Source organism: Hippocampus bargibanti, linkage group LG03, assembly GCF_051943395.1.
Source record: "Hippocampus bargibanti isolate YZ-2025 linkage group LG03, ASM5194339v1, whole genome shotgun sequence".
In the NCBI taxonomy this organism is placed as follows: Eukaryota; Metazoa; Chordata; class Actinopteri; order Syngnathiformes; family Syngnathidae; genus Hippocampus; species Hippocampus bargibanti.
In genome coordinates this window covers 12,852,035-12,995,454 of record NC_142736.1, presented here as the reverse complement: position 1 = coordinate 12,995,454, position 143,420 = coordinate 12,852,035, and the positions used below count along the sequence as shown (strand labels likewise).

The 143,420-nt window shown below is 41.6% G+C and overlaps 8 protein-coding genes and 1 long non-coding RNA gene across 13 annotated transcripts; 5 read left to right on the top strand and 4 right to left on the bottom strand.

Annotated features, from left to right (window-relative positions):
- The first annotated feature begins 2,813 nt into the window (after nt 1–2,813).
- On the top strand, nt 2,814–19,336 carry LOC148900389 (uncharacterized). 2 transcript variants are annotated; one of them, XR_016114447.1, is made up of 4 exons: nt 2,814–2,994; nt 3,240–3,363; nt 15,931–16,108; nt 16,738–19,336. It is a non-coding gene; the product is annotated as an uncharacterized LOC148900389 (long non-coding RNA). The 2 variants fall into 2 exon arrangements; XR_016114446.1 differs by lacking the exon at nt 16,738–19,336 and having other exon boundaries at nt 15,931–16,731.
- LOC148900388 (SMAD family member 6-like) lies at nt 4,518–35,288 on the bottom strand. The gene is made up of 4 exons (XM_088992038.1): nt 33,471–35,288; nt 32,219–32,272; nt 30,629–30,688; nt 4,518–5,463 (listed from the first exon to the last, which is right to left on the bottom strand). Exons 1-4 carry the CDS (start codon nt 34,126–34,128, stop codon nt 4,826–4,828), a joined length of 1,410 nt encoding a protein of 469 aa, XP_088848164.1. The 5' UTR covers nt 34,129–35,288; the 3' UTR covers nt 4,518–4,825.
- A 17,468-nt stretch (nt 35,289–52,756) lies between these two features.
- tmem208 (transmembrane protein 208) lies at nt 52,757–56,206 on the bottom strand. Its single transcript, XM_088992037.1, has 6 exons — nt 56,041–56,206; nt 54,868–54,963; nt 54,663–54,722; nt 54,441–54,577; nt 53,816–53,900; nt 52,757–53,679 (listed from the first exon to the last, which is right to left on the bottom strand). The coding sequence occupies exons 1-6, from the start codon at nt 56,044–56,046 to the stop codon at nt 53,542–53,544; spliced, it is 522 nt and encodes a 173-aa protein (XP_088848163.1). The 5' UTR covers nt 56,047–56,206; the 3' UTR covers nt 52,757–53,541.
- A 648-nt stretch (nt 56,207–56,854) lies between these two features.
- On the top strand, nt 56,855–64,500 carry slc39a1 (solute carrier family 39 member 1). Its single transcript, XM_088992036.1, has 4 exons — nt 56,855–57,201; nt 57,883–58,013; nt 59,559–59,891; nt 63,193–64,500. Exons 1-4 carry the CDS (start codon nt 57,087–57,089, stop codon nt 63,544–63,546), a joined length of 933 nt encoding a protein of 310 aa, XP_088848162.1. The 5' UTR covers nt 56,855–57,086; the 3' UTR covers nt 63,547–64,500.
- A 3,057-nt stretch (nt 64,501–67,557) lies between these two features.
- On the top strand, nt 67,558–78,726 carry LOC148900385 (retinaldehyde-binding protein 1-like). Of its 2 annotated transcripts, none has more exons than XM_088992033.1 (8): nt 67,558–67,676; nt 67,835–67,873; nt 68,877–69,005; nt 69,077–69,281; nt 73,577–73,755; nt 74,253–74,411; nt 74,490–74,600; nt 74,677–78,726. In XM_088992033.1, exons 2-8 carry the CDS (start codon nt 67,865–67,867, stop codon nt 74,821–74,823), a joined length of 939 nt encoding a protein of 312 aa, XP_088848159.1. In that variant the 5' UTR covers nt 67,558–67,676; nt 67,835–67,864; the 3' UTR covers nt 74,824–78,726. The 2 variants fall into 2 exon arrangements, with proteins under 2 accessions (XP_088848159.1, XP_088848161.1); XM_088992035.1 differs by having other exon boundaries at nt 67,612–67,676; nt 67,800–67,873.
- LOC148900384 (monoacylglycerol lipase ABHD2-like) lies at nt 75,709–90,690 on the bottom strand. Of its 2 annotated transcripts, XM_088992031.1 has the most exons (11): nt 90,482–90,690; nt 89,450–89,529; nt 88,234–88,447; nt 86,832–87,007; nt 85,276–85,443; nt 85,012–85,195; nt 83,905–83,997; nt 83,500–83,601; nt 83,220–83,289; nt 83,043–83,127; nt 75,709–79,359 (listed from the first exon to the last, which is right to left on the bottom strand). In XM_088992031.1, exons 3-11 carry the CDS (start codon nt 88,440–88,442, stop codon nt 79,151–79,153), a joined length of 1,296 nt encoding a protein of 431 aa, XP_088848157.1. In that variant the 5' UTR covers nt 88,443–88,447; nt 89,450–89,529; nt 90,482–90,690; the 3' UTR covers nt 75,709–79,150. The 2 variants fall into 2 exon arrangements, with proteins under 2 accessions (XP_088848157.1, XP_088848158.1); XM_088992032.1 differs by lacking the exon at nt 89,450–89,529.
- A 1,233-nt stretch (nt 90,691–91,923) lies between these two features.
- LOC148900383 (lactadherin-like) lies at nt 91,924–101,723 on the top strand. Of its 2 annotated transcripts, none has more exons than XM_088992030.1 (10): nt 91,924–92,110; nt 94,181–94,306; nt 94,373–94,504; nt 96,613–96,726; nt 98,048–98,229; nt 98,310–98,465; nt 98,567–98,711; nt 99,107–99,291; nt 99,375–99,530; nt 101,327–101,723. In XM_088992030.1, exons 1-10 carry the CDS (start codon nt 92,035–92,037, stop codon nt 101,468–101,470), a joined length of 1,416 nt encoding a protein of 471 aa, XP_088848156.1. In that variant the 5' UTR covers nt 91,924–92,034; the 3' UTR covers nt 101,471–101,723. The 2 variants fall into 2 exon arrangements, with proteins under 2 accessions (XP_088848156.1, XP_088848155.1); XM_088992029.1 differs by having other exon boundaries at nt 99,089–99,291.
- Nucleotides 101,724–103,390: 1,667 nt separating this feature from the next.
- LOC148900382 (nucleobindin-2-like) lies at nt 103,391–112,957 on the top strand. Its single transcript, XM_088992027.1, has 13 exons — nt 103,391–103,510; nt 103,822–103,959; nt 105,530–105,637; nt 106,292–106,424; nt 106,519–106,622; nt 108,081–108,266; nt 108,439–108,529; nt 108,648–108,706; nt 108,775–108,867; nt 109,063–109,152; nt 109,253–109,423; nt 111,476–111,536; nt 111,606–112,957. The coding sequence occupies exons 2-13, from the start codon at nt 103,822–103,824 to the stop codon at nt 111,821–111,823; spliced, it is 1,452 nt and encodes a 483-aa protein (XP_088848153.1). The 5' UTR covers nt 103,391–103,510; the 3' UTR covers nt 111,824–112,957.
- A 432-nt stretch (nt 112,958–113,389) lies between these two features.
- Nucleotides 113,390–123,166, bottom strand: LOC148900381 (caprin-1-like). Its single transcript, XM_088992026.1, has 16 exons — nt 122,989–123,166; nt 121,240–121,374; nt 120,644–120,706; nt 120,474–120,560; nt 119,841–120,082; nt 119,623–119,705; nt 118,994–119,152; nt 118,867–118,919; nt 118,680–118,763; nt 118,437–118,598; nt 118,014–118,122; nt 117,284–117,345; nt 114,358–114,511; nt 114,077–114,265; nt 113,802–113,893; nt 113,390–113,709 (listed from the first exon to the last, which is right to left on the bottom strand). The coding sequence occupies exons 2-16, from the start codon at nt 121,372–121,374 to the stop codon at nt 113,623–113,625; spliced, it is 1,761 nt and encodes a 586-aa protein (XP_088848152.1). The 5' UTR covers nt 122,989–123,166; the 3' UTR covers nt 113,390–113,622.
- Between the last annotated feature and the right edge of the window lie 20,254 nt (nt 123,167–143,420).

Here is a 143,420-nt window from a genome sequence, read left to right as displayed (position 1 = left end):
GACAGACATCGGCCTTTAAAATTACAAAACAAAGTCAGGCTGGAAAATAAACATTAATGTGGCAGATTTTCATGATACAGATGTCAGTCATTTTTTATTTTCTCGTGTTGGTGCATTGAGACAACACCGAAACGGTTAGCCTTGTATTTTGCAGCAAAATCTTCGGTTGCTCTCGGCTAATTGAACCATTCGGGTGATTTTACGCATGTTTTTAATTGAGCTTATAAAACTCACACTGAAGTCACACGCTTTGAAAGTGGATCAAGTGTTTCAGTATTTCCATTGGCTGGGGAATTCTTGTATTTGCACATTTCAATGAATGATCAATCAAAGATGTGACTTGACGGGTGAGCAGATCGAAACAAAGTGCTTCCTAGCACATATGAAAGAACATTCAGAAGTCCTCCAACGTTTGTGATTCATCAAGTACATTGTTACATGTATTACATTTTCCAGAGGTTATTTCATGAGGCATTTTCAATGTGTATACTTTTATTGAATAAAAAAACTACTTGGTCTAATTTTTTGTCGTTGTTGCACAAATGTTGTTTGAAGGCATACATCATGTAAATTCTGCAGCGTGTAATTTCATCATAATAGAAGGTCATAGGAAATGTCAATAGTTTAATTTTTAGTTTTTGTTGTTTTCCTCTTCATATTTTTTTTCAACTTTGAAAGTCATTCAATGTGAACGCAACTTGACAATGAACACAGAGAAAAGTTGCCTTTTCAGCAAATGGTTGTCCAAGTTTTATCGTCAAATGTGTTCTATGTGCAACATACAGCACAGATTTCTTTCCTCGCAACCACAGGAGAGAAAATTTTGTGAAAATTGACTGCTGGTCTCAAACTCAAGACAGCAGAATGGAGAGAAGCTCCAACATCCCAAAGTAGTTACAGTATTATTATGAGTACAGTATTGCCTTTTTTTCTCATTGCATATATTATGGGAAAAACATTACAGTAATTCACAGTATATCGTAATCTCACACCTCACGGTTGTCAAACGATTTATGGTGCCTGAGTAGGCAGCCATCAGCAAGTGCTCTCATGAGCCTTGCTTTTTTGTTGTGTTTGTCTTGTTATTGTGTTTTCTTTTGTCGCGATAAGAAGAAAGCAGCGTCAGCGCAGCAGCGTCAGCGCAGAGTGCCGATGCGTGTGTGGAACTGTCGCGGCTTGGAATTGAAGCGGATTTATGTGGGACAGGAGATGTGAGACAATGTCTTTTCGTCAATGGATGCTACAGCTTCGTGTTTGCTTTCAACATTTAGCTTGTAGTAGGCGTACAAATTCCACCATGACGTCCCTGATCCACTGCTGACATGGATGCTTTGATCCTCTCCTCTTTCATCTAGAACTGCTTCACGTCATCACAAAGAGGGTACAGCAAGTCCTGAAGAATGAATGACTCTGTGTCTTTGTGTTGTCATCTTTGTAATTTTGTTTTTTTTTTGTTCTTCCCAAGATGGCGGCGCGTGAACACGCAGCGGCTCCCCTCTCCCGGCAAATTGGCGTTTTCATGTTTATGATGTTTGTTAAATTAATTATAAATGCCTTGCATGCTGGGTCTGAGAGGACAGTAATTTCATCTGTTTGCATATTTGACAATAAAGCTGACTTTGACTTTATTTGAGTGTGCAGCAGTCTGTCTTTTTTTTTTTTGGACTGTCATGTGATGTCATTGGAGGCTCTCCGCCCCACTTTGCTAAATGTGCTGCTAATAACCTAATGTTGCGTGGTGTGTTACCAAAGCATTTTTCGACAGCATCAGTGCTTCACTAAATGCCACACAACATGGTCATGCACTTTAGGAATGATCATTAAAATGACGATGTATAATTAGATCAACATATTGCAAGCATGAAAATACTCAGTATGTGTTTTGTTGGCCCGTAAATCCAATGCGCCTTTGATTTTCCATCTTGCATTCATTACCGCAGTGACAACAACATCGTAGTCAGAACAGGAAAAAACGAGTTCTTGTCATGCTGGATCTACCAGCATGACAAGAACTCGTTTGTACCAATGGACTGTTTTCATCCTCGGAGAGATGGAAAAACAAGACATCAATGTGTTATGTATAATGCTTTATGTTTTTCATGACACAAATAAAGGAAATGAACAAAGGTGTGACCTGTGATGGCGACGAAAAAGAAAGAAGACATCGCATATTTAAGGTGATGAGGCAAAAAGAAAAGCAAACAAAAAGGAGACACACTGTAGGTGAAACACGGAATGCTTTGTACATCCCCTCTGAATCCTTCCATTGTGTCCTACCCACTAATTGTAACCCTTGAGAAGCCACTCGCCTGAAATATGCTTTGGAATGTTTTGGAAGAAGGGTTATATTTGGTTCTTCAGGATGTTTACGAAAGCTGCTATTACCACATATTCTATAAGATGTAATACATGAATTACAGTTCATAATGACAACCATCATGGAGTTTTTTTAATGTCAAGGTTCAATCTCAGTGTAATGTGAGTCTGTTTTTCCAATGGAGGGCTGTGACTGACTTGTGGATGCATCCTTACGCTTCAACTAAACTTTAATCACTGGTTTGAGCAACACACCCGCCGAATGTCTCCAGAATGTTTTTTTTTACAGCTTTGCATCGCTTGCATGGCATTTTATTTCTTGCTCTTACCTTAGTCTATTGTAAATAACTGTATTGTTGAAAGACTCTATACAGGATGTCGTAAACGGCAACTCTCCCCCGCTACAGTCAATTGAGGCCCCTGTGCCCTACTGCGGTTTGTTGTGTAATCGCTCAGTTACCGGTATGTCCTTTAGTTCTTCCTGCTGGCACCCTGACGCCATTTTCTGCTTTCCATTGCTGCTGCTGCTTCTATTTGATGCCGCGGAAATAGTTTGACTTCATTGTGATTCATACATATGTAATGATATTTTAAAAGGTTTTGAAATTTGCGTCTGGAGTCTGTATTGCGTGATCTGTTGATGGAGATTGGAGATTGACTGTGGACTGTTGATGAGAGGTAAGAGTCGTCATATGCAAACATACACTATCTGCTTACAGCATGTGAAGGACTCTTAAACTGGGAACTACATATTGTAAATATAAAATAATTCGGTCATAAACAATCAGTATTACTTGTTGAGTTCACTCCAGGCATGTTGGGCCCTCGCTTCATTTCCAGAGCAAGTGTAGCGTGAAGTTCAGCCTAACTGTAGGCGTATGTGGAATTTTTGTTCTGATGGTGTTCTGCTCCAATTTACACAGAATTGGATGAAACGGGGTATTGGCGGGTAAACTGCAAGATCTCCCCATGCGGATAATGTAGTTGCATGTTGAGCGGGCAATTGGCGAGATCTTCACACCGTGTCTGTGTGCATTGGAGGTTGAGGTGAGTGATACATAAACCATACAAACTAATATGCACACAAACATACACACACAGACGCACGCACACACACACACACACACACACACACACACACACACACACACACACACACACACACACACACACACACACACACACACACACACACGCACGGACACATTTTTCATTCATATTTTTGAATTCACTGGCATATTTTATGCATGTCAAGTGTATAACAGCTTAATGTTGAGCACTTACCCAGTCCGTCCAAGCACTATTCTCACCTTGTGCTGCCACGGATGATTATTTTAATGGTTGACTCGTCACCGCTAACAATTGCAATTAGTCGAGTAGTCGTATCATTTGTAATTCGCAGTGTAGTGCGACAGCAAGCAACTGCTCTTCTATACAGTAACCGGCATCATCTTGCAACCTGAAGTTATATTACCGTATTTTCCGATGTATAAGACACACCGGAGTATAAGGCGCACCCCCAATGAATGATGTATTCTCAAGCTTTTTCCATATATAAGGCGCACCAGACTATAAGGCGTACCTTCAATGAATGAAAAAGGTTTTCCAAATTTAATATATAAATATCTAAAAGTTTTCCAAATATAAGGCACTGCAGTAGAGGCTGGGGTTATGCACAACTTCTTCTACTTGTGGAAATGGAGTCTGTAGCTCCCGACGGTAGTTGCGAGACCTGTTGTGGCTTTATATTACAGGGTCATCTTTTGAAGAAAATCAAGGCGTTTGGGTGCACCTTATACACTGAAAAATACAGCAGAAATTACAAATAGAAAAGCATAACTGGAATGTTTTTAAAGGATGGTTCAACTTAAATTGATGATGATACTCTGGCCTCAACATTTTTAGCTTTGCATATTTCGTATATTTATAAATGAGAGCAAGAAGTACAGTGTACTAGCATGCCTTGTTACTGTGATTTACTGTCAAAACTGTCTCCACGTATACAAGGTGTATCTCAACGTACGGTTCTCTAGTATTCACCAGTGACCAGTCCAGGGGTGTCCCTGCAAGTCACACGAACCATAATAAAGAGTGTTGAGAGTGAAGAGATGAATGGATGTATTTTGCAAATGCTGTAGAGCAACAAACTGTCCTTTCATAGTAATGATTCAAACAGTTTCAGAAGACGAAAACCACATTATATTTAATTGAATACAAATGCTTTATTGACATGTGTAAGGCATATTTTGAAAAAGTGAAATTATGAAACCATAAAGTGTATATCTTTACATTTGCAAAATGACGCTGAGAAACTCTGTAATGCATATAGAAAGAATGAAAAGTGCATATTCTTGTTCCTTTTTGTTTTCTCCATAAACACATGACACTACACATAAATAGTTTCATCGTAAAATGACAAAATGAAGTATTTACATGGTAATATATTTTATAAAATATATAAGCTTTATATTAAATCTCGGTGGATTACAATTTGGATCCAGGCTGGGTGCTATCTGTGGGTGTTCAGTAGCACCTCGAGCCAGCACGGGCAGGAAGTGATGAACTGTCTCGAGTAGCAGGGGCCCCATCCTTTCCCAAAACTAATACGAACACTGTGGGGGTCCCAGGGCCCCTCCTGGCTTTCAGGCTTCAGGCCTTTCTCAGCCATCCAGTTGGAGCACTCATAGTCAAACATTTTGAGAGAGAAGCCCGGCATCACCCTCTTCACGCTCAGCCCTCGAGCGCTGAGAAGGTCCAGAGTGGGCGAGTGGACGAAGACCGGCTGCTGGCTGCGGTTGTACACCCACACGCCGTCGGGCTCACGGCTCAGCACGATGCCGTGGCCGATTTTACTGCGGATCTGTTGGATGCTACTGCTGTTCCTTCCGTGAGCGGGGTAGGCTGGAAGTATAGCTGCGCCCTGGCTGCCTCGGTTTTCACGGCGACTGTAGTTGGCATTGGTGTGGAGCTGGCTGAGGCAGAGGCCGGTGCCCTGAGGTAGGTCGTAGAAGATGTTGAGCGAGGCTTCGTAGGCTGGGTAAAGGCGACCCACGCGTGTGCGCTGCTCCCAGTAGGCAACGCTGCACCAGTGAGAAGGATGCTCGCAGGAGGTCGAGGAGCCCAGGGATCCCAGGGAGGTACCGGTCCCTGAAGGTGCGAAAAGAAAAGGAATGAGATTAGATTTCTCATATACACTTGTCAATGCCAACAAGACGTTCTCGCTGAAAATTGACACCATCATTCACGGCAGGCTCAGGATCCAAGTCACTTTTGAATTAGAGATACAGGAAGTGTGCTTAACCAGAAGGTTCAATAAGATTGGAGGGGATGAGGAAGAGGCATAAAGATAAATAACCACATGAGGGAGCATTGGCTGGTTGACAATATCCAACCCAGTCGCCATCTTAAATGGGGCCTCTTCCATTCACTTGTAGTGAGGTTAACTGTACATATTTGGCACCAATTAATTTATCATAAATGATCAGATAATTTTCAGATTTTGACACCGATCAGTTTTTTTAGAACCTTTAGACCTGCAGTGATACGAGACAGGTGCACAATTTTAACTCCTAGTTTGTGTTGTAAAAGGTGGTTAAAAAACAAGAAATTCAATCCTTCACAGATCACCTCAACTCGGTAGACATCAACATTAAATTTACTCGTGAGGACATTAAAGAGAACCAACTAGCCTTCTTGGATTGTAAAGTAATTATAAAAGAGGACAGAGCACTAAAAACAGAAGTCTTTAGGAAGGCTACGCACACTGACCAATACTTACTTTTTGATTCTAACCACCCTTTACAACACAAACTAGGAGTTATAAGAACCCTCCAGCATAGGCCTAAACTAAAACCAACAAGCATTGAAGGGAGAGAAAAGGAGTCAAAACATATCAGGAGAGCACTAACTTTGGGTACCCTCAGTGGTCATTCAATAAATGTCAGAAATAAAGAACAGGGAATGAAACAAAACATTCTCAAGATACAAAAAGGAGAGGAGTAGCAGTACCTTACGTTGCAAGAGTTTCTGAAAAACTACAAAGAGTCCTTTGGCAACACAAAATTCCTACTTATTTCAAACCGCTAAACACCTTAAGGCACAAATTAGCGCATCCAAAAGATAGGCTGCCAAATGAAAAACAAAGTAATGTAGTTTATTCGATACATTGTAAGAATGAAAATTGTAAAGAGCAGTACATTGGGGAGACTCAACAAATTCTCAAAAAAAAAAAAGACTTTATCAACATCGCAGGGATAATACAAGTGGGCCTCAATCGGCAGTACATTTGCACCTAAAAGCTAGCAACCACTCATTTGACGACAATGAGGTTGAAATCTTAGCGAAAGAACATAGATGGTTTGAGTAAAAGAAGCGATTCTCATAAAACAACTAAATCCTTCATTAAACCGGTATGGTGGGGTGAGGTTCAATTTGGATCGTTCATACAATAGCCTGCTTAGGCAACACATGTTAGGCAATATTCGTAATGCTGATGAGGTGATACCGGATGGAGGGGGGCAAACAGGCCACTCGTTAGTCAGGAATGTAGGAACAATCAGTGGGGCCACAGGGAGTGGTCCCCTGCTCCCCCCAACCTGAGAGTAGGGAACTATCAAAGCTGTGTCCGGCGCCGCCATGTCTGGACATGAGGGATATATAAATAGGGCCGATACGACCAGTAAGACTTTAGTTCGCTGACGAAGCCTATTGGATAGGAGGCGAAACGTCCGACACCTTCAAAAAAAGTACAGATGACGGCTGAAGAAACCTTCTCATCGATGAACTACTCCTGTACGACTGAGAGCTTACGCAGACTTAATTATTAGCATTTATATTAACTCATTCACTCTCATTCCCGCATTTATACAGGAACTGAAAATATGATGTGGAGCGCCATTCCAGAATTTGTTCGGGTTTTGGTTTTCCTTGCTAGGGGGGTGCCGATCAAGTGCTGGTCAGACCTCTGGCACTGTTTTTCCCTCCCACGAGGGGGCAGCATTTGCCTTTTGTACACCCGCCCCCATTTCTAACTCAGATAACTTCATACCCATATAACTTTGGAAGAAACTCTTTTTTTTCTGATGAAAGAGCGTCTAATTGTTTATTTAGTCTTAAAACTCAATATTCTGTGGGTCCTGGAATTTGAGTGAAAAATGACAAAAACCCTGGCACTGGAGTGGACACTTTTTTTGCATGTCTTCCAGTGAATGACTTAGTGTTCAATTATGATAGGATTAAGAGTTGGATATTAGAGCCTAAACACGGTATTTTACATGTAAAATATGAATAATTTATTTTATATTAATACTGGATGCATGTGGGTCTCATGCATCACACTGGTGTCTCTTTTGTCAATTCAGTAGTTCCATAAAAATTTGGGGGTAAGAATTTTGAAAGCAAACATATTTTTTTGTGTTGTGCTCTTGCCCATAATCTCAAGAGAAATAGATGAAGTGGAGGGGCAGGACGATTGTGAGATTCCTGGTTTAAGATGGCACTCACTCTGCACGACATGAGAATTTTGTCTCCAATTCCAGGCTACATCTCATGTTATATAAATCATTATATAAGTCGCTGAGATCCAACTTCACTGAAACAGTCTGAAATTATGTCATTCCTGCAAATATGTGCAATATAGTGTATGCAAATGTATCTTTGTTAAATATCTATGCCAATGACATACAACTATTTCACCATTTCTTCATGGGGGCCCACAGAAATTACAGCCAATGCATATTCTTCACAAAATCAAGCTCAAAATGAGTATTTTGTACAAAATGTGTATTTTGTGCCATCTTCGTTTGTTGGTGCACCTTGCGATTTCATTTTCAATGGTTAAAATACAGCATGTGCCTTGTCTCCACACGACTTACAAAATCCAACTTTAGATGGCTCAAGTCCACCCTACAGTAGAAGCCGGCAACTCAAATTATGTTTCTGTACTCTAGCCTGAGCTGAGAGGCGCCTGATCAATACGTTTCACTGTAAAAGATGCTTACTCCTCCTCTTGAGCCACAGAGCACTTTTATTTCATTGTTTGCTGTAATTGGTTGACTACAGAAAAAAATGCCCATGCAAACCGAAACTCGGTAATACATGTTCATAGTGTTTCTCATCACAACAATCTAATGGATGTTTTTCTGCACTGATGATAAAGTAGCGGCCTGCTGATTGTGTGGTGAGCACGTCTGCCTCACAGTGCAGAGGTGCAGGGTTCGATTCTGGTTCCAACCTTCCTATGGGGAGCTTGCATGTTCTCTCCGTGCCTGCGCATGCTTTCTTCTGTACTCCAGTTTCCTCCCACGTAAAAAAAAACACGCATGGCAAGTTGATGGAACACTGAATTGCCCCATGATGTGATTGTGAGCGTGATTGGTTGTCTGTGTGTGCCCTGCAATTGTTCAGGGTGTCCCCTGCCTACGGCCCAAAGACAGCTAGGATAGACTCCTGCATGCCGCCTGACCCTTGTGAGGATATGCAAATCAGTCAAAAGGATGGCTGGATAAATATATTGTATAACCACATCTTACAATGCAGAAAATGAATTTTGTGAGGTTGAAACATTTCAAACTGAGGGCCTTTCTACAAGCCTTTCCATTCTTGTCACTGCCCCCTCATTTTTAATCATTATGATGACTGGAAATAGCTTCCGGAGAGGAAGGAAACATGCTCAACGGTTGTTTTGAGACACTGTGCTTTAAAGGACAACTGACGTCTCCGGACAAGTTGTGTCCATAATTTGTAAAATGGCTTCAAATGACTTCTACTGAGCGTATTTTAATAAGATCCCACCGCATATAGCTATATTTTAGATTTTAAGGCTCGCACAGAATATTCAGGAAGTCTTGTTTTTGAGTTGGTGACGAGTCCGTACGTGACGTGAATAAAGGACCCCCCTTGACCGACAAAAAGACACATTGTAACAGTCCTTCCATCACGTCAATGTATTTTGCTGTACTGTTTGTCTGAAAACCTTGTGTTGCACCCAAAAGCCGCCAGAAGAGGGCGTCCAAGCTCCATGGAAGGAATTTATCAGCCTGTGGAAACGGGCTGATTCATTCCTCACGGGAGCTGGTCACCATTTTTGGGTGTGACATCCCCCCCCCCCCCCCCCGTTTGCCTCAAAATGACACAGAATAAATTCTTTAATCGATTGCAAACATGTATGCTTTCCTCTTCAGAACAATTTGAATCATATTCATAACTGGATGTGTAACAAGAAAGCATATTCTCCGAATCTGAAGCCATTGTTTTGATTTTTCAGCAATGCAAGACGTCTTGGCGTGACGTCCCGAACTGGGGGCGGGACTTTCTGAAAATGCCCAATTCGCAGCTCAATTTTTTGCAGATTTTGGACACTTTAAGTCATTTTTATTGGTGTTTTGCATTTGAATAAAAATATCATACTGCGTGTTTTGGGTATTTTAGATGCTATAAAACGTTTTTCTGATGTCAGTTATGAAACAAAAAAGTGACGTCGGTTGTCCTTTAAGGCTTGTTCAGGAATGTATGGATTAGCTTGATCTATGTCCAGAAAGGATATGTTACATGCTCGGAAAATGTGTTTCAAAAGTACGAGACAAGGCAACAAATTATCAGATGATCAACTTATATCTCCCAGTAAGCATTTTTACATTGTTTAGTGTTGCACTCATCGCCATATCCCTAACTTTGGTAACCGCCGATGGCACTGCATATTGTGTTTACATTTTATTGGTTTGATGTTCGATCATATACAACTATTTCACACTGCAACAATATGGTGTTACAGGCTGCTTCGTTGCCATGCATTGCTGTACTGTAGTCTTTCTGAAAGAGGACCATGTGCTCGACTTTACTTATTTCTAATAGACAATAAGAAGGCACAACTGTATATGCCTGGTTGGCAGCTTTTATTTTTATTTGCCACCTTGGGAATTGACAATATGACGTAGAGCGCCATTCCCGAATTTGTTCGAGTTTGTTTTTTTCTTGTTTGGGTGCTGATAAAGCGCTCGCCATGGCCTCTGGCAATGTTTTTCCTTTCCACAAGGGGGCAGCATTTCTTTTTTGCCATTTTAGCACTGTTCCAGCTTCAGCGGTTGATAAAGTGCTATATAAACCAATATGCATGTATTGCATTGTATTTTGACAGCCACCCTCATTTCATGCTCATATAACTCCAGACCCATATAATTTCGGAATTTACTCTTTTTTTCTGATGAAATAAGAGAGTCTAAGGTTTCTAACACTGTATTTAATGTTTATGTATATTCTATGGGTTTTGGATTTCAAGTGTCAATGACAAAAACCCTGGCACTGGAGTGGACACATTTTTGCACATGTCTGGCTGTGAGTGAGTTAAAAGTGTCAGCAGTCCACTTCTTCCAGCAATATCCTCTGACTTCTCATCACTCCTTCAACTACCGAATTTGAGTTGAAGGTGCAGGGTAGCAAAGAGGAGTGGGGTGAGAAGCATTCAGCTCTCTGTCAACCCTGTGCAAGGCTGTGAACCCTGGACCCCCGCCCCCTCCCTCAAGCCCGCATGCTATCAGCTCACATTAACTCCCTCACAGAGTGATGCCATTATTTTTCTCCAGAGACTCTACTGACACAGAGGATTTAAAGACCTATGCGCCCATGGCCTCATTCTTGTCATATTCCTCCAAAGCGCCCCCCACTTCCACCACCAGAAAGGCTACCACGCTTTTTAAATTAAAAAGGTGAATTTGGGTGAAATTGGTATCAAGATTAGGTGTGCTGTGTTTATTTAGGGTCCGTGAGTCGTTAATGTGGAACGTAGGAGTAGGCCAATAAAGGACATGATAGAAATAAGTCCAAGATACAAGCATACATTAGGTGATGAGATAGCACCTTACATATGCATGGGAAAATTGGGCTTTGTGGTTTTAAACAAACTGCGATCACGTACACATACACAGTCTCATATACACAAACAGCACATGCCCAGAAAATTGTGCCCCACGTGTGTCATTAGTGAATTCCAGGCTGTTAACTCCTGCAGTCTGGAGTTTTTACAGCTCTCGAATCACATACACACACACACACACACGAACACGCACACACACACACACACACACACACACACACACACACACACACACACACACACACACGCACACACACACGCACACACGCACACACACAGACGCACACACACACACCTGTCATAAGTTAACACATGAATGTAGGCAAAAACACAGCTAAACTTTATGAGCTCACAATATTTTTTCCCCCTAAAGTCAGCATGAAACCAACATAGTACACTGTCAGGAAGTTTCGGCTTTTTAACAGTTCAGGAGACTCAACAAATAGACAGGAAGAAGACGAGCGAATTCTTAAGAACCAGAAGCTCCAAAGACATTTCTTTCGTTAGCAAGCCACAGGTTAGGTCAGGTCAAGTCCAGTTCTTTGTCAAAGTGCATTCTCTCGATGGAATGGAGACCGGGGCTTTTTGTCACATGGGTAAGTTGTCACATTGCAATTATCTTCCCTGCCAGAGGTCAGATCCAAAAAGTGGAATGCTACTTTTCTTCCTTTCTAGGGTCAGGGGTCGTGACTTAGAAGAGAATGGCACATTGTGAACTGAGATGGGCGCCAATTAAACATTTTGCACAATCCAAAGTAAAAAATCTCATTTTTTTTGTTTTGGAAAGAGCATCATCCAGACAGCAACAGAAAGGACTTCCAAAACTCATCTGTGGATGCATAAACATAAAAAAAGGCTTCCAATCAAACTAGGTGTTGTCACGTTTTGCGAGGTGGTGATGGCGGGTTCGGATCCCAAAAAGCAGGCAGGAGGGAGCAGGAGGTTGTTTGACAAATTGTATTAAAATAAAGTCAACAGGAACAAAATGTAAAACATCAAAATGATCTGAATGGAAAAAAATACAAAGTAGCAAAAGAAGACCAAAAGTAAAAGTCCGCCAAGGTTAAACAAACACGTACACAATGCATGCTGCAACCAAGCAGCAAACAAACAATGAATCGGCACCGGATGATCGTGCCCGGTGTCCTTTTAAGTGTCATTGATTATAACGACCAGCACCTGCGAGGCTGCCGGCAGGGCTGACGTCGCTACCCGCTGGTCGCCAATCTGATCGGGACGACCAGCACCTGTGCAGGTACAGGCGGGGCAGACAGCGCCCCCCGTTGGTCGCCAACCAGATCATGACAGTACCCCCCCTTCAAGGGGCTGCTTCCAGAAGTCCCAACAGTCTCCCAAAAGGTCCACTCGCCAGGGAACGGTCGGTGGAGAGGGCAACCGCTGCCTCCCCAGCACACAACGGGCGGCGGCCTGATGGGAACGGGACTCGGCCTGGGGTGGACGAAGACGCGGCACGGATCGTCGTGGGCGTGAGTGCGATCCCTCTCGCACGTTCACGCGACGGCGCATGGCTCTGCGTGGACGTCGAACTGCCAGGCGCAGAATGGCACCCCGTACGGCCGTATGGGACCAGGTCTCGGCCGGACGCCGACGTGGGCGTGAACTGCCCGGCTCCGGGGGAACGAGACCAGTCCAGAGCCGCTCCGGGATCCAGCGGTGAGTGGGGTCTCGGACTGACGTTGACGCGGACGTTGCACGGCTCGTCGTGGATGAGACTCAATTCGTCATGCACGACGACAGCGTGGCTGGACGTGGGCGTGCAATGCCAGTCACCCAGTGTCACCCTGGACGGCCACCTGGAAGGAGGTCTCGGCCGGACGTTTACGTGGACGTTGCGGCTCGTCGAGTGACGCAATTCAAACTCGACGAGGCTTGCGCTAACGTGGACGTAGCATTGCCAGGCACAGGGTGGAAATGAGACGGGTCCGATGTACCTGCGGGATCCGATGGTTGGCCGATTCATTCTGTCACGGTATGCGAGGTGGTGATGGCGGGTTCGGATCCCAAAAAGCAGGCAGGAGGGAGCAGGAGGTTGTTTGACAAATTGTATTAAAATAAAGTCAGCAGGAACAAAATGTAAAACATCAAAATGATCTGAATGGAAAAAAATACAAAGTAGCAAAAGAAGACCAAAAGTAAAAGTCCGCCAAGGTTAAACAAACACGTACACAATGCATGCTGCAACCAAGCAGCAAACAAACAATGAATCGGCACCGGATGATCGTGCCCGGTGTCCTTTTAAGTGTCATTGATTATAACGACCAGCACCTGCGAGGCTGCCGGCAGGGCTGACGTCGCTACCCGCTGGTCGCCAATCTGATCGGGACGACCAGCACCTGTGCAGGTACAGGCGGGGCAGACAGCGCCCCCCGTTGGTCGCCAACCAGATCATGACAGGTGTCAATGCAATTTTGTTTGATATTACAAAAGTGTATGCCAATCTGTAAACCTTAAAGTTTGAAGACATTTTTAAAAAAGATGAAAACTTCACATTGAGCCAGGTTATAATGACATTTGGTCAATCTATACTGAAACTGAGAGAAACAGACAAATGCAAAATATGATAAGCTAGCTAGCAGACAGCAAGACAATTGGAGAGACAGAACATGGGATCAATGGTTTTCTTCTCACTCACTCACTTTTCAAATCAAAATATTGTTGCGGCATGTCGCATTGGCGGTCGATTCACAGTGTTACGCAGCCTTTAAGATGACTTCACTCGCGCTGGCTATGAAGCCAAAACAACACTTTTATTCAGGACATTTGTCTTATGCTGGCAGCATTGGGAGTAACGCAATATAGCACTTTACAAAAACATGAAGTTTCTCGGCAACATCGTCGTGCAGCATGTTACATAAACCTAATGCACCTATAAAGACATTTCATTAGTAATGTGTGGCGTCCTAAATATCCCCATGGACTGGGGCAAAACACCGCACTTCAGACATACTTCAGCTGGTCATTTTTTAATCTGCTGGTTCCGCTTTGGTCCCTCACTCAAGAAAGATCGTACTCGTTTCTTCCTCGTGTCACTTGTCACTCCTCAACACCCAAACAAATTTCATGAAACAATTAACTCAGCTTCAAGGATAAGTCAAGTCGAAACACTTTTCACGACATGATTTAGTTTGATGTGGCCCACTAAATGTGGTACTTTGACTACTATTGGATTTGCGGGATATGAATTAAGCAGCAAAATCCAACCATTTATATCCATCTCAGGGTGCAGCCATTCTGACACCCGCTGCTCACTTAAAAAGACATAACAGTTGCTCAGGGTTCTGTTAACAAGCTGTGTCATTATTGGTCGCCACTGATTGTCATTTTGTCTCAAGCTATAAAAATGACATTCCGGTCCTAGATATTTATTGAGATGGCTCTCAGAGTAATTTTTTGTCTAACTACTTGACATGGTCATTTGTGAAAGTGCCGTACATTATGCATTGACATGTGGGAGTCTGTAATAACAATAATAAGAACACATTTCATTTCTAAGCGCCTTTCAAAACTCTCAAGGACACTTTACAGTGACTGGATTTTTTTTTTTTTTTTTTTTGCGGCAGCCATTCGCACCAGCGTTCACTCTACCTGGAAGTCACCTTTGTGTAAATGTGAGAACTTTGAATATTTCTTTGTGTAATAAAAAATAAATTAGAAAAACAGCGACTCGCTGGTGGTCTGGATTTTCATTGTTTTTTAATCAGTACAGTAGCCTAAACAATTTCGAGTCTCTTTCTTACCTTTTGTGTAATGACATCTAATTATGTTCATAAAAGCGCATGGAAACATAACAGAGACAAGCAATTATCTTTAAAATAAACCAATGCCTCCACATATTCCGTGACGTCAAAATCAAAACACAAACAAGATCAATCATGAATGTGTGGCGCAGCATGTCGTGTTTAATGTTTCTGACAGGGTTCTGAGTGTCATCAGGCTCAGCTTGGCTTTTTTTCTCACTCAAGGTAGAAAGAGCTTGTGTGAGTGAGTGCGCAGAGGGAGGGAGGAGCTTAGTATAAGTTAAAGTTCTTGGGTGGAATTTTTTTTAAGACAGGTTAAAATGGGAGGTTATCAGTATGTTTATGTTTGGGTCGAGGAAGTGTGTGTCTGGAACATTGTGCGTGCCTGTACGCATTCATCTGGAGGCGAGGGCTGGCAGCAATTAGAGCGTCCTGCAAGCATTTAAGCCAGCCAACCTTAAACTGCACGGTTTACCAATTAGATAAGTAACTTTTGTTGCTTTATTTCAAAAGCACTGTCTCTTAGTGCCAATCTCACTGTAAACCATTTCCCCTCATCCAGAATGTTTTGAACATGCATTTTTTGCACTTCTTCTCTTGACCTAGGGCTTCTCACATACCTGGGGAATATACACGTTCCATGGTCAACACCTTCATTTTGTTACAGTGCTGGCAATACAAAGTAACACCCAGAAGACTGATATCTCTACCAGACATTGCATTGAAAATAACCCAATCTGCTTAACCAACAATGAGGACCTTATGCATGCTTTTTATAGTTTATCTGTGATGTCTCTCCTCATCTCGTCATCAAGTGTATGCCTAACAGTTAGTTGGCAGTTTACTTCCAATCAAAGCAACTCATCTCATTCTCTCAAAATAATAATAATAATAATAATAATAATAATAATAATAATACATTTGTTTTATAAGCGCCTTTCAAAACTCTCAAGGACACTTTACATTCACTGGATTTTTTTTGTGCAGGTGAGCAGCGGTAGCCATTTTCGCCAGCGTTCACTCTACCCGGAAGAAACACAGCAGCAAAGTTATGAAAAGAAGAGGAAAGGAAAGAAGTAGAAAACCAAAATAGAGGAGCCAAAAAAATGCATCGCACTCACATCTCATGTGGCGAAATTTCTGGGGAACAGAACCACAGTGATCTGTGAGTGAGCAATGTAAATGCTCTTAGCCGGTGGGGTAAGAAACAATGTCAATGTCAATCATTAACTCATTCACTGCCATTCACAAACTTATTTGGGAATTGAAAATATGACATAGAGGGCCATTCCTGAATGTGTTCGGATTTTGTTTTTTCATGCCAATAAAGCGCTGGCTATGGCCACTGGCAACTGTTTTCTTTTGCAAAAGGTGGCAGCATTTCCCTTTTCCCATGTTAGCGCTTTGTTCCACCTTCAGCTGTTGTTAAAGCGCTATATTAACCAATATGTATGTATAGCATTGTATTTTGGACAGCCACTCTCATTTCAAGCTCATATGACTCCACACTCATATGATTTAGAAATTAACTCTTTTTTCAAGGTTTCTTACGCTGCATCGCTGCATTGAATGTTTATGTAGACCTAAAACTCAATGTGGGTCCTGAAATTCAAGTGTAAATGACAAAAACCCAGGCACTGGAGTGGACACATTTCTGCACCTCTGGCAGTGAATGAGTTAAAGGGGACTTAAATATGGCCGTCAACATCATTTATTATGTGTCCTCCACTGCCTCATAGTTGCATCTTGTTATTTAAAATTTATAATAGCTAATTTCTGCCCTCAATTTGTCAGGTGCAAGGGGAACAAGACAAGGACACCTCCTGTAGTTTGGCACAGAATGATCCAAAGTGAAGTGGCTTGGCTGCCTGGTCTCTACAATACAATACATATTGAGTCATATAGCACTTTAACAACAGCTGAAACTGTAGCAAAGCGCTTAACATAGACAACTATCATATACAGGAAAGAAAGCAGTCACAAAGGTAGTAGAAAGCACCAGGGAATGAAACTGAGATCAAGTCTGAATAATGCTGAGTCAAATGCCAAAGAGTACAAGTGAGTTCTGAGACGGGTTTTAAAGATGGGTAGCAAGGGGGTTTGTTGAACGTTCAGTGGCAGGTCACTGAGCAATAAAGTAGACATTCAGCTTCAAACTGCAATTTTCGGGGGAAATGAGCTATTGAGCTTCTTTTCCAGTCATGACTAAGAAAGTTACACTCCTGATATGCAAGATATGGATATGAGAGCTGAATTGTTGTCTTTAAATTCACAAGTTTCCAGGTCACAGCAAGAGAGGCTTCTTATTCCCAACCTCAACCTGCAGGGGAGCAGGAATAAAGTCAGGAGAAATTGGGGAAGTCAAAGGATGAAAAAAAGGCGAAAAGTAGAATTGGAAAATGAAAGAGAGAAAACTTGCCAAGCATAACTCACATCCATGGAAGAAAAACAATGGAGAGAAAGACTGTGAGAAAGAGTGGGAGGGAGGGAGACCCTTGTCTTTCATCCACTGCCAAGGATTAGATTCCCCTCCAGTTATTACACTCTTCCACTGTGCTGAAAGAAGCGGAGAGTTTTAGTCGGGGTCGGGGGTTGCAGGGAAAAACAAAAAGAAAACTCAGCGATCTAGCATTGTCACTTCTGACGTTTTGTTTCAACAGCCTCAAATTCCCCCAAATCAGTGCTTCACAGATAATTCGGACAAGAACAATCCCACCTCCCCCTCTGGCGCCGAATGCTATTTTCTTTGTTTGGGACAACAAAAATTAAGCAGTGACTTCAAATCCAGCACACCACAAATCCAGCTGGCGTCTTGACTATCTCTGCCATCAGAGGACTGTGTTATCGCCAGACATTGGCTTCAGTCAGCCAGAATGAGGCTGTGGCTCACAAACACGCACATCGCTCCGCATCCTTTTTCGATCATAAGACCTTTTGAAGTCACAGTGTAAAAAAAAGTCTTGTTTAACATGACAACAACAAAAAAATCCATCATTCAAAATCTGCCCAACTTCTTGGGATATGAGTATGGCAATCGAATTCCTCCGATGTGCGACACTCGAAGAATTCTTCCAGAGGAAGAGAGAAAGTGGCCAGTTTCCTGCATCTTTCCAAGTCGGGCCAAAGAATTCTTCACGTATGACATGCATCATTCATCCTGGTCAACTGGATGTACAAGCATTCTACAGTATAATCCACACAGAAGCTTTGGCTTGAGGGTTGACACAATATACCGGTAATGTTGGACCAGGTTTCTGAACCTTTATAGATCTCTCACTGCGATATCTTACACATAACACTTGATTAACTACAATTTTACTAAATTATTTTGAGCCACTCAACTAATTTGAACCGTACAAAGTGTTGGTTATGATTGTCATGAGCGAGTTGACAGCTGGGCGGGGCCTCCGCTCCCGACATCCGCCAGCTGCTGTCAATTCCCTCACCACTGACTTTTGGACATTTAAACCAGACGCTGGCACTCACCCAGCGTCGGAAGATACTACGCCTCGCGCCTCGCCTGTGCCTTGAACTGCTATTCGGTACGAGAGTTGCTTGGCCGGAGGTATTTATTAGCCACGATTGCGTCTGTTTGTACGCCCTGTATCGTATGCTGTTTTGCACCCTCGTGTGCCTTTTTATTTTTCTACTAGCTAGTGAGGTTGGGCGGATTGCCCCCCGCTCACCCACGAGCTTTTCTGTTTTGTCACTTTTTGTTCAACAAGTTTTTTCCGAGTCCGCGTTGTCTCTGATCCGCGCTTTTTGTTAATAAATCCTCTGCCAGCACCAACGCCTCTGTCACCTGCATAGCGATCCTCCCCAATTACTAACGTTCCAACTCGTCAGCTGCCACTGTCGCCGGCGGAGCGTGACAATGATTAAATCAGGGGTGGGCATTTTGTCAAAAGGTCCCTCGGGGACGGACACCGATTTTGCTTAGCAGTCTGAACCAGATGAAGTCACTTCATTTCACTTTAACAACATAAAATTACAATCATTTCGGTGGAATATCCATGCGTAATTATTGTCATTTAAAACTTTATGGTTATGGTTGATGGCACGGTGAACAACAGGTTCGCACATTTGTCTCACGGTAGGTGGAGGGCTCAATTCTGGCTGCGGGGCTCCTGTATAGAGTTTCCATGTTCTCTCCATGCCAATGTGGATTTTTGTCCAGGGACTCCGGTTTCCTCCCATATTCCAAAAACATGTATATTAGGTTAATGGAACTCTCTAAATTGTTCCGAGGTGTAAATGTAAGAAAATCACGACCCATCTAAGTGTGCTTTGCCATTGGCTGGAAGCCTGATCAAGGTGGGATAGGCTCCAGGACGATCCTTGGAAGGATAAGCTTATTCAAAAATGGATGGATGGTTATAGTTTTCTGTTAAATCTTTGTGAAATCATTTTTTTTCCAGAATATTTTGTTAATAATTACTTTTTGTTTCACGCAAAGACCTCCTGTTTAGGCCTTACGATGATGACAGAGATAATGAGAGAAAGAGAGAGAGAGAGAGAGAGAGAGAGAGAGAGAGAGAGAGAGAGAGAGAGAGAGAGAGAGAGAGAGAGAGAGAGAGAGAGAGAGAGAAATTATATTTTTTTTAACTGTCCTCAATTTAACTACTATTGGATGAAAAGGCCGCATACTGTATGTTCTATTTTGTTTATTTATTCAAAGTGTGTGTCAAAAGAATGATTGTAAATATGATGGCACATCTGTGTTTTAGTTTCTGGAGTATATGGTCCAGATTCGATAGCAATGACCAACTAATTAAATACTGACAGAAGCATGGTCAGAATAAAAACCCCGTATTGGCCGACAGTCCTTAATTTGTGGTGATGATCTGTGAATTACCGCTGTTCACATAACACTGACGGAGTGATAATGATGGTTTGATTAGACTCGAAACGACGATGGTTGTGTATCCAGGCCGCTGATGAATGACAAATAACGGGCCTGAAAAATTATGTAAATTTACCCACCTCTAGTAATTATTTTTCACTGCGGTCCTGGATGGGCAAGCGTACATACTATATGCCATTTTGTGGATTATTTCTATTATTAATTCATGATAAATGATGGGAGGAGAGATCACAAAGATTATGGCAACCTGTCCACTTTCATTGCATCTGAAAGACAAATCACTGCCAACCAGGATGGGAAACGTGACTTGATTCTCACTTGATATAGCCCTTAATACAGGGGTCGGGAACCTTTTTGACTAGGAGAGCCATAAAAGTAAAATACAGTAAAGTCTCGTTATATCGATATCGGATATATCGATAGTCCCTGTTATATCGATACTATTTCTGTGCACGCACGGAGAAAATTACATGCAAACAGGGTCGGATATATCGATAGTCCCGGTTATATCGATATTTTTTCGGACTCCCTTGAATATCGATATAACGAGACTTTACTGTATTTAGAAATGTTTTTCAGCGAGAGCCACACGCACGCGTGCGCACATACAAACGGTCGCGTGCGCGCGCACATACAAACGCTCGTGTGCGCGCGCGCAGACACACACACGCGCACGCGCGGCCACTTTTCAACAAAATATCAGAATGTATTATTTAAAATAACTTTGTGATAGTACTCACCGATAACATGGATGTTTTTTTCCGTTCCTCGTGTTTGGTAAAAATCCAGGAAAACGATCGGAATGAAATTCAATTTGCCGGTCCAGAGGCGAAGTTACTGCTAGCTAGCCTGTACACGGCTCATAAGCTTCCACACTTGCTATCTGCAATCTACTTCTCGCAGAAGTATGTCGATGCTAACGTTAACATGGGGCTTGTTAAAATGTCACTGACATTCGACTGTTTCATCGATGGTATTGTTTCATTGCAAATTAGAATCAGAACATTTTCTCTCCTCTAATGCTCCGGTGCATTCAGGCTGAAGTGCACAAGTTGGGCTCATTGAAAGGGGCGTTTACCTGTTTCAACATGACGGCCACTATCATCCAATCAACATGGCGCTTTCGGCCATTCTAGGTCAATGTCATCCAATCAAAATTGCGCTTTCCGCCAACTGCAGCCCCAACGGGAAATGAACGACGAAAAAAATGACAATATGTATTATAATATGTAATATTTATCGGCGAGCCATATGCAATCATTAAAAGAGCCATATATGGCTCGCGAGCCATAGGTTACTGACCCCTGCCTTAATACTTTGATCAATTCTGATTGGACTCTTATTTTGTCACCGTCACTGGTGTGGGATGGCCACATTGCTGTCGGACTGGTTAGAGCTGACATCAGTCATCACCAATTAAAGAGTCTCTTTTCATTCCATTTAAATGCAGCACGTTACGCCACAGTCTGGGCTGGCAAGTGGGTGCTCAGAAACTGCCACTCCCCACCATTGTTTGCTGTGCGGTGATTTAAAAATATATAACAGTGGCTCCAAAGTTTTGATGCCCACATAATTTATATACTTATGACTGAAATACATTGCATCAGCTGTCTACCCTGTGCCAGCGTTCTGGGCAGAGGTAAGATTTTGAATTACTTTCTACCATCATACTGTATTGACGTTGCAGGCCTGCCCAGCATGGTGGAGACCGGTCTGCAAAATTGACAAACAAGCACAGTGAGCCTTGCGCTGACTCAGAAACAGTCTTTTCCCATATTGGATTAAATCAGACGAACAGCAACACGTCAATGTCATCAAACTTGGATGACGTTGATGTGTTAAGTGACACAAATTAAGTGTTCTTAAAATGGAATCCCTCTATGTATCTAAACAGATTAGTGAAGTTTTCCTTTTAAAGTTAGTTAGTTTGGTTTTCCTGGAATAGTGTTACTGGAATCCGGGTTTATACAGTAACTGTAAAAAAACCCGCAGAGCCCCCTTACCTGTGGTTACATGTTTGTGTTAAACACTCCACAGATGACATATTATACAAAAACATAAATCGGATGATGAATGAATAATATGTCCAAGTGATGGATTATTTGATTAGGAATACATGGTGGCGGAGAGCAAAAGAGTAAGGGAAAGGCAGGTTGTGATAGTCGACATCCCCCCGCGCCCCCTTCGAACACATTCCTGGACAGGCAGGCCCTCTTCCTCGACACTTCCTCCCTCGCTCAGTCAGTCGTGGAGGTCAAGTTGACAAGTGTCACGTTTGAGCCTCACGTGAGCCGACTATTTGGCCTTCACTCCTCACAACGTAATTACACACATTAGTGATGGAACACATCCACTTGTTCCCCTCTGAGGAAGAAATTCCGACTAATGGCTAATTAGAGGGAATTATCTGAGTATGAAATTGAAGTAGCGCATACGGTGGTCCACAAACGGATCATACTGTCTGCACAGCAAAGTCAAATATGCTAAGCTTTATATGACGAGGGAAAAAACAACCTTGGGCCTGATGACTGATCTCCATTGCTGTCAAAACTCCATAAGATTGGACAAAAAAGTAATTTACTCTAGTTTGTGTGTCTTGTGTGGCCTTTGCGAAAATGAGATGATTCCGTGATGAATACCCAAGTATTGCCGACGCATAAAAAAAGGCCGCCACGGCTTGGGAAAACAAGACGAGTGTTGCTTTTCCAACGTAAACACATTTAGAATCATTCCACATTGCATCCAGAGTCACAGCACAGGGTACTCTGTCCTACATTTCGTCGAGTTAGTCCCTTTCAACATCTGCAAAGAATCTTTAAGTTCAGCAGCATGGCAGGATTCCATTAAAAGCCAAATTGCGAGTTGGCAGAAACTCTTAGGGAACAAAGGAAAGCCACAGCCAGTCCTGTAATTTAAACCTTATTTTAAATTGCGAAGGTCGAACAACATGGACTAAGGCAGTGCACTGGTAGACGCAGAGAACTGCAGGACAAACGAAACGCAATGGAATTACTTGTGCGTTCAATAAACACGAAAGGCAAGAGAACACATAAAATCAGTCGGTGGAGCTGACAAAAACACGGGCATAAAACTGATGGTAGATCATAAAACTGGGACACACGTGATCCAATCTAGTTTTTGACTTCACACAGTCAGAATGAGGACTAATCTCACAATACTCGCTGCGAGTGTCAATATCCATAATGACACAGCATTGTGTGTGTGTGTGAGGGGGGGGGGGGGGGGTGGAACTTTGTACCATCCTACCAATTACACCAATCGGTGTTCGAATGGCAATACGACGCGTGAGTGCGTACGCGAGGGTGAGGTGCTGAGCGGCGTACGGGTGTATCGCTCTCTCCGTGACCAACTGTTGTCACTTGCGGACGTGCTGCGTTTTGCTCTAGCGTTTAATATAGGTGTACGAAGAGTTTTAGCCCCTAATCATGCCTCCAAAGAAAGCAAGTGCTGTTAAAAATGACAAAAGAAAAGTAGTGCGTACAACTATTGCATTTAAGAAAGAAATAATCGCAAAATATGAAGGAGGTGTGCGAGTGTCTGGTCTGGCGAGGGAATACAGCATGGCGAAATCTACGATCAGTACGATATTAAAGAATAAGGAGGCTGTGAAATCTAGTGATGTGGCTGTGGGAGTGAGATCAAGTGTCATTGGATAGATACAGTAAAGTCTCGTTATATCGATATCGGATATATCGATACTCCTGGTTATATCGATACTATTTCTATGCACGCACGGAGAAAATTACATGCAAACAGGGTCGGATATATCAATAGATATGTCGATATTTTTTCGGACTCCCTTGAATATCGATATAACGAGACTTTACTGTATTTGAAGAGAAAAGAACATCTTGTAGCCGAGTCATCCGTAGCTGTCACGTTCCGAGCGAGAGTGACGGCAGCTGACTCGTCGGAACGTAATGGAATGTGGCAGGGACGTATACTACCCAAGCAGGATGTTTATTTACTAATAAAAGAAAACACAGCGAGTAAGAAGGCAGAGGGTGATCCGACGCGCTTACTACGCCAAAAAGCAAATGGCACACAAGGGTGCAAAATTACGCAATCCCGGAAGATGACATAAATTTACGGGACGCAGGGAAAATAACTCGGACCGGACACACTCGCGCATCGAAAGGAAGAGTCCAGGTACGGTGGCGAGTTGAGTCAATCATCCGGCATTGGCGAGGTGACCGCGAACCGTATAAATGCCCCGTGTCCGTGATTAGAGAATTGACAGCAGGTGGAGAACGGCCGGGAGAGGCGGAGGCGGAGGGGAGTTTGACACCCTCGCTTTAAAGTATTCAAATTGAACTACCAGTAATATTTTTGACTTGACTTTCGCCTGAATTAATTTTCCCCTTAGCTTTACTGTTATACTGTATTTTGGTCATTCATTCATTTTCTGATTTGCTTTTCCTCACAAGGGTTGCAAGGGTGCGAAATCATATTCTAGCGTTCTTCGGGCAGGAGGCGGGGGACACCCTGAACTGGTTGCGGGTCAATCGCAGGGCACACAGATACAAAGAACTATCTGCTGACATGACGGCCAGAGCTGAATTTGAACCTTCTGCACTGTGAAGTCGACCTGCTAACCGTTGGACCATCGGGCCCGCTCATTTTATGCAATTTTGAAACCATTTATAATTCTTTGGCCTGAGTAAAAATCCTGAGTATTTCGACTTATATTTCTACTTGAGTCATCAAGGTCATGCCAGTCCATCAAACACCACTCAGTGATACAATGACATATTCGAATGGCTGGTTATTTCTCATTTTCTGTTGTGCCAATTTACGTGTAAGCAGGCGCTTAACCTCAGACAAATACATTTACATTTAGTACATTTATGAAAGTGAGTGTCACTGCGAAGGCATTAGAGTGGTGAGCTCGACTGGATAACGCAACTTTTGAGGAGAAAGTCTGAAAGCATACATTACTTAGAACTTTATTTCGGTCAAACACACAAGCAAAAATTTGAGTGTATCAGGGCACAAAGGGGTTAAAATAGAAAAACACGAGGTTTGGTAGTTTAGCTGCACTGACAAGCCACTAGCGTGAAAAGTTTTGAATAAACTAACCAATCGACATGATGATGAGCACTTTAACATTGATGAGAAAAAAATCTACCTAACAATGCTTCCTTTTCACTCTCAGGTGTATTGCACTACATCATACAGAGAGCTGTGTCAGTTACTGGGATTCTGATTCTGAGAAACAGCTCTTACTATGATGCAGTCGACACATCATTATGTTTGGAAAGGAACATTTCCGCAACTCTTGTTCTGGTTATCAATATAGTTTGCAAGTGGTCACATTGTGGCCAGTCAGTTTAGGGTTTGTCTTAATCACGCAAACTCGTTTTTGTCAATCTCCTATGTTTTGTTTTGTGCACTTTTTTTGCCGCTTTCACGTTATATTGCACCAACGTGATGCAATATAGGCTTAGATGTGGAAAAACAGAAACGTCGCAAATGCATTTGGGGAAACAAATAGCTTTTCAATGCGTCAGGCGGTGTCTTTGGAAGGTTGTGCTGAAAAAAGGGACATGATGGAAAATATTTGAGGAAATGGCAACGGGTTAATGGGCCAGCCCTTGATGTGGAATTCCAAAGCCTAATGTGTCTCAGTCAGGCATAAGAGCAAGAGTTGTAAGCGTGCTAGAGAGCAGGTGACGAGGGCTTAGGCAGGCACATCCAAGGTGGTCACAACACAATTTGGATGTTCTACTGTTTGCACATTTTTTTACATTGGCTCTCGTCATATCTCAGGAATTGTTTCTTTCTGGATTTTGCCCTGGATTTCAATTTTATATTTGGGTTTGTTTTCTGATGTGTACTCAAGAATGACAGAACTCCAAGCCAACGTTTACCAAAGCTTGTCAAACAGTGTCAACTAACACGGAGTACTTTCTCGCGCAAGTCCACTTCAACAGCACTTTCTTAAAACAGTTTCACAAACCTCCAAGAATGTCAGCTCCTTTCTGTGTGTCTTAACTATTAACGGTGATATGTTCAAACAGGTATCAAATGTCACTCTACAGAGTCAGTCAGGCCTCTCTGGCCCCCGACTCCCGCCTCTTTTGCAGCGAGACCCTACTCCCCCCTCACCTTCCCTACTTCCCAACATTCCTGGGCTGTGCCCCATCAGTCAAAGAGCCAATTCATGGGGTTAATGCTGCAATGAGTAGAGACAGAGCTTCGAGACACGATTGTTTGGCTCTTGCTTTGCTTCGCTTACAGAAGGAAACCACAAAAAATATGATGTGTTGGGCTTGCTTCTTCTCTTGCCACATCCGGCTCACTGACCACCTCGTTCTATCCCCCAAACAATGTGTATGTAGCATAACTGGCTGTAGTTTTTTTTCATTTGGCGTTTTTTTTAGAGTTTGGACAGTTAGAATTAGGCCTTATAGGGATTTTGCGCCGTTGTGCGCCATTGTGGGATGTAACGTGGCTATTTCCCGGTCAATCGTATTTTCATTAAAATGAGGATAGTGGGAGTTCAGTAAACCTGATTAAACCGTGCTTGACATTACCAAAACATAAATAGACTCGCTGGGGTCCGTGCATGACATTGGCAAGAAGACTGCAAGATCACCACTTGCACATCATTGAGTCAAATGCGTATGTGACGTGGGCAATTGGCGAAGGCCTTGCACCCACAACTACTGCATGTTTGTAGCCTATACATCTTGTTACAAAATGGATCTGAATCCAGTAATCAAGTGATTAACAACGCGCTTCCATTTAACCCAGCGGTCAGGAACCTTTTTGACTAAGAGAGCCATAAAAGCAACATATTTAGAAATGCTTTTCAGGGAGAGCCACACACACACGCATGCAGGCGATGTTACTGCTAGCTAGCCTGCACACTGCTCATTAGCTTCACCCAACTGCAGCCCAAACAGGAAATTAACAGCAAAAAAGCAAGAATATTTAGTTTTATCTGTGAGCCAGATGCAATTATCAAAAGAGCCGTTTATGGCTCGCGAGCCATACGTTCCCGACCCCTGGTTTAACCCATGCATGCATGTATGTGAGTGCATATATATTTGTCCTCATAGAACCCCTATTTGAACACATTGAAAAGATCTAATCAGCGAGTCGTGGAAGAAATTCACACATGAGTGTGCGCACACACAAACACACGCGCGCACACACACACACAATCTCACACAAACACAATCTCACATACACACCATCACACAAACACAATCCCCTCTCACACACACACACTCACACCAACGCACACACACCCAGACAATAAGAGCTGAATGATAAAAATTGATGTTGTCATATGAGAGCTAAAAGTCTGCTTGAGTTTCCTTTTTAGAGCTGTGTGCGGTGGTTTAAAGGGAAGGTTAACTGATTGAATGATAAAAGAGGCCAGGGCAAAGGTATGTATGGGCCACACCCTGCCGCAGCTTTTTAGTTCTAAACCCCGAGTAAATAGATGGTTCAAAGAAGAAGCCAAAGCACATTTGTTGTGCCGAAAACATCCCAGGCTATTTAGTGGAAAACTGACAATAGGTTCAAAGGAGACCGCAAATGTTTTTCATTGACAACATAACATGTTGAGCTGGAAGGGGAAAAAACCACCTGCATCACCACAGGAGCATCTCATAAAGTGCAGAACAAAGTCTGAGATGAGAACAATATGCAGCTCTGATTGTTTCTTGCATGTACCGCATAAAAGTTCCAGCTCATGAGACGCGGTGTGGGGTGCAGGGGAGCAGAGACCACACACAACGGTTCTCTCTCACAAACACGACACGCAGCATGTCTATAAGGAAACTAATCTAGCTCTGCTCAAGTCGACAGGCACAATCAGTGGCGCCTCCCGTTACTGTTCACCTTGAAAACAATGACCAAATTGCCAAAGTCGACTCCCTCGGAACCCTCATTTATTTAACTTGGTTCAAAAACAAGCCTGTATTTTGTGTGTTCGATTCAAATCAGATTCAAACATGTTAGATACTGTATCAGATCACAAAATGAGGCAAACATTCATAGTTGTGATTATTAGTTTGCAATGTGCATGTTGGCTTCCGAAACAGGGTCAGGTCAACCATAGGATCCCGTCATTTCTTAACTAACATCTAAACCTTCACACAGACTAAATAAAATGACAATTGATGCAAGGTCTAAAAGCACTCGTACTAAGCGATTCTGCTTTACTAAAAGCAGCATTTAAGATTAAAAATATGTCAACCGAGAAGAATAGAGCCCAGAATTACAACAAGACCAATCCCATTTTTGGGATATCAACATCATTCCAGATATTCCAAGTGCTCTAAACTTCAGTGAACTCTTGACATTTGACACTTTTAAAAAGGAATGAGCAATTTCAAAATGTTTTCTCCTTTTTCCTACCAAATTTGATGCAACTCACTGCAAAAAAAAAAAAGAAATGGGAATTTTTTTGGAGCAAAAACATAAATCAGGTATAATGCCGTATTTTCCAGTTTATAAGGTGCACCGGAGTATAACGCACACCCCCAATGGACGGTATATTTTCTAACGTTTTCTTTATATCAGACGTACCGGACTATAAGGCGCACCTTCAATAAATGAAGAAAGTTTTCAAAAATATAGATACGTTTTCCAAATATAAAGCATTCCACAGTATAAGGCGCTACACTAGAGGCTGGGATTACGCACGACTTGTTCTACAGGGGGAAATGGACTTGTGGCGGCTGAAATGAATTGCGAGACCTGTTGCGGCTCAATATTACCATATTTTCCTGTATATAAGGCACACCCAAAAGCCTTGATTTTCTTCAAAAGTTGACCCTGCACCTTATACGCAGGTGCGCCTTACATGTTAAGTAATATTGAGCCACAACAGGTCTCGCAACTACTGTCTGCAGCCAACGACTTTTCCCCCAGTAGAAGTACTGCGTAACCCACCCTCTATTGTAGCACCTTATAATGTGGTGTGGATCATATTTGGAAAACTTTTAAATATTTATATATTATATGGAAAACTTTTCATTCATTATAGTGAGGTGTGCCTTATATATGGAAAACGTTTGAAAATACACCATTCATTGGAGGTGCGCCTTATACTCTGGTGCACCTTATACGCTGGAAAATAATGTACTTCACATAAAAGGTGCACTTGGGTATAAGGCGCAGCTTTTGAAGAAAATAAAGGCTTTTGGGTGCGCCTTGCACAGGTGAAAATGCGCTACTAAAGGCGAAACACTGCCTATAAATTAACATAATAATGATCAAGAAAGAATCAATGAATAACGTCCCATAATTTGGGGAAAACAGAATTTGAGGATATTCATGGGTAATGGAGCTATCAAAGCTATCTAAAATCCCAATTCGCTATTTATTTTGATGGCGGCGAACATTTTCTAAATTGATTCATGAATTTTGCCCTTTTCTGAAAAAAATATTGCGCCGTAACACTGCAGGCAATGGCTGCTTCCTACAGGCTGAACACATTAAAAAGACATGGGGGACGGTCATTCGCAAAGCAGCAGAAGAGAAGGACATGTCTATTAAAGATGGTAGTACCTAAAAGCACCGAACCCATAAAGTTACAAAAACTATAATAATATAGTTTGGCTGGCTGGTTGAAAAATATGTATTTATTTCATTTTACGAAGGGCCCGGTGGTGTGCTATTGCAGCACAGGTAAACATGGACAACATAGTACTTGAAGGCTGCTTCAAAATAATCACTGTTAGACAGATACATTTGAGTCATTTGATGTCCATAATGGAGCCAGATTTTCAGATGAGTTGAAAAAGTTTGCAAAATCTTGTAATAAACTTCAAACTTTAGGCAGAGTCATCTTCTGTACGTCGCCATCGCACATCAGATGTCTTGTCCCAAACCCCATAAAACCAGTGAGCTATGCATGTAGGGAGGGGGCATGGGGGTTCTCAATGACTTGAGGATCTCAGAGCCTCGCAACAAGCGGCCCCCAACACTAGTGACAAGACAAGACACTGATGAATACATCAGCTGTACATCGGACATGTCTGGGATGCCATGACAATATGACGCAGGCTTCATATGTGTCCATCCATCTTTCAGCGCCAGTCCAGACAGACGTGATTGAGTGGGATTGTGGACTTTTTTTAATACTACGCGGACCTCTCTGGCCAATCTCAGCACTTAAACAAATAAAGCTCCAGTATCATCATCTAGGGGGGGCTGTTTCCTGACCAAGTGCAGCGCTAAGCTGCCCTTTTCCACATAGACACACACAAATTCTACACCTAAGCCACATCACAACCGCCAGGCTTCCCCGCCCCCAAAATACAAGTCTCTTTCCACTGCTCAATTGCAGGGAGAAATGGAGGGATTTGAGGGAAGAAAGTGGGGGAGGGGTGCTCGCAGAGGCAAAGGGGATTGGGTGTATGCGTGGGGATCTTATTGCAACTTCATCCGAGTGAAATATTTGACTGTGGCGGAGAGGAAAAGAGAGATGGGGAGAGGGGGAGTGAAAGGCTACGTTTGCAGCATCAGAGTAGTGAGAGACCCGAGACCCCCACAAAGTCCACCACGCCGAACTGACAATAGAGGCTTTATGCTGCAGGCTTTGAGGTTATCTTAACAGCCTTCGTAAATAGGAAGGAAGGCACAACGTTGCAACGGCGCCACAACTTATCAGTCCATGCAGATGTGCTGGAGAAGGGGGTCTTTGCACATACATCTCACACAAATACTTTTTGTAGCAAATGCTTTCAAAGCGGTCTACATGAGGGAATGTAGATGCAAACATGCAAACCCAGCCATGACATGAATATTTGCGATTAAAACTACCACAATGTATTTTACCTGTGTAGTCGGTCGTTGGGATGGGAGGGGACGGAGTTTCAGTGTAAGACAGTAGAGAGTCTGAAAAATGATACAAAAATGGGAAGCGTGTTTCAAACGTGTGTAGCTGTTTGGATGAATTAAAACATTTTCCCTTCTGGTTTAGGTTCATTTCAAGATTACGCTGACATGTCTTGGTCAACCCAACAGGAGACAACAGAACCTTAAACACTCCTGATGTTGTGGAATTTAGAATTGGACCAAATGTTTGTGGCAAAAATCAATACACTCTCAAGTCACACCAAGCTTTGCATGGTGTTGGAAAGAGCATCAAGTCATTGTAGGAAAAACGTATTACAGTAAAGTCTCGTTATATCGATATCGGTTATATCGATAGTACTGCTTATTACGATACTATTTCTATGAACTGAAGGAGAAAATTACATGCCCGCAGGATCGGATATATCGATAGTCCGGTTATATCGATATTTTTTCCGACTTCCGAGAATATCGATATAACGAGACTTTAGTGTATATTATTGAATACTAACTTCACTTTGCAAGATTTTTGTAAGGATTAACCTCGAGAAATTCCTTCATGCGATACACACTGCAATACATTCGAAGAGTCTTGATACAGTTCGTGCTCTGACTTTTTGTCAAGCTTTAGGCAAAATATTTTATGATTAATGTTACTAGTGACAAGTGTTCATTGAAAATGTCAGATATTGACTCATTAACTGTATTCGGGAATCTAAAATATGAGGTGCAGCACCATTCCCGAATTTCGTTGGGTTGATGTTTTGAGGGGGGGGTGCAGATAAAGCACTGCTCAGACCTCTGGTAATGTTTTTCCATCCCACAAGGGGGCGGCATTTGACTTTTGACTTTCCATGTTAGCGGTTTGTTACAGCTACAGCTGTTGTTAAAGCGCTATATAAATCAATATGTATGTATTGTGTTCTATTTTGTACAGTCACCCCCATTTCAAGCTCAGATAACTCCAGACCCATATAATTTAGGAATTAACTCTTTTTTTCCGATGAAAGAAGAGAGTCTAAGGTTTCTTACACTGCATCGAATGTTTATGTAGTCCTAAAACTCAATATTCTGTGGGTCCTGCAATTTGAGTGAAAATGACAAAAACCCTGGCATTGGAGTGGACACATTTTTGCACGTCTGGCAGTGAACGAGTTAAGTCATGTCTTGTACATTGCACTGATAGCAGAAACTAATGTCAATTTTCATGATTATTATTTAAGGTGGTAACATTGGCATAATATTCATCTTTTGGTTAACATCAAAAGCAGAAAATGTGTTTTTAAAAATCTATCTATCCTTGTATTTTCTACAATATACTGCTGATCACGACTCAGTGGTTAAAGTAAGTAGCCAGTACCTAGACTGTCGTTTCATATGCTTTATAAACACTCAGTGGCAACATGTGATTAAGGATCAGATTCATCTCTAGTCAAACTATTTTTCAACCTGTAATTTTACTTGCAACCTATGATGTCAACCACAGAAGAGAATGTGTCAGGCTGCGCTGGCTGAAAGGCGACGCTGTCTGTCATTTACTGCTTTTTGTCGTGTGTCTGCTGCCAAACTCACCCAGTGGCTTATGTTCATTCGAATGGGACGCTGAATATGGAGGAGGAGGTGACTCTGGAACAAAACACATCAGCATTTGCAAGGTTCAAATCATCAAATTGAATATGACAATATTTCATGTTGTTTATCCTCCTCATGTATACAGTAATTGAAATAATACATGATTCCTGCAGCGCACAACTCATGCGCTTGCAGACTTGATCCCTTCAATACGGAGCTGACAGAAAGTGAGCGGCCCCTTTAAGAGCACAGGCAGTAATTGCCGAGTCCTCTGTCAGATACCCAGCGAATCAGTCTGGCGCCAGCTCTATGCAAACTGTATATTATCGGCACTCCTTCACCTAAATAACAAGAAGAGGACCTCCTTGACAGAGGGAGACAGCGAGAGGGAGGAAAAAAAAGGAACCGCGTTGCAACAAGAGTGACCTTCAATCGGATCATGTGGCCTGCAGGTTTTTCAGAGGGAATTTACAGTGTAAAATAGATGTTTGCATGTCTTTGCAAGTCATAGGGTTATTTAATAATAATAATAATAATAATAATAATAATAATAATAATAATAATAATAATAATAATAATAATAATAATAATAATAAATACATAAATAAATAATAATAAATATTTAAAAAGGACTGGCTGTATTAGGTTCTTTGCTGTCCCTTTAATGGTTGATGGTGATCGATAGATCGATAAATCGATAGCAAGATAGATAGATAGCTAACTAGATAGAGTGAATGAGTGTGAGATAGGGGGAGAGTGAGAGAGAGATGGAGAAAGAGAGGGAGAGATGGAGAGAGTGAGAGATGGAGAGAGAGAGTGAGAGATTGAGAGAGAGAGGGGGGAGAGATAGAGAGGGAGGGAGAGAAAGGGAGGGTGAGAGATAGAGATAGAGAGAGAGATGAAGAGGGAGACGAAGGGGAGAGAGAGAGAGAGAGAGAGAGAGAGAGAGAGAGAGAGAGAGAGAGAGAGAGAGAGAGAGAGAGAGAGAGAGAGGAAGAAAGAAAGATTGAGAGAGAGAGAGAGAGAGAGAGAGAGAGAGAGAGAGAGAGAGAGAGAGAGAGAGAGAGAGAGAGAGAGAGAGAGAGAGAGAGAGAGAGAGAGAGAGAGAGAGAGAAGAGAGAGAGAGAGAGAGAGAGAGAGAGAGAGAGAGAGAGAGAGAGAGAGAGAGAGAGAGAGAGAGAGAGAGAGAGAGAGAGAGAGAGAGAGAGAGAGAGAGAGAGAGAGAGAGAGAGAGAGAGAGAGAGATATTCACCTGGCCCACACAACCTGCTGTAGTGGTAAGGGTTGCTGCACACCTTCCCACCGTCTCCTCCTTCAAAACTTTGGCAGTGCTGGAGCACTTTGAGTCGGTCTGAGGGCAGCAGGTCGCTCCATCGGTACATCTGACCCAGGAGGTACCGAGGAGAGACATAATGAGCCCCTAACCGAATCTCAGTGCCCTCCACCATGACACATTCGCTTGGCACCCCTCCTTTGGACTCCACAGCCTTCAGCAACTGATCCAGACTTTTCTCCGGCAGTCTTTTGAGAAAAGCGTAGGCAATATTCACGAGGTCACAATCACAAAGATCCCTGTTGTATTTTGAGGTGAGCGAGTGGGGGCTCCGAGGTCTGAGATCCCACTCCCCAAACAAACAACAGGTCACCACCGTCCCGTCCACTTCCTGTCCGCGGCGAGAGCTTGTGCGACCTGAGGCACAGGGGTCGTCGTCAGCCTGCTCCCCCTCCTCCTTGTCCACCACCTTGGCCGCGGGGTCTCTCCCGGCGCGTGTCACCGGCCCCCGTTCCTTTCTGGGTAGCCCGGAGCCACACGGACATGCTTCCTCAGCTCGGCCGCTTCCATCCCTCTGGGTGAGCGCACGGCTTCTCCACAGTCGCCGTACGAGCCCGGAGCGTCTCGACCTGAACATACGACAAACTAGACCGTCCCGAATGCGTCGCGTCGGCCCCGTCCGGCTCCCAGAGGGTGCCACATGGGTTTTTTTTAGATTCGGCGGCCGAGACGTGCAGGCGGTGCACTGTGCACCCAACGTGCGCAGCCTGGGGTGGCCGTCCTCGGGCTTTTGGGCAGCATTTGGAGGAAACGTGTTCACTTCGACATCATTGCTCCGCGTGAAACACGCACACGTTGAACGTTCAGCGACTAAACTTAATCGAAACTGAACTCATTCAAGTCCACATCCTGGACAGTCCTCGAACCGTTCCATGAGCACTCTTGCTATCAATTGACAGCTTCTAAACAGCAACATGTGCACGACTACATTCAAGATCCTGCCAGGAGTTTGCCTCCCGTTTTGGAAATTCCGCCATCCAGATACCTCCACTCCGACGTAAATCCTGAGTCGACAGAGATCCCGTAATAATCCGAACAAAATCCGAAAATAAGGCGCCACACTGGAGTTCTTATTTATTTCAGGGTACCTTCGGTTCTTTCAAACTGAGTTCAAATCATCCCTGTACAGCCCCCTGCAACCAAGTCCTCCTCGGGCACACACGCAATCAAAACACACGCATGCATTCCAGACACGCGGCATCATGTCAACTATAGCATCGAGTCTTGTTCCGGATGTATTTTCAGAATAAAAGAATGTAAGAATACTTCCAAGAGAGGCGCAAGATAATTCGCTGTGTTCAACACAGGACACGAGCCTGCGTAACGCATATTTATATAGGGTCATAGAAACTGCAAGATCTCCACTTGCGAATGATGTCAAGTCACTGGGAAGTGGGATGAACTTCCACTTCCAATCATGCGTTTGTGTGTGACAATCACCTCGCTTTCACCCATTATTGTGGAAAGGAGGTACTTATGAAAATACATTTTAGATGATTCACAACCATGCAGGCCGACTGGTGCACGCTGTTGTCATATTTGTAAATGAAATATGACTACATTTGCAATGTTTAGATTGCCGGACTGCAGTCGGTGGCTCCATACAGCGCTGTCATCCTGATGCCAAAGTTCTGTGTGGCTTGGGAAAATCAATTATCACCGATTGAAGTGTGCTATTTGTCCCAAGAATATGTATAACTTCTTCCTTCAGAACTTGTACAATTCAGTGGTCAGCCTTTGCTTTTGCCTGTTTCAGAGATGTCTGGGAGCACTTGACATGTCAGCAGGCAATTTTGTGTAAACCCAGTGACACCAAAAATGCACAATTTCTGAACCAATTGTTTTTTTGTGTTTGTTCATGTGTTTCATTGTAGTTATACATTGTACTGTCATTGTGATCTTAAAATATTACAATAAACTAATTTCTATATTGTATTGTTTTTTTGTCGCTGAAGTATCTATGGCACACTCACAGACAGCCCAGCAAATTGGCATTAAAATGGGCATCGGGAGTCCTGTAGTTCTTTGGATCTCCACATGCATGAGAGCATCTATCCTCCATGAAAATTGTTCAAAATCAGCAGCAGTCACACCTCACAGAGAGCAGCTAATAGTCCTGCATAAAGTCAAAGGTGACTTCCTCCTAATTGTTCAACGAAATATGTTTTTTTTTCTATTTGCATTTTTTAATTCAGGCCGGGGCTCTGTTAAACACTCAGAAAGGATGACTACACCTTTTCATTGCCAGAAATTCAGCCGCAGACGTTTGCTCTTCGCTCAGTTTTTTACCATTCATTTGGAAGTTACAGTGCTTTCAACTGTTTTTCTTATTTTGTTTGTAAGAGTTCAAAATGTACAAAGTGTGATGTCAAAAGCTGTTTGCAGCTTCCAGTGTTGTGTTTTCTGTGGAAACTGGTTCAAAATAATCGATGAGGTGCTTTCTTCCGCCGTCATCTGTACTTCTTTGAAGGTGTCGGACGTTTCACTACTTATCCAAGAGGCTTCGTCATCGAACTAAAAAAATATATATATATATATATATATATATATATATATATATATATATATATATATATATATATATATATATATATATATATATATTTTTTTTTTCAAAATAAGTATGTTTGGTGTAAAATGTACTCAATCCCTGCTCTCGATGCAAAAACATTGATCCCTGAGCTGACTTGTTACAAAAAGATTGACTTGTAACAAATACTTTTATTTTGAAGTCTCCTGGACTCTCATGCCACTGTCTGCGTGTGTGTATGTGCGTACGCTCTCTGTCCCGTCTCTTTCTATTTCTCTCCTCTTTCTCTCTCTGACACAGACTCTCTCTGTCATTATCTCTCTGCCTTTGTCTCTCTCTCTCTCTCTCTCTCTCTCTCTCTCTCTCTCTCTCTCTCTCTCTCTCTCTCTCTCTCTCTCTCTCTCTCTCTCTCTCTCTCTCTCTATCTTATCTATCTCTGTTACAGTCTCTCTCTCTCTGTTACAGTCTCTCTCTCTGTGTCACAGTCTCTCTCTCTGTCTGTCTTTCTGTCACAGTCTGCCTGTCTCTCTTGCTCTCTCCCTCCTATCTCCCTCCGTCTCTCCCTCTCTCTTTCTATCTCTCTCCCTCCCTGTCTGTAGCTCCCCTCTCTCAGGTTGTGTGCGCGTGTGTGTGCGTGTGTGCGCGTGCGCGTGTTTGTGTTTGTGTGTGTGTGTGTGTGTGTGTGTGTGTGTGTGTGTGTGTGTGTGTGTGTGTGTGTGTGCGTGTGCGTGTGTGCGCGCGTGTCTGTGCGTGTGTTTGCGCGTGTATATGGAGCTCTGGAGCCATTGGCTGAATCCCGTCATCATGTGCCAGTCTAGACGCTTTGGCGGCGGGGAGACGCAGAGACTGGTGGCGCAAACGGTTTCAAGTTTCTCAACTCTTTAAAAGTCTTAACATCCTGCTCTGCTTCAAGGGGAAACACATAGTAGTCATCGCAATAACCAACTCAACAAAGATGAAAATTCTGCTCAAACTTGGCAATTTCATTCGGTTACTGCAAATTGAGGTTTCAAGTGCTTTTGATACGTAGTATGGACTGTACAGCACAAAAAAACAAGGATAAAAAATACATATACAAAACCATTTCTAATGAAATTGTGATATGTTAAATAGACAAATGATTTGTAAATGGATATTTAAATGAATACACAGCAAAGACATGGTATTAAATGTTCAATCTATTAAACCTTATTGTTTTAGCAAATAATCATAACTGAGAATTTTATGGTGGCAAAACATTGCAAAATATCTGGGAGAGGTTGAAAAAAAAAGACTGAGGAAGTAGTGAAATGCTCATCAAACACCTGGTCGAAATTTATCACAGGTGAACAGACTCAATGGGAACAGGTGGGAGCCATGCCCGAGTGTAAAAAGAGCTTCCCTGACATTCACCAGCAAAAAATGGAGTAAAATTCACCTCTTTGTGAACGTCTGTGTGAGGAAACAATGGAGCGGTTTAAGGACAATGTTCCTCAGTATCATCAAAAGGTTTAGAGAATATGGAGTTGTTGGCGAAATTAGAAGGAAAACACATAAATGACGCGATGGTGAATCGTTGTGCACCAAGACTAATATTAGATTTTCCTTGACAAATTCCCAGCATACAAATCAGCCCATTTCCAAAGGAGCTTGGGCGCCATCTTTTGCATTTTCTGGGACACTACGTTTCAGTCCAGATGCCATTGATGGCTCGAATTGATATGGGAGGACTCCTTTAAACGATTGCAAACCTTTGTGCTTTCCTCTTCAGAACTATTTGAATCATATTCATAACTGGATGAGTAACAAGAAAGCATCTTCTCCGAATCTGAAGCCATTGTTTTGATTCTTGAGCAAGGCAAGACGTCTTGGCGTGACGTCACGAACAATGGGGTGGGACCTTCTGAAACTGGCCATTTCCGGTTTCATTTTGAAGTTGTTTTTGGAGACTTTAAGTCATTTTTATTGGTGTTTTTCATTTGACTAAAAATATCAGCCTGCGTGTTTTGCGTATTTTCGATGCTATGAAACGTTTTTCTGAAGTCAGTTAGGAAACAAAAAAATTGGTGTCGGTTGTCCTTTAAAACTCTCCTACACATAGCAAATTGCACCCAGAAACGCTCCTGGCGTGCATGACTCAATGTGAACTAAAATGGACTGATGAAAAGTGTGAAAATGTTCTGTGGTCTGATGAGTCCCCATTTCAAATTAATTTTGGAAATTGTGGATGTTGTGTAATCCTGGCCAAAAAAAGAAACAGCCAGACTGCTGTGGGTGCAAAGTTCAAAATGCCAAAATATGTGATGCCATGGGAATTTGTTCGTGTAATGCCAATGGCATGGTTACATCACACATCTGTAAAGGCAGCATTAAAGGTACATGCAGGTTTTGGAGGAACAGATGCGGCCATTCAAGCAATGTCTTTTATCATTGCTGCTACTGCTTATTTCCGTGTTACAACCGCATGGCTTCGAAATAAGAGTTGTCGTTACTTGACTGGCCTGCCTGCGGTCCAGACCTTCAATTTGCCCCTCGATGTGAGTGCGAGCATTGAAGGTTGTTCATCTCTGCATAGCCTGCGATATGCTGGGAACTGGTTCCACCCTCTGCCCAAAGAGAGTTGGGATAAGATCCAGCATCTCCCACGACCCTCACGAGGATAATCGGATTGGAAATTGAATGAATGAATGACTTTACAAATATTCATTTCTTGAGGGTGGCAGGAGGAAAAGAGGCAAAAAAGAATTGTGTGTCTGTGTGTTTCAGTTTCGTTCATGTTTGGGTCCGTTTCGGCAGTTGGCCATTGTGGCGTGCATGCGTCCATTTGCATGTTTTTGAATTCATGTTTGTGTGTATATGCTTGCCCTTGCATGCGCATAATCAGTCGATTGCGGGAGGTTGATCGCTTCAAAAGTCGATCTTTGCTCAAATAAGGTTGGCCACCCCAGATTTAGTGTTAACCTAACATGCTTTTGTATGTTTTTGGAAAACAAGTACGGGGAGGAAACCCGCAAGCGTGGGGAGAACATGCAAACTCCACTCAGGAAAGATTGAATCGAACTCTGACAAATTGTCCACCCAGTCGCTAATTTCTAGCCAATACTTTGAAATAAATCTACTGTGCGAGACTCCACTTTTAATAGGAAAGATGCAGTGCGGAATGGGCTTCTGATGACCACCATTATTTGGAAGAAAGCAGACACAGTTCTCCCTCAGGCAATTAAAATAATCTCCCACCTCTTAGGCATAAAAAATACTCAACAGAACGTTTGTTTTAAAAATCACCAGTGTAGCATGTATTCTCAAACTTTATTTATTGTTTTTGGTCGACACTTTGCATATTTTTGCATGATTGCATTGTTTTTCCTTTGTGTCGTTCGTCCTAGTTGTCCAACAGTAAAATAAACACATTACATTTCGTTGAACCCATCATCATGGTACAAATATGTTGGAATTGTAACCATAAAAGTGAAATATATCAATATTGAGGTGTATTACAATCACCAAATCCCATGGCTCAATCTCCCCCAAAAAGCTCAAAGTGGTTCCAGCAGACATGAAGTTTAGTCTACTTTCAGCCACCAAGATGTCTGGTGCGGCAGGCGTATGTAAAAGAGAATGCCTTTGGCACACCAGTTCAGCCAGAATGGTACAGAGCCATGAACCGGGCCCCCAAACACATACATTGAGAGTTTCATCGGCACGAAAATCATATCTTCGCTATATGTTCCTTTGGAGCTGCATGATTTGCGTCCACTTTCAGTGAACTGGCCCTTTAACAGAATCTGTGTCATTCCAGTCGCCCAACGAAAACATTGTTGCATGAGTGGTAGTGCTAAGGTGTGTGTGTGTGTGTGTGTGTGTGTGTGTGTGTGTGTGTGTGTGTGTGTGTGTGTGTGTGTGTGTGTGTGTGTGTGTGTATGTGTGTCAGAATCAGAATCAGAATCAGAATCAGAATCATCTTTATTGCCAAGTATGTAGAACACACACGGAATTTGTTTCCGGTAGAACACGTGTGTGTATGTGTGTGTGTGTTTGTGTGTGTGTATGTGTGTGTGTGTGTGTGTGTGTGTGTGTGTGTGTGTGTGCGTGCGTGCGTGTCTGTGTGTGTGCGTGTGTGTGTGTGTGTGTGTGTGTGTGTGTGTGTGTGTGTGTGTGTGTGTGTGTGTGTGTGTGTGTGTGTGTGTGTGTGTGTGTTTTGAGTGTGGGAAGAGATGGGTGGGGTGTACAGAGGCTATCAGGAGTGCAGACAGTGTGTCCAGCACCAAGCCGCCTCCCAAAATAAACGCCGTCCTTGCGTCTCCATGTCTGTCCGGGAGAGGACCTGGAGGCTCCCGACAGCCCTAGCGGCAGCGCTGAGGTGTCTAGGGGCCACAGGAACAGCATGTCATCACCTTCATCACTCCCCTAATAGCCCTCCTCAAGACCAGAGACATGACCGACTCTGGACTGCCACACCAAGGCGGCATGCTCACGCAAATACTCCCAGCCTCTTATAGGCCGGACTGGAAAGACTCAGAGGCCCTCTTATGAAAACATGGAACGGTGCTGGATATAATGTTCTGCTAAAATTTTGGACCCGTGCCAGTCTACCTCCTGCAAATGTTTGTAACAATGGGTAGATAAAATATATCATCCAACCTGTGATGAGTGAGGAGCAATGCCTTCTCTTTTGACGAAGACAATCAGTAGTACTGATTTCCATTTACAACCTTATTTCATTCATTTTTCCGGATTGCTTTATCCTCACTAGGGTCACGGGGGGTGGGGACGAGACCGAGGCTGCAGCAGTAAGCAGGAGACACCCTGAACCAGTTGCCAGCCAATCGCAGGGTACACAGACATAATTAAAAAAAAAAAAACACCTGCGCTCACATTCATACCGAGAGACAATTTGGAGTGTTCAAACAGACTGCCGTGCATGTTTTTGGAATGTGGGAATTGAACCCAGTACCTCTGTACTGTGAAGTCAATGTGTTCACCACTTGAGGAGTGCGCCGCCTCATTTACAAGCTAATAATTGAAAGATTATTACTGCCATATGTTACCCATTAAAATATTCTCTTTATTTTGTGACATTTGTCAAAGTGTTCTTTGATTTTTGGAGATCAGCGCATACACAAAATTGTAGCGTAAACGGCTCAGATTTCGGATTAGGGTGGGTTATTTGTTGAAGCGTTTAAAGTGATTTTGTCGTCCTCAAGTGGCCAATCATCATCATCTCTCTCTCTCTCTCTCTCTCTCTCTCTCTCTCTCTCTCTCTCTCTCTCTCTCTCTCTCTCTCTCTCTCTCTCTCTCTCTCTCTCTCTCTTCCTCTCCGTATCTCTCTGTCTACCTCTGTTTCTGTCTCTCTTCCTATCCCTCCTCTTCTTCAATCCCTCCCCCCCTTCTCTCTCTCTCTGTCTCTCTCCCTATCCCATTCCCTCTCTCTATCCCTCTCGCTCTCCCTCTCTCTCTTTCTATCTCTCGTTCTCTGTCTCTCTCTCCCTATCCCATTCCCACGACACATCATATATATATATATATATATATATATATATATATATATATATATATATATATATATATATATATATATATATATATATATATATATATATATATATATACATACACACACACACACAGTGGGACCTTGGCTTACGAACTTAATTGGTTCCCAGGCAGTGTGTAAGGTGAAAAGTGTGTATCCCAAAAAATAATTTCCCATCGGAAACCATTAAAATGAGAATAATCCGATCCTAATTTTCTAAGCCTTAAAACTACACAATATATACCTTATTTTATGTATAATAAATGTGCTATAGTATTATGATTAAACAAATAAACTGTACGGTACAATAAAGTCATTTTATTTACCTTTGTGATGGTCGTTAATGGCTTGATGGAATGGAGTGTCCTTTTTCCTCAGCATTAACATCATCAACACTTGATGAGGAACATAGGATTCTTTCACCATCTTGAGGAATGGTCCCTTGTCGGTGCTTTCTCTGTGATAATTGTATCTAGTTCATCAATTGTGATCTGTTTAGCTGGGTTAATAGAATTTTTGCATCAAGTGTACAGATGACTTGTGCGGGTTATTTGTGGAGCCGGATTGATGGGATATTTATCAAAGTTCAAATGGTTCCAAATTTCACTGTTTTCTATCCATTTTCTCAGCATTTTACTTGTTTTTCCCCTTTTCTTTTTTTTGTTTCAAGCTCTGTCCTCCCCCTTTCGTGTGTGTGTGTTTTCTCTCTCTCTCTGTCTGCCTGTCTCTTTAATGTTTAACCCCCCCCCCCACACACACACACACACTGCTGGGTTCTTGACCAATCACATGGCTTTAACCGAAGACACCATTTTGTTTTTTGGAGAACGGCTTCACTCTATCTGTCTGTAACCCCATCCCCCACTGCTGCGTTCTTGACGAATCAAGGGGCTTTATCCGACGACTGGGGGCGGGGAATAGAGGACAAAAAAAAGTCCGCTGCCATTTCGTTGTTTGGAGAACGGGCTCATTCAATAACGACACATCACTCATTGTGGCAATTTTCATAAATGTGACGTTCGTAAACCGAGGTCCCACTGCATATATATATATATATAAAAATATATATAGTCATTCATTCGTCAGCACTTTCTGTGCCCTCTTTGTGACATGCAGCAGTTCACATCTCCTGTCCCACGTAAATCCGCTTCAATTCCAAGCCGCAACAAATTCCACACATGCATCGGCATTCTGCGCTGACATTACTTTCTTCTTATCGTGGGCGACGTGTCGCTGGTGCCACTTCTCATGGGCATAGTGCCCAATCCTTGAGCAGCAGACACGTCCGCTGATGCAACATGGGAGGCCGGATGCCAGGAGGTACCAGCCGCCCACTGGTGCCGTTGAATGTGTCTCTCTAATTGTCTGTTTTGGTTGATTTGATGTATTTCAGAGACTACGCTGGCACAAGTGGTCTGCCAGGTTTGTCGGTTGGATGCCAAAGTTTCGAGCTGCGTTGTATTTATGTTGCCTCGTTTGAGGAGGTCCCTGGTGTAGCCCTTGAGGCGTCGCTTTTGCCCCCCTGCAGAGTGCTTTGCCTCATTCACCTGTCCATAGAGGACTTGGCGGGGCAGGCGGTGATCGGCCATGTAGATGGTGTGTCCAATCCACCGAAGATGTTTCTTTGCAACTGCCGCTTCCATGCAGATGGAATTTGTGCACTGAAGGATGTCTGAGTGGGGAACTCAATCTTCCCAGGACAGGCCAAGGATCTTCTGCAGGCTGCGGATGTGGAGGGCCTCAGGAGTAGTAATGTGCCGGCGCTATGTAGTCCATGTTTCTGCCCCATAGAGGAGAGTGGACAGACATACTGCATTGTATACGGCAATCTTGGTACCAATTCTCAGGTGTCGGTTCGCAAAGACTCTGCTGCGTAGCTGACCAAAGGACGACGAGGCTTTATTTATACGTTTGTGTACTTCTGTCAATGAAGCAATTGGAAGACAAAGTGGAGCCAAGGTATGTAAAACACACACATACACACGCACACACACAATGAGATAAACAACCATTCACTCTCTCACTCACACCTAGGGACAATTTGGAGTGTTCAATCAGCCTGCCGTGCATACTTTCGCAATGTGGGAGGAAAGCAGAGGAAACCAGAGGACCTGGAGAAAACTCAAGCGGGCTCAGGAGAGCGTGCAAGCTCCTCTCAGGAAGGTCGTAGCTGGAATTGAACCTCTGTCAACGTGCGAACCCCTCCACTACCGGGCAACAAAACAACCATCATGTCGTGCACCTTATTGATTGTTTTACTTTTAAAAGAGAATAAGCGGGCAGGTCAAGAAGCATTGAACCCAACCATTCCTTGTCAGCAAGTCTCAGTTGAGCACCAATTCTTGTCCGCTGGGCCTGTGGCATGAGTGTCAATAATCTAGACTCTCAACACATTCTGCACCCTCACAAACCAGATCTAATGCTCCACAGGCCCTTTGAACTTTCACTGCAACACCCTTTCAGTGAATTTCCGTGCACGCGTTTTTTGAAAGGCGACCTGTTTATTTTTCTTCCACCATCTTTGTGAGTCTGACTCTCACGCTCACCACTGGGTCAAAGCAAGACTTTGGCTTTAACTATTGAGTATTTTTACCTGGAAAATACATTTTTACAAGAAAAAATAATGTTTAGCGTGTATTTTTTCAAGATAATTTCAATAAGTGAATTTGCTACCACCTTTGGGATTTCATCAGAATATTTTCTGAAATTGAAGCCTTATTATACTAACCCATTAAGTTCATCTAAAGTATTTGGTTAGGTAAAATGCACTTGCTCCTGTAATTAAACAATCTCTAAGAAAAAAGGCACAGGGTATGAGGTTGTTGTACATGCAGAGATGCTGGATGAAAGATTTAAATTGTCTTCTCAGATTGTTCGGTTTAAAATGTGCATAAAACACTCTATCACAGATCTTGTGGATCGTATTTGTCACTGTCCGCTTAAAGATAGTAAAAGAAATTTGAATTTCAATAGACCATCAATCAGTGCGATCCTACGAAACATTGAATCACCAGTCCGTAGCGTAAAGGTCATCAGTGTTTGTGTATGTAATATGTTAACTTTCACAGAATTGTTTTTTGTTTGGACTTCCACGTGGGGGAACAGTATCGAAGAAAACGAGGAAGGAAGCAGGATGAAAACAAAGGAAGGGGAGGGGAACCATGGTGTGATGGAGCCCGTTCCTCTCACGGCTCTCTGCAATCATGTGGACAGTGGCGCCACTGCCACGACTTATGGCTGTGGCCGTTCACCACCAATTATTATTTTATTATTTATTTATTTGGCTAAAAGACCAATAGTCAAGGAAATTTAAATCAGTAATGGCGTGCAAAGCAGGTGCAAGTCTCACTTATTTGCCTATATTACAGTAGTTAACTATAATACAGTATTTTGTATCTGTGAGTGTGTCTATGAAAATAGGGAGAACCATTTCCACTCAAATTCAAAGCCTTCTCTTAACCTAATATGCATGTGTCTCGAATCGAAGATGTACCGTTGGATGTTCCGTCTGTATGAAATAGCACCTCTTGCACAGCATTGATATATTATTTGGTAAAGGTGTATTTTACAACTTGTAGTTAACTGCGCGCACATATGAAGCCTGACTTGATCGCCGCTTCCTTTTAAGGTGACGATGAGCAAGATGAGTGTAGTGAAGAACTGAACAGAAGAGTTTTACATCAGAAGCAAGATTATTAAACTGGGAAGTCAGATGTCACACTTTTTTTTGTTTGTGTCAAAGTATTAGCCTCGAGGGGATTGGGGTGAGTGTGCTCCATTGCGAAAACAAGCTTAAAATGCAGTAAGGCTTGATGAACTTGAAGAAGCCAACACCCACACATTGTCAAACATAATCTCAATTCTGATTCTGTTTACATAATGGGGGTGAAATGTTGAAGGCAACACACTCTGCACAGCTTGTAATTGCTTGTGATTCTCTCCCCCGACTTCAAAGACAAAGATTGTTGCAGTTCAAAGGTCAAAGGCTCCACCAGTGCCCGAATGGCCCCCAATTTCCTGTTATGTCTAGTGTGCTGCAGGTCTAAAGGGATCTCAAATGGGAAGGCCACTTTCCTTTAGGTCCAACGGCTCAGCCTGTAAAAGTCCAGCTTTTATTTACCATTCTACATGAAGACAAACTGCAATAATAATCATGATTTGATTAATTCGCCATGTCACTCAAAACAAAATTATGTTGCCTTTGCAAAGGCAGAATCCTGTATTTAGTGTCGTTTCCGTAACATTGAGGCTGCTCGGTCGTTGTATGTTTTTTGTTCATCTTGAATCAACTACATCGGTTGAGGCCCTTTTTGAGAAGAATCCAAGGCAAGCGTTGTAAATGGAATGCATGTTGAACTCCCTTATTTCATCTTGTCAGGAGAAACCCTTTTCACTGCCATCCGTGGTTCATGATACTCTCTCCCTTTGCTCTTCTCCCCAGCTTCAAGTAGACGGCCAAGAAGGACTCTCACATGCTATAAATTATCCCAGGATACATCTCACTCGGTGCTGCACTCCAACAGTATGAAATGGAAAGTGTGTGTGTGTGTGTGTGTGTGTGTGTGTGTGTGTGTGTGTGTGTGTGTGTGTGTGTGTGTGTGTGTGTGTGTGCGTGTGTGTGTGTGTGTGTGTGTGTGTGTGTGTGTGTGTGTGTGTGCGTGTGTGTGTGTGGCGGGGGTGGGGGCCTAACTGTGTGTACATTTTACTGAAAGTATAATTTATGATATTGCCTCAAGTAAGGCCTTGGTTTTGGAAAATAATATTTTTTTCAACTTCCATGGCCAACCAGAGTTGAAATAAAGTCTCACTATTACACACACACACACACACACACACACACACACACAAACCCACACACACACACACACACACACACACCCTCGCGCCTCGGCAGACAGGCAGGTAAAGGTTGGGATGTAGATCGACCGGTAAATTGAGAGCTTCGCCGCCTTTTGGCTGAGCTCCTTCTTCACCACGACAGTCCGCATCACAGCAGATGCTGCACTGATCCGCCTGTCGATCTCTCGCTCGCTTGTGCCCTCATTCGTAAACAAGACTCACAGACACCTGAACTCCTCCACTTGAGGCAAGATCTCCTCCCCAACCCGGAGAGGGCACTCCACCCTTTTCCGACTGAGAACCATTGTCTCAGATTTGGAGGTTCTGATTCTCATCCCAACCGCATCACATCCGGCTGTGAAACACTCCAGAGAGAGTTGGACAGCCCCACTTGAAGGCACCAACAGTACCACACCATCTGCAAAAAGCAGAGATGCTACACTGAGGCCACCAAAACGGAACCCTGAGGTTTCCCAGGAAAAAGGAACTATGTGGGGCTTGAACTGACTAGGATTGAACCCAATGTTTCACAATGGTAATGTGTGGGGTTTGACCTCACTAGGCCTGCACTCACCAATGTTGGTGAGTGCACCACTACACTACCAGTGACTGTGAATGGTAAAGGTCTTCGGTCATATTCGATACAAACAACTGAAATTTCCCAGTAAATTGTGAACACCAAGTGTGTTTATTGAATTTTCACAATGGCCCACCGTTGGATTTGAACACATGAAGTCTGGACCAAGTAGAAACAAGTGCACCACTCGACTGTGAGTGCATCTGACTTTCTCTCAATTTTGGTCATATTTGATACCAACAATTGAGGTTTCCCAGGAAAAAGTTAATACCAGGTGCTTCATGTTGAATTTTCAGATCACTGAGGTAGGGTTGAACCCAATTTCCTTGGACCCAAAGCAGCAAGTGGAAGTGGATGATCCTTGATCATATTTGATCACCAAAAACCGAGGCTTCCCAGGAAAAAGTAACTATGTGTTTAACGTTTCACAATGTTGATGTGAGTGGTTTGAACCTACCTGGCCTGGAGACAATGTCAGTGGGTAGACCACTACACTAGCAGTGACTGTGAATGGTAAAAGTCCTAGTTCATATTTGATACCAACAACGAAGGTTTCCCAAAAGAAAGTTACAAAGTGTTCCAAGTTGAAAGTTCACACAACTTGCGCTAAAGTAACTCTGTGTTTCAATTTCCAAAATGTGAAAGTGTGAGGTTGGAACCCACTTAGCCTACGCACAATGTTAGTGAGTGCACCACTACACTACATGTGAATGCAAATTGCAAACGTCCTAGGTCATATTTGATACCAACAACTGAGGTTTCCAAAGAAAAAGTTACAAAATGTTTCAAGCTGATTTTTCACAATATCACTGCGTGGGGTTTGGCGGTCTCTGGGTGCTTCGTAAATTTTTGGGAAAACTACCCGCTTTTCTGTCTGACTTTTCAATGTGACAAACTTGTGCTTGCAAAGTTCAGTCCCTTTTGGAAATTCCTGGTCAATGTTAGCATGGAGTGCGCTAAAGTGGCGCTGAAGATTTGAAGCTTTGAAATGTGCTATGACGCCTGACATATAAGGCAGAATGGCTTGCTATTACGTTAAAAAAAAAAAAAAAAAAATCTCCCACTCTGTTAAAAAAAAGTCCTGTGTTGATCTTCATATTTTTGTTTTGCTGTGCATTTTTTTCCCTGCCATTTTGAGAGCGAATTTGACACAAATTGTTTACGACTCAAATGATTGATTTTCATCTCACGCACATGCGGGTTGTCGCTACCTGGTCAGCTTGCTACCGCATTTTCACGACTGTAAGGCTTAAATGTCCTCCAAAATGTGCAGCGCGCCCTACAGTCGTGAAAATACGGTACTGAGTGAATGAATGGTGTCACGTTCTGAATGAGCCAGAAAGTAACTGACTTGTCAAAACGAAGTGGGATGTTTGGATCCCCAAGCAGGCGACACAGAAAGAAGATCATTGCAGTGTGTTTACTAACGTAACAAATGGCGCTGGTCCAAAAAAAGGTGAATCAGCGGAATCGTAAGAAATAAACTAACCGGCGGTGGTGCAAAAATAGGCACAATCCCGAAAGAAGGTAGACACTTACGGGACGCGGGGGGAAAAAACTAGGAGCGGATCAACATATGCACGCAAGCTGAGAAAGACAGTCCAGGATACGGGCGAGATACGAGGTGAACATCAATAATCCGGCAATAGCGAGATGACGGCGACCCGTATAAATACATAGTGTCAGTAGATGAGGGGATTGACAGCAGGTGGTGGAAGCGGGGATGCGCAGCCCCGACCCCAGCTGTCAATCCGCACGTGACAAATGGAAGCGCCAGCGCCAAACATTTTTGACGCTTGTCATGTGAAAGCCCCTGAAGAGCCGCATGAAATCGGCCAAAGAGCCGCATGAGGCTCGCGAGCCGCGGATTGGCCAGGCCTGTCCTAGGTAATATTTGATAACAACAACTGAGGTTTCCTAAGAAAAAAATCTAAATCTTTCAAGTAGAATTTTCACAACTTTTCTGAGTGGGGCTTGAAACCACATTACTTGGACCCAAAGCAGCAAGTGTACCAGTACACTAGCAGTGACTGCAGAAGAAGATAATCCTTGTTCATATTTTAATCCCAACAACTGTGTTTTCTAGGGAAAATGTAACTTTATGTTTAAAGTTCAACATTAAAAATATAAATGTGTGGGCTTGCAATGCAACTGGCCTTCACCATACGTCAGTGAGTGCACTACTATAATAAGAGTGACTGAGAATGGTAAAGGTCCTTGGTCATATTTGATACCAAAAACTGAGGTTGCCTAGGCAAAAGTAACTACGTGTTTCAAGTTCCAAAATGTCAGCGAGTGAACCACTACCCATACCAGTGACTGTGAATGGTAAAGGTCCTAGATCATATTTATATATGACCAAAAACTGAGGTTGCCTAGGCAAAAGTAACTACGTGTTTCAAGTTCCAAAATGTCAGCGAGTGAGTTATCCACTTATCCAGCACCCAACATCTGTAAGTGCACCACAACACTAGCAGCGACTGTCAACGTTATGGGTCTTAGCACCCAGTTGTCAAATTCATAAAGCTCGCAGACAACACCACGGTCATCGGTCTCATCAAAGACGGCAACGAATCTGCGTACCGACAACAAGTGGAGCTCTGGTGCCGTCACAACCTAGAGCTGAACATGCTCACGACAGTAGAGATGATCGTGGGCTTCAGGAAACATCCATTGCCACAACTGCCCCTCACACTATCCAACTGCCTTGTGTCAACCGTCGAGACCTTCAAGTTCCTCGGAATAGCAGTCTCCCAGGACAGAGGATGTACTTCCTGAGCCTGCTAAAGAAGCATGGCCTGCCACAGGAGGTGCTATAACACTCCCACACGGCTCTCATCAAATGCAACCTGCAATATAATTACAGATTTCTCTTGGTATTATATTTGTAGCCTACAATCTACAGTTGCAGTCCTTCCCCTCGGGTGAAAAGTTGATCATAGTAAGAACATAAAAATACCATCAAACCAAAATTTAGGTAAATCCAAGGCATACATACAGTCATTCAAATAAGCTAATTTTAGCTCTGGCTTTTCTTCTCCAGAAACATTTTCAGGATGACTGCTTTTACTTTGTATGTGTCCTACCCTGTGGTCCTATACTGTCTCTATTATAGGGTTGTAAACAAAGTTACTAAAATGAGAGTAGTGCTGCATTCAGTTGTCAGGGCCAATTGTACATGTGGCCTGTGAGAGGGACCAGGATTCACTATAATTTAACACCAGGGCGACTGACACGAATGTTTCCCAAACCCCAACAAAATTACAGAGATGCCTCTGGGAAATTTAAAAAGGGGCCAGTTGGTCCCCTTGTGTCTAAAAAGGGGCCACATTCTAAATATGATGGGCCCGGTTTAACTAGATTGCAGAAGTATCCGAAACTGATTGACATAAACCAAAATACATTAATTGGAGCAGATTTCTAAATTGCAAATAAAAAAAAAACATTATTTGAGTAAAATCTATTTTTCTAATATATAAACTATTTTAATTTGAGTCAACTACTTTATTCATACATGAAATAAAAAAACCTTTTCTATTTTCTGTAGTTACTACACAATCAACCCTGTGCTATTTTGATATTCTACAGTATTACAGGGAAGACAAAGAACATATTTGGCACAATATTTATTATAGGTGTCAATTTAAACAAATTTCTTTGCTGTGTCGATTTGTCAATGTGCTGCAACTGCTCTGAAATTATTCCCATTATCCACTAAATTCGAATCATTAACAGCAGTTTGACGAAATGATGAACCTTCTGTTGTTTCTTAACAATATGTTTGCTGCTTGTTTTTAATGTACACTAAAGTCTCGTTATATTGATATTCTCGGGAGTCGGAAAAAATATCGATATAACCGGATTATCGATATATCCGATGCAGCATGTAAATTTGCTCCTTGCGTTCATAGAAATAGTATCGTAATAAGCAGTACTATCAATATAACGAGACTTCACTGTATTTTAGAGTTTTACTCCTGTTCTCTCGCTCCATATTGCAACCATGTATGTCGATGTTGTTCGATGTAAATACTGCAATGTACCATGGGTAGAATAATATTTGATTATCTCATTTGGCAGTTTCCGGCGGATCACGACAAAAAAAAAATGCCCCCCTTTTTAAATTTTCGAGATGCATACCTGAAATTATTTCTAGAGAATGTAGTCCTAAAATAATAATCCAAATTGAGAGTATTTGAAGCACCTTTGACCCTCAAACATGGGTGGGTGAGGGGAACAAACAACGTAGAGAGCTACCTTATCTAAGCCTTCAGTCCCTAATTGTCTGGACTGTACAGTTAATAATGATATTATCATTGATTGTGCAGTTGATTTTTTTCGTTTTGAACCCAGGTTATATTATATTAAGATCACAATTGAAGGTTGGTTGATGCACATGACAACAAATTGAGGTTTCATCCACACTCTTCCACATGGTTACGTAATTAGGATTGTGTTTAAGGTGAGAAGTGTCAGTCAGGTTTCTATCTGAATTACAGGTTAGCGTCACAATTGAAGGTGCTAAAGGTTGCCCTTGTCTATTTTGGTCATGAATCAATCAAATTGGGATGAATGATGCCTTGAAACAACTTAAAATGACAAAATGAAGGGCACTGCTATGTAGCCATTCAACAAAGTTTTCTTTTGAAGAACACAACATGCAATCATCTGCCGGGAGCTGGAACCCCATCTATAACATTCAACAATTCGATTATTGATTATGATTGTTTTCGCATCGTCCATCAATGAATGAATCAATCATTCTTTAAAATGTGGGCCTGTTGATGCTCGCAACAAGCCATGAGTTAATTCAGGGTCACAGGTTTCCATGCAGGTTTATTTGAAGAACGCCTGAATCAGTGACATGCAGTCAGGGGAGGCAGGTGAGGCAGTGCCTCACTTGTCATCATGGAAACCTGTCATGAAAATATCAAATGAAAAAATTAATTAAACAGTTATATGTATTTAGTGATTTGTACTTTAAAGTTCTTGTCCATTTAACGTCACCGTTTTTTGGATTTTTTTTCAAAATCGCTGAATTTTCACATTTACCGTTCAAATACTAAGTAGAGACAAGCGGTGAGGCAGCAGCCGGCTGAGCCTCACCATGGATTGCGCAATCACTATGCTAACTGTGCTGGCTTGCTCTGCAGGAAGACCGCATTGCTGTCATTCTGCATATCGCTAGTAAAGCGTTCAAACACGTTTCGGATATGAACTAAATTTCTACAGTTTAGCTGGTGTATATAATGTACAGTCACTGTACATTATAAACACTGTACTACAGTGTTTATTTTGTTTTATTTTTATCAAAACTGTGCGTAGGTGAGGCACAGTTCTCCCGCCTCACGACAGGGAGCGCTTGTGATTCCAGAGATACTTGCGACTCTACAGCTGCAGAATAATAGAATTAGGGACAGCACTTTGAGGTTGGAGGACAGTCAGTGCTGATCCGGTTGTCATCTAGTGTCTCGTCGGGAAACTTGTAGAACAACTGAGTCTGCAACCTCGATTGTACGACAGAAACTGTTCCACGTTCCACATATTCTCTCGGACCGCGCAAACCGCTTTCCTATTGTAAAGATCAGCAAAACGAATAGTTTTGAATGTTCCTTTTGCGATCATTGTCCCTTTTCGTGTTCAAGACAAAATATAGCAAGCATAAATATAGCTTTGAACCTGAAGGGGTGTAGGAATAGTTTGTACCTTGTAGCTCATATTAAAGTGATGAGAAAATGCTGTGGCTGTTAGTGTCAGAATTCATTTATTTTAAAAGAACTTTGAATGTTGCTGAATTTTAACAAGCTGATGGAGAGGTAGGTAAACAGCAAAGAACACACGCATAGATAACAACTCAGACCTATGAACAATTTTTAGTCTTTTATGCTCTTGAATGTTTCTTGAATCTGAGAAGAAACCAGGTAGCACATTGGTTGATTGGCTAGTACGTTGGTCGATTGGTTTGTATGTCTGCCTCGCAGTGCAGAGGTGTAGAGTCAAATTCAGGCTTCTTCAAACATCTCAAAAATAATTAATTGTGAGCGCAAGTGGTTGGTTGTCCCTGTGATTGGTTGGCAACCAGTTCAGGTGTACCCCATCCACTGCCTGACGGCGTATCGAATAAGCTCCGGCATGTCCACAACCTTTATGAGGATAATTTTATGAGAAAATAGCTGTATTAAAAAAACATGGATTGAATTACAAGAGCATCTGTATTGTCACTTTTTGATTTAAAAAGAAATTAACTCGAGACAAAACATCCCTGCAGCATATGACTGAACTCCGTTACATGTGTATGGGGAGGATATTGATGGGCAGCACATCAGAAAAATGTGGAGGTGCACAGACAACCTTTACATGAGGTCAAACAGGTGTCATTTACAAAGTAATCTGGATTGCATACAGGAAGCAAACAAACATGATGACAAAACCAGATTTGTGATGAATGTCACAAGAAAGAGGCTTGTAGTAATAATTTAGGATTATTATAGATCCTGTGTATAAAAAATACTTGTTTTCTTGCTATGCAGCATCAGAATCTCCTCATCTGTCGCCGATCTTGTCTTCTCTGCTTCTTCTCGTTGACTTCCTCCGGTGCGGACGGACTCTCTGCAGAAAACCAGGGGCCTAGAATGTTCACCCAAAGCAGGTGAGCAGCACGAGCCGGCGCCTGGCAAACAAACGTCACACCATTACTTACGTCTCTTTAAAAGAAGGAATTAGATATACTGTATGTGCGTGGGTTGAGAGCAAAAATGGGAGTGGGAAAACAAATATCTGAAGTAAGTTGTAGTAGACACTCTCACCAGTAACCACAGATACCAAAAATACGAAGAGATGCAACTCAGCACTTGGACAAACACCGTGAGCAGGATAACATCCTTTAGGTGCCTGGTAGACCAAAAGAAAAAAGGTGGAAAAAAGTCCTTGATCACTACTGAAACTTTATTCAACACCCAACACTGACAATTTAAAACAATAAATCTGAGTTGCCTTGACTTTGTGCTCCCATGTCAAAACTGTGTGCTTTGTTAATACATCTGGATATTATTAGCAGCAGGTGCTCATTTTAACTCATTTGCTGCCATTCCCGAATTTATTCAGGAATTGAAAATATGACGTGGAGCGCCATTCCCGAATTTGTTTGGCTTTTGTTTTTTCTTGCGGGGGTGCCGATCAAGCGCTGGTCACTGCCAATGTTTTTCCCTTCCACGAGGGGGCAGCATTTGCCTTATGTCCATGTTAGTGCTTTGTTACAGCTTCAGCTGTTGTTAACGCGCTATATAACTCAATATGTACATACAAAAACCCTGGCACTGGAATGGACACATTTTTTTGCACATGTCTAGTAGTGAATGAATTAATGGAAACATTGACTGTACAGTCAATAAATACTGTGTGATGAGAGTTTAGTATGGTGTGATCACCTACTCTGCCATGCCCTGCTCCATGTTTAAGTCTATTCCTCCATCAAGGAGACTTCCGTCATCAGCAAACGCCGGTTTGGCCATGGTGGACATGGAGCGGTAACTCCCAACATAGACTGCTAGCGCAAATGCTAATAACAGCTGCATGAAGGCGGAAACAGAGAAACTTTCATTGAGAAGAATGGTTTGCCCAAAAATCCACTCAGCACTCAAATATAATACTCACCCATGTCCAAAAAGTAGATGAATTGTAGAACATCAAAAGATTTACAGCACCATATATGGCCTGTGCAAGAGAATGATGATTTACAGTTTGTGATTGGAGTTACACAGTCGACAACTAAAACGGCTTGCACGACACACTCAGCCGACATGCATTGTGATGGACATGTTCCCATTTAATGGCATACAAATGCAAAATTCACGCTTACATTTGCTCCCAGAATGACTCTTGTGTAGAACTTGAGGGTTGACTCGTTCTCCTCGAAAATTTGCTTCTTTCCCTTCGTGCCAACTTTGCCTTTGGGCTGCAAGGAGGGGTAGGGTGTGAGGGGAGCAATGTCAGTTTCATTAATGAACTTTATGTAAGCATTTTCATGTCAGAAAATGAATCATTGGTTCCTGGTGAATTTGAGTTTTCTCCTGATGTTTAAGTTTTTCGGTCATGATTTTGTGGGGAATCTCACATTTACTGTAGGTACACTGTAACTCAAAATATATTGTGACGAGATTTGTTTGTGGCAGGATATGGAGTTGTACTCCCTCCTGCTTGGGCAGTATGGGATGGCAGTCATTAATTACAGGACAGCCGCCAACAGATAAACCTGGTTGGAACTTCCTCTTTCTGTTCCTCCTTCTCAGAGAAGGAACAGAACAGACTGCTGTGGCTGTTGTCATGGCTCACGGATACAAGATACAGTTCTTAAACTGTCTCTTTTCTAAGGTTTTAAGCACTGGGCTATCTTCTTCTTCTGGTTTTAATTCTGACACTCTCAGGGTGGAAGCCGGAGGCTGAGACTGCTTCTGCAGCATTCCCCACAGATGCAACCAAGGCATCCTGACTGTACTATCCCAGATGATTTTTTTTAGCAATATTGCAGACCATGCGTGATTAAGTTGATTTAATAAAATAATTGTCATGTTCTTTTCTAAAATAGAAAGTATTTTGTTTATAAATTGTGTTATCTTAGCATAACATTGTTTAGTTTTGCTGGGTTAATGCTGCATTTTGTTACTCGCGGTATGGGGCTGCCACAACTGTTTTAAGCGTGTGTTTCTTTTTATTTGACAGGTGCTGAGGGTCACTGTGGTGCAACGGTTCCAGGGTCGTGGTTCCTTGGTCGTGGGTCTTCACTTTTTGGTTTAACATGTCACGGGTGCTGTGTAGTTTTGGGTACTCCCCATCTTTATTTCCGCTGATGTGGTAAACCCATTGATGAAGTTTGATAATTACTGGAGGGAATATCATTCATATACTATATGTCAAAGTAAGTGTGATATTTTGCTGCATCCTCCAATTGCGCACAGCTAACGGTATAGTGGCACGATCGAATCAGTGAACGCCAAAGAAAAGAATAAATAAGTGCATGCGTGTGAAACCTCACCGCCATGAGCTCTCGGGGATATACTTGTGGTCGTTTCCACTGTCCTTCACAACACGTTGTTCTCGAACCGACCTTTGCTACGTTTATGTAGCAGCATTGATAACTTGGAGACCAAATCGCTCTCTGTTCATTTAACTAACACATCAGCATGAAATACGTGTGATATCAGTATTTCCGGCGCGCGAAACCAACGTCACATCGTGCTGTGGAATCTGACATGGTAGTACACTATACCCTCTAGTGGCCATTTTATAATATATAATATAATTAGTTTGCACAGTTGTGCTTACCGAGCTCTAACGCAAACCTTAATTTTGTTTCCAAATATCACGATACAGACATTGAGACGTGTTAATATAGAACTATAATGGCAAAAATGTGATAGAAACACAATTTCACGTTTCCACATCATTTGTCAAGGCCTCTCGATTCCAGAAGTATCGGCTGGTGCCACACAAGCTAACTTGGAACAGACCAGGGAAATCCGACTGGTTCATGGAAACAAATTATCGCAAAAGTACGAGATGGTGTTGAAGGGATGTGTTTTCGACTCAGTGCTCTGAACATCAAGTTGAAGACATTGAATTAAGTGTGGTTAAACGGCGGATGAAAATTGTGCAAAACACATTAGTAGTTGGAACAGAGACTTTTAGAAACAAAGTCAAATGTAACAGATAAGAAAAATAGGCGGATTGTGAGACGTGTGGATAAGTATTTCACGACAGTCTTGGGAACACAATTTTTGCGTCATTTGGCAAGGCCTCCAACCACGTACGGGTATTTTTACCACATTCAAAATGGCGCAGGTGTTGACGTGTCTAAGCAGATGATCCATTTGATAAAAGCGGTATCTATGAAGGACTTGACTGGTCTGAACTTTTTGTTGGTCATATTTTTGCAGTCATAAGTATTTTGACTTTTGTCGGCCACTGTAGACGCTCTCTAATCATCTGTTTGTTTTGTTCAACAATCCTAATGTAGGTTCACAACTAAATTAACACTCGGTCTGGTAGGTAGCGAGCCTCCCTTTGACACTTGGACACATAATGGAGTTTTTGCTTCAAGTGAAAATCGGCGCTTTGTTTGGTTTGCTCCTACTAACTCTTTTTTTCGGATTCATCCCTGCTCGAGTCACATGGTTCAGAGACACAAACGGGACAGGTAAGTGCAATTATTGATTTCACCAATAGTGGGGGTATACTTGGTTGATTTTAAATTGAGTACCGTTCTCTATTACATTGACCGAATGACAGGAAAACAAATAAGTGGTTTGCAGATACAGTATATATTTTTTTTTCAAAGGGGGACTGATCAACGAGGCTGGATTACTTAAATATGATTTTTTTTCTCAGTGAAGGGTCACGTGCTCAGATTAGATGTTATCAGTGAGTTGATCAATTGCGAACAGAACAAACTTGCTGGTATTTTGATGAGATTACATCGAACATGTTGATCCGTGTCAGGGACTGTAACATTTACTTTGAATTAAGACATTGAATTTAATGCAATTGTTTTATGTGTAACTCATACACTGCTGCCAAAGGGATATTAAATGTTCACATGCATTACCAATGAAATCCAAGGTCGTTACCATAGTGAACTTCTCCAAAAGGGAATTGAGATTTAGTCTAGTGTGAGAGTCAAACATTACTTCTGTCTCAGCCTTAGGACCTCCCTGAAAATGTATCAATTCAAGAGTCAGCTCTTCTGAAAAAGCACATATTTATTCTCAACGGTTTCGGTAGTTGGTCTAATTTGTCATTGAATCACCCCCCATAAAAGCTTGTGGGATCTAGTTGAATGTGTAATCACATAACTTAAAAAAAAATCTTTACATTTCAGAGACTCATCGCACAGTTTTGAGTTTGATAAGCTGCTTTGCCGGTGGAGTCTTCTTGGCAGCATGTTTGTTGGATATCATCCCAGATTACCTGGTGGACATCAATGCCGTCCTGGAGTCCAACATGATTGAGGTTAACCCACCTGGCTCGGGGACTCCTCCCTACCCTGCACCATTGTGATCGCTTAAGTGGTGCATGACACTATTTTCAAAGCAAAATGATTTATTACATGTTACCATTAAAGGACAACCGACACCATTTTTTTGTTTCCTAACTGGCATCAGAAAATCGTTTTATAGCATATAAAATACCCAAAACACACAGGCAGATATTTTTAGTCAAACGCAAAACATCAATAAAAATGACTTAAAGTTGCCCAAAACTGCCACTAATTAGCTCAAAACTGGAGAGATTCACAAAGTCCCGCCCCCAGTTCGTGACGTCTCGTCAGGAAACTCCTTCACAAACTGCCTTGCTCCAGAATCAAAACAAAGGCTTCAGAGAGTTCAGATACGGAAAAAGATCCTTTCTTGTTACTCATCCAGTTATGAATATGATTCAAATATTTCTGGAGAGGAAAGCATACGTGTTTGCAATCGATTAAAGAAGTCCTTCCGTATCATTTCGAGCCGTGTAAACAAAGCGACGAAACTGGTGACGGACACGACATATGAAGCATATATGAAGCTCCTTGAATAAGCAATGAACTTCGGTGATATGTGGCATAAAAGGACATGAATAACAAATAATAAGCTACACGATGTCAACATCAATGCAGATTGTTCAATAGTTTTGCATGCAAAACGTTGTTTAAACTTTCAAGATGAAGAGTTACAGTTCCGATCTTATGTTTGAATGACACCTACTTTATGCGTGTTACCGCAATTGGCTGCCACACAACGATTCACCATCGTGTTATTTTTGTAGTTTTCCTTCTAATTTCACGATCAAAATTGTTTTTAGACGAAACAAAGTACCCAAAATGCACCGTGTCGCTTTCTCGGTCAGGGGCGTTCCCCCAGCGATGTCACTCCGACATCGTCATCAACTCGAAAACAAAACTTCATGAATATTCAGCGCAAGTTTTAAAACATAAAATATAGCTGTATGCGGTGGTATCTTTGTAAAATGCGGTCAGTAGAAGTCTTTTGAAGTGATTTTACAAATTATGGACGCAACTTGTCCGGAGGCGTCGGTTGTCCTTCAAAAGTTCATTGAAGTATTCAAATAACCTGAAAGGGATGATTTAATAATTTCACCATTTACAGCACAATCAAATGAATATTTTCTCTCCAGTACATTTGATATCTTGATTATCTTTAGTGGGAAATCACCTGTAAAAATGCATCTTGTCACTTGCTGTCAATGGAAAATGCACTCAGGCGTCACAAATCACAGTTTATGTGACCTTCACAAGCTGAGCTATAATAGGCCATTATCTGAGCCCAGAGTACTTGCGGTGTCATTTTATGTCAAAGCAAATGATGAATAGCATTTTAAAGGTGTTAATTGTACTTGGAAAAACAAGGACGTTGCCATATTCATGATAATACAGAATATAATACATAATTAAGTGTCATTATCATCGATAGGGTTGGGTACATTTCAACAAAGGTTTGTGACACACCAATGATTACTTTTGATAAAGTGATGAATCTCTTTGTTTTTGTCACATAGGTCAACTTTCCCCTTCCTGAGTTCATCATGGCTGCCGGCTTCTTCATGGTCCTTATATTGGAGAGGATTGTCCTGAACTGTCGGGAGATGAGTGGGACTGCGGATGAGAGGACCCCACTTGTACAGGATAACAGGAATGGCCACAGCCATGGTCACGGCCACAGCCATGGTCACGACTCCACCGTGACTCCAGATCTGGAGAGCAGCGGCCACCATGTCCATGTTGACTTTCAGGCTCACTCGCCTTTTCGTTCATTCATGCTATTCCTCTCGTTGTCGCTCCACTCAGTTTTCGAGGGGCTCGCAATTGGCCTGCAGAACACTGACTCAAAGGTAAGAAAAGAGGCATATCTCCATTTTTTTTAGATGGTACTGATTATTGTGCAGCGTTTACTCAGGTTCTGTTTGGTTGCACTTTGTCTACAGCTCTTGGGTATCATAATTTGGGGCTAGTGAGTACATAAGTGGTTCTAAAAAGGTGGTCCATAAGAATGTTCTAAAACTAACCCACCTCAAGTTATTTTTTCTCCCCATTTACAATTCTTTAGCAGAATTCACTGCTTACAATTTAGCATATATTCTGCAGAGATTAAAGAAACAATTTTAGGGAGATTTGTGTTGGAATTTGTTCGTGAATGTATTTTGAGTGGTGAAAAATAACCACTGTGGCCACTTCCTATTTGTGATTCACCAACACACCAATGAGCCCCATATACCCTTAAACTGTATCTGTTTCAAAATCAATTGTTCCCAACAAACTGGCAGTAGGTCAATACGACACAATACCATTGACTCTCCATGCTCATATCTTCCTCATTACTTTCTGTCTGCATGAGGTACTGCCAACAATTTACACCCCATTGTACTGTATAATTCCTATAGAGCGACTTTAGTAAAATGAGAAAAGAGCTATTCAATTGTGGTACCCACATTATCCTGTAATGAAAAGACGTAAAAAATGAATGATTATTAATCATTTATTATTTATTTGAGTGCTAACTTCTTGGCGTTCAGGTACCAAGCCCTTCCAATATAAACAACAGGGTGCAGTACCATGGCATTCAACAATATCTTGCAGAGGGCTGAGTGAACGATCCGTTTTTCAACCTGGATATTTTCAGTCTTTTCAGTGCTGAGAATGACCGCTCCACTGATGCTGTAGTAGCTGGAATAGTGAGCACGAGCTGTCGCTTCAGGAATAGTTTCAATGAGATCCTTCTTGTCCAAAAAGCTGAGAAGCTGTCCAGGAGATTTACATTCATCCCTCACCGTTTGTGAGCTAAACAGTCCGGTGTTGGTCTTCCTTTAATTATTACCTCCTGCTTCGATTGAAAGTCCAGTTTAGAAAATTCTTTCAATTTAGATATGTAATCCACCATTCTGAAAATGAAGCCAAGCAACGCGAAAAAATGACTAGATGGTTGCACTTAACTTGCTAACTGTTTACTGTAGCTTGCTGTCACTAATTCTATTATTCAGCAGCCGAGGAGTCACAGGAAGAATCTGTAATCACCAGCGCTCCCTGTCATGAGGCAGGAGAACTGTGTGCCTCACCTATGCACACAGTTTTGATAAAATAAAATAAAATTAACACTGTAGTACAGTGTTTATAATGTACAGTGACAGTACATTATATACAGCAGCTAAACTGTCGAAATTTAGTTCATATACTAAAAGCCAGTGGTGGGCCATCAGGGCCAGCAAGGCCTTCTCTGCTGGCCTAACATAATCAGACATCATTATCATAATTATAATAAAAGTCAATTTCATTAACAAAGTATTTTTTCTAAATATATATATAATTATTCTACATACTGTTTTCTTGATGTTATATTATATGCATTTGGTTATGCTCCTTTCAGTGTTGTAGTTTTAGGTCAGAGTTTTTAATCCAATCAGAATTCAGCTAGTTTGTGTCGCCAGGCTGTATGAAATCTGACCGATGCCTTCAGAATTAACAGTGAGGGCGTCTGTGCGCTGTACAGAACGGGCACATGTAGTTGATATACAGTTGCGATAGCCAATCAGATCACGAGTTGGCACAGTAAGGCCAGCTAGAGGGCCTCGCGTTGAATATAACGTAAGTGTCCTGTGATTGGATACTCACTTTACCTCAGCCCGGAAACCCGGAAACTTTAGCAGAAAAACCAAGTATATCTACTTGCTTTTTTAACCCACAATGGCTGAAGGAGAGGACAAGTCGCTGTCGCATGTAGGTAAGCCTATTCTCAAGAACAAATGAAAAAGACTTGTTTACTTTTATTTTCAACAAATAGTTCGTTTTGTGAACGTCTTGTTGTTTTTCTTATATTAAACTGACATTTTGTAATTTAGCGTAAAATCTTGTTAAAGATTGCATATTCTTGATGGACTTCATAAAACTTTGTGGACAAATGATTTTAAATTTCCTTTTATTTTTAAGTGTTTGCAGTATCACGTATAGTGACAAGTTCTAATTGCTGATGCAGATTTATTGATGTGTAATTGCTCTGGAAAATAGCCTGTGTTGTAGACGATTAAGGTGATGCCACGCCCAGTACTGCGTGCGTGTGCTTTTGTAAATGATATCTCCAGTCGTTGTGTCATAAATTATGGTATTACGAGGGATATTTGTTCAAGTCGGACTAAGCAGGACTTCACTGAAGGCCTACGTGTGAAATGCACGGACCGCCACTGCCAGAAGCTTTTGAACACTTTAATAGCGATATGCAGAGGGACAGCAATGCGGTCTCACTGCAGAGCAAGCCAGCACAGTTAGCATAGTGATTGCTCAATCCATGGTGAGGCTCAGCCGGCTGCTGCCTCACCGCTCGTCTCCACTTAGTATTTGAACGGTAAATGTGAAAATTCAGCGATTTAAAAAAAAAAAATGAAAAATGGTGACGTGAAATGGAAAAGAACGTTAAAGTACAAATCACTAAATACATATAACTGTTTAATTTATTTTGTCATTTGAAATTTCCATGATGACAGGTGAGGCACTGCCTCCCCTGACTGCACGTCACTGGATATTATGCAATTCACAGGAAAATAAGTTCTGTCAGTATCTCATGCCATATACGTATGTGCTTTATCGCAGAATGTCCACAAGTACACACCTGAGGTATCAGTCACTGGTATCGGCAACCTGAGCCATCCCTCGATACTTTAAGATAAGGCCGATGTCGGTCCGATACCCATACCGGTGTCGGCCCATCCCAAGCATCCTTAAAGACAAATGTGTACAAATAATTATTTGTACACATGGAGACAACACTACATAAACTACACTTTATTTATGCGGCACTTTGATATATCACCCAACACAACAAATCACATCAACAACTTCACTGTATCATTTCAAAAAGATTGCATATAAATATATTGAACCTAAAAGTTAAACACAATCGAACGGTACTTAGGCAGTGATCCTTTTGCAATTAGAGGAAGCCTGGGCGCCATTGGCGGTGCACTTACATAAATAGGAGAATCACATTTGAAATTACACTGGCCAAATGTGTTATTTTTTTCATCAATAAGTTCAGTATTTATTTTGTTTTAAAGACTGTTAAAAACAAATCTTGTTTGTCTTGGATGGTGGGAAATAAAATGCAAAAAGTTGAAATGAATGAAGAGCAAATGTTTCACCATCCAGGTGTTGGAAATCTGCATTGCCATACTGGTCCACAAAAGCATCATCGTGTTCAGCCTGTCAGTCAAGCTGGTCCAGAGCGCCGTTCGTCCCACGTGGGTGGCTGCTTACATCGGGGTGTTCGCCATCATGTCGCCTTTGGGCATCGCCGTCGGCATCAGCGTGATTGAGGCCCAACTGCCGGCCGGGGCGCTTATCCAATCCGTCTTGGAGGGCCTGGCGGCAGGAACCTTCATTTACATCACCTTCCTCGAGATCCTCCCGCATGAGCTCAACTCTCCCGGGAGGCAGCTGCTCAAGGTGCTCTTCCTTCTGCTGGGCTTCACTGTAATGGCCTCACTCACCTTTTTGGGCTGAGGGTCCGCGATGTTGAAGTCGGGCACTCGTCAAGATTTTGGCAGTGTTTCCATTGCAGGTCCTTGACTTTTCAGCATCCACCACAAGTGCATTTTTTTAGGAAAGACATAAACAATGCATTGATGTTTTAAACCTTGTGGTGTGTTTCTTAAGATGTTTCATGAATGGGATATCAATGTTATTTCAGTTAAGAGTTTTATCTGAACAGAGCCTGTTTAATTCTCAAGCAATAGAGTAAACCAGGGCTTATGGGAACTGTTACGTACCACCGGCAAACATTTTGAACTTGACTGAAGACACCACTGGAGATGTTTACTTTGTGTATTTTATCCAATCATGTCAGCCTATTAGGAAGTCCATTTATTTCAGTTTACATTTGCTCAATTTGATTCCAATGAAACATGTGTTTCCCAATAAGTGCCTCAATGTGTGCATACGTACTGAATTTACCAAGAAGTTAAGTTTACTTTTGTCTTTGTTTCCAACTGTAGTCTATCACTGATCTCATGACATTTGATTTGTACTGTTATCATGCTATTACACTTCTGTTAGCCCACTTGCGGTCTCAGTAATATTTTATTGCTCATCTGATTTATGGTGAGATATGTTATGTGAACTTGCATAAATATAGGCATGCTTCCTTATGCCTCAAATATTGTGACCTAAAAAGAGAATGCAATGCAGAGAAAAAATATTTTTCCCTATCTACCTCCCATAAAGTATCATGGACTATCCGAGAAAGACTCATGTACTACATGAATTGCAACTGGATCTTGATATTTGCAAATTGATTGAACTGCATTTTAATATCACAATGTGATTTTTAGCATTGTATGAGAATTGAAAGCATATGGTATGTGCACAATTTAAAAAAAAATATGATGTTGAACAAATTGCTTTGGATGATGGAATAAAAAATAGCATGAACAAAGTTTAATTATTGTTTAACTGTGAAGATGGGAGAATGTCCCAGTTTCCATTCAGACAAAAAGCATTCTTTGTTTAGTTTATTTCCCTTCGGGGTGGCATGGCTTAGCGGTTGGGTGGTCATTTCCTAACCCAGAGCTTGATTGCTCAACCCAGCCATTGTGACCATGTCCAAGTGTCCTTAAGCAAGATACAGTTGCTCCTCGTGCTGAATCATCAATCAGTAGGTGAATTTTGTAACAGTGGAGAGCACGACGAGGTACCCAATGTGCGATATGTAAGTGTCAGGCCATTTTGCAATTGAGGAACTATCATTCTCCATCAATAGTGGTTTTTATTCCATGTGACCAAGAACTGTTCCTGTCTATTACAAATGCACCTTGCCTCTTGCCTAACAATCATAACCAATTTGATGTTATACTGTCATACGGTGAAAAGGTTTCTTCAGCCGTCATCTGTACTTCTTTGACGGTGTCGGACGTTTCGCCTCCTCTCCAAGAAACTTCACGTCAGCGAACTAAAGTCTTACTGGTAGTTTAGGCCTTATATATATCCCTACTGTCCAGACATGGCGTACCATTAAAGAGAACCAACTAGCCTTTTTGGATTGTAAAGTAATTATAAAGAGGACATAGCGCTAAAAACAGAAGTCTTTAGGAAGGCTACGCACCCTGAGCAATACTTACTTTTCGATTCTAACCACCCTTTACAACACAAACTAGGAGTTATCAGAACCCTCCAGCATAGGGCTAAACTAATACCAACAAGCGTCGAAGGTAGAGAAAAGCAGGAGTCAAAACATATCAGGAGAGCACTCACAAACTGTGGGTACCCTCAGTGGTCATTTAACAAGTGTCAGAAAGAAAGAATAGGGAATGAAACCAAAAATTCTGAAGATACAAAAAGGAGAGGAGTAGCAGTACCTTACATTGCAGGAGTTTCTGAAAAACTACAAAGAGTCCTTTGACAACACAAAATTCCTACTTATTTCAAACCGATAAACACTTTAAGGCAAAAATTAGTGCATCCAAAAGATAGGCAGCCAAATGAAAAACAAAGTAATGTAGTTTATTCAATACATTGTTAGAATGAAAATTGTAAAGAGCAATACATTGGGGAGACTAAACAAATTCTCAAAATAAGACTATCAACATTGCAGAGATAATACTAGCGGGCCTCAATCGGCAGTACATATGCACCTCAAAGCTAGCAACCACTCATTTAACAACAATGAGGTTAAAATCTTAGAGAGATTTAGATGGTTTGAAAGGGGAGTAAACGAAGCGAGTTAGCGTTGTTGTTTTGTTGACAACTTTTATAAAGTACCATTACAAAAATATGGCACATTATTAAACGTATTTATAATGCTGTCTTAACGTAAATGTATCATTATTTGTACGATAAGTACACATTGTATTGCTGTAGCAGTTGAGGAAGGAGAAAAGAACAAGTGGTGACCTGCAAAAGAATTAATGCACAAAGCGGAAGTTCTCTCGTACAACACTTCCACAATCATACAACTATGAAATTAAACTTCACATTTCCAGTCACGTGCTGTTTCACAATGCTGTTCAACCTCCTGTCATATGAAGTCTAAATAAAAAGTGTAAATGATTGATTGTAGAGAATATGCTGTGGATGAGGTGCAATATATTTTAATGTCATTTATTTCAATAGGTGACTTCTGAAGGAAAAACAAATATAACACAAGAAAGCTTTATGTTTGTGTAAGCTCTCAGTCGTACAGGAGTGCTCCATCGAGGAAAAGGTTTCTTCAGCCGTCACCTGTACTTCATTGAAGGTGTCGGACGTTTCGCTTCTTATCCAAGATGCTTCTTCAGCGAACTAAAGTCTTACTGGTAGTTTCAGCCATATATATATATATATATATATATATATATATATATATATATATATATATATATATATATATATATATATATATATATATATATATATATATATATATATATATATCCCTACTCTCCAGACATGGCGGTGCCGGACTCTGCTATGATAGGTCCCTGCTCTCAGGTTGGGAGGAGCAGAGGACTGCTCCCTGTGGTTCCACTGATTGTTCTTATTGTCCTGACTAACGACTGGGCTGATTGCCCTATTTGCTCTGGTGTCACCTCATCAGCATTACTAATCCTATGTTGCAGGGATAATACTAGTGGGCCTCAATCGGCAGTACATATGCACCTAAAAGCTAGCAACCACTCATATGACAACAATGAGGTTAAAATCTTAGCGAAAGAACATAGGTGGTTTGAAAGGGGAGTAAAAGAAGCGATTTTCATAAAACAGCGAAATCCTTCACTAAACCGATATGGTGGTCGGAGTTTCAATTTGGATCGTTCATACAACAGCCTGCTTAGGCAACATAGGATTAGTAATGCTGATGAGGTGATACCAGAGAAAATAGGGCAATCAGGCCAGTCGTTAGTCAGGACTATAGGAACAATCAGTGGAGCCGCAGGGAGTAGTCTTCTGCTCCCCCGAACCTGAGAGCAGGGACCTATCAAAGCAGAGTCCTGCACCGCCATATATATATATATATATATATATATATATATATATATATATATATATATATATATATATATATATATATATATATAGGGCCGAAACTACCAGTAACACTTTAGTTCGCTGAGGAAGCATCTCGGATAAGAAGCTAAACGTCAGACACCTTCAAAGAAGTACAGATGACGGCTGAAGAAAGCTTTATGAAACACAAATACTTCTTCCAAAAGCCTATTCAAACCCAATTTAGTCTTTACTAAAGTCCACCCATCCATTTTCTGCAAAATTGTTTCAAAAATGTGAAGTTCATGTTTTGGTAGCTGTCCACGAGGAAATTCGAAACCAGAAATATTTCACTTGTACTTAGTCACAGCTTTGAGCCAAATTTATTTTATTTGTTGGCATGTTTTTATTGCTACCAATTTAAAAAGTGTATTCCAGCTTAACCTAGTCTTTCTCCCAAAAAATGTAAGTGGTATGTGTTTTTTGTTTCTCCCATTGAGTGACCCATACCACCCTAAGCTCCACCTTCATTTCGCGTTTGCATGCCGCAAATGAGCCAGTTGGCTAGTTCCAAGTGAGTGATGCATCCTCCCCTTCGAGCCCCCTCTCCTCCCATGGTCTTCTCTTCCTCCTTCACACATCCCTAATATTCATCTCTTCTCCACCTGCAAAAGGTAAGATGGGCATTTCTTGCCAGCTACTAGATCTTACGTTGCTCCTTTCGGATGAAGAAATAAATCATCAATAATATTTCCATATAGAATGATTGATTTTATCAATATGTGAAACTTCAACAGAACATCACTAAAGCATCTGTCATCCTTCTTCACAGTGACGCTGCCGGAAAATACTGCAAGCAAACATGGCCGCTGTAAGTGAAACGAGATGTTAAACTTTCTATTGTCGTGTCAGTAGATGCTTGTTCTGAGATGGACCCGTGACTACTTTTTTTTTCAAGACGTGGCTTGACAGGTCTTATTTTTCTGTAATCATGTGAAGGAGCTTAACGAGTCACTCAGTGGTATGCGTCGCTTGGGGTCTCCGTCAGCTCACTTGCATGTCTGACACTTCAACAGGAAAGTCAAGTCAGACACAATTTGTCGTGTGCCCCACTAATATTCTTAACATACAGCATTGTTATTGTTACCATTGCATTTATGGAACATGACCCAATCAGTTTGTATTCATCTCTTGTACTGCGACTAAAAATAACGTCATAGTCCCCATGCCTGAGGGAGAAAACAATCACGTCAAACCCAGAAAAGAGGTGAACCATAGTTGTTTGTTACCTGAGCCCCAAGCAAATCTGATGTCATTTTTAGTCGACAGCAAGTAGCAAAAATTGATTATAATGGCCGTGGATTTTTCTGCTTGGCTCATATTCCACAAACACAATACAGTATTAATCATCAAAAATAGCCATGTTAGAAACTGCAGCAATTAAAACATATTGTAAGGGACACTCATTATGACTTGGCTCTAAAGTTATCATTTGTCAAGTTTTGATCTTTAGGTTTCAAGCAAGTCTTATCGAGTTACAGTTGTATTTCGAGAAAATTGAGTCAAGTTATTACTTGGTTAATCTTTCTCTTTCCTAATTCATATAAACAGTAATAATTCGCAATAACACCGTTCATCTTTTATGGCCTTGCTGGTTTTTCTCCTGCAGTTTTTTTGTTTGTTTATTACAGTGCATTGTGTTATGCATACCTTTCTTCTGCAAAAAAAGCATCACTTTATTCATAAATTGCAGCTTTTCAAACGTAAAAAGGCAACACTTTTCAAGTTCTGTGGTTCAAGTTCAAGTCAATTTGAGTCTCATGAAGTACAAGAAGTTGTTATTCAACAAAATCGCTATTTTGTTCATTACACAGACCGGATCTTTCCGTGTGGTGTCAGAGGACGAGCAGGCCATGAGATCCAAGCTTGAGCATCTTACAGTGAAGGATCACGGCCCCGTGTTTGGTCCATGCCACAAAATGCCACCCCACACCGCCCAAAAGGTATTACGGCTTCGGACGGGGACGTCTGACGTCGACTGTGCCACTCTAAATACGATGCCACCACTGCGCAGGCTAAAGATGAGCTGAACGAGAGCGAGGAGAGACGGATGCGGTCTCTCAAGGATCTGCGGTTCATGATGAAGGAGAGGGCAGCCGAGGGAGATGACTTGGCCAAGTTGGTGCTGGAGCGTTTTGGGGACAAGCCCGACGCTCTGCTCCTGCGCTTCCTGAGAGCCCGCAAGTTTGATGTTGTCAGAACGCATGAACTCATGAAGGGTAAACATCCTCCGCCTTATCATTGTTTTAGCATTTGTCTCACATTCCGTTGATATTTACCGTTAGCTTCAGTAATTGCGGGGGAGGCCTCTTTTGTGCTCCGCTTTCAGTCCATCACAGAGAAAGGGAACCGTGCGGTTGTTAATTGGAGGCTCTGATGAGGCCCCGACAAAGACCTCCTTTGTCTCCAATTGGGACAGCGAGTATAGTTTACTCATGAACTTACCATGTACTGGTGTGAACTCCACACCAGAGCATCAGCCACATACTGGTTGTACCGATCAGTTTGACATTATTGATTGATTGACTAGTTGATATGAGCTTTTGAGTGCATATGTGTGGGAATGCAAGAAATTGGTGAATTTGTTCATGGTAAACCCCAAACGGAAAGGAGATTACTGTGTTTATGTATATCTGGGCGATAAAGGGCAGGGCGGAAAGACGCACGCCATAGCTGCCAGACGTCTGTCTATGTCTGTGTAAGCTCTCAGTCGTACAGGAGTGGTCCATCGATGAGAAGGTTTCTTCAGCCGTCCTCTGTACTTTTTTGAAGGTGTTGGACGTTTCGCCTCCTATCCAAGAGGCTTCGTCAGCGAACTAAAGTCTTACTGGTCGTATTGGCCCTATTTATATATCCCTCATGTCCAGACGTGGCGGCGCCGGACAAAGCTATAATAGTTCCCTACTCTCAGGTTGGGGGGAGCAGGGGACCACTCCCTGTGGCCCCATTCATTGTACCTACATTCCTGACTAACGACTGGCCTGTTTGCCCCACTCCCTCTGGTATCACCTCATCAGCATTACGAATGTTGCCTAACCTGTGTTGCCTAAGCAGGCTATTGTATGAACGATCCAAATTGAACCTCATCCCACCAGAACGGTTTAATGAAGGATTTTGTTGTTTTATGAGAATCACTTCTTTTACCCCCCTTTCAAACCATCTATATTCTTTCGCTAAGATTTTAACCTCATTGTCGTCAAATGAGTGGTTGCTAGCTTTTAGGTGCATATGTACTGCCGATTGAGGCCCTCTTGTATTATCCCAGCGATGTTGATAAAGTCTTTTTTTCAGAATTTGTTGAGTCTCCCCAATGTACTGCTCTTTACAATTTTCATTCTTACAGTGTATTGAATAAACTATATTACTTTGTTTTTCATTTGGCAGCCTATCTTTTGATGCACTAATTTTTGCCTTAACGCAGCTGCCAGAGTCTATCTAGTATTCGTAAAAACGGAATCACCGTTTTTTGCCAATGCATTGCTATTGTTCATATAGTAATCCCATTCTTTTCACGGGTGGATAGAGGCTGGAGTGGACAGCAGAAAAAAAAATCAAAGGGCTCTCTCCACTGTGGTCTCGTGGTTGATCACGTGGGGTTGATTTCTTCCCACATGAGGAACGCCGGTCTCGACTAGGGTTTGTCAGGTTTTACAAGTTGGTGGTGGTGGTAGACCCCAAAAATGCAGGCAGGAGGGATGAGCAGGGTGTATTTGACAAATTGTATTAAATAAAGTCAGCAGGAACACAATTTCAAACAGCAAAGTCATGGGAACAGAAAGGTCAAAAGTAACAAAGAAAAACATGAATAAATCATGACCAGATGAAACAAACCGGACAGGGTGAAACAAACAATGACCTGACACTAAACCTGTGCAGCTGCTCGCGGGGCCCTACAGTGCCATTCGTTGGCTGCAAACCGAAACGTGACAAGGTTATAATACCATAAGATTTTGGAGTTTGTTTTTATTTCATTTTGACGTTTGCCCTTTCTACTCAATTTGTTTAAATTAAGTTTGAAGGCAGGTCTGTCGAGTTGTATTTTAGTTTTGTATTTATTAGTTTTAGTACATGTACTTGCAAACATGCACTATTTACTATTACGTGAGCAGCCGAGACTTGTATGTCACAACATATAACACATTTTATGTGACATACAGGAAAATCAATTGTGAGATACATAAAGGACTCAATTTGCTTTGGACAGCTTGGCCAGTGAGGAAAGAAGTATACAGCAACAGAAAATTACATTCTTCAGCATAAGATTCAAGAGCAGTAAATGACAATTGGAGCTGGTTGTCACGAGTAACTGAATGTATGTCTGTATTCGTGCACTGATGCCATACCTGCATTTTTTTTTTCCGTTCCAAAGGAATTTTCATGTTGACTGAATGGATCAAAATGCAATTGGCCCAAGTGGCTTGAACAAATGTCAAGGAACAGCTCACCCACCACTCCTTTGGCTCATTCGTTGTTCTGCTATAGTCAGTTGCTTTGCCATTTTAAATGCATGTCCTTTGCATTATGCACACGTGTTTTTAATTTTTACCCCTGAGTGACTCTCATTGCCCTTGGGCCAGAGAAATACATCATTTTGTTTCTATCGGTATGTCTCTGCTTCAGTTTGAACTATTCTGAATAATGTGTTCTTATATCTGTTCTCATTAGTTAAAGATAACTGTCACGGTTTGCGAGGTGGTGATGGCGGGTGCGGATCCCAAAAAGCAGGCATGAGGGAGCAGGAGGTTGTATTTGAGAAATTGTATTAAAATAAACTCAGCAGGAACAAAATGTAAAACATCAAAATCATCTGAATGGAAAAAATACAAAGTATCAAAAGAAAACCAAGATTAAAAGTCCGCCAAGATTAAACAAACACATGCACTGCACACAGGGCATACAATTGCATCCAACAGCATACAATGTGTTCAACAGCATTCAATGACATTTAATAATTACCCGACACCGAATGGTCGTGCCAGGTGTCCTTTTGAGTGTGACTGATTGGAAACGACCGGCACCTGTGCAGGTGCAGGCGGGGCCGACAGCGCCACCCGTTGGTCGCCAACCAGATCATGACAATAACATTGAAAACTTTCAATGAAAACTTTTTTTTTCTTTTTTACATGATTACAAAGTTGCCTCATTTTTGTTCATTCAACACTTTAGTAAAAGACATACATAAATCACTATTCAAATGAGTTTCTTGAAAAAGGTTTTACAATAGTGAATGTTGCTGTGCCGATGACCATTTTGTGTTTGGGAGCCTTTTACTGAGTGAGTTGCTTGTTCTGTAGCCACAAAGGGACATAAGTCTTCTTCTGCCGGTCCCAAGCCCGGATGAATACAGAGGGTTGTGTCAGGAAGGGCATCCGACGTAAAAGCTTGGCCAAACCAAACATGCGGATCAAACCTCTAAAGATGGAGGAGACTGATTTGCTGTGGCGACCCCTTGAAGGGAAAAGCCGAAAGAAAAAGAAGAGGAGAGTTTTAGTATTAGTTTTAGTTTGTTCATTTAAAAAAATATACCAACGAAACACAACTGTCTTTTATTTTTATCATGCTTTCGCAACAGGGAGTACAAGCGGAGTGCAATGTGATTAAAAAAAGGCCACTGTTGAATCGAGAACTTTCAATTTGTGAACGAATGTTCAGCTTCCTTCTTCTGTGTGGTTCTATATTAATGAAGACACAAATGCATTTAAAAGAAACCCCAAAATCTTATTGATGAAATGAATTGATAAAATAAAACAAAAGTCATTGTTTATATAATCATAGTTTTACGTTAGTTTCATGATGTTTCAATTAGTCATTTTAGAGCATTTTGACATTGATCCAGTGGATATTATGGTCAATAATTGTACAATTGTACATGATTCATTTATAAGAAAAGGTAACACAATAACATTTTTTATTCTTTTTTTCTATGCTACAGTTTATATAAAAAATGCTGACATAACATTTTAGACAAAACATGTTAACTGTTGCCAATCAAATGGTGAATAAGCTACTCTGTAGAGTTCATGTTTGCTGACTGTGATGACGTCAGTGCCTCACCAGCCATGAACCTCACCGCACGTCACTGAATACAGGGAAGGGACAAGCGTCTAGACTTTTCATAAAAACAAAAGCTCGTTTAATTTGAGTGAAAGCATTGTCTTCCAAAACGCAGGAATTTCCCCTTTTGAGCACGAGAAGAACATATCGTAGACATAAAGTAGACAAAAGTTCCATTTCGCTCACACGCGTAATGAGGGAAAGCATTTGTGTTGGTGTGCAAATGTCAACTATTTCTGAGGGGTTAACCGCGGGTTGCGAATGAAAAAATAACACGTGAACCCTCATGAGCGCGCACAGCCTTAATTGGGGTCGTTGGGTATGTAAAGCGCATAGAGTGCATGCACATGCTATGATGAAACAGTTGTGTCATTGTGTGTGATGTACCTTCTCATCCACACGCAGCAGTGACACTTCATGACCTGCCATAAAGATCTTGCGCTGTTGTGGCTGTTTGTAGGTTACGTGCGCTTCAGGAAGGAGTACCCTGAGTTGTTTGAGGACCTGACGCCCGAGATGGTCCGCAGCACCATTGAGGCGGGCTACCCCGTTGTTCTGCCCAGCAGGGACAAATATGGGCGTGTCGTGCTACTCTTCAACATTGAGAACTGGGACCTGGATGAGATCACCTTTGATGAGGTTGCAAAAAAACAACAAGAAAAATATTGAAATATCATTTGGAACACAGGTGTCAAAGTGAAGGCCCGGGGGCCAAATCTGGCACGCCGCATGATTTTATTCGGCTCGTGAAAGTAGATCAAACGTGAAATTCCATGACGCTTGCTTGAGTCTGAACCAAAATTTCAAATTGTCTCATGTAAACCACAATAACAGTCATTATTTTTGACTTTAAATTTGAAAACGAGTTCTTCATTAATTTGTTGTACGCTATATATGTAATATGCGAAGGGGATTAAACATTCTAATGGTTTCCCTAAATTTATAACAGCCCCAGATTGGAAACCGTAACTACAACGTTGCCCGTGGTAAAAAAATGAGTTTGACACCCTTGATTTAGAAATACGAAATCCATCTACATGTCACCGGCCATGTTTGTCTGGAAATGGTCTTGTTAATACCACCGCTCCCTTGTGTGCGTGTGTGTGTGTGCGTGTGTGTGTGTGTGTGTGTGTTAGATTCTAAGAGCGTACTGTGTTATCCTGGAGAAGTTGCTTGAGAATGAAGAGACCCAGATCAATGGCTTTGTCCTGATTGAGAATTTTAAGGGCTTTACCATGCAGCACGCCTCCGGGATTAAGCCGGCTGAACTCAAGAAGATGGTGGACATGCTGCAGGTCAGTCGAGGAACCGAACACCTTTAACAATGAGCAGTTTTCAACTATCGTTTTTTTTTTTTTTTTTTTGCCGCGCAGGATTCGTTCCCAGCCCGTTTCAAGGCGGTCCACGTGACCCACCAGCCATGGTACTTCACCACTACATACAATGTGGTCAAGCCTTTCATGAAGAGCAAGTTGCTGGACAGGGTATGGACAGATGGGCGGGGCTGACGCACTTCTCTTTCCGCATCACTTCTCGTCTGATCAATACCTTTCACCTCAGGTTTTTGTTCACGGCGATGAGCTGGACAACTACTTGAAAGAATTTGATGCCGCCATTCTTCCCGCAGATTTTGACGGGAAAGCTTGTGTGGCGGACTGCCAGGCTATTGCCAACAGGCTCTTTGCCTCAGAGGACACGGCTCTCTGAACCAGGATGGCCTTCATTGCAGATGCACTGTTATTTGAAACCATAGCGCAAATATTTTTTTTTTTAACCTAGAAGGCAGCACTAGGCAGAAAAGTATTTAGTTAGCAGAAAGTGGTTCACTGTGATATTTCTTGTTACTGTTCAAACTGAGGTGGTGTGTAAGCTGTTTGCATTTCCAACTTGAAGAACGTGTGCCAGCAACTTGCTAGATGAATGTGAAGAAAAAATAATGTGGTTATGATGCAAGACACCCTAAGAGGTTACAAGTGGTTACAAGTAAACCTGGGTTGTATTAAACCATATATTCTGTCCACATGGCTTCTGATAATTTTATCACAATAATTACCGTATTTTCCGGTGTACGGTCCACTCAAAAGCCGTCATTTTCTTCAAAAGATGACCCTGGGACTTATATGCAAGTGCGCCTTCTGAGTATTGAGCCACAACAGGTCTTGCAACTACTGTCAGCAGCCAGAGACTCAATTTCCCCCTTCTAGTTGGAAACTTTGAAAGATTAATATATTATGTTTGGAAAACATTTTACATTTATTGAAGGTGCGCCTTATACTCTGGTGTGTCATATATGGAAAAGGTTTGAAAATACACCATTCCTTGGCGGTGCACCTTGTACTCTGGTGCGCCTTATACACCGGAAAATACTGTCATTGCTTGAAGCACGACAAATGTGATTTGCAATTTGCAGTGGATTTATGTGTACTCACATTAAGAAAAGGGATTTTTTTTTCTGGCTGTACTGTAGTGTGTCAGGAAATTGAATAAAAAAATGTGATGTCAATGTTAGAATCATATAACAAGGCGTTTGCACAACCTCTGAAGGTTTTTGGGTAAGAAAAAAAAAACGGAAAGAAGGGTTTTGTTGGACAAAATTTATTTGAACCACAATTCCTTATATAGTAATTCTTGAAAAAGAAAATATGGAAATAAAAATAATATCCAGTGTCCAAAATAATAAAAGAATGTGTACAGCATTCTGATAATCCCCATGTCCCTTGATGGTATTTCAGGATTAACAACAACAAAAAGAACATTAAAGCTGCATGTTTACTGTGGTTTATTGTGAATGTGGGCTCTCAACCATATACTAAAAATAGTGACTCTATCCAGCTGAGTGTTTTTGGATTTGAGTTTTGAATTATTCATTTGCCCTAAAAAAAAGTATCAGGCCAAAATGTTATAAAGGAAAAGCTCGTTTTCCGATGCCTTGGGCACATGACTACATGTTCTTTGACAACTTTAGTACACAACATTTAAACTCCCCCATCATAGTGTCATATTTACATTTTCACAAATCTCTTCTGATTGCTTATTGCCTTTAGTCCCTTTATTTTTGCCCCAATCCTGGGCTCTGAAATATTTCGAAATAAATGCATTTTCAAATATTTACTTTTTCATTTGTTAAAGTCGATCATTTTGGTTGCGGACACACACACGACGCTATGGCAAATTATGAATTTCTCCATCACCGACATACAAAAACTGACAGGTACTTACTTGGATTGGATTGGATTGGATTGGATATGCCTTTATTAGTCTCACAGTGGAGAAATTTACATTTCACAGCAGCAATGTGATGAAAGGAATGAAAGTAGAAAAACGAAATACATGAGCTGCTGGAAAGGCAGCCACTCTCGCGGCGCCGTCTTGAAGTCAAAAGAACAAAAAAAAAACCTAAATAACAAATAATATGACAGCATAGAGACAATATGACAAAACAAAGACACAGAGAGACATTCATTCTTCAGGACTTGCTGTACCCTCTTTGTGATGACACAGAATGATGAAACAGTTCTAGATGAAAGAGGAGAAGATCAAAGCGTCTTTCCACCAGTGGATCAGGGACATCATGGTGGAATGTGCATGTCAACTACAAGCTAAATGTTGAAAGCAAACACGCAGCTGTAGCATCCATTGACGAAAAGAGATTGTCTCACATCTCCTGTTCCACATAAATCTGCTTCAATTCCAAGCCGCAACGGTTCCACATACGCATCGGCGCTCTGCGCTGACGCTCCTTTCTTCTTATTGCGGGTTCCTCAAGCCATGCATCCATCCAGCCGCAGACCGTCCAACGGCACTGACCTTTCCGCTAAACAAAGCGGGGCTGTGAAGATGCTGCCCATTACAGGCGCAAAAAAGCACAATGGCCCCTTTGGTGTCCAGCGATGGCAGTCGAATGGCTCCGACATTCCTCCCATTCAAAAACAGTACTGGCATATTCATGCTGCCGAAAAGGCGCACCCGCTCAGCACAGTCTCCTCCTTGATGAATGTCGTGGTCAAAAATGCTGAAAAACAATCTGTATCCGTTCCACACAATGCACAACAACACAAAGTGACAAAAGAAAACACAAAACAAGACAAAAACAACCAAAAAAAGCAAGGCTCATGAGAGCACTTGCTGAGGCTGCCTACTCGGGCGCCATCTTGGACTTCTTTTGAAGAAGGATTCAAACAAACAAAAAAGTTTTCCTTCAACTTTTAAGTTGAAAGAAGCAAAACAAAGAAACAAGACCTTATTTTCATTCATGAATGATGAACTGGAACTATATCAAGCAATGGTGTCACTCACGCTGGGTGAAAAGATGATTGGTATCTGGCATTGGCAACAGGGATTTTTTGTTATTTTCAATTCTTATCTGCTGGCAAGAAGACATTAACAGGTTATTTTAATAATGTTTTTCACCTTTCCACAAAACAAGAACCTACCACTTTCTACAATATTGTAAATGGCTCACGTGAATGAAAAACTGCAGGTGGGACGCAACAGTGGGATCATTTTTGGCCTGACTGAGAAATTTAATCTGAGGTAAAAAAAAATGTGAGAGCTTGTTTTTTGAAGATGCTGGACACCGGTAACGTCACTGTACAAATAAACAGGCATGTACTTGCTGGACATTATATCCCCCATTTCAGCGAATAGCCATTTTAAAAATGGTGTGTAGCCACATTACATTGGTAAAATCGAAATTGAGTTTTGTATGAGAAAAGTGCTGGTTCTTTCAAGGTCCACTGCTGTTACAGCTTTGCTTACAGTGCATCATCATTTTAAAGTAAACTCGTCTGTCTTGTCCCAATTTTTACAAGGAAAAAATTTTGACCCCGTTACTTTGCTTTTGAGTTAACACTTTTAACAATTAGAGCTCAAAGAATTAAGTTGGAGCTTGCATTCCAGCAAATGACTGCATTTGGTTTTTGTTCAAGTAGACGCACTCCAGCACTGAATACCTAATATGTCAACAACATATTTACTAACATAACATTACACCAGTACTGTTCAAACGGTTCACAAAAACACACATTTGGTTGACCATTCCTGAACTTGGCCCATCAACTAGTCGTACCTCACAGCTGAGATTGTTTTAACCAAGCTAGCGAGTAGGTGTGTGAAAACAACCCTTCAACGGTCCCAGGAATGAAGGTTTGGCTCTAGCTTCCGAGCATTGGCAGTGAGGTGACCTGTCCACCTCTCAAATGATGCTGCAGCTGGTCAAAGGCGAACGGAAGAGAAATAGGTCGCGATGACACCAACCAGAGACAACACGCAGAACACCGGAATTGCCTCACACATTAACGATGTTGTCTTCTCAGTAGCAGAGGACATTTAAAAATAAAAAAATAGGATGGGTGAAGCTATAAAGTGCAAAGAAACAGAGAACGTGATTGTGGCGATTTGAATTGATCCCATTTGGGCTGAATCCCTGCTCTCAAGAAAATATACTTTCTTCTTTTTAAGGTGTCATGCATGCAGTAAGTGCTTGGGAGTCCTTTGGTTGATTTTAGTTGCCTTAAAGATAAGTCCAACACAGACGTTACAATGATTGTTTTTTTCATAGCTAATTTTCAATGACTTTGATTGGGCCTCCCAAGCAGGATTTGATACGTTTTCCCTTTCCGACCCGACCACAACGGTTAAGAATGGCATGGATAGTAAAAGGTTGCCGCACAGAGGCTGTCATGGCGGCGATAAGCAGTGATCGGTCATGGCAACCAAGCACAGCACTAAACGACTGTGATGGCCTGATTTTTACGGGCCGTATCTTCTCATATTTGGTCACCGCCTTCATTGTCAAAGGTCACCGGTGAGCACATGTCAAAAAGTCACGTGTTACTGCTCTGAACTCCACAGAAGCAGATGGTTGTTCCTGTGACTGCACTGAAGGCCAGGGGAACACGTAGCGGGCGCAGCACCAAAGAAGAAGGCAGATGGAGAGAGGGGGCACTTCCACATTTCTCCCGAATGACGGGACGGTGGAGTCTTGTGTGGTTTACCATCAGGGAGTGAGAAAAAAAGACCAGGCCTTCAGGCTTTAGGCTTTTTCCTCGGTGCAGGTACTTTCGCTCAGGTGGTCGCTTTGGCACGGCGGTTTCTGTTTCTGCCACTGGCAGATGGCGTTGGCGTAGCTCACAATCACTTTGTCCATCCAGGTGAGGGGTTTAGGGAAGAGCACGGCACCCTTGAAGAAGCCCAGGTGGCCGCCGTGTAGCGTCAAGGCGAAGATGACGTTGGGCTTCTTCTCTGCGGAGTGAGACAAAGCAGAGAGCTGTTAGACCTCTGGACTCTGAACACGGGAACAGAGGAGTTGCACACAAGAGGATACAATACCGATACTGGTTTGGACAGATAAAAATATGACTCAATGGCTCGATATCAGTTCACAACCGGTCACACAGACTTCCATTACAGTGTAATAAAACTTAGAAAAAGCATTACAGTCAGTCAATGGACAAAGCAATTCAAAACTATTTAGCTGTTTTCAAAACGGCCAACGTGGTCTCAGACTTGTTTGTCAGTACATTTGCCATGATTGTCAAATTAGCCAGATCACAAAATACACGGCCTTGGTTTGCAAGAGTATGGCGTATTGCGTATGATGTGAAATTGGAACTGTGTTGGAAAACTGTGTCCTGCATCATAAACCTATACGAATGCGGTGGTAGAATCAGGGTTACAGTAAATGTACGGAAAGGAACACTCCCAAACTGCCAAAATTGAAAAGTCGTGTACTAATAATTTCTACCATAGGCCCCTTGGGGCCTCTCATGTGGAACTTGGGAACCCACGGGCACCCCATTGGCGACCCCTGAAGCACCGTTTAAACCGATTGATGATAGGACATTTGGAACATTCAAAACATCAAACCTAAGGACTGTAAACCGAGGACCCCCTTTAGTCATTAACTCATTAGCTGTCATTCCCTAACTTGTCCGGGTTTTTTGTTTGCGGGGGTGCTGATAAAGCACTGGTCAAACCTCTGGCAATATTTTTCCTATCCACGAGGGGGCAGCATTTGCATTTTGTCCATGTTCGCACTTTGTTACTGCTTCAGCTGTTGTTAAAGCGCTATATAAATCAATTAAAAAAAATCAATAAAGTGTGTCCGGGCTCTCCCTTAGAGATAAGGTGAGAAGCTTGGTCATATGGGAAACCGCTTCTCCGCCACATAGAGAGGAGCCAGATGAGGTGGCTCGGGTATCTGATTAGGATGCCTCCTGGATGCCTCCCTAGAGAGGATATAATGTCCAGAGGCCACTTGTTCGCATGAATGTGGCTTTAAATTGTAAAACATGGTGCTTTGATTTTTATGGGGTTGAAGGGGGATTGCTTTCTGAAAATGTTGGCAATTTACTGTATGTTCAACATTCGGTATTTTCTGGTGTATAAGGCGCACCTCCAATGAATTGTGTATTTTCAACCTTTTTCATTATATAAGGCGCACCAGACTAAGACGCACCTTCAATGAAGTCTTACTGGTAGTTTAGGCCCTATATATATATATATATCCCTACTGTCCAGAGGTGGCGGCGCCAGACCTCTGCTATGATAGTTCCGTGATCTAAGGTTGGGGGGGAGCGGAGGACTATTTCCTGATGCTACACTGATTACTTCATTATATATTTTAATTCTCTGACGAAGCCTCTTTGATGAGAAGCAAAACGTCCAACATCTTCAAAGAAGTACAAGATGACGGCTGAAGAAACAACTGACTTTTCAATGTCAAAGTCAGCTTTATTGATTGTCAAATATGGTAATAGGCATGACATACAGCACAGATTAAATTACTGTCCTCTCTGACCCAGCCTGCAAGGCACTTATGTTTTCAATTTGGAATTGAAGCGGATTTATGTGGGACAGGAGATGTGAGACATTCTGTTTTCGTCAATGCATGCTACGGCTTCGTGTTTGCTTTCAACATTTAGCTTGTAGTAGACGTGCACATTCCACCATGACATCCCTGATCCACTGGTGAAAAGGATGCTTTGATCCCTCCTCTTTCATCTAGAAGTGTGTCATGTCACAAAGAAGGTACAGCAAGTACTGAAGAATGAATGACTCTCTGTCTTTGTGTTGTCATATTATTTGTTGTTTAGTTTTTTTGACTTCCAGACGGTGCCCTGAGAGTGGCTGCCTTTCCAGCAGCTCCTGTATTTTGTTTTTCCACTTCTTTCTTTCCTTTCCTCTTCTTCTCATAACTGTTGCTGTGTTACTTCCAGGTAGAGTGAACGTTGGTGCAAATAGCTGCCGCTGCTCACCCGCACAAAAAAAAAAATTCTTATCCCGTGATTGTAACGTGTCCTTGAGAGTTTTGAAAGGTGCTTAGAAATTACATATATTATTATTAATGTGGCTAAAAAAGACAGACAATTGACAACAGACAGTACATGTAAATTATAAATGTAAAGTGAGGTAGTGTCATATGTAAAGCGATGTAGCGTAGTAATGTAGTAATAGTAATGCAAAAAACAAACCACAACAAAAATCAGCGATGGGCCACTCCTGTACAACTGAGAGCTTACACAGATGATAGCGAATGTTGTAAACATGAGAAGCATAATCTAATGGTCTCAAATGGTATCGCGGCAGGATTGACAATTACATAATGACTCGTGAAATATTTGGGAATTTCATGGGTTTCCCGCAGTGTTACTAGAATGAGCAACATGGACATTGGCAGTCGATGTGACACCTCCCCGAAGCCGACAAATCATTCATCTTTATCCAAAGGCCACATGAACTTGTACAGAGGGATGCAGCTGTTGCCAAGCGCGGCGGTGTGGTCAGCTATAAAGGATTGGCCCCGATCTCTTCAGTTTGTCCCTCTTATCTGGGTTAGTGGGAGGAACTGATTCAGTTCAGTCATGATTAAGATCCCACAGGGCTTTCAACTGCATGCACCACGCATGGAAACTGCCTTAAGTGCTTGCCCGCACCCTAACAGGCAAAGAATGATGGTTCGAAGGCAAGCTCAAGTTAGCACTAAAATAATAAAAAATGGTCTCGAGGTTGTACGCGGGTATTCTGTGTGGACATTTGGAGCATGAGAGAAGGGGCATTTACAGTCCCATGAAGCTGTGTCATGCCCTTTCCTGGTATGACTGTGTGACTGCATTGCATTCTAAAACCAACAACAGTGTTTATTAAGAGACACATGACAGAAAGTCATGTTACGGCACACGCGAGAAAAGCCTCACATGTGTGGGGCTTTTCTTTTCCCAAATAGCCTCTAGGTTTGTAAATAGGGTCAAAAGTGTCAGATGTGGTCTGACACTGCATGGGCCAAGTGACCCAGATGCGATTTTTGCTGTCAAGGATGATGATTTTTTGAAATGACATGGGCATGAATTACAGCGGTGCAAAGGAAGGGAACAAGGACCTCAGATCAACATTTCCAAATGTGTGTTGTTTTCTGTTGCTTTTTTCCCTACTGTATTGTCACTGCCTCATGTTGAAAGGTATGGAGTTATTTTCATGCAATTTCAGCGTACGGGTTGTGCGCGTTGTGTTCTGTGAATACAGCCATAAGTACATTACATCAACAGAAATTGAGTAGATAAATTCACAATTGGCATTGGCAGTTAAGGTTCCACTTTCAGATTTTTCTAATGGTCTCAAATAATGCTGACATCGGGAGTCTATCAGAACTTGGTCAAGTTATCCAGCTTGAAAACATTCTTCTTGGGCGCTCATCAAAATGTGTCCGCAGTTGAGCAAGAAGCATGTGACAACTTGAAATTGAAGTGCTTAGGTCACAAAAAAACATGATTCTGAGATTTGTTCCGCCAGTCGTAGCATCTTTGCGATTGAGGTTTTGGATTTGAAATAAGCACTGATCGAAACTCAACCAATCCTAATTTTTGGAAACGGAGTTTAAACATGTTGCTGTGTCATTGAGGTGGTTGTCATGACACATAATTGCTTACCTGCTAATGTGCGAGGGATTTTGAGCAGAGAATCATGAACCAGTGGATCATCTGCAGCGTTCACGAGCAGCAGTGGTACATTTACCTACAAAATTACAATTACAGTCTATTAGATAAACACCACAGAAACTGTGAATTTGTTAAGACGTTATCCCCAATCCAATGTAGTTGCCTTACATTGTGAATGTAATGTACGCAGCTTTCTTTCTCATAATACTCTTTGAGAGAGCTGTGACCGTGGAACTTCCTGTTGAAAGACAAACACAAAACACGAAATGTGTTTTAACAGAGAAAAAAATGATTACGTCGACTAATTTTAAGGGGAAAAAAAAGACTATATCTGGGTGTATATTGTAATAAGGGAATAACATTGTGCCCCTGTCATAAAATGCAGATATGTTTGTATTATCACACATCATATCGTTGGTCATTTGGATCACTTTATTCTCTCATGTACCTCATGATGTTGTCATCTATCTGCATGAGAGATGTTGCTGTGTATAGCCGACCAAGATCACCGGCTATCATTTTAACAGAGTTCCCCACAAATAGGCTGTGCCTGCAGTGTTAAAAAAAAGATGTAAAACATGAATGTACTAAAGTTACCGTTTTGTAACTTTCTAAACAAACATTTATTCAGAGTACAACATTCATTAGCAAGGGAATGAAAGAGTTTAAATAGTGCATTTTGAAATTTGATGGTTATCAGGACATACAGGATTTAAAAAGAGAGAGAGAGGATAAAAACATGGTAAATTACTTGCACCTGATGTTTTATTATGATTTTTGGGGGTTCAAATTAAGACATTGTTATAGTATAACAGAGAAACCTGCTAATATCCGCGGAACACAAAGGTGTTACCTGTGTGAGAGGATTATTTTCTTCATGTTGTCAGCCATGAGAAAATTATAGAAACGCCTAAACTGATCCCACTGCAGGAATGTTTCCTGGGCCCTGAGAGACAAATAGGCTGGAAGTCAGTTCAGTGCTCATCGTGCTACTCAGCATTCCGAATGACACTATGTCAGACGTAATCCCCTGGACAAAGACTCATGCCGACGAACAAACAGCAAATTGGCCGAGATATTGACTCCCTCAAACTAAGAATTAATCTAAATAATTTAGGAACAGAGGCAACAACTTCAGTTTTGGAGGAAAAGAATGAGTTTTAAATGGAGTTTCACACAAGTAAATAATGTGTACTGCTGATTTCTAAACTTGGGGTCTTTTCTGTTTTACTAGGAGTTACTGGACTCGCTGCTGTCCTCCGTCGCTATCAAAGATTTTTATGAACATGTCAGAGTGCTAGTTTAGATTACTACGCCACACATAAAAACTTCTGCTTTCCAACATCTATGCGATGGTTGCATCAAATGATTAAAAAAAGGCAAGCATTGTATTACGATGGAGATAGCTGCCAATGACACTTAACTCATTCGCTGCCATTCCTGAATTTATTCGGGAATTGAAAAGTGGGATGTGGAGCACCATTCCAGAATTTGTTGGGATTGTGGTTTTTCTTGCAGGTGTTGCCGATAAAGCGCCGGTCAGACCTCTGGCAATGTTTTTCCCTCCCACGAGGTGCAGCATTTGCCTTTTGTCCCTGTACTGTATGTGCTTTGTTGCAGCTTCAGCTGTTGTTAAAGCACTATATAAATCAGTATGTATTGTATTTTGTACATCCGCCCCATTTCAAGATCAGATAACTTCAGAGCCATATAATTTAGGAATTAACTTTTTTCTGATGAAAGAATAGAGTCTAAGGTTTCCCACGCAGCATTGAATGTTTATGTAGTCCTAAAACTCAATATTCTGTGCGTCCTGGAATTTGAGTGAATATAACAAAAACCCTGGCATTGGAGTGGACACATTTTTGCATATCGTCTGGCAGTGAATGAGTTAATAAACAAACAAGATCAATGTGTTATCATACAATGATTGAGATTAAGCGATGAGACATCCACCCACCTGAGAGCACTGTAACCTTGACAGACGCTGACACAGCACAACACTCGTTCTTGGTTAGACATGTTCTCCCCCAGAAACTTGCAGACTATGTTTCCACCCAGACTGAAGCCCACCACGATCAATTGGGTCTGAGCATACGCCCGCTTAATGTACCCAACCATGGCAGCAAACTCCCACGTGCACCCTGTGAGGATCGGTTGACTGAGTTACAGATCAATACAAGATGACAAAATGCACAGAAAAAAAAATCACTTGGCGAGTTACCATAAGTAAACATGCGTGGCGACGTGAGCTCAATGTTGGGTAGCGCTCCGAGGTGGTTCAGAACAGCACAGCGGTAGCCGTCCTTTTGGGCGTAATCCACAAAGGTTCGGATATAATGTTTCTCGCTGTGGTTACCGATACCAGGACATATCACCATGGTAATGTCATCTGGTCAAAAAAACAGATATTCCATCGGTAAGAGATTATGGATAGCTGTACTATTTCAGAATCAGAATCATCTTTATTGCCAAGTATGTAGAACACACAAGGAATTTGTCTCCCGTAAAACACGCTGCACTCGTATCATCAAAAGAAAAATTGAGGTACTATACAGTTCTATTTGGGTTACTGTTGATTTGGTGCGCATCGATAGGTAGCGCCTGCCTGAGGGAAGTAGCTGGAAAAGGTGGTGGGCAGGGTGCGGAGGATCCAGTAGGATGTTCCGCGCGTTTTTTTTGATTCTTGTAGTGTGCAAGTCCTCAAGAGTGGGTAGTCAATTATTTTTTGGTGATGGTCCAACCGACTTCAGTAAAACAAACGTTCTAAATACTTTGTGATAATCATGTGTTTGTGGGGAGGAGGGGCACTTTTCCTGTTGGTTACAGCATTGCAAATATTAACATGGCAATTACTGCCCCTTTTGGTTTACTTCTGGTCATTCTACAGATTTCCAACTGGGTTTAGGCCTGGAGTCTGTCCAGGCCACCAGACACCTTGAATTTTGCATACCTGTCAAACATGGCTAATCGCTGCCCTTATAAATGATGACAATTCCCGTGTAAAAGTTGTAGTATGCCGTTTATTATTTGAAATGCTAAAAAAAATAAATAAATAACACAAGCAGAAATGCAGACAACTTACCGCGGATGTGCATGTTATGCTTTTATCAGTGCGACTATACGTAGCGATAATATATGTAAATAATAAATAATAATATAAATAATATATATAAATACAATTGAGGATTACTTTTGCAGGTTTGCCATGACAAGACAGTAGTCGCGATCGGCAGCAGTATTGTCATTGGCTACAAGCAGTTGAGACAAACTGGATTTGAACCAAAGCGGTCTTTGTAAGATCATTTCATAATTGTTTTGCTGTATAAAAGTTGTAGTGCACCATACATTTGAAATGATTAAAAAAAATATGAGGAAAACGTATATGTTGACAGGTATGATTTTGTCATAGTGAAGACTATTATTTTTGTCAGGCATGCGTTGAGGAATTTTAAATGTGAAATATATTATATTTATGTACTTTATTTTGTTATGCTTAGAATATCTTGTTTTCTATCCTTTCACCCCCACCCCATCCCTTTTCAATTGCTGCTGTGGACTGCAAATTTCCCCATTGTGGGACGAATAAAGGTATTCTGATTCTGATTCTGAATATGTAGAACCTCATCGAGTTAGGCATTCTGCCAGACAGCAGGAGGGATATGGGACAAATGTGGTAGTGTACGTGCAAATGGTATCGTTGACTTCACGACAAAAGGCACAGTTCAAGCTGAAGAAATGTGACCCCAAGCATATCTGCATATCTGTGTGTGGCATCACCTCCTGTTCGGTGGTCCCCCATTGGGTCAAAGAGGTCAAATGTTGCAGTGGCCCCATCCGGCATAGGCAAGTACTTCCTGATCCCACTTGGATGAGGTGAGTTTACCCGACCGAGTTTCCCATAAAGGGCGGTCTGAAGGTGGCCGCTCTTGCCCCACAGTAATGGCGGAATGTACCTACGTAGAGAAACAGATCATCAACTGGTTCCTTTCAAATCAGAAATGAGATTTGAATAATTCTAGGTAAGCTCAAGAGAAGCAGTTTGAGTAGAAATAACAGTACGGATAAAGGACACGGATTTGCATTGCGGGTTTTTGAAACGTAAATCTTTGGTTTCATCATTTGCATGTAATGCCATACAGTAGCCTTTTTGGCGCCGCCCTTGAAAGATTACACAACGACAAGTGAAGTGTCATCACTATTTAACAGTGTTGACACAGCTCATTGTTGCAAGTTCCCCAAAGGGTGTGCTTGCATTACATTCCAATTTTGACACCTTTGATAAATTGAATTTTTGAGTGATGCCAAATGCTGCCGAGACTACTGCATACCACTCCCATAATGTTACCGCCGTTCGATATCACAAAAAGCCGACTGTAACGATCACATTATCGCACGAGTTGAAACAAAACTTGTTGCCTCATTTGAGTTTTGGCTGGAAACGTGACCAGCACAATACAATACAACTGAAATATGACCCATGTTTTCTTAGATTACAGTAAAGGCCATTAAAAAGTCGGGACACAGCGATTCCATGTTCTGTCTCGCTTCAAGCGAACACGTTTCCGTGCGTTCAGTTCAGAGTGACGTCACATGCTACACAAGCCCTTTAACCTTGTCCCTGTGTTTTCTCATCTCTGGCTTCAATATTTACCGCACCTTAAAAATAGTTACATAAGAGCACAGCCAGCGACTTCAATGTGGTAATGTGAGCACCTGCGCCCTTTGTTCAGAGCATAAGTGAAGCTCGACAGCATGTTTCTGGAAGGGGCACAGCAGCTTTACTCAAATACAAGAGGCGGATCATTGCATTGTAATAATGAGTATTAGTCGACAAACATTAGTTTACAATGGTCTTGTGACTCAAAATAAAAGAAAATGCTTTTCAAGCATATCGGCGTGAAGCCGAGCATTTTGTCCACAACACACTCAAGGGTACGCAGCCATTTTCAACATATTGAAGTGGTTTTTACCTTTTCTCAGGATTTGTATCGCATGTGCAATTAATTCTATGATATGGCCCGGTTTGAATCATGTTCCATAACAAAACCTGACAGGGACGTGCATGGCACACAATAGACAATTGATGACAGATGGGCTCATTAGTAGACAGAGTGCTACATTTGTTACCAGGCTTGCATCTCCATTTCCACGGCAAAACTATCAATGATAGAAAACTCACTCTTTGGTCAGCTGAGAACAGGATTTGAGCAGGAAATGGTTGAGGGGTGTGTCTTGATAGGTGAGATCTGGGGGGGCGGTGGGGCTCTTCAGGTTAAGGCAGCGTACCATGACATATAGGACTGTCGCCACTGCCGCTAACTTCATACCATCAAACATCGCTGGCAGCTCCGGAGAGATGGTGTGCACGTCTGCATTATGCGTGCTCATGATTGCTGTGGATTGTTTTTTTTTAAAAAAAGTGTGTCGTTAAAAACCATTAAATATATTTTTATGAAGCAATCTGGGAGAAAAATGATTCGGAAAAATATGGAAGATCATTATCATAACTTTGACATGAGCACAAAAACAGAAACTGCACAATGTACAGAAAAGCCTGACTATTTGTCACTCTCATTCTGAGGGAGAGCTACAGTGCATGAGTTCATACAGCATTGAGCAAAAGCCTTATGCAATATTTACAGTACCATAAATGGGAGGGAATATACAGGCTTGAGCAATGATGCGAATTATGAAGCGATTTTACATATGTTTGTGTTTTTGAAACTTTGTATTGTTATGCAATTCAGTGAGATACGGAAAGGTAGGCCGGAGCTCACTGAACGTGTGTGCACAAAGCGAATGCTGTTTTTTTCAATCAGAGTTCCTTCGAGGTTTCAAACAATTGCAAAGATGTTCGCGAGCAATTTTAATGGTCTCATACATGTTTTTTTCCTTGTTGCATTTTTTTTTTGAATGTCAAAAATTTGACAATGGCAAGAACAACTATTTCCTCCATTAAAATCACACTTCCAAAACCACAGTGAAATACAGGTTTAAGGCCACCCCACTGAGCTGCATATGCAAATGTTTTTGAATCTCGCATTTTCATTTTGCTTCTTTCAATGTTCGACAAATGGTTGCCATTTGTTCGGTTTCAGTGTTTCAGTGTTTTCCCTTGTCGCGAAGAATTATGACATAAATTGTATAGATGAATATCTGGCAAACGTTTGACAAACATTAACAAAAGATGTGGCCATCGTATTGACCATGAAGGAAATTGGACGAGAACACAACATTCTTTACTTTTTACTCCTTCGCAAAATTCTTCACAGCTCAGTGAGATATGATCTTAATGTACAGTTTGCTGCAACAAAATGTGTTGTGCAATGGAAGGACACAGAAAACACTTTCATTTTTTCATCTGTCTCTTGCATACATAACAATTGTTTACTTGCCTGTTTCTGTGGTGGCTACAATAAATAATTATTTCCAAAACTAGGAAATATGATGGGTAAAGTCAGTGATGTTGTCAGTCCTGAAGAGCAAAATACCAAGAGAGATTAATAAAGTAATAAACATATAAGTAAATTAAAACAAAACAAACGTGTTTACTACGATAAGAGACACAAAATAACAAGTGTAGTCGTTACAAACATAAAATGTAATCGTGTCAAGTGTTTTACTTGAATAAATAACGTTAGTTTTGATTAAGATGTAGACTGGATGGTAGACATATCTGTGCACGATTGCATCATACTGTACTTAGAAATTAGACCTTCATTTTTCACCGAAATTTACATCAAATTATGACTTGCAAATTCACGAAATTCAGTATAGCGACGTAATTGTTTCTCAAGACGAAGAACAAGTCGTAGCGTCTGAATCCCCACCCGCGTTGAATAAACTCGTCCAATTTCCGCATCCAAACATCGAAACACGCACGAAAACAAAAACAGTGAACAAAAGCAGTGACCGCGCTGTCTGCACATGTGCCACAAATGAAATGAATTTAATTTTGGTCACTTGTCCAGCAAATGAAGGTTGTGTTTTGACAAGGGAGTGTGCGACGAATGTTGTGCCTGCTAGCGTTCTTTATCACGACTTGCTGGCATTGAGATCACTAACGAGACGCACTCTTGGCTTCATAGTGCTGACAAAAATGCATAATGGATAGCGAAAAGGAAACATTCGTGGTTGAAAAAAATCCCACTTAATAGATGTCTGGTGCTCTTAAAAACATCATCTCACCATTTGCATTTCGCTGGCTCCACTGTGCGAGAAAATGAGAAGCAATCGGGTTTTTTTTCGGGCCACGCGGATGACTCCGGTTTTGGTTTGACATCAAATAAAACCCTATGTTTTATTAATTTAGCTATCCACGCTTTACACTATTGCCTGACTCACGCGTTAAATAGTGTGATATACGTACAACGGCGGAAGACTTGACCACCCGTTGGAGCAGAGCATCTTTAGCATAGCGTACTTACCACAGTCGAGGGAAAGAAGAATCTACCGCTGAACTCGTCCAAATGTCCCAACCTTAGTTCTACCCGTTGCAGTGCATTCGTTTGTTGGTTTCGTGTTAAGGCATAACTGTCGGCTGTGTAACGCTGATGAATTGGAAACTGAGACAATACAAAACACATAGACTAGTTTACTGTTCAAGCCGCCACACTGACAGCTGGATTCCGCTTCCGAGAATATTCTTTGCATACGGGCACTTGCATTGGTTGGTATTTTTGTGACGTCACAAAACACTTCCTCATATCTTGAGGACTGCCAGAAGCACTTTATCCGCATCGTATTTTATCGAATTGACATCGTATCATTAATATTGTCCTATCGCATCAATAATGTACTCTATTTTAGCATACACAGCATTACCAGCCATCTTTGGGCAGTGGGCGAGGTGGGGGGGGGGGGGGGGTCGCACCGTTTCCAGCCAATTGCAGGACACAGAACTAGAAACAACATCACACTCAGGGAAATTTTCGAGTGATCAATCACGTAGAAGGAAATCGAGGACCCGCAGAAAACGCACACTAACTAACTAACTAACTAACTAACTAACTAACTAACTAACTAACTAACTAACTAACTAACTAACTAACTAAAAATATATAAATAAATACAAATATGCTTAAAGATTGGCCATTTTTTAATCAGATTATTGATCGGCCATTACGTTGTTGTTTTAACACGCTGAATGGTGATAGGCTCCAAAATCCTTATTGTGTTGGATATGTTCAGGAAATTATCATTTACAAACGTAAACGCTTGCAGATTGTTTTGAAAGAAATACATGATAAAGTTAAGATACAGTATGTATCTTTTTCCCAACTTTTAAATACAGTAATTGATTCTTGAAAGGGTTATTGTGATGTGTTATTTCAGATATGTAGTGTAAATGTAATTGTTTATCACAATACAATGACAGAACATTTGATAAAATATTCAATTTTAGAAACATAAAGGAAACTCGTGGCCCGGGAACAATGTCTCGATGACGTTGTTGCACAGATTGTCCACTCGTCGGCGACAGAGTGTGCCAAACTTTTTACCGGAGCGCCATAGCTTGTCAAAAAAATCTGGTATAACTGCACATCTATCTATGTTTAAAATGTGCTAAAATACTTTGAGGTGTCAGGGAACAAAGGGGATCGTTCTGAATGAAATGATGAAGACATGTAACGAATACAGTACCATGTTTAAAGTGGTCAAAACATTTTTTTGTTTTCATTTTTTGCAGGACAGACTGTTCGATATAAAAAAAACATTTTAAAAGGTACATTGGGTGATAAAGAGTCATTCTTTATCAATGATTAGTTTGAGTTCGACCGCAATTCCGTGTCACTGTTCAGTTCGGAAGCAAAGGTCTCCCACCCTCGTCTATGACGTCACGTCGCATTGGGTTTTACCGCAGGTTCCTCCTCTCACTGTTTTCTACAGAGTTCCTATTTTTCAGAGTGCACCTGAATGTAGCTACAACCAGTATTTTCGCAGCAGCCCGAACTACCTTTGTTTAATAGAGTAAACAAATATGACATCTTCCAGAAAAGCAAGCAAAGTTAGCTTGACAGCAATAACGCTTCTTCTTTGTTTATCGCCGGCCATAGGTAAGTTTATTTGACTCTCTTTACATTGGCTGTACATTCAAAATGTTGTAGTGATTGAAGTTAGTTCACCTATACCCTTCACGAATCTGTGAATCTAAACCACACAACACAACATAACTTTGTATTTGTGTTTTTACATTGCTTCTGCAAAATATTGAAACCAGTTTACGGGATTTTTTTATGGCATTGTCCATTGAGTCAATCGTGACTTGTGGGATTTTGAAAGTATGAAACTTGAATGATGACATGGAAGATTTGGTGCTGTATATGCACAATTCTCTTTCGATATCCTTATACAGCACCAATTACTGTATTTACGATCTTCAACTGTTCTCTTGAAATGCATTCCCACTTTTGAAGGGCACTATTTAAGTACAGTATCGTATAATTTCAGAGTGACTGCAGTTGTGAACATGCTGTCATTAGACTACCTGCAAGACTGTTGTTCCAACCTTCCTGAAAATGCGAGCGATTGTACAAAGTATATTTCGTGTTTAGAGAAAAAAAATACTGTTGCAAGTCAGTGCCCCCTGTCCCATTCTAGTAAACTGAGTCAGAACTATGATACTTCTTTTAAGGTTTAATTGGAAACATTATAAATGTTTGTACAATTGTTGTCATATTTATGTATTATTCACAAAATTATTTCGTTTATATTAGTCAATATCCCTGAGGTTAAACAATATGTAGTGGGGTAGCGGGGGAAAAATAGCACCATATGTGCTGGTGTCTGGATTCAACACGAAGCAGATGTCTTTTCATCTAACCTGAGATCAACTTGGAAATGCCCTGCCAACTTCCTGAACCTGTACACGCATCGTCTGCCTAAAATAGTAACTAAACATGTCTGGGATGTTCAGAGTGCCATTGGTTGGTTCACGTCTACTGTCATGACATGTGTAGATCCCACATTTAGTGGCACTCGTACGTAGATCACCTGTCAGTCTGCGTGGTAGGTCATTGGCAGCAAGCATCACACGCGTTTCCCGGTGCAATGTCATGTTGTATAACTCCTCATTCCCGTCAAACCAAGAGCAAGAGCTGCATGCTTCTCTTCCACCTGTCTAATCCTACAATCTCTTAATCCCGGTCACACAGACACGTTTTGTTGTCAGTGTTGTCCGACTACAAAAAATGTTGCTTGATAAACGGTTTCTTTGGCTCGTAGTTGTAGAATCTCCACTACTCTCTGCTTTGGTTGTTTTTATCATAGTGTTCCCTATTGCAAAACTAATTAACATAGGGGATAGGAAACAGGAAGGGTTATTGACACTTGTGTGTTGCACAAACCAAAGTTTGAAAGGGGCCTAGGTCAGGACATCATGTGTTGCATCTCAAGCACCTCTTTGGCAGACTGCAAGTTCAAAACCCGTCCGTACTCTTTATATACACTGGAGTTGTGAGTTTAAAACATTTGGGGAAATAATGCAGAGTAGTTTGCACATCCGGGCAAACTCTTGGCATACTAAATAGTGTCTCTAAGGAGGCCCAGACATAAGACAAACAACGATAGTACCAATGTATTTTCAATCTCTCTATCCCACGCGGATTCACCTTACAAATGGATGTCAAACTCATTCACCCCAGCAACATGTTGATGTCAAAGAGGCCAGATGCTGCTGAGGGGATGAATAGCAACCCTGAATAGCATCATAAGAGTAAACAAACACCCAGATTATGACTCATACTGTAAATCTGTGCTTTGACACTCCCACTTGGCTTTTCTGCCTGCGTTGTGGGAGCCGTTCAAAAAGTATGACTAAGTGTTCTAGTCCTCTGTATTCCCCTCCACAACACCTCAAACATTTTTCAAATTTTCTGTTTTCCCTGTTCCAATCTTTTCATGTTTTTTTGTGTGCAAAATATGTCATTTGTTTCATTTCTCACTTAATGTCTGACATTTTCTTTTGCCAATTGCAATTGCATGTTCATATTAGCAAGGGTTTAAACCTGTAAACAGGGAGAGCCGAGTTACAGTACCACATCAAATGTACCCTTCAAATGAGGTCAAAATCCATCAACATGTAATTATCATTCATTTCAACAGTTTTTCCCTATTACATTTCCAAGGTGACTACTGCGAAGTGAATTATTGCCATAATGGAGCAACGTGCGTGACGGGAGTAGGAGATGAACCCTTTATCTGTATCTGTGCAGATGGGTTTGCTGGGGAAACATGCAACCTTACAGAGACAGGTACGGCAATCAAGCCATCATTTCGGTACAAATGGCACCTGACGTTCTGCGCTTTGTTTCACTCAGGACCTTGCAGTCCCAACCCCTGTAAGAATGATGCCTCTTGCCAGGTAATTGCTCCGACCAGAAGGGGAGATGTTTTCAACGAGTACATCTGCAACTGCAGGCCAGGCTTTGAGGGTGCTCATTGCCAAACCAGTAAGTGGCTTCACAAGTTAGCATTATCAAGTCCTGCATCAATGGTAAAATTACTGTATACGATTGAGGTCTAGGCAGCACTCCAGCAGATGGGATGGATGTGTGCTGTATTAACTGTAGTCTCATGAAAGACCCTCTTTCACAGAGTTCTGCGGTGACTAATTAGATAGAAAACCCCTCTACGAGTCTTTTCGTATGCAGATGCCACAACAAACGTGTTCCCACGGTATTGAACTCAGACATTTTATTGAAGACCACTGAAACACTCTTCACGGAATTATTTGTGGTTCAATGACTTTAATCAGAATCAGACTCATCTTTATTGCCAAGTATGTAGAGCACACAAGGAATTTGTTTCCGGTCGAACACGCTCCACTAGTATCATCAGCAAAATAATTGCAAAGAAGCACTATACAATTCCATTTGGAAATCCAATGGGTTTGAAAATGTGGAAGGCGAAAAGGTTGAAACTGTCAAGTTAGAGAAACTTCCTGCTCAAACCTGGACGATATTACTAAAGAGGCACTTATTTGGAATGAAAAAGTCTTCTCCTCCCATCGTGCACAGCCTGACCACCAATTGTAGTGTTTGTGGAGTCTACTCCCTGCACAAGTTCTATTTCTGTGTCAAATGTCACTGGCAGAAACATTCGCCTGTTTTTAGGGTGGCAGTATTTGTATGGTTACAGTTTGGGTGTTAGACTATCTTAAACTACTATGTCTGAGACGGTTCTGACAAATACATGTATGCATTAAAAATTTTATTATTAAAATACAATTATTTTCACATTCTTTCCTAACAGGGTCCAGCGTTTCTCACGGTTTTATTTGTGTTGTCACAATAACACTGGTATTTGTTTTAATGTTTTGACCAATCCTCTTAGCTAAGCAAGAATTGCACGGTTCAATGTGGCCTTATGTTGAGCAGAATCATTGAGGCTACGCGATGATACAAAGTAGCACAAGGCATTCTCATTGACCATGGGGGATTGTCTGAATAAATTTTGAAATCAACACAATCAAGGTACTTCCATTAATTTCATATTTGTTTACTACCAATAACGATTGAGCAACAATAAACAACAAGTCTCAATAGTAAAAGAAGTCTTTGCAACTAATAAAGTTGATCAAATAAATAAGCTAATTGTCATCACGAGAAAAAAAGCAAATGTTTCCTTTTAGGAAAAAAGTTGTTTGAGGAGGCAATAATAACTTTGGTAACACGAGTGAAATGGCCAAATGCTTGTGTGATAAATCGGTTTAGAATATGCCAAAAAACTCATATTTGGTTAGTTAGGGTGTCAGTTACTTCCGTTGAGAATGCAGTTAAGTCGTCTGGGTTTGTGGAAACCCACAGAAACGCATTGATACAGTATTTGATTTTGTGCATTGTTTTGCACGAATTTAAGTCAACATGCCTTAAAAGCTTTATCGTGTTATCCTGGTTGCTCATCTTTTAAAACATTCCTGTTTTAAAGTGGCCTATTCGTCATTGTCAAATAAGTGCATTTAGAATGAAAGTCCTGTAATTCACTGAAATGTTACTTCATCTCCATTTCATCAAGGATAAAACACACATTATTATTAGCCATACGCATACTTGGTTCTGTGATATGTTTTAGAGGTGTACTTAGAATTTAAATTGTTGACACAAGTACGTATTTTATGTTTGGATTGCTAATCTTTAATGCGCTTCCTCATTCTGTCATCCAGTGAGGCATCAAAAGAGAACATCAGGTCAATAAATGTTTTCCATTTTCAAGCATAAACACGTTCTGGACATTTTTTTCCTTTAATTCACACAGCTAAAAAAACTCTCCACTTCCCTAGAGCATTATAGCTGCAAGTTTTCAAAACATTGGCCATGTGATGTTTTTGGTATATGCCTGTGGTGGTTTGACTACATCACCTATACCTTCGTTTAAAGGGACTTCAAGAAGCAAAATGCTTTGTTAAGACAGCTACTTAAAAACAAAATCACAAGAACAATCAGAATTCATAAGTGGCCATGCAGTCATACTCTATGGTTGTCTGTTATGGCCAGAGCCACTCCCGTTTTATATTCTGTGCTTTAATGATTTTAAACAATAACATTGTCTTTATTTCCAGATGTGAACGATTGCGCCAACCGACCATGTAAAAATGGAGGCGTATGCAGAGATCTCTATGGTGATTACTCATGTCAGTGCCCGTCACCCTATGTTGGGAAGCAGTGCCACCTACGTACGTGTATTCAGTAAAAAATTGTTCTTTTCATTCTCATACATCTATTGTATTCATTCTTTGAATATAAAATGTGGTTATATATATACTGTATATGAAGTATATTGTCAAGGATTTCAAAGAGGGGTCTGTTGGGAAATCCAACCTCAGTTGCTCAGGATGAGCAATGCATTTTGATGATGTTCTGAGAATATAGTGTGCTAACTCCCTATACTGGCCACTCGGTCCCTGTAGAACCATTGTCTGATTTTGATCCGCATTACTGGCATTAAGTCTGTTTCTGTGAAGGCTGGACTCCTGCCTTTTGACACCGATTCTGTTCATGCCCTTCAAGGACAGAGTTTCTAAGCGCAACCAAGAAATGAGACGCTCTGGTTAGGTGGACTGTACTTCTTGCAGAAGATGTGTTTGTGTTGGCTTCAGCAAGCTGCAATTACCAGGACACCCGAATGTGAAAACGTGATCCTCAGTCAAAGACAGGGTGACCCCTCTGAGTTGTAGAGTCTGCGTCTCAGTGCAGGATCTGTAGTGATCCCGACTCTAATTTATTCTATTGTGAGGTAGAAGGAACTGAGCCAAAAGGCAAAGCTCTCAACTTACCAGTTGCATCTCGAGTTGAGATTTTTCCGCTCACGTCCTACTGATAAAAGTCCCTGGGGGAAGACCTATAACACTTTGCAGAGACCATTGGCTGACCTAGTCACACTTCAGCATCAACCCTACTGGAAGAGCTGAAGAATCTGGAAGAATCTGGAATCTGGATCTCTGAAAGCTGAAGATTCAGGAGAAGTACATTTTCTTGCTTTTCTTGCCTGATGCGACCCAAATCCGAGATGACTAAAACAAGATGGGTAGATGGATTCAACCATGTCTTGTATTTGACATTAGATCCCTCAGATTATTATACTTTTCCCAACATTCTAGCATTGCTTTGCCACAGTTGTCAAAAGTCTGGGTTTGATTTTCAATGCAGAGTAGTGATTGAAGTACAGAATCCATTAGTTCACATGCGTAGTAGCCCCCTTTTGGTCAGCATGTGTCCAAGGACCATTCAGACAGTCTTGTGGGTGTGATTTTTCATTGCCCATGGACAGTTAGGATTCGGCCATAAAACATGCCTATGACTAATTCAATGTGTGACATGATTTTATCAGTGAAGTCCTGTCTTAAAATTCCACTAAAAGACAATGATATTAAAAGTGCATCAGGAAGTTGAAGGGAGTGCAGGTGTCCAATTTTGATAGTATGCAGCATATGTGAGTGAATAGTGGTGTACTGTACTATTTTTAAATGTAAAAATATTTACATTTTTGTGTCTCAGGTTGTATTTCTTTGCTGGGAATGGAGGGAGGAGCAATCACAAAGTCCCAGATTTCCGCTTCTTCTGTGCACTACAGTATTTTGGGTCTTCAGCGTTGGGGACCGGAGTTGGCTCGGCTTAATAATCAAGGTATCGTCAATGCCTGGACATCAGCGACCCATGACAAGAATCCTTGGATTGAGGTGAGACAAGTCATACTTCACACTAATCGAATCGAAAAGAGCTTCAACAATGATAACACATCACCACTTCTTGACTGTAGATCAACATGCAGAAAAAGATACGACTAACAGGAATAATAACTCAAGGCGCCAGTCGAATGGGCACGGCAGAATACATTAAGGCCTTCAAGGTGTCCAGCAGCTTTGATGGAAAGACTTACACCACATACAGAATGGATGGACAACGGAGAGACAAGGTAAGACCATATGGTGCAGACTTTAAAACCCTCCGTACAAGATCTTAGTGCTATGTTACAGTCTATGCATGTCTATATCATCATACACCTTTAAATTGCAGGTTTTGGTGGGCAACACAGATAACGACAGCACAAAGACCAATCTTTTTGACCCACCCATCGTTGCCCAGTACATCCGCATTATTCCTGTAGTTTGCCGAAAGGCATGCACACTGCGTATGGAGTTAGTGGGATGCGAACTCAACGGTAAACACGCCAAAAACATCCACTTGCAATTGAATTCTCAGGGCAACACTTCAGAGAGGAGGACGAGTTGTATTTAACAGGAAAACAAATGCTAAGCCTAAGCCATGCTAAACCGCCGCTAAACTATCGTTCAATGTAGTAGTCAGGAAATGGCAGAATACCTGCGCAGCACAGCACACGGTCTTTTCTTGCATATTCTTGCATGCATGCCACTATCCCTTCTGCCTCATTCCTCTTTGGCTGGGCTTTGAACATTTTTACTTTCTCATTTTCTAGTGGAGGATATTGTATGATTTCTTCTGCACGTTTATTTCTTCATCTTTTCTGCTATTTTGTTTTTTTCCTTTCCTCCCTTCTGTCTGTTTCTTTATTCACAGTTTATTTAAACACAACAGGGTGCTCTGAGCCAGTGGGAATGAAATCTCGCCTGATCTCAGATGGCCAGCTTTCAGCCTCCAGTTCCTTCCGCACGTGGGGCATCGATTCCTTCACTTGGCTCCCTCAGTTTGCTCGCCTGGATAAGCAGGGGAAAACTAATGCGTGGTCTCCTTCCCAAAACAACCGATCGGAGTGGATTCAGGTGACATACTGTGCACGTGGGTTCATGAACGCCCCAGAATGACATACCATTTCAAAAGCCTTCATTGAAGTTTTTTTTCTCAGGTGGATCTTGAGAAGACAAAGCGCCTGACGGGTATCATCACTCAGGGCGCCAAAGACTTTGGGGTGGTGCAATTTGTGTCTGCGTTCAAAGTGGCTTACAGCAATGATGGGGAGTCTTGGAGTACGGTGAAGGTCATTAACACAGACAGCGATAAGGTCAGTAATATAGAGGCACTATTTAGACAACTCTCTTACCTACTTTATGTTGATGCATTATATCATCCAGAATCTTCATGTTAAAGAGGCAAAAATGCCATTCATTCCACACCAGGTCCAATTGAACAAAAACACAAATCCAATGTTTTTTTTGCCAAAGGCCACATTGTAGTTACGGTTTCCTCTCGAGGGCCGTTATGAATTTGAGGAACCCACTAGAATGTTGCATCTCCTCCACATATCACATCCGGAATTACAACAAATGAATTAATAACCAGTTTTCAAATCTGAATTAAAGAATAGCAACTCTTGCTGTGGTTTGCATGTGACAATTTGAAATGTTGGTTCGGACTTTAGCAAGCATCATGGCACTTGAGCTACTTGATTTGTTTTCGCGGGCCAAATAAAAAGATGTGGTGGGCCAGATTTGGCCCCCAGGCCTCGACTATCTGGTTACATTAGCTGTGTGGACCCATGTACTGGAATTCATGCCATTAACCCATATGTATAAAACATTGGAGAAACAATGTTAATGGGGTTGAGGGTCTACGGTCATGAAAGGGCTATCCTCAGGTTCTACCAAAAATCTCGGATGCACAGACTTTTCCAAAATGTCTATGTGAGGGCAAATAAAGATTTTGGAGGAACTTTGGGCTCTCATCCAACTCTTGGGAGGGGGGGGGGAGTTGTCCACGCACTTCACATTGCCCCCATGTGTTTTACTGTCACTGTCATAATCTGAGAGGGCGTTTTAACCAATTGACAATGACTCAGTGCAGCAGAACATGACATGATTGGATTGGATTGGATTGGATTAGCCTTTATTCGTCTCGCAGTATAGAAATTTACATTTCACAATAGCAAAGTTATGAAAGTAAAGTAAAGAAAGAAGCAGAAAAAATAAAATACAGGAGCTGCTGGAAAGGCAGCCACTCACGCACCACCATCTTGAATTCAAAAGAACAAAAAAGTGAATAACAAATAATATGACAACACAAAGACAGACACAGGCAGTCATTCAATCTTAAACACTTTCTGGACTCTTTTTGTTGCATGAAGCAGTTTTAGATGAAAGAGGAGAAGATCAATGCGTCCTTTTCACCAGTGGATCAGAGATGTCTGAGTGGAAAGTGCATGTCTGCTAGAAGCTAAATGTTGAAAGCCAGCATGAAGCTGTAGCATCCATTGACGAAAAGAGATTGTCTCACATCTCTTGTCCCACGTAAATCCGTTTCAATTCCAAGCCGCGACAGTTCCACATATGCAACGGCGCACTGCGCTGACGGTCCTTTCTTCTCATCACGGGCCCTCAAGCCATGCATCCATTCAGCCACCGACTGTCCATCAGCAATGACCTTTTCGCTGAACAAACGGGTCTGTGAAAATGTTGCCCATTACAGGCGCAAGAAAGCACAATCGCTTCAGAGCTGTTCAGCTATGACAGTCATTCCTCCCAATCAAAAACAGTGCTAGCAAATTTGTCCAGACGAAAAGGCGCATCCGCTCAGCCCAGTCTCCTCTTTGATGAATGTTATAGCCAAAAATATTGAAAAACAATCAGTACCTGTTCCACATGACGCACAACAACACAAAGCGACAAAAGAAAACACAAAAACAGGACCAAAAAAAAGCAAGGCTCGTGAGAGCACTTGATGACGGCTGCCTACTCGGGCGCCATCTTGGACTTCAAAAACATTATGACAATGATCGTAGAGAATTCATGCAGAAGAGACTGTTGTTTTTGGACCATATCTGTCACTAATAACTCATACACCCGCTATCTTTCTTACTTCCAGCTTTTCCAAGGCAATATAGACAACAACAGCCATACGAAGAATGTATTTGAGCCACCCTTCTATGCCCGATACGTCCGAGTGGTTCCCTGGGAGTGGCACGAGCGCATCACTCTGCGCATGGAGTTGCTGGGCTGCGATGACTAGAGATTCAACTTACTTTCGTAGACATTTCACTTGCTCATCTCCTCTGACAGAGTTTACATCATACTATATAGCTCTCTGGATGAAGATCATGTTGGCAGAATAGCTGGGACTTCAAAACATTGTGTATTGTCTCTGTGTGTGTGTGTGTGTGTGTGTGTGTGTGTGTGTGTGTGTGTGTGTGTGTGTGTGTGTGTGTGTGTGTGTGTGTGTGTGTGTGTGTGTGTGTGTGTGTGTGTGTGTGTGTGTGTGTGTGTTTGACATTGCACATTCCTACCCTGTGTCCATTCTCCAAATTGTATCATGTTCTTACATTTTCCAATTAATCCTCTGTTTTTGTGTGATGTATACAGTCCATGCTAATACTGCTGCTGTTGGGTTTAACCAACTTTCTCTCCAACTTTTATTTCGCGAGTGGGGCACAAAGTAGCATGATGAACCTTGGTGAATGCAATATGATTTCGGTATGCTGCGAGTCCTGTACATGGAGTACTTTTTGTTTTACACATTTCAAATGTATTTCTATTCATGTTTAAAAAAAATACTATGTTGATATCACAGTTTCACGGCGCTTAATGTGTAGCTAGATAAACTTGAAAAAATTGTAAATATGTATTGATGTGCTACGTTCAAGGTATTAATTAATTAATTGATTAATACAGTCTCTTCATGTATATTATAAAAGAGTATTGGTCATAGTTTTCATGCATGCACATCCGTGCCGGTCATCTACCCAATAAGTCATTTGTCACAAGGTGCTGTATGAGAGGTACAGCAATCTGAAGGAAAGATTCTTAAAGAAGGTGTTATCAGTTTCGCTGGCAAATTTAGGGACACCTCTACAAACCCTGGTAAAACCCATAAAACATCAGTGTTTGCACAAAGTTGCACAGTGGCTTGCTGGGGCGATGTGATCAAACCATAAAAAAATTCAAGCTTGTGTTTGCCTTTTTTCATTGGTCTTCCTTGACCTGATATTAGATCATGTTTAAGCAATTTAAAAGCATTTGCCTTTTTTGTCATCGGAAACACACAATGGAAGCTGCGCACTGTCAACGACCATCACTCCATTGCCACCTGTGTGCATGGTTTGGCTAGGCACTTCGAGCCACATCCTTGGCCTGTGCCCACCGCCATTACACATCGCCACAGGACTTTGGATTTTCATGGGTGAGGATGGGGGTGCACAGTCCACACTTCCCCATCTTCACTCTTACCAGGTGAGTTTCTGTCCACACTTCCCCATCTTCTCTCTTACCAGGTGAGTTTCTGGTGGCATGAGGATACTCATGATGACCATTTTCTGGCAGGAATTGCAGGGGGCTATTGCTGGCTCTACTACTCTGGAAAAAAAATACAATGGCACACGACACTCACAAAGCAAAGAGACCTAATCGGATTGAATCAAAACACAAATATCTATCCAGTGGGCCTTTTTGACTGAAAAACAAAAAGCCTATACGTAATCTGCTTGGGAGCAAACTGGGTAAATTCAAAATGGTCGAGTGGTCAATAACTTTATCAAAGTAAGCACACTAGAAAAGACAGAGTTTGTTATGCTTCTCCCTAAAAAGAAATGCTAATTCCTCAATTAAAATACTAAATATTGACATACGCAATATCGAACTGCCTATGAATGACAGTTATTTATTTATTCAATGTTTATTTACACAGGTAAGATGATAATTAATTGCAAAGCCGACCTGGCAGAACAGAGCAGAGTAAATCAAAGCAAATACAAATACAGTACACAGAAAAAAATATAGTGTGACGTTTAGTCTTGGCAATTGTTAGTTTGACCCTAGTGTACACATGCGCAGTGTCGACATCAAGATGAACCGTCTCGTCACCGCGCCACGTACTATTCGATGCAACCAAACCTCAATAGCTTTGACAGACGTGCAAACTGACCAATGAAAAACAAATATTAGGATTCCGATCTCCCATGAGCTGACTAACGAGCTACTTGCCGACAGAGTTCCTTCTGTAGAGGTGGCGATTGCGAATTATTTAAAGCAAATTGTGTTTAACAGCCACAGTAACGTGAGTATACAATAAAGACACATTTAGTTGCTTTTGTTCTGGATGTTGTACATTGGTTGTATTGAAGATGTTAACAAAATCAGATCAGAATAAGGTAATTTTTAGTTGCCTGTGTGACTAAATGTGTCAGTGCCAGTGCTAAGGCTAACGTCAACAGTTTTTTTGGACCCCAACAACTTAAGGTTTGATCAATGACAAAAACACATTTATAAAAATACACCACAAGCGACATTACAACTGTAGGGAATATTACATCAATGTACTAATTGTTTCCTAATTGTTGTTGTTAAAACTGTTTGATTTATTAAAAGATGTGGAGTCGTGCCCAGTTCATCAGCTGGATTCTGGTACTGGTCCAGCTTCTTACTTCAGAGGCAGTTCCCATCAGTAAGGACAGGACCAATATTAAAGAGCCAGACGTCAAAATTGAAGATGCTCCAGCTAGTGTGGTGAGTGATTCCCAACCTTTTATTCCTCATTAGGATTTGAATAACTTGGCCTCAACACAGCACTTCAACAGATTTACAAAATATAAAAACCTTGCAATTTAACTTCTGTAAACATTACATGTAGGACAACACATTTATTTAATGAGCTGCATGGCCCATTCACGTTCAAAAGCGATTCGTTTTTTTTTTTTAAGGGGAATAATTGCTTTTAATATCTGTAGAGGGGGGGGAATTGCAATTTCATACAATATCTCATCTCATTTTCCGTACCTTATTCCTCATTAGGGTCGCGGGGGTTGCTGGAGCCTATCTCAGCTGTCTTTGGGCACGAGGCGGGGGACACCCTGAATTGGTTGCCAGCCAATCGCAGGGCACACGAAGACATACAACAGTCACTCTCACACTCACACCTAGGGACAATTTGGAGTGGTCAATCTGCCTGCCATGCATGTTTTTTGGAGTGTGGGAGGAAACCGGAGGACCCGGAGAAAACCCACGCGGGTCCGGGGAGAACATGCAAACTCCACACAGGGAGGCCGGACTGGGACGCGAACCGGCGACCTCTGCACTGTGAAGCCGGTGTGCTAACCACTCGACTACCGGGCTGCCCATTTCATACAATATTTCTGCTAAAATAAACAGAACAAATCAAGTAAACAAGACAAACTTGATTTGTTTTATGTGGCCTGAGAGAAAAAAATGATCGGGGCCCTTTTCACATTTGATTTTTCATAATTTGGCCTCAACACAGCACTTCAGTAGATTTACAAAATAGAAAAAAAGTTGCAATTAAACAAAGATCACATGTAGAACAACAATTTTTTTTTCAAAAAGAAGAGGACATTTTGGTAATGTGTAGCATGCTCCTTCATGTTCGGAAGAGCTTTGGTTTTAATATCTGTAGAGGGGGATGAAGAATTGCAATTTCATACATATTTGCTAAAATAAAAACAACAAATCCATGAAAAAATACAAACTCAGATTTGTAAGCTTTCACATATAAAAGTCATTTAGAATTTCCGCCTTACCTTCCGGTTTTTGCACATCTACATTTGCACAGTATACAGTTGACATTTTTATTTTGTTATGCTTAGAATATCTTGTTTTCTATCCTTTCACTCCCACCCCAACCCCATCCCTCTTCAATTGCTGCTGTGGACTGCAAATTTCCCCATTGCGGGACGAATAAAGGTATTCTGATTCTGATTCTGATATAAGAGCTGAAAATCAGATACACAGAAGGACCATATTAAAAAACAAACACAAGCAAAGACAAACAATAGACACACTTTAGACATTGAAACTTACTAAAACACACACTTATTGCATTTTAAGTGTTACTTGGCAACAGTTTTCCCTCTCCAACTAAGTTTTCAGCTCTCCAAACAAAAGACTTCAAGCTTATTATTTGCTTCCCGCAATTGAAGTTTCCTGCAAAACTCACATGTAGAACAAACGCTTTCGGAAAATTGTTTGAGGTTCTTAAATACCGTGTTATACTGCTGTATTATATTTTAATGATTTCAATCACTTGGCATTCATTGTTTGACATTGTTTTTTTCTGCTAAAGGACACTGGGCTCCACTATGACCGCTACCTCAGAGAAGTCATTGATTTTCTTGAAAAAGATGAACATTTCAGAGAAAAGCTCCATAATACTGACATGGAAGATATCAAGGTGAAAGTCCTCTTTACCGTGTACTTTGATTAAATCTCCCAGTACGTATATGATGTATGAGGAAAAACCATGAGTCACCCACCTGCTTCTCCTCCATGAACAATGAAAATGTAATGTGGAAAATCAAAAGTAGTGAGACATATCACTCTGATGCTACTGTGTCTCCTATCTCCCAAAGCTGCACTTTTAGACCCTTTCGGACCCTTTTACAGATGTTAAAGTATTCCCCTATGAATGACAACGCAAACCTTTATTAGTGCCCAACATGAAAACCTTATCATTAGCGTACGACAAATGGGATTCATTACAACAAATCTAATGACTGCATTTTCCGCCCTATAATGCATACATACCTAAAAGCGTTCCATTTTGTCAAGACCCGACAGTACGCCTTCTAATCCTTATATCGGGATCAATATTCTGATTTCTTGGACGTAGTACTGTATTTTGAATGTTCTGTAAAGCGCTTTGTTCCAGCAGCCAGTTGTGAAAGCTCTGTATAAATGCAGTTGTCAAAGCGCTAAATGTAAGTCAGTATGTATTGTTTTGTATTTTATTGTAATCCCTTTTCAAAGTGACTCATAATAGAAAGGAGAATCATGTAATTTTTGTGCTTGGGCTCTTTTTGTTGCAACAAGTAATGTTTACTTCCAGCAAGGTAAACTTGCCAAAGAGCTGGACTTTGTCAGCCACCACGTCAGAACCAAACTGGATGAGTTGAAGAGGCAAGAGGTAAATCGACTCAGGACACTCATCAAGGCTCGGCATGACCTTGAAGGTGGAAATGGTAGGTCAAGAGTAGCAAAAAAGCAACAAAATATGGTTGATTCTAAATTCATTATTCATTCATAAAAACAGTGCAACTTGTGCCTCTCCGACAGATATCGCAGTTGACCACCAAGCTCTGCTGAAGCAGTTTGAATACTTGAACCATATGAACCCACATACCTTTGAAGTGGATGACCTGGATCGACTGATAAAATCGGTAAGTCGGATGGCCCGCAAAAGTATTTGCACATTCGCGTCCTGAATGACTTGTAGACACACTATACAGACAACTGTGAGAAATGTCGATTGACGGTAGAGCTTGTCAGCAGACAGCAATGTCGCTGTTAGTAGTTCAGAATCAGAAAACCTTTATTCGTCCCGCAATGGAGAAATTTGCAGTGCACAGCAGCAATTTGAAAGGGGATGGGATGGGGGTGTTAAAGGATAGAAAACAAGATATTCTAAGCATAGCAAAAAAAAATGTCAACTGTATACTGTAAATGTGCAAAACTGTTTCATGAAAAACTGAACATAGTGCAAGTATCAAGAAAGGCATATTGATAGATGTAGCTGTATTGCATTCACCCATATTTGCAAGTCTCCAGTTTTTTTTCCACATGTGATTATTGAGAATTGCGAAGCCTGACAGCAGTCGGTAGGAACGACCGGCGCTACCTCTCCTTCTTGCAGCGCGGGTGTAATAGTCTCGCTGAAGGAGCTACCCAGTGCTGTCAGGGTGGGCAGGAGGGGGTGGGAGGGGCTGTCCATCATAGCTTTTAGTTTAGCTAGCGTCCGTCTGTTGCCCACCTCCTCCAGAGAATCCAGCGAGCGGCCCTGGACAGAACTGGCCCTCTTGACAAGGCGCTCCAGTCTTTTCCTGTCCCGGGTGGTGATGCTGCCTGACCAGAAGACAATTCCATAGTGAATGGCTGAAGCCACCACAGAGTCATAGAAAGTCTTTAGGAGTGACCCCTGAACCCCAAAAGACCTCAGTTTCCTGAGTAAGAAGAGGCGACTCTGTCCCTTTTTGATTAGGGCATCCGTGTTTGTCGTCCAGTCCAGTTCACAGGTGTCAAAGTCAAGGCCCGCGGGCCAAATCCGGCCCGCCATATCATTTTTTTCGGCCCGCGAAATCAAATCAAACTTGTTAAATTCCATGATGATTGGTAAAATCTGAGCCAAAATTCCATATTTTTGGATGTCAACCACAATAAAAGTCATTATTCTTGACTTCAGATTTGAAAAGGAGTTATTGGTTAATTTGCTGTGTGCTCTATATGTAATATTTGAAGGGATTTAAACATTCTAATGGGTTCCCCAAATTCATAACGGCCCTCGAGAGGAAACCATAACTACAATGTGGCCCGCGGCAAAAAATGACTTTGACACCCCTGTTGAAGGAGGTCACCCTCTCAATGTCCGAACCCTGGATGCTCACCGGTGCCAGTGAGGATTGTTTCCTGCAGAAATCCACTACCAGCTCCTTGGTTTTCCCATGGTTCCAGGTTGACTGAAGCAGCTAATCTGGGATTTATCCCAAAAGTTATCGATATGTTTTATCTTTTCTATATCAATGTTCAAAGAAATGATTTGCGCACTGTATTTTGAATTATATTACTGCTCAGATATATTTTTTTAATGAGGCAAAACCAACGCATGATGTTTGTGTATCAAGGCCACAAACGATCTGGAGAACTTTGACAAAGAGAGACACGAAGAGTTCAAGCGTTACGAAATGATGAAAGAGCACGACAGGCGGGAACACCTGAAAACGCTGGATGAAGACGAGCGAAAGCGAGAAGAGGAGCACTACGAGGAGCTGAGGAAAAAACATGCCGACCACCCCAAAATCAACCACCCGGTAAGTCTGACCGGGAATGTATTAACACTCGCTTGTCATCCTTGGATGGGTTATTGGATCTCTCAAACCTTTTTTGATTGGTGTTTGGAGGCGGCGGGCGAATCATTTTGACAAATGTACCATCATTTGTCAACTATATAGAAAATGTTGAAATGAGGTGTTATCTTCGCAGGGTAGTCAGAATCAACTCAAGGAAGTGTGGGAAGATACAGATGGCTTAGACCCGGAGGATTTTGATCCCAAAACTTTCTTCAATTTGCATGGTAAGTCTTTCAGTCCAACGGGCTTCGTCCCTTTAATGACAAGAGACACACACACACACACACACACACACACACCCAGTTCAGGCATGACATCGATGTTTTCCTCTACTTGATGCAGATACCAACGGGGATGGCTTCTTTGACGAACAGGAACTGGAGTCGCTGTTCACCAAGGAGGTGAGAAGTCATGTCATGTTGATTGATATGGCGAAATAGTCCTTGAGCTTTGCTCGCTGATGTTTCAGCTGGAAAAACTCTACGATCCCACCAATGAGGAAGATGATATGGTGGAAATGGAAGAGGAGAGGTTACGCATGAGGGAGCATGTCATGAATGAGGTATTGGACAGTTGTTGAAATAGAAACAGACACAACATTGTGTACTGACAGTTGGCTCGCTTATTTCTTCTTGTGAACTCGAATAAAAGATAAAACGCAAAGTACAAAACCTTTGACCATTCGCTGTGGGGGCGTGTGGCCTGTCTTGACGTTTTGCATCCGGTCATGTCATTTATTGCATCTAAACACTTGCAGGTGGATTCAAACAAAGATAGGCTGGTCTCCTTAGATGAGTTCATGACAGCTACAAATAAAAAAGAATTCTTGGAGCCAGATAGCTGGGAGGTAAGCCCCCAAAGCAAGACAAAAAATATCCACTCCATTGTTATGTCTTCAACAAATTCGAGGACACTAAAATGGAGCTGGGTTCATGTGCTGTTTGTAGACTTTGGAGCAGAACCAGGCCTACACGGATGAGGAGATGAGGGAGTTTGAGGAGCACCTCGCTCGCCAACAGCAAGAGCTTCACCAGAAATCGACAGAACTTCAGAAACAGAGAGATGAACTGGAAAGGCAACAGGAGCAGCTGAATGCGCAAAAAGTTGAGTTGCAACAGGTAAGGGCACCACCGTTGAACACATGCAAAATTGTTAGTGCCTATCTGTTAATTAAAGGAGAACTCCGTAGGGGGCAAAGGAAGAACTTGAAACAGACAAAAGTGACTGTGTCATGCACATCTGACATTGCTTTTGAATGGTCATAAAAAAAAAAACATTTACTCTTAAATCTGGACAAAAATGACATTTTGTTGCCCAACCTTTTGAGGCTTTTTGTGGGGAAACCAAGCTGCTTCTCAAGGTCGTTAATTTGAGATCATTTTAGATTGTATCGATGAAGGAACAACGGATCGATGCATGATCAAGTCGCCTGAATGTAATTACTTCAAAATGACCGGAAATGCCGAGTTTCAGAAGGTCCCGCCCCCTTGTTCATGACGTCACGCCAGGACGTCTTGCCTTGCTCTAGAATCAAAGCAATGGCTTCAGATTCGGAGAAGATGCTTTCTTGTTACTCATCCAGTTATAAATATTATTCAAATAGTTCTGAAGAGGAAAGCATAAATGTTTGCAATCGATTAAAGTAATTCCATGTCATTTTGAGGCATCTGGAGTCCAATGTAGCTTCCCGAAAATGCACATGATGGCGCCAAGCTCTGTTGGAAATGGGCTGATTTTTCTGCTGGGAATTTGTGTCAACTAGAATCAAATAGTAGTTTTGGTGCAACACACAACGATTCACCATCGCGTTATTTATGTGTTTTTCTTCTAATTTCGCCATCAACACGGATCATCATGAAGTTTTCAGACCAAACAAAGTACCCAAAATGCATTGTGTGTCACTTTCTCGGTCAGGGGCGTTCCAGACGTGACGTCAGGTCAGGCATCGTCATCAACTCGAAAACAAGACTTCCTGAATATTCAATTCAGCGCGAGTCTTAAAACGTAAAATATAGTTGTATTTGTAAAATACGCTCAGTAGAAGTCATTTGAAGTGATTTTACAAATTATGGACACAACCTGTCCGGAGGCGTCTGTTGTCCTTCAAACGACAACTGACGTACGTGACGTCACTGAAGGAACGCCCCTGACCGAAAAGACACATTGTAGCAGTCCTTCCATCACGTCAATGTATTTTGCTGTACTTGTTTGGTCTGAAAACCTCGTGTTGCACCAAAAAGCTGCCAGAAAAGGGCGACCAAGCTCCATGGAAGGAATTTATCAGCCTGTGGAAACGGGCTTTGTCGCCATTTTCTGCCTCCCTTGGGTGCGACATTTCCCACCCCTGATGCCTCAAAATGACACGGAATAAATTCTCTAATTGATTGCAAACATGTATGCTTTCCTCTTCAGAACTATTTGAATCATATTCATAACTGGATGTGTAACAAGAAAGCATATTATCCGAATCTGAAGCCATTGTTTTGATTCTCAAGCAATGCAAGGCGTCTTGGCGTGACGTCACGAACTGGGGGCGGAACTTTCTGAAAATGCCCAATTTGCAGCTCAATTTTTTGCAGATTTTGAACGCTTTAAGTCATTTTTATTGGTGTTTTGCATTTGAATATAAATATCATACTGTGTGTTTTGGGTATTTTAGATGCTATGAAACGGTTTTCTGATGTCAGTTAGGAAACAAAAAAGTGATGTCGGTTGTCCTTTAAGTCGACTAAAGACACACTGGATATTGTGGATTTTTTTTCTGGTAGCTAATTTCTAAAAGTGAAACAGAGAGTGACGCCGCAGTGTTGACAGTGATTTTATTAGTTAGAATGTTGATGTTTATGGATAATGGCTAATAAAAAACAGAAATTTACCATCTCAGCAAATATGAATGTTAGATAGTACTTGCCTGTCAAATAGGTACATGGCTTTCAGGTTATTTTAGCGCCTTTCAACTCTGTTTACCTACTGATGACGCAGCATTAGGAGCACCTGAATATTCGGAACCTTGCTCAAGGACAATTTGACATGGTCCCAAAGGTTGAGCATCAAACCTTCAGGTCGGGAGACTGAAAAGTACTTCTGAAAAGTATTTGTTTCATTAGTCCACAGTATGTTTTTTCCAATCAAATCAGCGAGGCAAATGAAATCTCGTTTGTTCTTTTCAGGCCGTCGATCATATGGAACGACTCAGGGCTGAAAAACAAGAACCCCCTCCGGAGGTCCACGGTAGGTCTAGGTTCATTTATTTTCTTCACGGCTGTTGTCCGATGATGCTGATTGACATCTTTGTTAAAGTCGAAGGAAACGCCATCCCAGAGAGCCACGCAGCTGACAATCGACAGCAGCACCACCAGGGAAACCTCATCCAAGAGCCCCAACCTGCTGCTCAGGTTTATCAAGATGCAACTCACGACCAGAGTCAACACCAGAATCAGCAGGTGGACGAGCAGATACATCACAATCTGCCTCCAAGGGACCCTGAAAGACTGCAAACTGAGAAGCACCTCCCTTAGGGCCTTCACGGCTGGACTTTTGCAACCTTGTCTAATCTAAGAGTGTCTAAGCTTTTTCACCATGATGACACCATGATTGGTGCTTTGGAACACACTCTCAGAGAAGCACACACATTGAACAATACCAGTTTTGGGTGCCCGAATTAAGAATTACATGATGGATTTTCAGGAGCATGTTGTCAACATGATGGCAACGAAGGGACATTTGAGGAGTAAAAAGACATACTACTTTCAAGGCCTGTGGAAAAAGTCACTTTAATTGAAACACCAGACAACTATTGTGTCATGTGAATGCCCCCCCAACCTCCTGATTGGACCACTCATTCATACTTTGACTGAACGTGTCTTTTATTATATATCATTTCAATCATTCATTCATTTCAATGACAACCTAAATTGCTGTTAAAAACAAGGTTTTTGCTCTTTGTTCACCACTTGACAAAATGGCCACACATTATTGCCATATTGTTTGTAAGAATTTATCTACCACATTAATTTATTGCGATCAGATAATAAAAGCAATCATTCTCAATGTTTATAGGATTTATCTCAAAAAGCTACAAAAAGTGACAGGTTTTTAGTATTATTTGAATGGGGCACAACTGAGGAAGACCCCATTCATTTGATTGTTGTTAGTTTATTTGGATTTTTTTGTTAGGAGTTTTGTATGCTGTGTTTTAGTTGATCATGATTGGTCATTTTTTACTTTAGATAAGTATTTGGTAAAAAAAAGAATACATAAACGGAAATGCAAAAATATTCCCATTTGATTTCCTTATTTGTAAAAGGGCAAAAAATAAAACGAAGCCACATCAGTGGATTCTTAATGCAGAAACTATGCATTCATTTGCCATCTAGAATGTTTCCGAAAGATTGAAATCTGGTCACGTGTGTTGTTGACTTACCATGCAGTGTTGTTTCTGTTCACAATTTCTTTGCATCTTCAAATCAGCAAAAATACAAACCATTCTTCCCTGCTATTATTTCACTGTGCCAAGTGGTTTTCTTTGTGAAAATATGGCATAGTTAATTTGCACATTACAGACACGTCGTTCTGTTATTGCTTGCTGCTGGATTTCTCAGTGTGTCGCTAATGTATGCCTCAGTTCAAGACAATAAAATGCTTACATCCATTCAGTTTGTACATATATATAAAATCAAAACTTTGCTGCTGTGAAATGTAAATTTCTCCACTGCGAGACTAATAAAGGCAAATCCTATATATATATATTTAATTGCTGATTTAATCCATTCACTTTTAACAGTTAGATTGACCTTTTTTGCACTAACTAGCCAACAGAATGGTGTTCTTACAAAACTTCACTACCATACTGTGTCTTCAGTGTAGCACAAGAAAACACATTGTATAGAACACAGCTTTATTGAAAGTCTTGACTGATTATTATACAAGAGGTGATGGTGACAGATTAAAAAATGAATTGTCATATCTACAAGATGAAAAGGAAAAGGTGACCAAAAAGCACATGCCTGAGGAAAATCTCCATTTTGACAGTGGCAGGGTATTTTTTGCATTATTTTGTACAAAAAAATAAATTAATGAAAATCTTTCAAGTTTACAGGAATATTGTTTAATATCTCACATACTTGCTGATATCCTACACGAAATTAGGACACAGCATTTTATGTTCAAACATTTTGAGAAAACGGGCAGACAAAAGCAGACTGACTGAAACAGGCTTTTAAAAAAGTGTTACTGTGAAAAGAAAGATTAGAAAAGTGAGTTTGGGTGGGCACATTCAAAAATCCTGAATGTTCCATGTGGAGCGATGAGCCAGTTATTAGGATCGCAATGGCTGAGCATTACCTCGAGATAATCCCCGAGGCCCCTGGGCAGCCCCCCGTTTGTAACCTTGTTGGAAGCTCTCCTGCAACACACATCACCATGAACATCTTCACATATCAAGTTCAGATCCTCCTTTCCTTTTTTGTATTCATTTTCAAAATAAGATAATTCTACCCTCTGATAGTTGTTCGTCGTGTTGAATTGGCTTTGACCATAACCACTGCTGGGAGGGTTCGAGAAAGGAGGACGGTAACCTTCATATCCCCCTGATCACAAAAAGAACAACAGTAATTGTCTTACCATTGTGTGTTTTTAGGTATGGCATCAATCTCAGAGGATCCCTTAACACAGTTCATTGTACGTCACTCACCTACTGATTTGCGGCAGGGCTCGGTTTCCATCCCTCCAAGCCCTCCCCCTATAGATGAGTTCCATTTAGGACTGCGTACCTCTAAATCCATTTGAGGAGCCTCTGTAGCCATTCATGGCGCCTCTGCTGTTCCTTGAGCTGCCCCGTGGTACAGTCCTGCTGTTGAATAAGGACTGGCCCGACTGTCCAAAGCCTGCACCGGGCGATGAATCTCCATGCACAGCTGGTGAAGGCATGACGGGGGCTTGGGGCTGGAATCCAGCGACAACTGGAAGGACAGAAATAACTTAGTGCATTTAAATCACACACAGTATTTGTTTAATGCAGTATTTTTTTAATCAATCTTCATTGCGCTTTCACCAGATTGTAAAGTATCCTGCGGGTTGTCAGGCTGATCAGTGACAGACTTCAATTGACCACTGAAAGTCTGCCTGTAGTTCCCAGGAAACTGCGGTGGCTTTCGGGGTTCTGCTTGGCCGCCGGCTGGTGGCGCAGGTGCACTCAGACCAAATACCTACAAACAAAAAAAACCTGACTCAACACTTCTATATTACAAGCCAAATAAAAAGTATGTACCTCACTCATCGTGTCTATAAATGATTCAGAATTGAAGGAGTGAGATGGAGAGCCACTTGTCCCTACTCAAGAGCAAGGGCCAGTACTTAAGGACTGGACACAGATACGAAGTATTACCGCTTGCACTGACTGGAAGGGGGCAGCTTTGACATTGATGCCTCCAGTGTGAGTGGATTCGGAGGTAGGTGGGAAGGCAGAGGACAGGGAAGAAGATACAGACGAATGCTCAGAAGACAGAGACATTGAGGCCTGGATGGTTTGGAAATGGGGCACAGGAGAAGTGGGGGTTGGGAAAACAATATCTAGTAAATTGGATAAACAATTTACTGGAGCATTGCAAAAAAGTCTAAAAATAATCTATCTTGCTGCCACATGAGTATGCCAGGAGGGTTCATGAACATGGCGTCCACATGGACCTAAGGACCACATCAGCAAACCATGGGACTGTTCTAAAAATAGGTCATATCTGATGGGACATGGCAATTTACTAGACTACAATAGAAGTCATCATTGACAGATTTTTTTTAAATAGTGTTGCACATTGATATTCACATATTTCCTAAATTATCCACTCGAAGATGATTCACATACAGTAAAGTCTCATTATATCGATATCGGTTATATCGATAGTACTGCTTATTACGATACTATTTTCATTTCCCGGCAAATGTCTAGTCTTGTATGTATAATTAGTTCCGGTTATTACAATAATCTGGTTACTATGGTGCCCTTTTCATCATTGATAAATCATGTTTTGGACACTCGAGTGAAGAGAGGGGCGGAGCTGCAACTGATCACCACCTGGTGGTGAGTAGGCTCCGTTGGTGGGTAAAGATGCCAGTCCGACCAGGCAGACCCAAACGTGTTGTGAGGGTTTGTTGGGAACGTCTGGCGGAATCCCCTGTAAGAAGGAGTTTTAACTCTCACCTCCAGCAGAACTTTACACATGTCCCGGGGGAGGTGGGGGACATTGAGTCCGAATGGACCATGTTCCGTACCTCCCTTGCTGAGGCGGCAAATCGGAGATGTGGCCGTAAGGTGGTTGGTGCCTGTCGTGGCGCAAACCCCCATACTCGCTGGTGGACACCAGTAGTAAAGGATGCCGTAAAGCTGAAGGAGTCCTACCGGGCCAATATGGCCTGTGGGACCCCTGAGACAGCTGACAGGTATCGATTAGCCAAGCGGAATGCAGCCTCGGTGGCTGCCGAGGCAAAAACACAGGCATGGGAAGAGTTCGGTGAGGCCATGGAAGCTGACTTCCGGACCGCTTCGGCGTCTCAGGAGGGGAAAGCAGTGCACCACTAACACTGTGTACAGTGAGGATGGGGCGCTGCTGACCTTGACTCGAGACGTCGTGAACCGGTAGGCATAGTACTTCGAAGACCTCCTCAACTCCACCAACACGCCTTCCTTGGAGGAGGCAGTGACCGGGGACTCCGAGGTGGGCTCTCCGATCTCTGTGGCTGAAGTCACCGAGGTGGTTAAAAAGCTCCTTGGTGGCAAGGCCCCGGGGCTGGATGAGATCCGACCGGAGTTCCTAAAGGCTCCGGATGTTGTGGGGCTGTCCTGGCTGACACGCCTCTGCAACATTGTGTGGTCATCGGGGAGAGTGCCTCTGGATTGGCAGACCAGGGTAGTGGTCCCCCTTTTTAAAAAGGGGGACCGGAGGGCGTGTTCCAACTACAGAGGGATCACACTCCTCTGCCTCCCTGGAAAGGTCTATTCAGGGGTTCTAGAGTTCAATCTCCGGGTCGGGGAGGAGATTTTGCCTCAAGTGGAGGGGTTTAAGTATCTGGGAGTCTTGTTCACGAATGAGGGTGTAAGGGAGCAAGAGGTCAACAGGCGGATCGGTGCGGCGTCTGCTGTGATGCGGACTTTGTACCGATTTGTCGTGGTGAAGGAGCTGAGCCAAAAAGCAAAGCTCTCAATCTACCGGTCGATCTACATCCCAACCCTCATCTATGGTCACGAGCTACGGGTTGTGTCCGAAAGAACGAGATCCCGGATGCAAGCGGCCGAAATGAGCTTTCTTCGTAGGGTGTCCGGGCTCTCCCGTAGAGATAAGGTGAGAAGCTCAGTCATCCTGGAGGGGCTCAAAGTCGAGCCGCTTCTCCTCCACATAGAGGAGCCAGATGAGGTGGCTCGGGCATCTGATTAAGATGCCCCCAAGACGCCTCCCTGGTGAGGTGTTCTGAGCATGCCCCACTTGCAGGAGACCCCGGGGATGACCCAGGATACGCTGGAGAGACTATGTCGCTCATCTGGCCTGGTAACGCCTCGGGATCCGCCAGGACGAGCTAGAAGAAGTGGCTGGGGAGAGGGAAGTCTGGGCTTCCCTACTGAAGCTGCTGCCCCCGCGACCCGACCCCGGATAAGCGGCAAAAGATGGATGGATGGACTTCCAGACATGTGCAAAAATGTCTCCACTGCAGTGCCAGGGTTTTTGTCATTTTCACTAAAATTCCAGGACCCACAGAATATTGAGTTTTAGTCCTACATAAACATTCAATACTGTACAGCGTTAGAAACCTGAGACTCTCTTCTTTCATCACGTCTGTGTAAGCTCTCAGTATTGACATATCGGCACCCCTCGCGAGAAAAACTTTCATCAGAAAACTGTTAATTCCTACGTCATACGGGTCTGGAGTAATATGAGGTGCAAGTGGGGCATCTGTACAAAAGACCCACCCCTGCATTTTCTGCTACTTACGTGTGAGGGTTCCTTTGGTCCTGTCATTGCACTCATCTGTGGAAGTCTGGACTCCGAGTGGGCTGGTGGGAGGGTAGTGCAAAAAATGTGACACAAATGTAAAAATTGTGGTCACTTCCAACTTCAATGCCTCCAAATATTTGTCAGAAATGGACAAGAGGAAGGCTATTTCAGTCACGAGTGGAAGACGGTCAGGCATTTTATTTTCCAGCTGAGATGCTACATGAAAATTTTATATGACAAATATTTAAGGAATTCAGTAAGTTGCATTCAACCCACGGAATACAAGGAAAACATGGAGCAGTTTTTACTAACTGTATCATATACATCTGGTTGTCATAAGAATGTAAATACATTATATATTACAGGAAGTGCATTGGGAATAATGGTTAGCCTTCCCGATATTGAGGCTTATTAAAGGCTTCATACGTCAGCATACATGTGGAGTTTACAAAAAGCTTCCATAATTAACATCTGTCGCTGAATGATCACACAAACTAATAAATTATTTGAATTACTTGAGCAAAAATCACAGTAATAATAGTACAAGGTAAACGGGCAGAGGATGCATGCATGGATGGATATTCTCCTTATACTCCCTGCCCAAGTTAAATCCTACCCATGATCTGCTGAAGAAGCCAGTGAGGGTGTAAGGCAGCAGTTTTGCTGCTGTCGATTGCCAATTCCCCCATTGTGGGACTATTAAAGGCTTTCTGATTCTGATACTCACATGAGGCACATGCTAGCTGTTGGAGGTCCACAGTCTGCACAGGCTTCATAGGCTGCGCTGAAACAATGGCCGGGTCGAGGAGCTGCCCATCAAAATCCAATACTGAGTCCTTGTGGTTAAAAAAAAGTGGTAAATTATGTTGTAAACATCACAGGTGAGGAGATGTGATGTTATGATGTAGATGTGCACTCTGTTTCAGATGAAGGTTGGCGAATATGGTTTTTATGCTGAGCAATACAGTATCTGACAATGTTAATAAGAGACTAACAAAGAACACAACGGAAATTTAGGCTTTTTGGGGTTCCCTGTACTGTATTGCCTTTCTAGGTCAACCACTGTCTTGAATTCTTTGGTGGACTGCTGTAAAATTGAGTATTACTCCAGCATTACACTCGCTCACGCCAGCACTGTGGTTCCTCTCACCTGCATGAAGTTATAAGTCCCTTGCATCTGGGCCATGAGGTCTTGCAATGCCTGCTTTCTTATCACCGGGTCAGTCGACGGAGATGGGCTGACACGATTCACAGCAACGCTTGGTTCTGGTGGCAGCTGGGCAGGGGGCTGATGCTGAAGGGAATTCACCATCTTGGTGTAAAAATAAAATAATACACATGAACAAAAGTATTTGCGCAGAGGGAAAGCACATAGTAGTGAAGCAAAGCATACCTGCATGTCCACTGACCACTCCTCCACATGTTCTGTGTCTGGACTGCTAAAAGTGCTTTCTGGGATAAACTGTCTATTTACAAACTACAAAAAAAAAAACAATATAAGTTAACCGGCAAAAATAGAACAAGTAAAGTCATTTAATTGGTGTTTGTTTGAAGCAGTACAATGGCCACCGAAATCTCACCTCGGTGGTTTCCAATTGCACTGGCTGGGGATGATTTTCAGTAACGGTTGCTTCTTAAAAATAAAAAACAAAAATGCTTTCAGTTTCTCAGCAGCACATTGAAACGAGTGATTGTGTTCAGCCCTACCTGGTTCGGGTGTTTGCTCTACCACATTGGAATCAGCCACCACTGCTTGCTTTTCCTGTCTCTCCTCTTCCTCTTCGCATGTTCCGTTTCGAGCAGTTTGTGCTTTGTCGAAGTAGCCGCCCTGAAGCAACTTGTCTATCATGTCCTTTAGCGCTTTGTCTGGAACATGATGGGTGGAATAATTCAAGCGTGTACGGAATTCAATCAAATAACATCACTGCAATAAATATAGAAATGAGAAAGTGTCATTTCAACTCCACAATGTAGTTCAGCTTTGTATCATGTTGCATATTACAGAGACTGGGTCGTGTTCAGGCTCACTAACATGCAGCAGCACAAAAAGATTAAATTTGGCTGGCGTAAAAAATAAGTAAATAACTCAATAAAATATGTGGTTAGGCTTTTGACTCATCAAAAGCCAACTGGTTGACATGAATGGCACTCCCCCCCCCAAAAAAAAAGGTGGCGGACCCAGATCGTTAACCTCTGTTGCAATGCCGCTTCACATGTGGTTTTCTGTAATCTAATTTATGGCTAAAATGGATTTCAGTAAACAAGGAAAGAGGAAAGAAACAGTTTCATTTTCCTGACACAAGTGAAAACAGTCGCGGAAGCAATAGAATGCTTACATGACGTTCCTGCCACGGCCTTGTCCCTGCCCTCGAGAAGTTCCCACAAGTGCAGTGAGGCCTCTTCATATTGTTCAGTCAACCTGAAAGTCAATGAGGAGACACAATACATCATCCACTCTGTGCATTGTCAAACGATTGATCCAGTGAACCATTGCATATTCGATACACACAAATACATCTTATGAGGCACAAATACTTGAGCTGGCACCACACACCTGAGGTCACAGTTCCGATCGGGTCCAATGAGTTTGTAGAACTCGTCCAGAAAGGCAAGATCGGCATTCGTGAGCAAGGAGGAGCCAGAAGCATCTAGGCACGTCAGATCCTGCCTGACGTTGTCGTCACCCAATTGGTCCAATAAAAACTGCAACTCCAACACAGTCTTTAGTCGCCGTTGCTCTGTTTCTTCTCGTTGCAGCTGTTGCCGTCTTGTAGTTTTCTTTAAAGTCTTTTGAATCTAAACACACAGCGTAACCGTTTTAGCTTAAATCGTGGAAAAAAATATTGCACCAAAATCTGCTTACATCATGTTCCCTCCCAGTACGCTACAGAGGGCCATATTTTAGAACAAAATGGAATCGACGAGAGATGGCTCAGGGTGAAATAATAGTAAATGTGACAGGCCCCGACTGCCCAGAAAAATATATGCCGCGGCAGTCACGATGCGGGTGACAAACCTATTCAGACAACGGGGTGAATGTAACTAAACAAGACAGATCCTGATTTACTCACAAAATGTGAGCTGAACAGATGAGTGTACACCTGACTTAATAAAGTCATTCTCCATCACGAACTTAAAACTTTAATGTGCAGCAAATCCGAAACAAAAGCAATTTTTTCTGACTCACCTCTTGGCCAAGGGTCTGGAAGCTCTTCAGCAGCTCCCGGGCAAACTCAATATTGGTGATTATCTCCTGGTACTTTGACAAGGCCTCCTTCAGGCATATCATATAAAAATGAATTGGACTTGGGTGAATAAAACAGCCTGTATTTACAAAACCAGACACTGTGTACATACCAACTGATCTTGATTTAAGCTTTCACCATTGTTCTTCTTTGCCTGGTAGTCATCCAATTTGGACTGAAAGGGGGATGGTGGTTAAAACAGTGCATGTGGGCAATTTTTTAAATGACACATAATCATTGGAAATTGAACACATTCTTAACAGAGGCCAATGAATCAAAAGTTACTATTTATCCCAAAATGGGTTCAAAATACAACAACAAATGGGAGTAAGAAGCATTCACAATTGATAGTAAAAGTACAACATACTTGCAAAGAAAACAAAAATATTTCCAGCACACACGCACCTAAGACAATCATCTGAAAATGAAAATGTCTTTTAAAGGTTGTGTTGGAACTTGCATTCAAAATTAATCGCAAAGAGGGTTCGTAATCTGGTTTCCTACAGGAAAATGGAAATATTGCCTGTTATGAAACCCAAAGCACTTTCTCCAAATATTATTCAGAAAATATTAAACTGACACATCGGAGTTTGATTCAGTGTTACAAACTGACAGTTTTACTCAAATGTGATTGTTCAAAAACTAATGTATAGTGTGCTGTGGACATTATTGTGATTATCATGAAAATGATGGTACTCAGGATAATACCTTTTTTTTCTCCATGTTGCGAACCTTCTTTTCGAGCACACCAAGAACCTGCTTCATGGCATCAGACTTACTCCCATTTCCAACCTCTGGAATGGCAGACTGGATAGCATTGTTGCCAACCATTGCTGAAGGCATCTAAATTGAGTTAGGAGAGAAGACAAATGATCAGTGACATGCAGTCAGGGGAGGCAGGCTGTGCCTCACCTCATCATGGAAATATCAAATGTCAAAATAAATTAGTTTTATTTATTTAGTGATTTGTACTTTAACATTCTTTTCCATTTAACTTCACCATTTTTGGATTTTTTTTTCAAATTCGCTAAATTTCACATTTACCGTTCAAATACTAAGTGGAGACGAGCGGTGAGGCAGCAGCCGGCTGAGCCTCACCATGGATTGCGCAATCACTATGCTAACTGTGCTGGCTTGCTCTGCAGTGAGACCGCATTGCTGTCCCTCCGCATATCGCTATTAAAGTGTTCAAAATCTTTTAGTATATGAAGTAAATTTCTATAGTTTAGCTGGTGTATATAATGTACAGTCACTGTACATTACAAACTCACAAACGGTGAGGGATGAATGTAAATCTCCTGGACAGCTTCTCAGCTTTTTGGAAGGATCTCATTGAAACTATTCCTGAAGCGACAAAGTTGCTCCAGCTCGTGCTCACTGTTCCAGCTACTACAGCATCAGTGGAGCGGTCATTCTCAGCACAAAAGACTGAAAACATATAGTCGGAACAGGACTGATCAAGGACGACTTTCTTCACTGGCAGTGATCTCCATTGAGACAGAGAGACTTGGAATGAATTGGATTTGCCTTTATTAGTCTCGCAGTGGAGAAATTTACATTCACTTCATTTATAAGTAAAGGTAACACGATAATAACGTTTTTTTACTTCTTTTTTTCTATGCTAGAGTTTGTATACAGTATATAAAGAATGCTGAAATTACATTTTAAACAAAACACGTTACCTGTTGCCAATCAAATGGTGAATAAGCTACTCTGTGGTGTTCATCTGACTGTGCCTCACCAGCCATGAACCTCACCGCACGTCACTGCAAATGATGCACTTATCTGTTCGAACAATTTAAGTAATTTAATTGGGAAACAATTCAGTATGAACAGGGAGGTTAACTCGTGTCCAGCTATCACTGACCTTCCATTGTGTGAGTTAACTATTGTGGAACATCTAGACTTTTTGGGAGTTGTCATACGCTTCAAAAATAGCATGTTCAGCTCAGAAACTGAGACAGCATGCCGCACATCAGGAATCTTTTTTGTTTCGTTTTAGTATCAATGAAAACAGTGAGAGACAGACAGGCGCAAAAGGTTACGTAACAAAACCCACAAAGTAATTAAACACGTTGAATACTTTGACCTTACTTTACTCTGAGCGTTCAAGCGTTGCTGCAGTCGACGATATCGACCTCGGCCACGTCCAACTCAACATAGGGTTATTTTATGAAATTAACGTTGGGCTCGCTCTTTATGTCCTATTGTTAGCCTCCAAGCTAACCCCTCATTGCTGCTATGCGTCCATTTACCCGGTTTCTCCACGCTTATTCGTTAAAACATCGAAAATTACATTTTGATGTTCTCAAACGGGGTTTTAGTGTCTCTCAATGCGGATAAACTAACATGATCGGTGGATGCTGCAACAGCTCGTCGTGTGTTGTCTCAGCTGAACATGACAAAAGACGATTTTGTACCTCTGGCCATTCCGTGATTGTTGTACAAATATCATACCTTTATACTCTTTGTCTTCAAAGAGATTTACGTTGACTATATTAACAACAAGTGAGCAGGTGAATTCGGTGGCTTTCCCTTCCTGTGGTATTTTTCCAGAAAAGATGCTCGGGGTGACACACGAACCGGCTGAGGAAGGAACTGCTGCTCTCTGGCTGGTCTTTGGCTGCTTCTGATGCTGAGCCAGGCAAGACCACAAGGACCCTTCTCCGGTGCCCTCAACTTTGCCTGATTAGAAAAAAAAACAACAACACAGACTGTACTGGTGATGGAAATTCCGGCTCCTTTCAGAGCCGGTTTTTTTGGCTCGGCTCACCTAAAAGATCCGGCTCTCTTGGCTCTCAAATGGCTCCTCAGTTTTTTTTTTGGTTCCTTAAATTTATTAACTACCAAAACTATGGACGACAAGGTTTCTTCAGCCGTCATCTGTACAAATTTGTACAGATGACGGCTGAAGAAACCTTCTCATCGATGGACCACTCCTGTACGACTGAGAGCTTACACAGACGTACCAAAACTATTGTAAAATTATGTGAAAAGCGAATTAATCATGTAAAAAATACACTATATCAATACACTATATCACTATATTATATTATATTATATTATATTATATTATATTATATTATATTATATTATATTATATTATATTATATTATATTATATTATATTATATTTTATTTGGCTTTATATGTGCACAGAGAGCAGCCACTAACTTTCACTTTTCCTGTGGTTACTCTGGTCTGATTATCAGCTGTCACTAATTTGCTTTTCATATTAATAATGCTATAATACAAACGAGTAAAATTGATAATTGGATAATAACTATAACAGAATGATGTGATAACATTTGTCCATTGTACCTGTCTATACTGATCTGATCTCTGATCACTGATCTCCATCTCAAATGGCTCCAAAACAGTGCATGCGTCCTGCAGTACCTCCCTAGCTCACCTGCTAAGATCTCAGAAATGTGTCTTTTATTGAAGACAAAACAATCCAGCAGACAGGTCCCCACTTTGAAATTTTCAATAAAGTGGCATGTAACTGACTGACATGTAGGATGTCGTGGTTCGGGATGTCCAGCAGTCAGTTGTTAGATAAACAGCTGTGGCTTTTTTGACCCGTTCCTGGACTGCAGCATGTTCTTTGTCATATATTATTCTGGTATGATTCTTTGAGAAAGTGTTTTCAGAATCAGAAAGCCTTTAATAGTCCCACAATGGGGAAATTTTCTGCTTGGAATTGCATGCATTGGGTTGAGAGCATGAGTATATTTTCTGAATCCCTTGTCATCCACAATTGAAAATGGCTGAAAATTATTTTACCTAGTTCCTCATCAAGTGTGTTTTTCTGGGTTGATAGCTTTTTGCATAAAGTGTCTCAAGGAGCTTTGAGTTGTACATCTTGGATGGAAGTTGTGATATTGCAGCTGCAACAGACGCAGGCCAACACACTAAAGACTTCATTAATATCGGTCGGGTTCCCTTGCTTGTCTTTTCTCTTCAAATTGTATAGATGGATGGACTGTTATTATGTGCCAGTGCAGATTATTTGTGGAGCATTAGGATGATTTCTGCTTCATTTTGTCTCACATCAGCAATAATTTACTCAAGAAATGCATTTTTCTGGAATGACGCATGAAATATTTTACATTTTGTGGGACGGGGAACAAGCTCAAAAGTGCTTCGGATTCTTCGGACTCTTATACCTTCTATGAATTTTTGCGTGGTCATGTGCTCTCAGGATTACAATGTAAAATATGTGCCTGATTCAATGATGGGCGAAGTCCTGCACTTTGAATGAAATTCATAATTTGTATGCAATTTCAAATAGTAAACGCAAGAGGGCAGTGATGTCAAATTTATTGGAATCGACCGAATGTCTACCTCACGACGTTTTTAGCGTCAAAAATACTGCACTTTAATCAAGTTATAGTACGACGAATAATTTTCATGGAGGAGATGAGCACCCCTTTGAGTTGCACTGGTTGCTAAAACTTCAACTTCACTTTATCCCTCCATCTTTTTTTCAATCCACTTATACTCACAGGCAGCCCACTCGAGCCATCTTTGGGAAACAGGCGGAGGACACCCTGAACCGGTTTCCAGGCAATCACCGGGCACACAGAGACAAACAACCATCTGCGCTTACTCTCACACGTTGGGACAATTCAGAGTGCACAATCAGCATTTCATGCAGGCTTTTGGAATGTGGGAGGAAACTGGAATACCTGGAGAAAACTCACGTGGGCCCGGAGGAAATATGCAAACTTTACACAGGTAGGCCGGGGCTGGAATTGAACACGGTCCTTCTGCACTGTGAGGACGACCCGCTAACCACTGGACTAAGAGGCTGCTTGACTTCGCTTCATGCATTCATTTATTTTCCAATCCGCTTATTCTACCAAGGTTTGTGGTTGGTGGAGCCCATCCTAGCTGTCTTTAGGCAGTAGGCGGGGAACACCCTGAACCGATTGCCAGCTAATCACAGGGAACACATAAACAAACACAATTAATGCTCAAACTCACACCTAATGACAATTTAGAGTGTTCAATCAATGCATGTTTTTAGAAATATCCTCACATGTTAATTTTTACACTCTGCAAATGTATAATTACTTGAACGGTTCAATAATCCTGTAATTGTGTTTTAATATAATGCCGCGATACACAACTTCACTGTCAGGAAGCTATTTGTCCAAAACAGACTATATATTTTTTAACATTAATTTGAATTTAATATTGATGCAAACATGTTTTTTTATTAAATTAAAACATACATTTGGAATGAAAAGCAGAGCACATCTATGAATGTGCATATATCCATTCCAAATGTTTTTTTAACCATTTCTTGGTGAGAATGGAAAGCCAAGGTATATCCAATTGAAGCTTCCTCCACCATCAGGCTGCTAAAAGACCTGGGTAATCATGGACAGGCTCTGCGGCACACAGTTAGATCAGTCTCTGAAGCGGCAGAAAGAAGCAGCCAGTGGATCTGGATGAAGAGGAAGGACCCTTGTTGGGCTAATAGAACAGCAATTTAAGACACAACACCCCGCCCCCGCCCCCACCAGCTTCTCAACATCTGATTGGGCATGGGACACAAGCGCGGGCGTGATCAACCTGTCGCTGGCCACCATCGATGAGGGTGTCTAGTGATGAAAGGCCAAAACACCCAATGATTCTTTGACACACTACTGACGATGTGTCCCAAATTCACAACCTTCCCATCCCTGAGGCACAGCTCCCACACGACTCTCAACATCAAGGCTTATCTCATGTGAGGACCATCCATTGGCACAAACGGTCAGAACAACATCACGTCCAGTGTTTCATGATTCTCATCTTAACTTCCAGTGGTTTTTTTTGAGAATCAAATGTAAAATCAATAGTCTAACGACAGATATTCAAATTCATTGATTTTTAAGATTCATTGATAACCTTTAAAATTTGCACAAGACGAGATGTAAAAGTTCAGGTATTGACAATATTTCATATAGGGCACATATAATCCACCATATTTTTGGAGTACTTTATTTCGAGCTTTTTAAAATGAGCCACTTTGTGCAAAGATTTGAGAGTGTTTGTACAGGACCTGTCGCCGCTCACTGTGATGTCGTTTTTTTCCATAACGGTCATACATCCTTCATTTCTTCAAGGCTACGGCACATTGGAATGGATTAAATGTGTGCTGCTGATTTATTGGCAAAAACCCACAAAAGCCCCACAAACACTTAAACCTCAGACCATTTGTTGCGTGGCTCAGGCAAATCGAAGAGTCCATCTGCAACCCCGATGGTGGCCCTTCCTTTCCCACTCTCACTTTCACACTCGCTATCTTTACATTCTGTTTGTCTGCCAGCAGTCTTCAGTGGCTTCAATTACACACGCAAACGAAACCAAAGTTTCCAAACTCCTTGATTGGTCTGATCTCGGGGAATTTTTAAATTAGTTGGCAAGCTTGATCATTCACAGACCACATGTGTGACGACAGACTGGAAACATCTCCATTTGAAATACTAATGTTGTCTTCATTGCAGAGCTGTTGTTGTTTTTAAATCACTGTCCTGCGAATACTGAGAATTATTCGCGGAAGGTGATCAAATTATGATCATTGCGATTTCATTCCCGTAAACATAAAAAAACATAATGCACAATTTTTCACAGCGGTGCTTTTCCAAACATACACCCAGCGTCTCCCTCAATGGCATGTTCAAAGACTCTGATTTATGATGTGTTATACCACAAAGTGGCTGGAAAACTAAACCACATTCATTGCCACATTGATTGAAGGCATGGACATAGTGAAAGTGGGTGTTTGATGAGACCTGATATTTGGTAAGACTTGGCTTATGCATACAGTATAGTATTTTGTTTTGACACTTGACACTGAGATGATCAAAATGGTTCTGAAGGTATTGACAAGCCATACAAATGCAACCGCATGCTGTCTGGCCCGCGTTCTCTTGTTCGTTGGCCTCTCATTGACTCCAAGAATGCTTTGCATTTTCAGCTCTCACTTTTCCATCACGGTTGCAGTCTGGATTTCTTGTATTGCAGTAACTGACAGTTGTTTAGTATTTATTTATTTGTATTTATTTATTTTTATTTTATTTAGTTTTGAAAGATTTTATCATTTGACTTGCAATTTAGTTTGAGATTTTAATGTATGCGCATCCCACAACAACTGACAGGAACCAGTCCTTGCATGAATGACAGATGAATGAATCAATTCCAAGACACGTCTTCCATTCAAACATGTTTTTTATACCACTTATTCTGATTTGAGTCAAGAGGGAACTGCAGGATATCCAGGCTGAGTTTGTGTGAGAGGCGGTTTCCATCCTGGACTGAAACAATCATTCACACTTATATTCACTGACAAACAAGATAACAAATATGCTTTCAACACAAACCCATGAAAGCATGAGGAGAACTTTTAAGGCCTTATTTTGGTTGACTGGAGCACGTTGATTTGGCATGAGAGCAACTGGATGCTTTTTTCTTGCCTGTTCAAGTCTGGTTTGCTGTGTTTGGGGCTCTGGTACGCCTCTCTGGGCGCTCTGGCACACTGAGTTGCCTCGCCCCCGACTCATTTTACATTGTTGTAACAGCAGTTTGTTTATTTATTTATTTATGTATTTGTCAATTTGTTGATTTTGCGCTCTACATCACCCTATGATGGACCTGCAAATTTGATTAGAAAAAGTATACAATATTTTAGACTCATAAAGTCGCAAACATATTTATTCTTGCTTTTTTTTTTGTCCTCGACATGCATAGTGGACATCACTATGACCATTTATAAGTTCAAGACAAGCATGGGACAATCCTTGTGAATCATTTTAGGAATCAAATCACTGAATTAAATACACTCATTATACATACTGTATTTTAAAGCACTCTTCGGCAAATGTATCAAAAGTATTTACGTTCATTCACTCATGCAGAAGCCGAGATATTTTTTATTTAAAATACTTAAATAGAGGTTGGGGCGGCCATGTAGTCGAGTGGTTAGCACACCGGCTTCACAGTGCAGAGGTTGCCGGTTCGCGTCCCGGTCCGGCCTCCCTGTGTGGAGTTTGCATGTTCTCCCCGGACCCGCGTGGGTTTTCTCCGGGTCCTCCGGTTTCCTCCCACACTCCAAAAACAGATTGACCACTCCAAATTGTCCCTAGGTCTGAGTGTGAGAGTGACTGTTCTATGTCTTTGTGTGCCCTGCGATTGGCTGGCAACCCATTCAGGGTGTCCCCCGCCTCGTGCCCGAAGACAGCTGAGCTCCAGCACCCCCCTGACTCTAATGGATGATGGATGGATAAATAGAGGTTGAAGTATAAAATTCAGCTTTGTACCCACATTTTTAAAAGAAGGATTTTATAATGACTTAAAACATAAGAATAAGAAAGAATACTTAAAAAAGACTTAAAAAGAATGTGCTTGTCTGGTGGCCCGGGGGTGCATTGAACTGGCTCAGTGGGGCTCAACTGTGTGCCTTTAACACTGTAAATAAATAAAGCTTTATTTATATAGCGCTTTTCACAGGTAAAACCACAAAGTGCTTCACAAAATTTAAAACAGTCATAATAAAAACAATACACAAAAAGTGCAAGTGGAAAATTATACAAGCATAGAACATAACAGTTAAATGTTTTTAAGTGTCAGTGGCGATATACTTTTTCAATTGACCACAGGGCATCTGGAGGGTATTCCCCAGTGTGTGTGTGTGTGTGTGTGTGTGTGTGTGTGTGTGTGTGTGTGTGTGTGTGTGTGTGCGTGTGTGTGTGCGTGTGCGTGTGCGTGTGTGTGTGTGCAAATTGTGACAATATTTTAGCAATTGTCGCCCAGCTAAAAAGGTTTGTAATTTGTAAATAGATGCCAGAAGATGGCGCAGAGCAAAAAAATTCTCATAGAAGAGGCTAGCACAAAATTAGAAAATAGCTGAAACATGGAGGAGAGGTCCCTCCCCTACTCCATTCCCCCCACCGCCCCCCCAAAAAAATGGTGTTAACTGGAAAATGGTGAAATATGCAGGTTCACTCCAGAGTGTCAGTGGGGAAAAAGCATGAGAGACTTCTTCAATTAGGCCACAATATCCTCCAATGAAGAAACACAGTTGTGGGACTTCCATAGCTCTATGTTGCGTCCTCAAGATGGGTCTCGGTCTCGCGAGCGCATTTTAAGATTCCGGGTGTTAGTCTGGTCTCGGAATCAAAGGCATTTGCTTGAGTTTTTGTTGTTCTTGTTTTCATAAAATGTATTAGGTCTTGTCAGGAAAATTCAGTTTTAAGTATGATTGCATCGTTTTCGAACCGAAACAGCAAATTTGCTTCGATCTCACATTACTTTCATTGTACTATTTCAAAAACAACAATTACTCACAATTGACTTTTATTTGATGACAATATAACTTACTCAACCACATTTTACACTGATTAGGGCATGGGAGGGTCTCAGTCATGTCATCATGTTGTCTCAGTCAGGAGATGTTGCTGCATTTTTAAGATGTAGTCGGGTCTAGTGACCAGGGGGAGGCAATTGCACTCCAAAATGTTTAAATACAACTCACTGTGAGGAAAGAAAAATGACACTCGGTAAAAATTGCTAAATCAATTTTACTGTGTAGCAATGGGGCTTATTGGTTGTCCTTTATTAATAAGAGACCGGGGTGTCTTTAAGGTATGGCAGACAACACTTCTCAGCCTATCCATGCAGTAAGGTCTTTTCGGATCATTTTAATGAACCTCAGTTTCAGGAGCAGCAGTGTAGTTTTTGGGAGTATATTGATTCTTCTCATCTTGTTGCTGTCCAACTAGTTTTGAGGTTTGGTCAGCATTGCCAGCCGCAGGTCAGATTTGTTTCCAGCAATGGATGGACTCTGCTATAAATTGACTCTTGCCACCGATTTTGTTCATAACCTTTATGGACACAATGTCTAGGATTTAAAGGGGTTCAATTTGGCTCACCCTTTGCGATAGAAAAATAAGCTTGGTCATTGGGTGAGCCATCCAGTTATGATACTTGCTTATGATGTTTTGGGTGTGTCTGGGTGTGTCTCAGATGAGGGAAGCAATGTTCCTCGCCTGGTCTGAGAACACTACGGATCACTGCTTTGGCCACTACCCCCACGAGCTGATCCCAGAAAAGGGGAAAGATGGATGGTTTGTATTCTTTGTTTTTTAAAGGACAACCGACACCATTTTTTTTGTTTCCTAACTGACATCAGAAAAACGTTTTATAGCATCTAAAATACCCAAAACACGCAGGATGATATTTTTAGTCAAATGCAAAACACCAATAAAAATGACTTAAAGTGTCCCAAAACTACTTCAAAATGACCTTGGAAGTGGCCAGTTTCAGAAGGTGCCGCTCGAGAATCGAAACAATGGCTTCAGATTCGGAGAACATGCTTTATTGTGACACATCCAGTTATGAATATGATTCAAATAGTTCTGAAGAGGAAAGCATACAAGTTTGCAATCGATTAAAGACTTTATTCCGTGTCATTTTGAGGCATCGGGGGGATGTCGCACCCAAAAAAGGCAGAAGATGGCGACAAAGCTCGGTGGAAATGGGCTCAAAAATTTTGTCACAACACACAAGGATTCACCATCGTGTTATTGATGTGTTTTTCTTCTAATTTTACCATCAACACGGATCAGCACGAAGTTTTCAGATCAAACAAAGTACCGCAAAATGCATTGACGTGATGAAAGGACTGCTACAGTGTGTCCTTTTTCGGTCAGGGGCGTTCCTTCCGTTACGTGACGTCAGGACTCGTCACCAACTCAAAAACAAGACTTCTGAAATATTCAGCGCAAGTCTTAAAACATAAAATATAGCTATAAGCGGTGGAATCTTTGTAAAATACGCTCAGTAGAAGTCATTTGAAACGATTTTACAAATTATGGACACAACTTGTCCGGAGGTGTCGGTTGTCCTTTAAGATTAGGCAAAAACATTCAAACTCTCTACAATAGAGTCATCTCCTCGGTGAACCATCAGCGGAATGTATTAAAAAAATTATGATATCAATCTGTGATTTGTATTGTTCATCATTAATTCTGCACTTGTCTGTGATCAGAACCATTCTGAAACAATATTTATGGCACAATAATATTTGGATTTGTTTTGGGCTTTCTATACAGATTTACTGTGTGTATAATGTCAATGATGGAAGAACTGACATTTGTATGGAAACTGCTGTTTGCTGAATTGCAAACGTGACTGCCAAGTTTTACCGACTCCAGAGCTTTTTGACAGGAATCAAACACTGAAAGTCGTTTTATCCAAACGCAACGTTATGTTTGATCAGAAGCAGTCATGGCACTTCTAAGAAAACATTTATTTGTTCAAAAATGACTCAAACCTCAAATGGAATAATTGACATTAGCCATTGTTTCATTTTGAGAGTATTTTCCAGATAAAGGCATGATGGCGATGAAAAAATGTTTACACGTTTGTCTATTTACTGTAGCCATCTAAGTCCATGAATGTTCCTGCCTCACACTTTGAGCCCCTGCGATCCAAGTCATTTTGAATGAAACCTCAAGTGTTTTGCGACATTTTGAAAAACTCCAAATAAAAGGGGACGAGAAGATCACATTTCATCCAAACAAGCCAGACGAGAAACATGTCTCCTTCCAATAAAGGAACTATGAGCTACCACAAAAATGTCTCATCTCTTGAGAACTCTTCTGGTGTCACATGATTTTGTTTTATAAACTTGCAGCAGAAGAGTTAAAAAAAAAACTCAAGTAGAATGGATGCTCCAATAGCATGCACTCCAAAAATGACACTGATATTACGGTGAATCTACCATTCAACATATGTTCATTCAGACTAAAACGAATATGCGCACACATGAACGGTGACAAATTCAAGACATTTTTAAATGAGCGTGCACTGACATATGCATGATTGTAGCCTTCATGCCAAATCCGGACCCACAAGCAGTTGACATCTGGTTAACATCCTTGGAGAAAGTCTCTGTCATGACTACCCCGTATCCCAGAATTCCCTAACTTCTGCTGAGATGTTTTCACAGAAACAGAGTGCCTGGACCCTGTCACCGTTTTGCCAAAGACCTCAATTACACAGACGACCTTAATTAAATCAGCTTTGATTGCCATTTCAAATGACGGGAATAACATGGAGCTGGGGGTATTTCTTCCCCACCCATCGCTTTCTGTCTCATTGCGGCTGAATTGCTATGTACATTTTGTTGTGCTGCAGGTTTGTCATGTCTGGATGTGGTGAGTGACTGAAGGAGTCTGCAGATTATCTGGGGCCAGGCTTTTTTGTAAATGCGTGGTTCCTGACATCATGAACGTATTGTCCCAGCAGGCGCAAACCGTGCCTAAACCTATGGACACCGATTCAGATTCATGCACAGAGAGACATCATGTCAAGAGGACTACCACAGGGACACAAAATGTAGACCACTATGACTGGAGCTGTGCTTTAACATCCAGAGGTCTACAATAGGAGTCAATGTGTGTGTGTGTGTGTGTGTCTGTGTGTGTGCGTGTGTCTGTGTGTGTGTGTTATTCGCTCTTTTAGTGTCTTTGCATGTGAGTATATAGAGTATACACGGTTGTCTATATGCAAGCCACTGAGCTACCTAAGAACAATTTTATGCAAGATTTCTTTTGTGCAAACCCAAATACTGCCACGATTGGATCTGGGTATCCAAATTCCTTTTGCAGATGAAGGAGATGGTGTCAAAAATTCCAGTCAAAAACATGCCAATTTGGACAGGATCGAAACATATGCGCCAAGGATGATGCAGCTGGTTTCCAGAAGATACAAATAGGGTCCACATTTGGAAATATTTCAGGCAAGTGAGTCCCCCAATAATCTAATCAATTAAAATATCTAAAATGTATTTTCGTAATCTACATTTGACACAAATAGATGATGCAATGCTAAATATTTCATTGATTGCTCTTCGACAGATTTCATTTGTGAGATTTAAATTTTAATCCCCTTCCAACTGCTTCAGAGGAAGAAGTGATGGGCAGTTAATATCATGGATAACACACACACACACACACACACACACACACACACACACACACACACACACACACACACACACACACACGCACGCACACACACACACACACACACACACACACACACACACACACACACACACACACACACACACACACACACACACACACACACACACACACACACACACACACACACACACACACACACACACACAAAGCTGGGGAAATATTTGTTTTCTATTTCAAAGAAACTCCCATGAGTGACACACGTCACTCAATAACTCACTTGGTCACAATGTTATTAGGATGGTGCTTGTTTAAAAAATTCTTTGATCACGGTAGAAGAATCCTCCAACCGAGTTTCATCTTCCTCCACTGAATGCTCTTCCTGAATTGCCTTCATCCGTTCAAAGATGAACTTTACTTATTTTGAATTAAAATTTAATGACTAGGAGTCCTGCTGCCATAACATCCTGTTTGATTTAGTTGTTGTTTTGCAATTTTAGTGACGCTTACTTGCAATAAATACCAGTGGTAGACTGTCAGGGCCTGCAAGGCCTTCACTGTTGGCCTAAAAATATCTTAATCACAGACTGATGTTAATTATATTTTGTCAATGAATTCTTATTAAATAATTCCAAATTGTCTCTCAGCTTCCTTTCATTGCTTTTCCCATGTTGTGCTGCTTCCAGATGTGTTTTCGTATTTAAGCATTTGACACATTTTAGCCAACATTTGTTACCAAGAGGGTCACAAATCTACCTATACGCCTTCACAATCAGTTCTACGGGCCCAGTCGCATCAAATGTGTCGATCAAACTTTTGCTCTAACTAATCAGATGTCGAGTTGGCAACCCAAAAATTGTACCAACGCCGTCTTGCAGGCGATGGTCAACGTCACAGTTTTCAAAGACTATGACTGGCTAGTTATTAGCCAATCATAGTTTGTGAAAATTGCTCGGATCACTAGTCGCAAGTGACAAGAGCGTACAGGCCAGAGCTAGCACACTTTATCAGCAGTGAGCTGCATATGCAAATGTATTGTGTTGTTTTAATAGCGGTTTTGGATTGGATTGGATTGGATGTATCTTTATTTGTCTCACAATGGATAAATTTACATTTCACAGCATCAAAGTTATGAAAGGAAGAGGAAAGGAAAGAAAGAAGTAGAAAGGTTTTGTCAACCCACAATGACTGAAGCAGGAGAAGAAATGGATTTGGTTGGAAAGTTACTATTTCAAGCCATTTTCAAGCTGGATTTTTCGAGAAAAGATTGGATTGGATTAGCCTTTATCAGTCTTGCAGTGGAGAAATATACATTTCACTGCAGCAAAGTGATGAAAGGAATGAAAGTAGAAAACAAAATACATGAGCTGCTGGAAAGGCAGCCACTCTCGCGGCGCCGTCTTGAAGTCAAAAGAACAAAAAACATTATTAAGAAAGGTCGGGGAGTTATTTCCTGGCGAATGGTACCCTCTAGTGGACTCGTAGTAAATCACACCACACTATTTTTCAGTCGCAGCTGTGTATTGATTCAGATGTAGCACTACTGAAGGCCTAGCGATGAAATCCACGGCTCGCCACTAATAAATACTGTGCTGCTGAACATTTGTGCCATCTACATTAGAAATCTATGCATCCGCTGTGAGGATTGTGATTTGCAGATGCGTGCATAAGCCGGAACTTTATTCTTTCTGGAGGCACACGCAAGGGCTTTCTTTCTTCTGCCATGCACCAGACACAGAGCTTCATGTGGGTTTTTTTTGGGAGCATTTACAGTCAACAATCACCTCCAAGTCATTCTGAGGTCTAATCAGAGTAAAATAAAACAGCCCAACTTTTGCAACGAGCTAACTACAAAGCCGGTATTGATGGTTAAACAATGCAAGAAGCACAACACTGTCACAGAGCCGTCTGCTCATCTTCAGTTGGCATACACACTTAACTCAAGTCAGCTTTTCTAAAAATATGTAACTTGCAAAGTCATGAAGCAAGTTGGTCGTATCTGAATATACTAAACATGTTTCTTGCACACACTGCTTTGTATTGTCTTAAGTTTAAGAATCCATAATAAGAATCTTATTGTGGATTCTCAATCAGTGGCGTTGTGTGCATTTCAGACCTTGGCCTTTAGTAGTGCTATGTCTGAATCAATCCAACCCTTAACAACTATTTTATAACTATACAAGCTTTATTGCAGTTACTGCTGCAACTGCGACTCATCCAGTATAAAAAGTGTGGTGTGATTTACTACAAGTCCACTAAAGGGTACCGTTAGCCAGCAAATAAGGCCTGCAATTGTGTCGCCAAGTCGAAATCTGATTGGTTAAAGCAACAGTTTTATCGACACTTATTTTATGCGACAGAGCCTGCAGAACTGATGGTGAAGGCATGCCGGTAGATTTGTGACAGATGATGGCTAAAAGCTTTAAAAATGAAAACACACATCTGGAAGCAGCGCAACGGGGGAAAGCAATGAAAGGAAGCTGAAAGACAATTTGGAATTATTTCATAAGAATTCATGGACAAAATATAATTAGTCCGTGATGCTAATATTTTTAGGCAAGCAGAGAAGGCCCACCACTGAATAAGATGCAATTTGGTTCCAGAACACTTATATCTACCTGCATATATTTGAACTTCAGGTAGCTCGTCTTCTTCTTCTTTTCCTTTCGGCCTTTTCCTTCAAAGGGTTGCCACAGCGAATCAGTGTTCTCCATCTTCAGAGGTTTGATTCGCATGTTTGTTTTGGACAAGCTTTTACGTCAGATGCCCTTCCAGACACAACCCTGTGTATTTATCCGGGCTTGTGACCGACAGAATAAGACACTGCGAGTACAGTATGTGTACTGGAGTTCAGGGGTTATCTTGTGTGCCCTGACGATAAGCATTGAGCTGCGCCTCCTATTCACTCTTCACATTAGGACACCCAGAAGTGCACCCACATCCACAATTTGCTTTCACAATATGGAATCATGGAAAACCTCTTTGAAATGACCAAACACATTTTCCAAGGAGAAATGTCAACTAATCAAGCAGAACTTAACATAACGTTGCTAATGTCAGCGTGCATAAGCACATTTGGACAAGGCAAACTATCATTTCCAATTAAAGTCGACATTATTGTGTTTCAGTGTACTCCAGAAAGAAAAGCCCACGGGACTCTATAATTAGAATGACCTTGCAGATGCAATCAAGAGCTTCGTGTCCTCCAGCAGTTCACTTGCCTTTGTTCCACAAGACCATCTTAAGCTTTTGTCTTTGCAGCTCATTCCACAAAGCAAACAAAGAAAAACAAAGTTGGAGCAGTGATTAGAAAAATCAACAAATCTCCATCCAACAAGACATGAGCACACGAGCCCCCGGAATTCCCGGCCTCAGATTAGCGTCTTTGGAAAGGGTGAGTCAAAATGGTTTGAGGAATTGAGAGTGATTGTGCAAAATGGAATGTGTAGATCATAGCTATTTGAGCCGCCATCATAGATCGGCCTTTCACAAGTAACTTGATCATATCTGTCATGGCAATATCACTTCTGTTTTCTTTTCATTACAAGGCCACTCACTGTGCACTCAAGCCAAACAAGGTTTGGGTGTAAAGTCAGCAGATCCACTCTTTGAGAGCGGCTAAATGAAGAGGGATGTTAGTTCAAATTATTTATAATCCTTGAAAAGAGTTGAGAGTTGCAACGTCTCTGCATCATGGTGACAAGGCATCTTTCGAAAATCTGTACCCATGAGGCAGAGGGCCTAGACATATGGATCAATGGACTAGTGGACTGTTGGGATATGACACATTAGAGATACGTGACAAAATTAAAAATAAAAATAAAAATTGCAAAAACCCACCAACAAAAAAACCAATGGATCGGAATAGTGGAAGAGATAATTGAGTTGGATCGATTCACACACATATTGAGGGTCCAAGTAGGGAAGTTTAAAACAAGATGGGAAAAATTGGATGGATATAAAAAACAATCAAACAAATGAATGAACGAACGACACCACCAATCAGACAATCAAGATAGCTCACGAATATAAATCCAAAATAGGGGAAACTTGTCACTATTGATCACCTTTTTTTCTCTTTATTGTTATTGCTGTGTTTTTATTTTTATTGATTGGTTGTCTTCCTTGTTGAATAATTTGCAGTTACACAAAGATGTTGTTATACAAATTGGCCACAAGGCATTCTGTATTGAAATGTTCAATTTCAAATGGTCTTAAATGTTATAAAAATAATAAAGATACATGTTACAAAAAAATTTGCAATTCCATACGACTCTTTCCAATGATGCTGATACAGTTCTGTGACAAAGGATATGACACGTGTTGGGATATGACAAAGAAATATGTGGCCCAAAAATCCTAATGCCCCACGACTCTTCAATAATACGGATACTGTACTGTAACGAATGATACGGTGCACTTTTACACAGACAAATCAACAATTCGGTTCTCTTTGCTGAGGAGATTCAATTTCATTTTAGACACGATATTGATTGATGAAAATCTTCAGGTGAGTATTTTATCAGCATCTGTGCTACACATATAAGTATGACATGAACATATCACTGAGCAGAGAATAAAAAGTAGAAATGTATTGCTTTACTTAACAGAAGGAGAAATTGTTCATGATTGTTCTTTTACTACCCAATTTCACACACGAATGCCACACATGGAATAGTAATGCATTCGCTATGAAGTTGTTTTTTTCTTTTTTGCAAAGCTTAAAAAACCCTCGGTCCGCCCACTTCTGTAATCTTGTCCATTTTCAAAATGTGGGCCATGTTTCCTTGTCTTTGTTCATTTGAAGCAGACGAGTGACGGATGCATAAGTGGCATGGATCGGCGCAGCCGTTCCATGCCTTCCCCTAATTGTCCGTTCCTTCCCACACACTGCGTGCATCAACCCAGTTCAGACAGTGTGTGCAGCGCAGACACACAGAGACTTTACACATATGCGCGAATCACTTTCGGATCTGTTTAAAGTTTGGCTGTGAACCGCTGAAAGATGTGTGTTTCTGTACACATAGCGTTGAGGCTGAATGGAAGGGGGCCGTAGCTCGCATATCCAAAGAGTGACATGATGATCACAGCGGCGTATTAGGAACCAAGCAAATGCCGCTTGAAGTTTTCAAGGTAACATTACAGTTGCTAAATTGTGGTGACAGGTTTTCAAGGATCATTTTCAACCATAGTCCCTCTACGCCCTTAAGCCTCCGTAAAAGCGAGACGAATATCTAGTGAGGTGTTCACTGGAAGGGAACAATTTATTTGACAAATCCACAATCTAAACGTTCTCCCGGTGTTTTAAGAGAAACCAATACAGTTTTAAAGGCAAATAGAGCAATTACATGCAATTGATATGCTCAGGGGCCCACTTGCCAAACTGGAAACGGTACGGGAGTCCTTGAATTTGTTTCCAACCAAAATATGATGTGTGAAAAAGAAGAGCGAGGCCCTCTCACTTTCAAAAGGATGAGAAGATCTGCAAATTGTCTAATGTGAAGAATAAATCTTACAGATTTATCATCTGAGAGACTCAAAAGAGAGATTTTGAACATGTACGTAATTTGGGCCATTCGTAGTCGCCTGTGGCAATTTCCAGCCATTTTCGGCTGCTTTTGTGAAAGAGCCAGCAGACTGTTTTCTGACTAGGTTTAGTTGGAAATGTAACTGCAATCAACCACAACAAGATTTCTGAGGCCTAGCGTTCATCCTTTGGAAATCCCACCAAACGTGATTCGCTTTTGGAATTCCGGAGCACCATGCCAACTGCAAACCCTCCTCTCCTCTCACAAGCACAGCTCACAGAGGGCAATTTTCCTCCATTTGAACTTTGAGAAGCTGGCTCACCTGGAACCAATCAGTAACACAATCGAAGGGTCCTGACTTGAAAGCTCATTCCTTCTCTTTGATAATCTCTTCTTCTTGGTAGCCTGCACGGAGCTGGAAAAAAGCCTTTTGTAATCGGCACAAATGAGACAAGCGGGGATTGAGACAAGTCTTCAGCTATCAAAGTGAATTATGCAAATAACAGGGAAACAAAGCTCAGATACAATGTTTTCTTTGGCTCTCCTTTTCTGGGATGAGTGTGGAAATTGCTTGGGTTTGGAAATTGTAACTGCTGGTGCCACTGTGCCATGCGCGACTCTCCAATGAGTGCTCATTACGCTTAGATTTTCCCTTGATGTCTCAACATCTGAGGTCATGTGAAACAATTGCCTCTGTCATTATACTAACATTTAAGCAACAGGTGGAAGCACCCATGCAAAGACACCCTGCTCATGTTTACTCGCCCTGCTGGTCTCACAGGGCTAAAAGTGGCAATGGGAGCAATTTGCATTTAACAGTTGATTTATCCTTTGGTACAACGTATAATAAGACCTTCCTTCCTTGGCTATATAAACAATAGATTTGAGCACTGTCTAAACTCAACAGAGCAGCTTAGTTCGATAATAATAATACATTTCATTTATAAGCAACTCGCAAAACTCACAAGCACACTTTACACTGACAATTTAGAGGCCGGGTCACCAATATGGTGCAACAGGCTCCCCCCGATCGCATAAAAGGGTATGCAGTCTGCATAAGCTACAGTATGTCATGGTCATGGACATGGTGATTATTAAAGGATGTGCCCCGCACAAAATAAGGCATTTCTATAAACTACACTCAAGTCTAAGTTTATCATGTGTACTTTTACAAATTTAACTAGAAAAAAAGCACATTTCAAAAGTATAAGTGCCTGTCTATATATTTTTTCAGGACAAGCCAAGTACACTTTAGCATACTACTATGAAGTTAATAAAAATCTAGTACTTGTATTTAGAAAATACACTTCAAGTATACTGCCTCCAATTTAGTAATAAATATTATTATCATTAATATTACTACTTTTTTGTAATCATTTGTGAATGTAAACACCCTGAATTGGTCATGACATTATCATCAGGCAGATTTGGAAATGAACAGCTAACCTCTGTGGAACACATGATGACCACTAAAACTGCAACTCAAACCATTTATCAAGCTGCAAAAGAGAAAAAAAAAATACATACACCCTTCTATTCACATACCTGTAAACCTTGGCTAAAAGCTGCCCTTATAAATGATTACAATTACCAACAAAATGTTCGAGTATGGCGTACATTATTTCAAATGATGAAAAAAAACGCTAACACAAGCAGAAATGTGGAAATTATCAAACCGTACACAGCGATAAAAAATATATACAATTGAAGATTACTTTTGCTGGTTTGCCGTGACAATAGTAGCGATCGGCGGCAGCATTGTCGTTGGCTCCCACTCGTTGAGACAAACTGGATTTTTTTGAGCCGAAATGGTCTTTGTAAAATAGGTTCATAATTAAAACAAAAAAAAATCAAGTATAAAAGTTGGAGTATGCCATTCATTATTTGAAATGATTTGAAATGATAAAAAAAAGATAAAATATGGGGAAACCGTAAACGTTGACAGGTATGTAATTCAAGAACCGGTACAGCTGCTGTCCATGGGCCAATCTGAAATTATATTGATATTATACCAAAGTGGTACACATGGTGATGTTGCAATGAATCTTTTTCAAGAAAATGCAAACAAAACAAAAAAAAAATACAATAAAATAATAATAATACTGTATGCCAGCGCATACTTTCTAGTCACAGTCTCAAAAGAACAAAAGTATTTTTTGTGCAGTTCTTACACTAGATTATTTACGTCTTCCTGCCCATGTGATTGCAATTGATCCATTAGCGGCAATTGGATTAGCAGTCAATGAGCAGACTGAATAGTTCATGTGAAATGAAAAGAGCATTTGTTCTTTGAGCTATGCCACTAGAGTTGAAGACACACTGCAAAATGGATCTGCTCATCACTGTCTGATCCTGCTTGAGATTACACACGCACACACGCGCACACACACACACTGTGGTGTCATGAGAGGCTAGCTCTCAGCGGGGCAGGACAAGGAGTGCAATGGGCGACAGGTTTGAATGCAAAGATTTTAATAAAGGGTTTCAGGGGGAATTCACAAGCAAAAAAAGGCAAGAATAGCGTCCCTTCCAATTTTTAAATCATAATAAAGTCTCTTCTGAGGTGAAACTGAAGATGGAGTTCTTTTCCACGTGTTTCTAGGCCTCACCCTTCTTGATGTCCTTTCTAAGTAGCCTAGCCACCATTAGCAAGGTTCCAAATCCGATGTTTCGTGCTCTGGTCCCAACTGGCGACGAGTTCCATGCAGCAATCAGTTTATCCACCAAACACAGCAATGGAGCTTGTCTCCCTGACCACCACACTCAGAGGCTCTCTGGCCATAAAGCCTTGCATGCCAATCAAGCCGTGATTAGCCACAGGTGTGAGGTTTGGATTGCTGCCTTCTACAAGATGGGGCCAAAACTCTCTCTGGGTGGAGCCATTTTAGGGGAATATATTTCCCCTCCAGGACCCAGCCTGTCGCGACGTCACAACACACACACCACACACACATGCACGCAGTGCCCTGCAATTGACTGGTAACCGTTTCATGGTGCCCCCCACCTTCTGCCCGAAGACGTTTAGGGGTCATAAAATTTCTTCTTTTACACCATCTGTAAAATAAAATATGAAACTAATGTTTTGTTCTATTTTAATGTAATTTTAATCTATTCCTTTTCGAACATGCACTATCATCTGCACCGTTTGCCTGTCAATTACAGGTAATTTTCTGAAAAAGAAATATGATGGTTTTGACATTGTATGACTTGCTGACATGAATTAATATCTTAAGATGGTTTTCTGGCTCACTCACGATGAATGCTGAACGTGATTTTTTTTTTTTTTTTTTTCCTAACTAAGCTAATTAAAGAGCCACAGCTCATTCTGGCAGTCCTGAAAGCAAAGAACAATCATTCAATCATTTGATGGTTCACAGTGTTCCCAAGATTAAATATAAATTCAAATGTGTAACACTTTTAGGCCATCTTATCATTTGGGACATTGAAGCCTCTGTGACAGGATGGCATTCCAATTGTTGGGCGTCACATCTGGAAACGTGCTTTTTTTGGTGGGGCTAAGTGGGTGTTGAGGATCTGTCAATGTGTCCCTAGGCAGCACTCAATGAGCTGAAAAAAAATTATACAGTCTCTCAAGATTGTTAGGTATTTGGCAAACTCTCATACAATCTGTTGAGGGAACAGTCTGGCATGAAGAAATATCACATTTTTATCTTTCGTAGTGTTCCCAGCATTGTCACATTTTGGTTTGTGTCCAACGGATGGCACTGTAGCGCCCTGCCTGCAGCTGCCCTTGTGTTGGTCGTTTTAATCACTATTCCGTGTTGGGTCATTGTTTGTTTCAGCCAGTCAGGTTTGTTTCGTCCCGTCATGTTTTACTCATGGTTTTGTTTGCTACTTTTGACATTTTTGTTGACTTGCTGTTTAAGATTTCATTCCTGCTGACTTTATTTAATACAATTTGTCAATTACACCCTGATCCTCTCTCCTGTGTGCAATTTTGTTGACCATCATCAACGCCATATTTGAATCAATGCGATTAAGGTTCTTCTGTCGTCATAAAGATCATAGTCCTTCAAGACGTGCAATACCCTGGGGACTTCGCAAACAATACATCCAGCTGTAATTGAACTCACTTGGTCTTCTGAATCTGGATGAACGGATCTTTTGTTGCTGTGTCGGTCGGTAGGAGAACAAGGACACACAACAAAAACACACCTATGTGCAGGAAAGTACACGCACACACGCCCACAAACACACACACGCACATGCACACACACACAGACATGCACATGCACTTTAGACATTCAATCCTTTTGATCCTCTCCTCTTTCATCTAGAACTGCTTCATGTCATCACAAAGAGGGTACAGCAAGTCCTGAAGAATGAATGTCTCTCTGTCTTTGTTTTGTCATATTGTC

What these genes read in the sequence shown, in the direction of transcription:
- LOC148900388 (XM_088992038.1), bottom strand. Translation starts at nt 34,128, where the DNA reads ATGTTCAGGTCGAGACGCTCCGGGCTCGTACGGCGACTGTGGAGAAGC. An exon ending in CAGCAGGTTGTGTGGGCCAG is followed by an intron (nt 32,273 to 33,470) that starts GTGAATATCTCT and finishes GTTTTGTTCCAG; the next exon opens with AGTCACCTCCTCCTCCATAT. An exon ending in CCCAACGACCGACTACACAG is followed by an intron (nt 5,464 to 30,628) that starts GTAAAATACATT and finishes TCGCACCTTCAG; the next exon opens with GGACCGGTACCTCCCTGGGA.
- tmem208 (XM_088992037.1), bottom strand. An exon ending in GAGTCATTCTGGGAGCAAAT is followed by an intron (nt 54,723 to 54,867) that starts GTAAGCGTGAAT and finishes TCTCTTGCACAG; the next exon opens with GCCATATATGGTGCTGTAAA. An exon ending in TTTGGTATCTGTGGTTACTG is followed by an intron (nt 53,680 to 53,815) that starts GTGAGAGTGTCT and finishes TTTGTTTGCCAG; the next exon opens with GCGCCGGCTCGTGCTGCTCA.
- slc39a1 (XM_088992036.1), top strand. Translation starts at nt 57,087, where the DNA reads ATGGAGTTTTTGCTTCAAGTGAAAATCGGCGCTTTGTTTGGTTTGCTC. An exon ending in TGGAGTCCAACATGATTGAG is followed by an intron (nt 58,014 to 59,558) that starts GTTAACCCACCT and finishes TTTGTCACATAG; the next exon opens with GTCAACTTTCCCCTTCCTGA. An exon ending in TGCAGAACACTGACTCAAAG is followed by an intron (nt 59,892 to 63,192) that starts GTAAGAAAAGAG and finishes TTCACCATCCAG; the next exon opens with GTGTTGGAAATCTGCATTGC.
- LOC148900385 (XM_088992033.1), top strand. An exon ending in AGATGGTGGACATGCTGCAG is followed by an intron (nt 74,412 to 74,489) that starts GTCAGTCGAGGA and finishes TTTGCCGCGCAG; the next exon opens with GATTCGTTCCCAGCCCGTTT. An exon ending in AGAGCAAGTTGCTGGACAGG is followed by an intron (nt 74,601 to 74,676) that starts GTATGGACAGAT and finishes CTTTCACCTCAG; the next exon opens with GTTTTTGTTCACGGCGATGA.
- LOC148900384 (XM_088992031.1), bottom strand. Translation starts at nt 88,442, where the DNA reads ATGAGCACGCATAATGCAGACGTGCACACCATCTCTCCGGAGCTGCCA. An exon ending in TGTTCTCAGCTGACCAAAGA is followed by an intron (nt 87,008 to 88,233) that starts GTGAGTTTTCTA and finishes TTCTCTACGTAG; the next exon opens with GTACATTCCGCCATTACTGT. An exon ending in AAAATAATCCTCTCACACAG is followed by an intron (nt 83,602 to 83,904) that starts GTAACACCTTTG and finishes TTAACACTGCAG; the next exon opens with GCACAGCCTATTTGTGGGGA.
- LOC148900383 (XM_088992029.1), top strand. Translation starts at nt 92,035, where the DNA reads ATGACATCTTCCAGAAAAGCAAGCAAAGTTAGCTTGACAGCAATAACG. An exon ending in ATGGACAACGGAGAGACAAG is followed by an intron (nt 98,466 to 98,566) that starts GTAAGACCATAT and finishes TTTAAATTGCAG; the next exon opens with GTTTTGGTGGGCAACACAGA. An exon ending in AGTGGGATGCGAACTCAACG is followed by an intron (nt 98,712 to 99,088) that starts GTAAACACGCCA and finishes CTTTATTCACAG; the next exon opens with TTTATTTAAACACAACAGGG.
- LOC148900382 (XM_088992027.1), top strand. Translation starts at nt 103,822, where the DNA reads ATGTGGAGTCGTGCCCAGTTCATCAGCTGGATTCTGGTACTGGTCCAG. An exon ending in GGGAGCATGTCATGAATGAG is followed by an intron (nt 108,868 to 109,062) that starts GTATTGGACAGT and finishes AAACACTTGCAG; the next exon opens with GTGGATTCAAACAAAGATAG. An exon ending in AAAAAGTTGAGTTGCAACAG is followed by an intron (nt 109,424 to 111,475) that starts GTAAGGGCACCA and finishes TGTTCTTTTCAG; the next exon opens with GCCGTCGATCATATGGAACG.
- LOC148900381 (XM_088992026.1), bottom strand. Translation starts at nt 121,374, where the DNA reads ATGCCTTCAGCAATGGTTGGCAACAATGCTATCCAGTCTGCCATTCCA. An exon ending in GCAACATGGAGAAAAAAAAG is followed by an intron (nt 120,707 to 121,239) that starts GTATTATCCTGA and finishes TCCCCCTTTCAG; the next exon opens with TCCAAATTGGATGACTACCA. An exon ending in AGTGGTCAGTGGACATGCAG is followed by an intron (nt 118,599 to 118,679) that starts GTATGCTTTGCT and finishes TTTTACACCAAG; the next exon opens with ATGGTGAATTCCCTTCAGCA.